Source organism: Phocoena phocoena, chromosome 12 (genome assembly GCF_963924675.1).
Source record: "Phocoena phocoena chromosome 12, mPhoPho1.1, whole genome shotgun sequence".
Taxonomy (NCBI): Eukaryota; Metazoa; Chordata; class Mammalia; order Artiodactyla; family Phocoenidae; genus Phocoena; species Phocoena phocoena.
In genome coordinates, this window is record NC_089230.1 from 7,039,210 (window position 1) to 7,165,246 (window position 126,037).

At 48.1% G+C, this 126,037-nt stretch overlaps 1 protein-coding gene across 2 annotated transcripts; it reads left to right on the forward strand.

Annotated features, from left to right (window-relative positions):
• Positions 1–13,071: 13,071 nt before the first annotated feature.
• Positions 13,072–121,679, forward strand: AGPAT4 (1-acylglycerol-3-phosphate O-acyltransferase 4). 2 transcript variants are annotated; one of them, XM_065888487.1, is made up of 9 exons: positions 13,072–13,295; positions 48,226–48,489; positions 97,134–97,303; positions 111,843–112,004; positions 112,420–112,573; positions 115,472–115,574; positions 116,330–116,405; positions 119,081–119,279; positions 121,142–121,679. In XM_065888487.1, exons 1-9 carry the CDS (start codon positions 13,226–13,228, stop codon positions 121,237–121,239), a joined length of 1,296 nt encoding a protein of 431 aa, XP_065744559.1. In that variant the 5' UTR covers positions 13,072–13,225; the 3' UTR covers positions 121,240–121,679. The 2 variants fall into 2 exon arrangements, with proteins under 2 accessions (XP_065744559.1, XP_065744560.1); XM_065888488.1 differs by having other exon boundaries at positions 13,102–13,174.
• Positions 121,680–126,037: the final 4,358 nt, after the last annotated feature.

The following is a 126,037-nucleotide window of genomic DNA, read 5'->3' on the forward strand; positions in this document are numbered from 1 at the left end:
GCCTCCCACGACAGCCTCAGGGACCTTGATCCTGGGCAGGGTGACAGGGTGCCGAGTCCACACTTCACGCTAACTGACTTGGATGAAGGTCCAGCTCGACTTCCCTGTGGGAAATTCTCAGCCTCCCTGAGCCTCAGTCTCCTTTTCTGTAAAATAGGGGTGCTATGCCAAAGGCGTGCTGGGAAACACACGTGAAATATGAGTGTAATGTACTTAGCATGGCGCCTTGAGTATAGTGAGTACACAATCCATTGTAGGTACTTTCATTCTTCGGGAAGAAAGTGACAGATGCTGGCTGCTGGGTCCTAAGAAAACAATTTAAAACAAAATTTCCCAAGCAAGGTGAAACTCATTTGCCTGAAGGGTGCAGTTTTGCTTCGATGAATATTTAGAAATCAGACAGGAGTCTACATGTGAAACATCTTTGCCCTGGCCAGATACTTGGCTGTTCCCACAATGACAATGTAGGAACAGCCTGTAATCTTAAAGCAACACTCTGGCCAATGTACTTTTTAGTCCAAATTATGTGCATGAAAAACACAAACTCTTTCCAGAACCAAACTAGATTCTGTAATTGGTTCTTGGCAATATTTATCAAACCTGTCTTCAAAGAGTTGGTATTAAGTAGTAGAGGCATGATATATATATATATATAGTTGTTATAAAGAATGCTAAACTATAGGGCACGTCCTTACAATAAAGGAAGGAATCAAAACAGATCCACGTGGAAAAACAACCAACAACAACACAGAATGATTACAAAGCATATCCCAACAAATACAAACTATTGGAGTTTATACAGATCATCTTTGGCCACGCTTACCTATGATATTCTTGCTGAAGCCCTTTTCATAAACCAAATTAAGAATCAGTTCCATTCCCGGGTACCTTGAGTAGATTAATATTGGGCTGGGAGAGCATAAAACCTGTTGTTTTTGAGAGGAGATCTTGAGTTTTCTCTTAGATAACAGATGGAGAAATTGGTGTAAATAGATTTTCTTTTTGGCTTTTTTAAAAATTGAAACAACATGCATGTGGAGAAGGGCACCGAACCTAAGTGTACACGCATCAGTGAATTTGTCCGAAGTGAACCCACCCATATAATGACTACAGAACAAGAAACAGAATATTTCCAGTACCCCAAAAGCCCCCTACCCTCCTGCGCCTCCAAAGGTAACCCATCTTAACTTACGGTGTGTAGACTGGTTTTCCCCGGTTGTGAACTTACTGATGGAATCACGGAGTAGGTAACCTTTGGTGTCTAGCTTCTTTGGTCAAAATTGCCCTTGAGATATCTTTCCACATTTGTTGCATTTAGTTGAGTTCCAGTCATTTCCTTTGCTGGATAGTATCTTAGAGTCTAAATATACCACCCTTTCTACGTATGTTCGTTATATGTGCTATACACGCTCTTTCACTGTGGATCAGGTTGTTGTTGTTTACTGTTACACATAAAGCCGCTATGAAGACTGTTGAACGTGTGCGTGCATGTCTGTTGGGCGTATGCCTAAGGGTAGAATTGCTGGATCGTGGGGTATGCACACCTTTGACTTTTTCAGAACACATGACACCGCTTGCCAGAGCGGCTGCATCTCTTTACCTCCCTCTAGGTATATTTCATCCTTTGTATGGTAGTCATTCTGATGGGTGTGTACTAACAAAGTTAAACATCTTTTCAAATGTGTGTTGATTTGAACATTCTCTCTTGTGAAGTGCCTGTTCAAATTCTTCCCATTTTCTATGAGGTTGACTTTTTCTTACTGATTTGAAGGCTGTTTTAACACATTCCAAATAAGGGCTCTTTGTCAGTCATTCATGTAATAATATCTTCTCACTCTCTGTAGCTTGTCTTTTTTTTTTTTTTTTTTAATAAATTTATTTGTTTATTTATTGGCTGCGTTGGGTCTTCATTGCTGTGCGCGGGCTTTTCTCTAGTAGTGGCCAGCGGGGGCTACTCTTTGCTGCGGTGCGCGGGCTTCTCATTGCGGTGGCTTCTTTTTGTTGCGGAGCTGGGGCTCTAGGCACGCGGGCTTCAGTAGTTGTGGCATGAGGGCTCAGTAGTTGTGGCTCACGGGCTCCAGAGTGCAGGCTCAGTAGTTGTGGTGCAGGGGCTTAGTTGTTCCGCAGCACGTGGGATCTTCCCAGACCAGGGCTCGAACGCGTGTCCCCTGCATTGGCAGGCGGATTCTTAACCACTGCGCCACCAGGCAAGTCCTGTAGCTTGTCTTTTGACTCTTTTACTCCTAACTTTTGATGAACGGAACTTTATTTGGTCATCATCCGGTTTCTCAGTCTTTTCCTTTATGGTACTTTTTGAACCCTGTTTAAGAAAACTTACCCTATCCCCTACCTGTATGTGTATGGCTGATTTATTTTGTAGTGCAGTGGAGGCTAACACGACATTGTAAAGCAACCATACTCCAATAAAGATTAATTTAAAAAAAAAGAGAGAGAGAGAGAAAGAAAACTTACCCTATCCCAAAGTCCAGAAGATAGTTTCCTATTTTGTCTTCAACACGCCTTAGTGTTTTGCCTTTCACATTTAAATCTACAGCGCACCTGGTAATGACTTCTGTGTGTGGTGTGAGGAAGAGTGAAGTTTTTTTTTTTTTCTGTGTGGCTAATACCTAATTGACTCAGCACTTTTTTATCAATTTTCTTACTCACTATTCTTTCCTAACTGCCCTGTAGTGCCACCATCATCATAAATCAAGTGCCCATAAATACAGAGGTCTGTTTCTGGACTTCCCGTTCGGTTTCATTGGTCTGTTTTCTGTTCTTGCCCTGCTTTCATCAATGTAGCTTTATCATATGCGCCCCAAGCTCTAGGATCTGCACAGTGGGTCCTCCCTCCTGTTCTTTATGGCTCTGCATTTCCATACACGTGTTAGAAACACCCTCACATCTGCTGACTCTGAATGGATTGCATCAAAACTACAGATCAGGTTATAGAAAATTTACACCTTTATATGAATATTTGAATTTGTGTCTGTGGTATATTCCTTGATTCATTTAAACCTTCTCTGATTTCTCTTAGTAGAGTTTTATAGTTTCCTGTGTAAAGGTCTTACACATCTTTCATTAGATCCATCCTTAATTAAGTATTTGAGTTTTTGGATGCTATTGTAAATATTTTTATTTTATTTATTTTTGTTTATTTATTTATTTATTGCGATATGTGGGCCTCTCACTGCTGTGGCCTCTCCCGTTGCGGAGCACAGGCTCCGGACGTGCAGGCTCAGCGGCCATGGCTCACGGGCCCAGCCGCTCCGCGGCATGTGGGATCTTCCCGGACCGGGGCACAAACACGTGTCCCCTGCATCGGCAGGAGGACTCCCAACCACTGCGCCACCAGGGAAGCCCCAGATCCTCCTTTTCATCTCAGCAAATAATTGATTTTCAAAGCCTGTGGGATATTTCCCTCCACCTTGTTGTTGGGCCAGCTCAGTTGGGGTCACGGGAAGAGCCACCTCCTATGTAGTGAGCACTTGAAGTCTGGAGATCAACCCGGAAGAAATGTACGAAGGTAACTGAACACCAGCTCATGGAAAATATGATGTGAGTAAACCACAGCCACAGATTTTAGGAAAGGGACGTGAGCATGTAGAGACCAGCCCTCCCAATGTATCATATGCCATTCAAAGGTGAAACCCAGCCCTCTGAGGGCAAGGACCAAGTTCTATGACTGCAAAGTGGGACGACAGAGCACCACTAAGTCAGTCCCGAGAACTCCAGGGCTTGAGGTGCAGGTGCCCAGGGGGCAGACAGTGGAGGATCCGGAATGAGGGGTAAAGCCGTGCCCCCCCGAGTCAAGAGAACAACCTTCTGAGTAGGATTTGGAAAATGCCGGGGCGAAGCACGGCAGCTAGAGAAAACATCCCACAGGCCCGCTTCTCAGTGGACAGGCCAGGAAAACACATTTGGTGGCAGCGTAACCAAGGCTACCAGGGAGAGAAACAGCAACATCCAGTGCAGGGTCAGATGCTGCCAGGACCCGTGTCAGTGTGGGAACGGCCCGGCCACAGCACCGTGCCCGCGCGGTGGGACGAATGCTGCTCAGCGAGCGGCAGGGCGATGTCAGCCGCAGCGGGACAGACACGCCAAGGGGGCAGCCCCACGCCCTCATCGCCCTTCCCGGAGGCATGTTTGTTTCTCTTCTGCTACGGCTGCGTCAAGAGCTACCTGCTTGCCTTTCTCCTCTGGCAAAGGTCCCTGCTCAGCCAGCTGCTCCAGATCTGCCTCTGGTCACTGGCCATGTCCATTGCCCTAGGCCACCAGCTCCTTTGGGAGATGTCTGGCTGGCACGCATGTGTCCTGCAGCTTCAACTTGGAGAAAGGCTCATGTCTTCCAGAAGGGCGCGCCCTGGTGTGGGATGAGGGCAGGGCAGGGGGTCCTTCCGTCTTCCCAATTGTCTTGCTTGGGTCCCACACCCCTGAGCCCTGCAGGTGGAGCAGAGGAGAGGGTGGGCAATCCTTCCCGGGAAAGGCTGCACCCCCGCTACCACAAGATTGATCTCCTCAGCCAGGGTCCTGACCCAGATCTGTTTTCTCCAAAAGCCCACACTCCTTCCATGTCAGCACACTCAAAACAGCGGAAGATTTATTTACTACACGGCAGGAGAGAATGGCAGTTGGCTAATATCTTAAACACCTGACACCATACACGATAGGTGAACTCGAGATAAGCAGTTAAAGGTAGAATGACAGGACAATGCACGGAAAACAGAATTGAGTGTTGAAGCAGTTGAGATCTAGAAGAAACAATTGACACATTAAAATGTACCTGCAGGGGATTCCCTGGTGACCAGTGGTTAGGACTCCGCTTTCACTGCCGAGGGTCCGGGTTCCATCCCTGGTCGGGGAACTACGATGCCACAAGCCACACGGTATGGCCCCAAAAAAATGTACCTGCAAATGATAAATACCAAGACGAAAGCATAAACAGTCGATGCATAAGAAGAGATCTCACACGAGAATACATACAAGTGATAAGAGTAAATAAAAGCAAACTCTGAAAGAGATTGAACTTTACACGTAACTTACAAAAATTAAAATTGGTATTATTTAAGATTGTGAAACTCACCAAAACTTTAAGGTATTAATTAATGACAGTGAAAAGCAGCAACAAAGTCGCCCGTGCAGTGCAGGAATGAGTCACAAAATCCTCTTCTTCCGGGACGTTATCTTAGGGCATCACCCATAAGGGGCAAGCCCTGCTTGTTGTCCTAGTGGCCAGTGGACCTCAGAGGAGAACAGTGTGCTCTGCGGAGCTGGGCACCTCAGTGGAGATTCCTGGCTCTGTGCTACTTACCGGCTACGTAACCTTGAGGCAGTGACTTAACCCAGCTAAGCTTCAGGCTCTTCGATTAACAAATGGAAGCTAATAGTATCTGATACAAAGTGCTAAGTGCTCAGTAAGTGGAAGCAGGTGAAATTGAGGACTGACCCACAGTAGGTGAAAGCAGGAGGCAGGCCACATTCAACAGGAGGACAGTTAGGAAAATGATCCTATACTAAGTAGATAGACTACTTGCAATCCATTAAAAAGACAGCTATGAAAATTCTGTTAAGGAAATCTGCTTAGGATGTGTGAAATAAAAAGACGATGGAATTTTCTACGCTACTAGGATTATAGGCATATACTATGCCTGCCTATGAGCAAAGAGTGGAAAGGAACAGGATAAGGGAAAGTGAGAGAGGTGATTTCATGGAGAGTTAAAATGTTTTCTTAAATGTATCTGCAATATAGGAAAACCAAGGATGAAAATGTTTCCTGAAAAGAAACTTCTTGAGTTATAAGAGTGGAAACTGAGAGTCCCACCTGCCCCGTGGGAAAAGGTAACACAGAGATGATGTCCACTGATTCAGTTGGTATTTACGGAGCCCTGTGGCATGTCAGATCTTTGAAAACAAAGATCCTGTCCTCACAAGCTAGTCGGGAATAAACCTATAAAAACAACAACCAATTAGGTGCCATTGTGGCAAGTGCATTAACACAAATACGCTCAGACCATTCTTCCTTTTAAAGAATTGAGGGCTTCCTGGAGGAGGTGGTCAGCAAGTCTTAGAGGCTGGGAGAGGTAAGTCAGCTGATGAGAGGTGAAAAAAGGAAAGAGGCAAGAGATGAGACTGGAGGGAGAGGTAGGGCCAGATCATAAAGGGCATTGCATGTAACCCAAAGGAGTTGAAGTTTCATACTGCAACAAAAAGTTGAAGAGCGTTTTTTGCAGACAACCAAGAGAAAAGTCATGAGGCCCGGAACAGCAGCAGTGGCAATCAGAGGAGAGGGCTCTTTATAAATATCTTTGAGAAGAGTATTAACAGGCTGGTGTGGGGAGAAAGAGCTGCAAGAGGAACAGGGAAAAATCAAAGATAACTTTGATGTCAACTCTCACCAAAACAGGGAACCAGAAACTTGCAGGATAGGATTGCAGAACGTTGGCTAGGTTGGGGCCAAAACTTTTTGGGCTTGTTCAATTTGAGAAGCCTTTAGGATGTCTCCCTGGAGATATTCATCAGGTAATTAGGTAAACGGATCTGAGGTTTAGGAGAAGGATGTCAACCAAAAATATCTGAAAGTCATCTGTATTTTAATGAATGGGGTGAGGGCAGGAGAAAAGAATGATCATTTTTTTTGGAGGTTCTACACTATTAAGGAGCTTCACATACGCTGTCTCATTTAAATTTCACAACCACCCCATGAATTTTATGTAGGAGGAAGCTGAAACTCCAAAACTTTACATGAAGAATTAGGACTCTATTGCAAGTAACAAAGACAGCTCAATGAAAGATCTGTTGTCAGGATACAGGGGACTCTCATGCACTCAAGGGCAGAGATGAGAGAGGGGAGAATCACATTCTCTTGTTTTTTATTTTGCAAAGCTCCGTTTTGCAAAGGCTGCCAGGTGAGGAATAAGCAGATTTGAAAGTGGCAAGAGCAGAAACAAGGGGACCTGTGGAGCACATTTTCCTTTCTGTCGCCTCTTGCAAATCAGTCATGAAGCTAAGTGGGCTCCGGATGTGCAGGCTCAGCGGCCATGGCTCACGGGCCCAGCCACTCCGCAGCATGTGGGATCTTCCCGGACCGGGGCACAAACACGTGTCCCCTGCATATCGGCAGGCGGACTCTCAACCACTGCGCCACCAGGGAAGCCCCTGAAGCTAAGTTTTATTCAACGAGACTTGGCTTTGGCTTGAAACCGAAATAAAATGAGTGATCATGGAGAAAAGATGTCACCTGCTTTTTGCCAATTTTGGTCTGAAAGTTGCCAAATTCCAAGATTCATTTTCTTTGGGTAAAGCTGACTATGTATAAACTCAAATGCACAGAGTGTAGACTTTTAATAACTACACTTAGAATAATAAACATGAGTTTAAGTAGAAATCTACACTTAGAATAATAAACAAGTTTAAGTAGAAATCTACACTTAGAATAATAAACATGAGTTTAAGTAGAAATTCTCTTTTTAACATTTTTATGCCAATAGATTTTCTTTCAGACTTGCTTTGCATCTGAAAACTGGAGGAATACAGTGGAAAGAATTCCATAGTAGGAATCATTAAAAACTGTGGTTTTGCTTCAGCTCTATTTCCTGTTTGTTGTGTAACCCAGGACAAGCAGACTCACCCTTCCTGGACTCTGAAGTGTCCTCTGTAAAATGAGAGATGTGGACTCAAGCAAGTACTTCTCAAACTTTCATGCGCGTGTGAATTTCCTGGGGATGTTGTGAAAATAGTTTGATTCACTAGGTCTGGGGTGGGGCCCAAGACTCTGCATTTCTTTTTTCTTTAATTTAAAAATTTTTTTGGTCGTTGCACAGCAATTGGGTTCTTAGTTCCTCGACCAGGGATTGAACCTGCACCCCCTGCGGTGGAAGCATGGAGTCTTAACCACTGGACCGCCAGGGAAGTCCCCTCTGCATTTCTAACAATATCCCATCCTCACGGTCCATGATGACACTTTAAGTAGATCAGCCTCCAAGGTGCCACTAGGCTATAAGCTTGCCAAATAAAGACAAGCATTATGTCAACAATTGAGAACAATAAAGATTTATTTAAAAAACAATGTTTCACATTTCTGTTTATAAGGGTAATCCATCTTATCAAAACTTAAAAAAAATTACCCAACATATAAAGTACAAGGGCTGAAAGTCATCCAGAGTGAAACACCACCTGAAGTGGTGTGCTTTCTTCTTACTTGGTTGCAAAGAATGCGAGGGCTAAGTCTCAGTAATCTTTTGTATGACCTTGTCTTTTAAAACCAGATAGTGAAGCTGGAAACTTTTTCCATTTGTTGCCCATCAGTCGGGCATTAATTGATTTGAATTCAGTTCCTCCTGTTGGGGTAGATTTCCTCCTGCATTATATGATTTCCAGTTGCTCAGTGCCTGGATGCAAGAGGAGGGAATGAATGACTTTCCAGGGTCATCTTTGCCAGTCTGAATGAACCTGGAGTGGTCTAGAAGAGAAAGGAGCTGAGTGAACACTGAGAACAATTTGTAAGAGGTTTAAAGAAAAATTCTGAGTTAAGATGTGTTGAGAGCTGATCAAGGGACATTAATGTTTGGGGAATGACTTATTGTAATCATTATTGATCAAGGAGGAATCTTGCCTGATTCCTCTGTATTTTCCTCAATGACAGGTAATGTTAAAGCTATTTGAAAGTACTTAAAATGATTGCAATAATAACAATAATAGCCATAAGAGATTACTGGTCGTTAAAAACATGTATGTGACACATTTGTAAGGCTCTGTTAGAAATGATTGAAATATACAACTATTAAACATAAGATGAAACACTCCAAATATCAAATTGAATTTATTATTTACACTTTTTCTTTGTCACCTCAAAGCAGTAACAATTCCAAATTTAGCATACAATGAGGTTATTATAATTACAAGTCTGTGACATGTTTATATTTTATAACGAGGAAAATTTCAAACTGTGTATATAGATTTATATAGATGTATCTATATTCATGTTCATAAAATAAGCCAAATGAAAAGAAAGCAAAACTATTGTCATTGTGTAGCTAACAATGTGTTAAGAGAAAAGGCTGTTGGAAATAATGTCCCTAATAACTCAACCATCTAGCATGGCAGCGAAAAACACAGTATGTAAGTTAACATTTTAGATAAATGATACTTACCATTCTAAGTACCAGAATTTAGGTTAAAAGAAACTCTTCTGAAACACATAGAATTTTACCTTTAATAGAGGATTCTGAAAATATTTCAGTCTTTGGGATTGAACATGTTATAATCTCCATCGATTATTCTTTGCTTCTGTCCTAAATCACCTAAGACTTTAGAAACCTTGAGTCTTTTGTTTTTTAATCATGGTCATTTTCTTTTATAAAAGTTACAAATAGGGCTTCCCTGGTGGCACAGTGGTTGAGAGTCCGCCTGCCGATGCAGGGGACACGGGTTCGTGCCCCGGTCCGGGAGGATCCCACATGCCGTGGAGTGGCTGGGCCCGTGAGCCATGGCCGCTGAGCCTGTGCGTCCGGAGCCTGTGCTCCACAACGGGAGAGGCCACAACAGTGAGATGTCCGCGTACCGCAAAAAAAAAAAAAAAAAAGAGTATGAACATTTTAAAAGCTTGTGATATACCTTGTTTAAATTCCAGAAAGAAGGTACCAATTCACTGTCACCAGGAAGAGAGGAGCCAGCCCATCGTACAGCATCCTCTTCACATTGTACACTATAGTTTTCTGAATGTTTGACAAGCAGACAGGCAAAGAAAGAACATCTCTTCCTTTCTGCTTTTATTTTACGTGAGGTTGCATCCTTTTTGTTGTTGCTGTTTAGTGGCTATTTGTGTATCCTTTTGATGAGTTACCACTTTACGCCTCTTAGCTCCAGCTGTCAGCGTTTATTTCTTGCTGTCTCACCGGTGAATATACTGATCATTCTCATCCCTTTTATAGTTTGCTGTGAATTAAGGAGCTATGTAGAGGGGCTTCCCTGGTGGCGCAGTGGTTAAGAATCCGCCTGCCAATGCAGGGGACAAGGGTTCGATCCCTGGTCTGGGAAGATCCCACATGCCGCAGAATAACTAAGCCCCTGCACTGTAACTACTGAGCCTGTGCTCTAGAGCCCGCGAGCCACAACTGCTGAGCCCATGCGCCACAACTACTGAAGCCCGTGCACTTAGAGCCTGTGCTCTGCAACAAGAGAAGCCACCGCAATGAGAAGCCCACGCACTGCAACGAAGAGTAGCCCCTGCTCACTGCAAGTAGAGAAAGCCCGTGCACAGCAACGAAGGCACAACGCAGACAAAAATTAATTAATTAAATTTATTTACAAAGAAGAAAGAAAGAAACTATGTAGACATACACCCCTACTTCCCTTTTCCCATTCTTTGGCTCATCTCTGAACCTTGTACAGACTTCAATTACTGCCTTCATATCTTAATTGCTTACAGGCCTCTTTCTTTCCTAAGACTCTGAGGCCTTTGGGGCAAGGTCCGTGTCTTACTTGTGTTTTTGTATCTTCAGCAACCAGCACAGATACTCAATACCTATTTGTTGAACTGAATGGTTAGATTTTGATCTGGAAATTTTCACAGTTCCTTGTTTAGATAGAAAGAGCTAAATCAGGATATCTAAAATAAAGGAGAGATTCTATATGGGACTGAGTAAAGTGCATAGGGTTTAATTCTCGAAGGTTGTATTTCCACTTTAAATTTTTAGAAGTAGTGTTTTTTCCTCCCATATTTCTCAGCTATATTTCTAAGGTAATTGAGACTGTGAGTAACATCATCTAAATAGGCAAAGTGTTACTGTAGCAAAAATAAGCATAATAATAATAATCTCAAAAGGGAAGCCTCTGGCACCGCTGGTGGGAATGTAAATGGACGCAGCCACCATGGAGGACAGTAAGGAGGTTCCTTAAAGAACTAACAGTAGAACTACCACACGACCCAGCAATCCCACTACTGGGCGTATACCCTGAGAAAACCAGAATTCAAGAGGACACACACACCCCATTGTTCATTGCAGCACTATTTACAATAGCCAGGACATGGAAGCAACCTAAATGCCCACTGACAGACGAATGGATAAAGAAGATGTGGTACATGTATACAATGGAATACTACTCAGCCATAAAAAGGAACGAAATTGGGTCATTTGTAGAGACGTGGATGGACCTAGAGACTGTCATACCGAGTGAGGTAAGTCAGAAAGAGAAAAACAAATACATATATTAACACATATATGTGGAATCTAGAAAAATGATACAGATGAACTGGTTTGCAAGGCAGAAATAGACACAGATGTAGAGAACAAACTTATGGATACCAAAGGGGGAAAGCCGAGTGGGGGGTGGTGGAGGTGGGATGAATTGGGAGATTGGGATTGACATGTATATACTGATGTGCATAAAATGCATAACTAATAAGAAACTGCTGTATAAAAAAATAAATAAAATTCAAAAAAAGAAACTGATGTATAAAATAATTAAATTAAATTAGAAAATAATAATGACAATCTTAATGGAATAGACATATAATAGTATTATGATCAGAATAAGACTTGCAAATGTTAGAAATTTTTATTTCATATTGTTTCTGTTGAAATCAGTGGCTCTACTTGTAGTAAATGTAGCACAAATTTATGCAATTTGTAGATTTTGAAATTAATCCCCATTCAAAATTCAACTATGAAAAAGCATCAGTCTAACTCTACTTTAGAAGTGCTTTGAAAAACTGGAAACAAATGAATTTTAAAACATAATTTGAAAAGTTACGAGAACTCAAAAATTGCATTGGCTGCAAGAACTTCTTACAAACATCATTTATAAACATGTTTACATGGTCAAATTTATTTTCCCATGAATATTAAAATAAACCATTGCCACAAATGGGTTTTCTGTTCTGGTCCTTTTTTATGCTTTAGATGTCCTTCAACCCCATTCATGCTTTTCCCTCTCTCCATCACAGACTATCAAAACGCCGCACACCCTATAGGACCCAGTCCAAACCATGTTTGCTGAATTCTGAATGCCTTTTTTTCGCTCATCATAACCCAGTAGAGCTCTTTCCATCCTTCTATTTTCTCATGGCACGCTGTTTTTAGCACTTTTGTAGCTCTTAGTAATTCTGCAATATGGTCTAGTTATTTGTGAACATTAATTTTTTTCCCCTGTGGATTGTAAACATCTAAAGAACGGCGGTGAGCACAGGAGTCATATGTTAATACTCAAATATTATTTGTGGCAATGGCTCTAATAAAGAACATTTGAAGGGCATACATCTTAACTGTTCGGAGGTTGAAAGTGTTTTTTAGAAATGTTGGAGACCTGGCATTTCTGGAGGTTCAACAGCCCGCCCTCTTTTAAAATTATGAGGACTCTATTTTATTATAAAGATCTGCCCAGACCCTCTCTAACACTGCGCGTGAATGCCACGTGCATGTGCTTGCGTGCGCGCGCGCGCGCGCGCACGGGGAATCCACCCGGTAGCTGCTTTGCGGGGAGAAAAATCCATCGACCTCCAAGCCTCTGTTTCCCAGTTCTTATCATCTCAGATCGCTGGAATTTTCAGTAGTATTTTGTCGAAGGTGCTTTGGGGCTCTTCCGAGTGGAATGCAATCTCCTTCTCGCACCGCGTACCAGTGAGAGGTGAGGGGGGATTGCAGAGTGCGGGTATTTTACCAAACAAAATATGAGCCAGTTTAGGGCAATTTCCAGGTCTCAGCACAGACGGGGCTGGATCCGTCCGAGCTGAGGTTGGAGGAGCCATGTCGGCATAGGGATGCAACAGGATTCGGGAGGCGCGGCCGAAAAAGAAAGGCCACCTAGCGGGCTTTGTTTCCGATTCTGGCAGGTTCTCCGGCCAGAGATTTCAGACGTGAAGCCAGCTGAAGCACTTCCTTACACTAATTGGAAGGGGAGGGGGAGGGACTCATGTTACACCAGCTCGTATCTCCCTCCCCATAACTGCTAAATTGTAGCTTTAAAAGGAAGTGACATGGGGTGGGGAGAGACGTCAGCTGAGGACCACTTTTTTTTTTTTTCCGAAGAGTCCACCCCATGGGTGGAGTCTCGCTTTTTCTTTCCAGTGTTGGCTGACTTACAGCTCCTATAAACTAGTGGCAATTTCTGCACCCCAGCCTGCTCCCTTTCAGTTTCTGATTTCTAAGTCCATGTGTCCAGGGCTGCCAGAAAGGAGGTATGTGCCGTTCGTGCTATTTCCAGGCGACTTCACCTCTGGGCGTGGTGGATGTTTGCACCCCTCTCTCTATCACCCTTATTCTCTCCTGGGCTGGATTTCATTAAAACCTCTGGAAGGGGTAGGTAAGAAAGAGGAGGAGAGGAAGGCGGAGAAGGAAGTGAGGAGACAGTGGGAACGTGGAGGGGCAGCCCTGGAAGGCAGCGGGGGCTTTGCTGCCGCACAAGGACCGTTTCTTTGTGCTCAGCTGGGGGAGCGTGGCCGTTCGCGCTGTGATTTCGAGCTGCCGTGCTGGGGTTCATTTTCCCCTGCCCAGCCCCCCGCCCGCCTCGGGTGAAATAATTTTCTCTGCAATAGACGAAGCCGGGGAGAAGGTTCCTGTTACCGATCGGTCTCTTTTGTGTCATGCAACATGTTCTTCCGTCTCTGCCGTTTCTATGGCAACCACAAAAATACTACACCCAAGTGCAGCCCCTATATCCACTGCTTTATTTGTGTTTGCTGCGCGTCGGCTGCTTTCCGCGCTGGTTCTCGCCCAGGCTGCTCGGAGGCAACCTGGCTTCGCGGCTACCCCTCCTCACCCCCGTTTTGGTTTTTCCCTATCACCGGAGGGCTGGGGGAGGGGAGTTGTCAAGGAAACGGGCATTTGTAATTACCTCTTTATTGACTGAATTTTCAGCCTATGAATTTCCTCATCATATCTGGGAATTAGAAAAAGGAATGATCTGATGTTTATGTAAGTCTTCAGTTTCTGGTCTTTTTTGAAAACCTAAACTGTTCTCAAGACGTGATATTAATCCTGTGATCAGACTAAGTGGCGGGGGGCGGGGAAGAGCACTTCTTTAGAGGAGGTGAGATCCTTGGAAAAAGTTGTAGAGGGTGTTTGAGAATTCACACTGACGTTATTGTCTGCCCAGGTCTGCCTAAAAGTGTGAATGTTTAAAAGAGGGGTCTTTGCTCTAGTCTGAACTTACTCAGCACACAATCCAAGTTCAACAAGTGTAAATGAGTAACAAATGTTAAACCACCAGCAGGATTCTCAGTTTTTCGGGCGTCGTCCTAATGTGGATCAGCTGTCCACTCTCCTTAAGCTCATGGTCCATAGACCTTCTCTTTTTTAAAACTGGGAAGAGATTAACCCAGCTGTGATTGTTAGTCAAGAATCCTCAGTTGGGAAAAAAAAAAGATATCATAAGGAAGAAAGTGTGTGTCTGTGGTGTGTATGTGTATCTGATGTGTGTGATATGTGGTGTGTGTGTGTGTGTAGTTGGGCAGGGAAACTACTGAATCTTCTAAGTATCCTCTATGGAGAGAAAAAGAGTTGATTTTCAGGAAAAATATAAAACATGAGAGAAAAAAGTATCATCTACATAGTATTAAGCAAAGTTAAATATAATTAAAATCAAGTGACACAGCTGTTGAACAGACATAGTCCAAATGGGCTTATTAACAGGTAGGAGTCAAATTGATGCTTTTATTCAGTGCATCTGAGGAGATGTTTGATAACAGACACCATTCTTCTAATGGGCATCCTGAATTACCAAATTAGGCTTTATAAGACGGATCGATAGTAATCTCACCCTTGATTCTTAACATTATCTGTAGTTTTGGATAAAGATTTGTGAAGCTGGCTTAGCCTTCACAATGCCTTTCCACTATGAAGCCAAAAGCATCACTTAGAAAGCTCAGAGTAACCCCTCCTCAGGGAAGCAGGAAGAAGGGGTGGTTTAATGAGGTTCTGCTTGCCAAGATCCTTATCTCAACATGCGGTTGTCTATGACTTATAAAACTTTTTATAGTGCAAGAGGTCTTAAGTATTTCAGATACAAAAGTTATCTAAAAAAGGGGCTAAATAGCGTGGCACGAAACTAACGGGAACTAAGTAAAGACAAGAGAACTAGTTAAAAAGTCATAAAACACAGAAAAGTGTCATTAAAAAATGACTATTGTTTTGAAAAGCACATGTTAGTACATATGAACAGTTGTAGGTTTATAGGTTTGCGATGTTTGCAAAGTGTGGAAACTAGTCAGACTAAGTTACTGTTTTTCCGGCCTGAGATGGTCCTCAAGGATGTAGACTTTACTACATGACCCTGCGGAGCAGATGGAAAGTGTGTAAGTCAAGTGTGTGGTGCACGTACTCTTGAGTTTCCAAACATAGGAGTTTCACAGCAAAAATCCTTGTAAGATGGAGTTCAAAGGAAAAGTAGCAAGAATTGTTTGGAATTTCAGCCAAAAAAAAAAAGGGAAATCACTGTCCTATGATCAGACCCCGAGTAGAAGTTAAAAACATAATTAACAGGGGCTTCCCTGGTGGCGCGGTGGTTGGGAGTTGGCCTGCCGATGCAGGGGACACGGGTTCGTGCCCCGGTCCGGGAAGATCCCACATGCCGCGGAGCGGCTGGGCCCGTGAGCCGCGGCCGCTGAGCCTGCGCGTCCGGAACCTGTGCTCTGCAACGGGAGAGGCCACAGCAGTGAGAGGCCCGCGTACCACACACACAAAAAACAAAAAAACCCCATAATTAACAGTCTTGGCCCGGAGAGGGTCAGTGGAGCTATAGATGCAAAGCAAATTCTGGGTCCAGTGAAAGAGGCTGGATGGAGGTGATGCTGAGGAAATAACTGGTGAAGCTGGAGTCAGTCAGCAGCGTGTTGGGATTTCATGGCTCTGAACCGTGTGCTGTCAAGTTTGTGAAGAAAACAGAAGTGGTGGGCTGTGCTCTCAAGTTTAAAATCCTCCAAATAGGGGTGACAAAAGTGTGTAGATGGGCACAGAGCTGGAGAGAAGGAGGCAGGGCAAGAGGGATATGAGAAGTGAGATGCCGTGAGTCTGGGAAGAAGTAGAGGATGGTGACATTGAAGATTTGAAGGGAAGGGGACAGATGATTCAAGGCGAAGAGGCAGAGGTGTCTCAGGTAACAGGGACGGATGGTGAGAGATGGGTCCTGGTTCAAGGTTCTTGTCCAAAGCAGGGAGAAGTCCATCTTTAGCATGGAAATAGCCCAGGAGCGGTCTGTGCTGGTGGAAAGAACTAGTAGGGATTCGGGGACAGAATTTTGTTTAACCCAGAACGAGACTGGTAGAAAAGAAAGACCATGTAAGTAGGAGGCAGAATCCTTCGTAATTCAGTTATTCTTGAGTTGAAGCTCTAAGAACTGCAATCAGACTTAAATCAGACTTTAAACAAGTCAGAAATTTGAATGCGGGAACTCCACATGCACCCACAACATCATTCTAATAATACCGACCATTGCTGTTGCTTTAAATTGTGGGATGCTCAGATGAACATTTGGCAAACTTACTATACTTTGTGCAATCTGCTGTATTCTGAAAAGGAGGTCTAATGGGTATGGGAAGACACTGTGTTCACAGTTCTGAAAGGTTTTTGACGCCTAAATGATAATATGTAATCACGCCGGGCTTAAAAACGATCTCACATCACCCAGAACCTGGGCAACTCTAAGGCAATAATCTTTGTCCCAGGACAGAATCCATTTGGAAAGTTTTGGAACTCGGAAATTTGGCTTCACGTGTGGACCGGGGAGAATCACTGCTAAGGTTCTGGGAAAGAGGAAGCTTAAATCATGAACTTGTTCTTTTAACAGTATTTCTTGTGCATTTATTGTGTGCCGAGTGCTGTGGACACACTGTGAACAAAACCGCCTACGGTGTAAATAGCTAGTTTTCAAATATCCGAAGGGTTTTTAAGGGAGATACTGTGACTGGGTGATCTCCATTCTCTTCTAATGACTGAATAAGAGGAAATATCTTAAAACAAGAGCAATTTTTGGTGAACGTTATCATGGAACAATCTATCTAACCTGTCTTTCTTTATTTTTCAAGACTTGTTCCACAAAGATTTTCTACTTGTGTTTGTTCCTCCAGTCTGGTTTGCTTTACTTCTTCCTTTCACCTTTAGTCCTACCTTTCAGTCACCATTCATTCATTCATTCATTCATATATATATCAATCATCCATCGACCCAACCATTTACTCATTCACTCAACAACTGATATCAGTACCATGTGTCGGGCACTATATATTATGGATCTAGCAATAAATGGGAAACTATTTCTTCCCTAAAAAAGCTCAGGAACTAGCAGAGAGACAGATGTAGAAACAGCCCCTTAAACCAGGGCGGATTGTTCTTTTTTTTTAATTAAACTATAGTTGATTTACAATATCGTGTTCGTTTCAGGTGTACACCTTCAGATTCTTTTCCATTATAGGTTATACAAGGTATTGATTATAGTTAGTTCCATGTACTATGCAGGAAGTCCTTGTTTATCTGTTTTATATATAGTTGTGTGTATCTATTAATCCCATGTTTAAAATTTTTTCCTCCCCCTCCCCTTTCCCTTTTGGTAACCATAAATTTGTTTTCTATGTCTGTGAATCTGTTTTGTAAATAAGTTAATTTTTATTAGTTTTTTAGATTCCACAAAAAAGTGATGTCATATAATGCATGTCTTTCTCTGCCTGACTTACTTCACTTAGTATGATAATCTCTAGGTCCGTCTGTTTTGCTGCAAATGGCAATATTTCACTCTTTTGAATGGCTGAGTAGTATTCCGTTGTGTAATATACAGGGGTAATTGTTTTTGATTGCAGCGTCTGTTGGCTAATGGCGCCAGCTGCTTCTTTCACGGAACAATTTCACACATAGATGTTCTGGGCAGAGAGGGAGAGAATGCTTAGCAGTTGACTGTTCATCTCATAACTTTCTTGTCTCTTCCTTCATTGATTGGCTTATGTTTGATGTCAGTAAACGTTTGTTGGTTAACGATATGGAAGAAGTGAGGATTTGACCCTGGGGTCACAGAGGCACAGAGGGCAGAAGACTTGTAAATTCTCTTTCTGAAAAATACAAACTGAGTGAGATCATCTCTCAAAGTTCCCTCAGAGTGAGTTCCCTGTAGACTCCGTGGGACTATAGGTCCCTCCAGATGGACGCAAAATAAAACATTTTAAAAAGACAGACTCCCAACTGCATCCAAATTATATGCCCATTGGTTTGCTAGATAATCCTCTTGCCATTAGATTTCCCATAAGATGTTGCAAGTCTATGTCTTGTTCGACAAAAGCAAGTGGGTTTCAACACTTTAAATCTAAATACCCCAAATAAATAATGTTAAAACCTTGTTGCAACACTTCCTGTTTGTATTTCCTGCTGTCACGCAGCTCCTCTCGGCAGGATTGTCTGACCGCACGTGATTTCTACCTTCAGCCAGAAATGATATGGGCAACCTAATCGAGTTCATCTGGAATGCCCCCCCTCCAGTGCCCGCCTGACCTTCAAAGAAAAAACGTTTAGCAAATTCCCCCTCTTCTTTGTTATTTTGATTGTGGGTGAGATCAGCTTCTCCCTTCAGCAGGAAGTTGTTCCAATCTCTCCCCTCTGACCTTGGGTCACACACGATGGCTATTTCATGGTCATTTCTATGTAGGATCCTACAAGAGAAGAGGCACCTTGTGTACCTCATGGTAGTTTGAAACCGGACACTGAAATTCCTGCAGGAGATTATTCCTCAGCCTGGGGGATGACAGGTAACCTGTAGAAGCCATCAGGGATGCTGAGGTGACTGGCCAACCTGTAGGATATATATGATAATGATAGCAGCCCACCTGTGCTGAGGGCACCCTATGGGCAAGTCTTTTACACAGACCTCACATTTATTCATTCCTTTTATCCTCATAACAAATGAGCAAGTTAAACTGTTATCAATTTGCATTTTAGATAGAGAAAGTAAAGTTGAGAGCGAGTAAGTTACTCCCCTAATACCGTAATAAGTAACAGAGCTGAGACTGGACCCAAGACCATGGTACCCCACTGCTGACCCCCTATTTCCATGGTATCGTATTTATGCATCTATGCCCGGGCCAGCCCAGTGCCTGGGACATAGACACACAGTATTTCTGCAGTTGTGAACAGCTCTCTACCGTATGGACCTTCCCTTGCATGCCTTCCACCCTACATTTTAGGAGCTTCAGAAATTTTGGAAGAGAGAGTAGTATTTTAGAACTTGGAGAGGTGGGTGGGGGGACTAATAGCCGTACTTCTAAACAAACTACTCAGTAGTTTTCAGGGGGCTTTGTTATTTTGTTGTGGTTTAGCCAGAAAGGTGTTACGGTGGGGGAAGGGAACAGGTCCTGTGATTGAAACATCTGAGTGACAGTGCAGTTCATACATCAAATTAAATACGAACCGTTCGCAAAACCAACTTATAACGAAGGATTGAACTTTGCCAAGAAGTTGCTCTTGAGGATATCTGCTGTGGCGGATCTCAGTGGTTTCCCAGGCCATGGGTAGATGGAGTTATAGCGTTTCTCGTCTGTTGTTGGTTGTCAGCAGATCAGTCAGCAAGTTTAAAGGCAGAGCGTCATCTGAAAAGATACCACCAGTGCTTATCTTAGACAGACTTTGAAATGAGAATGGGAGAAATGAATTGAGTGAAGTTTGGTCTTCTTCCCATCTCTGTCAGCTCCCTCCTGAGCTGTCACCTCTCTTGGGGCAGAGGTTAACCCAGGCTGATGAAATTTTAAAGAGTCTGTCCATACCTGGCACTTCTTCCCAGGATGCTGCAGCCGTCAACACACAATCAATGCCATCATCTAAAACCTCCCCTTTCCCCTCTCCTTTGCTGTGGGGAAGGGTAGGTTGAAAGGAGACGTGGGGAGTAGCTTCCTTCCCAAATGTGTGTCGCCCTCTGGGCCTCTATCTCCCGAATCTCTGGCCCCTGCTGGCTTGATATTCTTCCTCAATTCCGTTCATTCTTCCTAAAAGTCACTCTTTCCAGATGCTATTGCATTATAGACAATCCTTTACAGTTCTAGCCTCGTGACCGCACTGGGGGCTTCTCATGAAAGTTTCTAGCACAGAGCAGCACGCCTGGCACTGAATGGGTGCTGTAGCCTAGACAAAAAGTGGGCACAAGAGATCCAGGGTCAGATGTGCCTGATCTGCTTCCTTCCAGCCAGGTCCTCCAAGGTTGACATTGCTTTTAGGGCAAGTTCTTTTTTTTTTTTAATTTAATTTAATTTATTTTTTTATACAGCAGGTTCTTATTAGTCATCAGTTTTATACACATCAGTGTATACACGTCAATCCCAACGGCCCAATTCATCACCCCCCTCCCCCGCCCCCCGTAGGGCAAGTTCTTAATCTCAGCACTGTTGACATTTTGGGCCAGATAAGTCTTTGTTGTGGAGCCGTCCTGTGCGTTCCTGGCCTCCGTCGTCTAGATGCCACCGCCGTCCCAACTGTGACAGCCAAAAATGCCCCAGACTCTGTCAAATGTCCCCTGGAAGGGCGAAGTCACCTGCACTTGAGAACCACTGCTTTAGGGAATTGCCACGTCTGAGCTCACGTGGTCGGCTCCCCCATCCAAGCAAACGCATCCCTCGGGATTAACCTGTACTCCCCAGGTTTACAGACATGAGTCCAAACCAAAGGTGCAATTCATTCACTGAAATTAATAAATAGACAGGAATTGGAAAATAATAATAAAATAAGTGAAAGGCAGACCTGTAACTGGAATGTATTCGAATTTTAGTGCCCTTTCTCTGGCAAACCTGCAGCAGTCACCTTGTAACCCGAGGCTGCAGGGAGGGAGCTGGGCGGGGCTGGGTGGGGCTGGGCGGGGCTGGGCGGGGGCTGGGCGGGGCTGGGCGGGGCTGGGTGGGCGGACAGGACTCAGAACTCTGTTTAGGGAGATCCTGCCCTTGGGCTTGGCCGGCAGGGTGGCCTAAACTCTGGGTGGGGTGGATTAACATACCTATAGAAAGATTGCGAGCTGCTTGGCATAACTGACCTCACCTTTGCTGGGATTTGCTGATTCACCCCATTTCCTGGGTCTACACCGGGAACCACGTTTTACATGCCGAAGTCTCACTAGTAATCACTTGTCTCTGAGCACAGACCTCCAGCTGTGGTGGGTGTTTTCAGCCTCTCCCTCCTGGTCTCTGGTCTCTGGTCTCCAGCGCTTCCCACTGGGTTGGAGGCCACCTTCCCTGTTCGTCCTGGACCGCCCTGCTTCAGGTAAGGCCGCTCCCCAGCCCCATGCCTGGGGCTCACGAGGGGTCTAGTCTCTGCGCTGTCCCTTCCTTTTGTCTGCCCTTCTCCCTTCCAGGACCTGAAAGATGGGAGTGAGTGGAATGAGTCTGTTATTCCCACACCCCACACAATTCCAGAATCTTACAGCGTTTCTGAATCCTTGTGTCCAGCCTATTATTGGCTGGGCACTGAGGGTACACGGATGAGCCAGACAGGGTCACTGCCTGGAGGACAGGACAGAAACCTAAGTGGGTCATTTTAACACACTGGCGGGAGAGTGCAGAGCGCTGTGGGAGCATAGAAAGGGGAGCCTCTGATCCCCCATCCAGTCTGGGGCTTCAGAAATGCTTCCTAGAAGCCGGGTGCTAACGCTGGGGTGCTCTGTTTACAGAGGGCCAGAATGTGAATCAGGAAGTGATCAGAGATGAGAGTGTGCCAGGTGGTGAAGGGGCCTGGACAGCAGGGACAGCGAGGTGGGGGACACCCCGTCCCCCGGACCCTGTGAACTGATCTGGCTGTCACCGTAGGCAGGGAGAGCCCCGTCAGGCTGGTGCCTCGGTGCAGGAGACCAAGGTGGAGGCCAGGCCTGGAAGGATGATGCAGAAAGAGCCGGGCTGAGAACTCCGGGAGATGGAGCCCCAGGATTTTGTGATGGGTTGTGCAGAGGGCCTCTTTGATGCTCTGGGATAGTAAATACAGAAAGAAACCTTTCCTGTAATACTCTTCCCAAAGGGTCACCTCTAGTATGCTTTGTAAGGTAGTCATTTATGCACTTTAATAATATCAACCCCCTTTCTTCAGCATTTACTACTGTGCTGTGTGCTCTGCCGTCCCATCCCATTTTGTCCTTATCCAGCCTTGTGGGTTGTGAATTCTTTTCTCTAGTCTGACTTGAAACTGAGACACAGAGTGGTTAGCTAGCTTTCCTGAGCCACAGAGCTAGCAATACCTGTTAGTGGAGCAAAGACTGTGACTTTTGACCTATAAAGAATTATAAAGGCATCTTATTTGCTTGTATGATGTATTCTTTCCCACAATTTCCCTGGATCTTCTTTTAGGGGGAAGGGATTTCCATAGCTTCAAAATGTGCAGAAATTCATCTTAAGCTCCCAAATCATGCGGAAGTTTAAGAAGTTACTTAAGACCAAGCAATAAATAAAGTTTCATGGTGTCTGTAAAATCCTCATTTGACCTCCATTCCTAGAGGAATAATAGAGTTAACATTTAAGGGGAGCAGAGAGAGAGGACCACAGAGATATTTTAGATGTGCCTGGTTATTTTAATTATTTATGTGGGTTCCAATTTTAGCCAGATTGGCAATTCCTCCTTTCTCCCACTGCTTCTGTCTTCTGAAACGGCTGAACTGTGATTTGTCTTTAAGACAGTCTGGTTTAAAAAGCTTCCCTCTGGCCTGACTCCCCAGAGAAGACATACTGTCTGTGCTTTGCAAGGCTGGGAGCTCGCTGTGTCCTGTGGGTGCTGGGCGGGCCCTGAGCTGCAATTAGCTAATGAGCACATGACATAACCTTGCCTGCTTCTCTGGGCAGGGAGAGGATTCTCCTGGCGGTCAAGGTGTCCTGCCCTTGTCAAAGGCCACAGGAGCGTTTCATTAATGAGAGTCCGGAGACTACCAGGCCCCCTTCTCTAGCTGCTCTCTGCTGGGCCTAGTAGACTGGCAGCCTTTAGGTCCACAGGGAGTAGCGTGGCATAAGGGGGAGCAGGGCTGTGCCACAGAGCCTGGGTTCGGCCCCAGCTGTGGCCACCTGCTTACTCTCTGTGGGACCTTGGGCTCCTTGAAACCGGGGATTGTCTTAGTCTGTTCTGTCCCCTGGCACTGGGAAGTGGCCTGGCACATCCTGGGTCCTTGTTTCCTGATCCCATTAAGGAAGGGTCCAGGGTGGATGCAAATTCTTCAACCACCTCATCCTGGGGCCATCTGGGGCCATGTGCCAGTCGCAGGGTAAACTGGGCCCAGCTCACTCAAGCATCAATTTTGCCAGAAGATCCAAGGGAAAAGAATTTTTAAAAAGAAAACAAACATGGACATGCCATGACATAACGCAAAATTTACACGAACTTTTAAGACAATACAGAAGACTTTTCAGGCTGGGTTGTTTGGATGGCTTTAGGCCATAGCTCCAGACCCTTCACAGTTAGTCTCCTCTGCAAAAGGCAATATTTCTGTGGACATTTTTGAGAAGAAAAGACTGAGCTGGATAATTTGTAGCTGGCTGTGGGAAGGAACAGTCCTTTCCCTTCCCCTCCTTCCTACTCTCTCCAGTGGTGAGTCTTGGGGATGGGATGGGATGGAATGGGATGGGATGGGATGGGATGGGATGGGATGGGGCCGGGCCTGAGTAATCCCTGAGAGTTTACCCACCTTGACTGTTTTCTTCTCTGTGTCTATCTGCTCCTGAAGGTCTAACTAACTGATGGAAGGTTGCTTGGATCCCTTTCTGTCTCTGATCACCCACCTTTTGTGCCCTCCCTCCCTTGATAATGGAGTAATAGCTTCTCTAGATGAGCCCAGCCCTTGTTCTTTTCTTTCTGATCTCTCTTCCTCTCCCAATACCTTGACTATCTCTTGGACAAGGAATCAACTCTTATTGCTGGCTGGTATCTGTTATCTTATCGTTTTGGGGTGAGTTATCTTCCTGTTCTCATAAAACCTTCCTGCATGGGGTTATCTTTTGAAATCTGAACGAAACAGTCAGGCAGGTGAACTTTGCCAATTCAGATATTAACAAGCTATCATAAAGGTACCCCTCACTCGAAGGGTCTCACATTCTCCAGAGTAACCTCACCCAAACCCTGCGTGAAATGAAAAGCTTGGATAGAGCTCATTGTAAGAGATGGAAAGAGAGCCCAATACCTAACTACCCCAATAAACCACTTTTTTTTTTTTCCTTTACAGTAAGACGTTGGATGAAAAAAAAATCTGAGCTATGAACTTTGCCCAGGCACAAGCAAGCTGTTTTTTTTTTAATGTATTAGAGGGTAATGAGGAAGAAGGGTGGGCCTCTTTTGTGTGTATGTGTGTGTGTGTGTACATGCTCTTTTTAAAATCATGTTATTAAGTGCATATATGAAGTGTCACTTGACCCAACATTTCATAATAATCTTTTTTTAAACTTTTTGGCCACGCCCCTCAGCATGTGGGATCTTAGCTCCCCAACCAGGAATCGAATCCATGCTCCCTGCATTGGAAGTGTGGAGTCTTAACCACTGGACCGCCAGGGAAGTCCCCATAGTAATCATTTGAAAATGGAAATAGTGCTGTCAGATTATCCAGGTGCTATGGGGTCTGTGCATTAGAAGTACTACCATCTATTCCAGGGAAATTCACGTTAGAATATTTGTGTGACCCAGGTGGTGGGATTGGCATTCTGGGGGGAAAGTGGAGAAAAGGTACTCTCTGACCACAGGGAGTTTATCTAATTCAGATTAAACCAAAAGTCTGCTGAAACATATCCCATTTAAGAGATGGTAACATATCCAGCCATGTGGAACGCAGCCCCAGATCTTAAGTATAAAGTGAGAAACATTATCGTCAAAAGCCTGTGTTCTTCATCAGGCTTAATCTGATTTTTCCGGAAACCTACTTAGCACGCAGAACACTGAAATGACTGGCTTAACAAGCTTGGTTCTCCGTTTTCCTGGGTAAATGGTAGAAAAGCAGCAATTGAAGGAACGGGGAACTAAAAAGATGACGACTGGTTGCAACTCACTGCTGAACAGCAGAGCCGTGGTCCTGAGCTGTCCATGTTGGCCCCAGCGGACTTCATTTCCTAAGGCAGGAGAGTCCAGGTGACATTGGAAAGCTCGCCACCGAAACAAAAGTTCTGTCAGTTTTACCTTTTGGCGACTTAGTTATACACTTTAGCTTTCCAGATAGTTCCTTCATTCAGAACATGTCTCTGGCTGACCCAGGTGAGGGAGGAGATTGCTGTAGTGGGGGTCACGGTGGCCTGCAGCCTGGTCCTGGCTTGGCCCTCATTTCAGAAGCTGTGCTCTGAGCTGGCCTTCTAAGCACGAAATGGAGTCTTTGACATTAAAACAGAAGGAGGAGGGGGTTTAATCAGAGGCAAGAGGAGTGAGCCGATGTGGAGCTACCGGTGGAGGCCTTGGTGACCTGCACGAACACTTGGTCTTCGATGCAGAGTCAGGGGACCAGCCACGGATCCTGTGAAGGGAGGAAACGGCTGCTGTGGCGAAGGGGGCCGCATCTCACTCCCTGAATTCAGGTCTCACTGGCAGAGTCTCGGCTGTGGGCTCAGCCTTGCCTGTTCGTTAGAATCACCTGCCTTGGACCGGCTAGTCGACTCACTGGTTCCTTGTTTTTGTTTTTAAGTTTTCTAGGTGTTTCCAAGGGGCTGGGAGAACTGGGACCACTGATGGAAGGAGGGTGACTAGCGGGAAAGTGATGGGACAAAAGGAAAGCCAGAGCCATGACAAAGGCGGTGGTGATGGTGATGGTGACGATGATGGTGACGATGGTGATGGTGATGAGGATGGTGATGGTGATGCCACATTTAAGATTGCCACGTACCAGGCAGGGCTCTAGAAACAACTAATCCTCACCACAACCCCATGAAGTAGGAACTATTACTGTCTCCAGTTTACAAGTGAAGAAACTGAGGTTAAGTAATTTGCCCAGGGTCAAGTAGCTGATGAAGGCAAACCAGCTGCTGGTTCCTCAGCCCCTGCTCAGGCGTGAAGGTTGCTATTTTTACACTATGGAGCCCTTCAGATACTCAGCATTCGAGGTCCCCTGTTACAAGAAGGCAGCAGGAAGCTACAGGCCTCCTTCATAACTAAAGATAAAGACATAAAGAGGATAAAACCAGTGGCAGGGAACCCCCTTCTCTGATTTTGTTTTATTTTTCCCGACATTCTTGGATTTTATTTTAATGATGTGGTGGAGTGTTAGGGTAGAAAGAGTCTGGAAGTTTCTATCATCTCTGACCAACATGTATTTCTAGAAAAGAGGTAGAGTTAATTAAATTACTGAGTTTTCCCACATCAAATACGGCTTGGAACATGACACTATTAGCTGGATTTAGGGAAAGTAAAATTTCCCACCTGCCTGTTTGCTTTGTTTATGATGATGCCCTGATCTGGGCACAAGACAGCAGCTACGTTCCACTGACATGGTAGTCATGTTACTAATACACCACAAGCTGGGCATTTCTCCGCAGCTGTGTGCTGGACGTGACTGACTGTTCAAGTCGTTCATATTCTGAATATTTATGAACTGCCTGTCATGGCCAGGTCCCTGCTGGACTCTGGATACCAGATGAGAAACACTTTAGTGCCTAAGGAGTTCAGGCTTGTGGGAAGGCAGACATACACAGGAAGGGAAGCCTCGTTTACGGATGTTACGTGGCCTTGGTACTGTGCTGGGCCTTTCGCACCGTTAACCCAGGCAGTAAGTAATCACTACTGCACGTGGTTAAGTTCTGTAATGGTGAACGTAGCAGTGAGGATAGAAGGGACTGTGACAAGGCTGGGAAGGATGCATCTAACTGCTCCAGAGGAGGCCGCCGGATGGTACAGGCGAGGGCAGCTTTGTTGGTTGGTTGGTTTTGGGCCGCACTGCATGCCACGTGGGATCTTAGCTCCCCGACCAGGGATCGAACCCGCACCCCCTGCACTGGAAGCGCCAAGTCTTAACCACTGGACCGCCAGGGAAGTCCAGCTAGGGCAGGTTTTGAAGGATGAGCACACATTGGGCAAGTCAGCAAGGGGAGGGAGGGGGAGGGAGAGAGGAGGGCATCAGGCAGATGGGACAGAAGACATAGGGGCTCAGAAGCATGAAAGTGAACTCTGTTCAGAAGATCCCAAGAGCTGGGTGTGGTGCCCTCCTGCACGAAGCCTGTCGCGACCTCACCAGGTACCCTCAGCTCGCTTTTTATTCTGAAGGCACGCTGTGCCTTCCAGGAGAGTAGCTCCTAGCCTTCGGCTTTTCTTATCCTCTGTCCCACAGCATAGAAATCTCCCGAGGCCATTCGGTGTCTCCACTCCCCAGGATGGTGCCTCAGGAAATATTTGTGCAAGGAGTGAAAGGCATCCTCTGAGAAGGGGGCTAAGAGAAATAGACACTTAGGTGGGAGTGGCTGCCATCCGCAAGGCTTAGTGCTTTGAGGTCCGTCCCTGTGCTTCTTTTTTCTTTCCTTTCTTTCTATTTATTTATTTATTTGTGGCTGCATTGGGTCTTCGTTGCTGCGTGCAGGCTTTCTCTAGTTGCGAGCGGGGGCTACTCTTCGTTGCGGTGCGCGGGCTTCTCATTGCGGTGGCTTCTCTTGTTGCAGAGCATGGGCTCTAGGCGCATGGGCTTTGGTGGTTGCAGCATGTGGGCTCAGTAGCTGTGGCGCACAGGCTTCAGTAGTTGTGGCTCGCGGGCTCTAGAGTGCAGGCTCAGTAGTTGTGGTGCACGGGCTTAGTTGCTCCGCGGCATGTGGGATATTCCCGGACCAGGGCTCGAACCTGTGTCCCCTGCATTGGCAGGCGGATTCTTAACCCCTGTGCCTCCAGGGAAGTCCCTGTCACTGTGTTACGTGGGTTGGTAGTGTGTTCCATTGTTTTGCTGAGCTGGGATACGTTGTACGGATAAACCACGTCTTATTTACTTGCTTAACTGGTCGTGGACATTTGGATCCTTTTCAGCTTTCATGTGAATTTAAATTTACTACTTTTATTCCTGATCCAAAGCACAGATTAGAAATAAGTCCCCTTTTCCTCGTCACTTTATCCCTATCCCAGCATCCCGTTTGGGGACACTAATTTCCATAGCAAGAGTTTAGAGGAAAACTGGGGCAGCTGCCCCGACCCCTCCCTGGCCACAGGGGCTCAGTGACACAAGCACAGCGAATGTTTTGAATGTGATGCAGGACGTTGATCAAATTCACCACTCTGACTTTGGGAAAAGAGGAAGTCCTCTGGAGCTAAAATTGGAGCCCAGGGACGTAAATTCTTGATTTCTGTCTTGTTGCTTCGTTCACCTTCCACCATCCAGAAAATGTGAAGATTTCGATGTTGACGGACGGATGGATCCATTTCTTTCCCTTCAATTACTTATCTCCCCACTGATTTCATTAACCCACTCTTGGCAACTCTCCAGGTTTCATTCATGAACTCTTCCCGTAATGTCTGCCGTGGTGGCCGGGGGGAGGGGCGGCGTGCTGGCTCCTGGGGGGACCGTGTGAGCCCCCAGACACCACAGCTGCCTCATGGAGCTCTGCTCCGGGGAAGCTTTGTCAGCATCTGCTCCGCTTGGCATTAAAGGGCAGCGGACCTTATAGCTCTAAGTAGCATTTCTTCCGCATATTTGAGCCTTGAAGTTTCATCCGAATTTGATCATGGTGAGTCCGCTATAGCAAACACGGTCTACTTCCAACTTGAGTGGGTTTGACCAGGAGCAGAGTATTCAGTCTCAGGTATTCAGAGCAGCCTTGCACGAAGGGGAAAACACCTTTGATCCACTGAAGATTTCCTCTGGACCGTAAGCCAAAGCCTAGATTGTGGCAGGAGCTCCTGTTGGCATGTGTCTGGGGGTGAGTTCCCTCTGCTCTTTGAGGCTGCCTGGAAAACTCAGAGGTGGTGAAAATCCTTCCAGCCTTTCCCACAGGCTATACTCAGGATCAGAGGTGAGGTCCCCTCCTACCTTATTTGTGGCCCAGCCTCACAGAAGTCATGCCAGTGTCAGAAGACCCGCTCTACACCCCGACAGCGCTCAGGCTGGCACCAACGTTGCATCAGCAGACCTGGGCCCCAACATCTTGCTCTGTTCCCTGGGTCAGGGGAGAGCCCCTTTTTCCTGCAGGCGGGAACTCCCCTCGGCCTCATTCACTCCTTCATTCAGACAGTGCCAGGACACGTGGTTCTATCACATGTGGCCTGAGAGCTGACTATGCTTAGGTTTTGTCTTCCGTAGGGCCAGGAGTTTGTTTTCTGTTTTTAAACAACTATGAGATATAATTCACGTGCCCTAAAGTTCACCCATTTTAAGTGTACAATCAGTGGCTTGTAATATATTGTAATATATACAGAGTTGTGCAACCATCACCACCACTGTCTACTTTTAGAACATTTTCATCACCTCAGAAAGAAACGCCTTACCCATGGGCATTTCCCATCCCCCCTGCCCTCTGGCCCTGGACAGTCACTAGGCTACTTTTTGTCTCTAGATTTGCCTATTTTGGACATTTTGTATAAACAGAATCATACAATGTGTGGTCTTCTTTAACTGGTTTCTTTCACTTAGTGTAATGTTTTTGAAGTTCATCCATGTTGTAGCATGTATCGGTAATTCATTCTTTTTTGTGGCTGGATGATATTCCACTGTGGGGCTATCCGTGGGTCAGTTTTTTGTTTATCCATGTGTCAGTTGATAGACTTTGGGGCTGTTTCCATCTTTTAGCTATTATGAATAATGCTGCTGTAAACGTTCGTGTACAGGGTTTTGTGAGGGCTTATTGTTTTCGTTTCTTTTGGGTAGACACCTAGAGTGTTAATTTCTGGGTCATACATATGGCAAACCTGTTTAATATCTGAGGAACTAGAGCTAGGTGTTTTTCATTCACTTCTTTCTCCAAGTCTTCTCTGAGGCTAAGGAAGCCTAATACTTTGCATAAATGTCTCAGGTTTTCAAGTCCAATACCCTTTGGTATTCAGACCTATATCAAAATGTTGGTATAGAATTAATGCAGGAGAATTTGATCTGTGAGATACCACAGGAAAGGAATGAAGAAGTGACCGTCAGAAGGGTTGTTGGTTCAACTCAAATAGTGGCGATTTTATTGGGTTTTATCAGGGAACCAAGGCGATGTCCCTTTCAACCTAGGGTGTTCTTGGACTGGAAGCGCAGTGCAGGTTAGCTGGCTCTGTACCGCCCTCGGAACAGTACAAATGGTTTGCTGCGTGTGTGAGGAAATTTGTGCTTTTCCTTAACAGTTTTCGGGCACCAGCTTTTCTGAGTCCAGGCGTTGTATTTCCAGAGCTCTCCACTCTGCCAGGATTTGCTTTCTTAGAAACCAGGAAGGAAGTCGTGTGAAGAGAATTATCTGAAACCAGAAAGCACTTGCTTTAGGTACTGAATCCATTTTTTTTTGTTCTGTCATTTGAGTCTGTATTTACTCATCTCTAAGAATTAAATTACCGTTAGAATGAAGCTTAGATCAAGGACTAAGGAGTAAATCTCCAGGCAGTAAACCATTGGCTAACGAATACTTCTTTCCTTGGGAAGGAAGAGTTGAAATGGTACCCGAGGTTTTGTAAGACTGTACCTTTTCCCATATTCCTCCATACTTAGTTATTTCTCACTGTGTACAGAGCAGGGACAGAGATGTAAAGAACATAATCGTGAAAAAAGATAACCAGTGGATTATATATTTATAAGTCACTTTAAAATTTTTTGGTGTTTCAAGTCAGTTGTCTTATTTTTCACCCTCAATAGTTTTGTGAGGTAGGCTGATGGAAATAATAAAGAAGAGACTGAGACCCAGAGAAGGTACGGGACCAGTTTAGTGACCAAACTAAACAAGTCATAGAACTTCCCTAAGCCTCCATTTGCTTATCTGTAACATGGGTACACTAATAAATCAGAGAGCGATATCAAGCAATATATGTTAACATACATAAGTAATCTGAAAAATGTAGTGTAAAAATTTGAGCTTTTCTTTTTTAACTTAAATATATTACCAGAGTGGTAAATACTCTTGGTTGAATAATTAGAATATACAGGGAAGCATAAAGAAGAAAAGTATTATTGCCCATTATCTCTCTAACCCAGGGGTCCCCAACCCCCGGGCCACGGACCAGTATTGGTCGTGGCCTGTTAGGAACCTGTTAGGAACCGGGCCACACAGCAGGAGGCAAGTGGCGGGCAAGTGAAGCTTCATCTGTATTTACAGCCGCTCCCCATCGCGCGCATTACCGCCTGAGCTCCATCTCCTGTCACCATTATAGTGAGTTGTATAATTATTTCATCATATATTACAATACAATATTTCTGTTATACAATATAATAATAGAAATTACAATAAATGTAATGTGCTTGAATCATCCCGAAACTATCCCCCCCCACAATCCATGGAAAAATTGTCTTCCACAAAACCAGTCCCTGGTGCCAGAAGCGTTGGGGATAACTGCTCTAACCCAAACATCTTCCGAGTGTGTTAAATTTTGAAAAGAAGTTTGTTAATATCTAGTGAAGCTGGAGGATGTCACGTCAGAATGACGCAGCGATTCCAGCGCTCATTAGTGCACTATCTACAATAGAGAAAAAAAGTGGAAATACTCTAAATGTCCATCAGTATGGCAATAGATGAATTTTTGGTGTAGCCGTACAAAAGAATACTCTTCCAAAATTAAAGCGACTAAACTAGATGCATAAAATGTCAAAAATTTAGTGTTGAATGTAGAAAGGAAATCCCAGAAGAATTCGAATATTATTTACACACATCTTTACAACATAAAAAGTATATGTTGTTTGTGAATACACATACAGTAAAAGAACAAAAACATTGACGGAAACACCAATTTCAAGCTCAAATAGCAGAAGTGGCTTCAATATCTATATTTTATTTCCTAAAAAAATGAAGTAAACGTGACTAGATATCAATGTGGTAAAATGTTTTGTGTATTTTAAATATTTTTGATATTAGAAAAAAAGTTTGACTTACCGACCAACTACTTCCTAAGCATGGAGATGCACTGGGGTTTTTTTGGTTTTTTTTGGCTTTAAGATTTGGCTCCTATGATGCATGTTCTTGTTGACTTTGTATATTGTAAACCTCTTTTTGTCACCAAATATATTTCCTCATTGTTCCTGGCCCTCCCAAGACTTTCTGTTACAATTTAATTATTTTCTCAGAGAAATTTTTAGAAGAAGTAAATGCTGGGGCTTCCTGTTAATATCTTATAATTATTTTTTACTTATTCATTTGTAATTGTTCATAATTATTTCTAGTTCGTTTATGATATATTTGTTCTCTGACACTGGAGGAGCTCATAACCTAAAAGCAGAGGCAAAATTAAAGTCTGGTTTAGTCAACACACAAAGAATCCATTAGGAGTTAGGAACTCCTCAAAGTTTGGGAATTCACATTGTAGCTTTTATATACTATTACGAAAAATACCAATTAAGCAAATGTCTGGCTTGGAAAGGATTCTCTCGTCCCTGTTTCCAGACCTCAGACATTGGCTACTGCTCACAACTCCCTCCATTTTCCCCGTGCCCCGGGCCTCCCTTCATTTTCCCCGTGCCCCGGGCCTCCCTTCATTTTCCCTGTGTCCTGGGCTTCCCTTCAGTGTGTCTGTGTCTCAGGCCTCCCCTCAGTGTCTCTGTGTTCTAGGCTGTTGGTCCCTTAGCAGAAAGTGGTCCAGGGGCCTCGTGAGGCTTTGGCGTCCTCTCTATTCCTGAGAAATTCTTTTTGTTTGGTTGGTTTTTTTTATTAATAGTAATCTTTTATTTAAGCATTTATTTTTGGCTGCGTTGGGTCTTCGTTTCTGTGCGAGGGCTTTTTCTAGTTGCGGCAAGCGGGGGCCACTCTTCATCACGGTGCGCGGGCCTTTCACTACTGCGGCCTCTCCTGTTGTGGGGCGCAGGCTCCAGACGCGCAGGTTCAGTAGTTGTGGCTCACGGGCCTAGTTGCTCCGCGGCATGTGGGATCTTCCCAGACCAGGGCTCAAGCCCGTGTCCCCTGCATTAGCAGGCAGATTCTCAACACTGCGCCACCGGTGAAGCCCCCTGCAGGATTCTTGTTCTGGGTTCTTGAGATGCACCGTTGACGAAGACAGCCTAAAACTCCCTGCCTTGCTGTGGCTTCCATTCCCTAATCACACATCGGTAAGGAATCCCTTTCAAAAACATGAGGTACTTTTCCTGTCTGCTTTTCTTTTTTCTCCTGCAGAAACCCTCCCATAGGTAGATTGGTACAACATCAGAGAATCCTTCTTCTGGTCTTTGAATGGGAAAAATAAGGCCCAGCAAGTGGCTTCTGTGTCCACCTTGGTTTCCCTCATTCCCATCTGAGATTACGTTGGCTCGAATGTAGTTCTGAGGTACAGCTTCCTGATTTCCTGCAGATCTTTAACCAGTGATTGGGGAAGGCTGTAATGCACAGTAATATTTGACTCCCTCTAAGAGAGTAAATGTCAGGTGGGCGGGAACACAAGGGACAAGGGGAAGAAAGAATCCTCAGAGCTTTGTCCCTCCTGTCGGAGGGATCGAGCTGCTCGCTGACTCTGTAGGTACCAGTTTTTCATCTGTTAAATGAGTGGTTAGTGTATTGATCTCTACAGTTCATTTCTTCTCTGTTTATTGGTATTTAATGTATGATTATAGTATGAATTAATGGAGGAGGGAAAGAACTTCCCATAAACGCCTTGGATACAGCTCGTTAAATATTTGGAAATAAACCCATTTAGATTCTCGTGGAGCACCATAGCCAAAAAATAAATGTCAGATCTAAGAGTTAAAAATATATAAAATTAATCATGGAAAAAGGAGATGAAATAAGTGAATGTGGACCAGTTTTCTGCAGGACAAGAATTAAGGGTAGAAGGAAGGCCTTTCTTTTTCTTTTTTTTTTTTTTTTTTTGCAGTACACGGGCCTCTCACTGTTGTGGCCTCTCCCGTTGCGGAGCACAGGCTCCGGACGTGCAGGCTGAGCGGCCATGGCTCACAGGCCTAGCCTCTCCGCTGCATGTGGGATCTTCCCGGACTGGGGCACGAACCCATGTCCCCTGCATCGGCAGGCAGACTCCCAACCACTGCGCCACCAGGGAAGCCCAGGAAGGACTTTCTAAGCCTAAACTTTCTGAAAGAAATCACAGCTTTTACTCCATAATAATTTAAGGCTTTAATGAGCAAAAAATACTGGAAAAATTGGTCACTCTAAATGGAATAGTTAAGATGTTATTCTATTTAATATATGGAGAGCTCGTGCAAATCAATATACAAGAGATAAGCGGGCAGTAGATACAATAGACAAGTCGTGACAGAAAGCAGTAGTTTAATAAATGTTAAAAAAAATCCACTGCACTTATAACCCCCAAAATGCAGATTAAAACAGAGACATAACTTTTAATGTATGAAGCGTTAATCGGGTTTTTGTCGCTTTTAGATGAGAATTCTTATTGCCGACAAACGTGGTGGAGTGTGTATTTTTGTAAATTGCTGGTAAGAACATAAATAGCTATAAACTTTTTGGAAATCAATTTGGCAAAATTCACTAGATGCCTTAAAATGTTTGTTCCTTGAACCCAGAAATCCTGCATGTGAGAATTTATTCTAAAGATATTACCCAAAATTAAGGGGGAGAAAAGGGCTTTATACCCTGAATTGTTAATTGTTGCATTACTAATTATTTTAAAAAAGTAACTTTATTTATTTATTTTTGGCTGTGTTGGGTCTTTGTTGCTGTGCGTGGGCTTTCTCTAGTTGCGGCGAGCGGGGGCTACTCTTCATTGCTGTGCGCGGGCTTCTCATTGCGGTGGCTTCTCTTGTGGCAGAGCATGGGCTCTAGGCTCATGGGCTCAGTAGTTGTGGCGTGTGGGCTCAGTAGTTGTGGCTCGCGGGCTCTAGAGTGCAGGCTCAGTAGTTGTGGTACATGCGCTTAGTTGCTCTGCAACATGTGGGATCTTCCCAGACCAGGGATCAAACCCATGTCCCCAGCATTGGTAAGTGGATTCTTAACTACTGAGCCACCAGTGTGTGGGCTTTCTCTGGTTGTGGCGAGCGGGGGCTACTCTTCATTGCGGTGCCCGGGCTTCTCATTGTGGTGGCTTCTCTTGTTGAAGAGCATGGGTGCTACGCACACGGGCTCCAGTAGTTGTGGCTCACGGGCTTAGTTGCTCTGTAGCATGTGGGATCTTCCTGGACCAGGGCTCAAACCCGTGTCCCCTGCATTGGCAGGTGGATTCTTAACCACTGTGCCACCAGGGAAGTCCCTGCAATGGTTTTATCTAGCAAAGAAAAAAAAAAAAAAAAAGCCAGTGTCTTCACTGAAGACTAGAAGAAAATAAACCAAAGTGTCAGTGGCCATATAGGTGGTAAACTTTCTACATTTTAGACTACAAAATTTTTATAATGAATGTGAATTACTGTTATAATGGGGGAAGTTACCTTTAAAAGAATTCACGATTTTGGTTCACTAAGTGACTTACTCTATGAGAGTAATTTCCTTTACTTTTACCAGATTTTATTTTAATAGAAGATTCTTTGTTTAAAGAAAAGTCAACTCTGTTCCCCAACCAACATCTGAACTCCCCTACTGGGGTTTAAGTAGGTAATTGCTTTCATTTTAGTTATTTTCATGTCAGTTTGATATATTGCCTCATGCAATTTCATGAGGTAGAAGAGGATTCTCTGCTTGGTTACAGGATATAACGGTTTAGAAAGAAATCGTGTGGGTTTATCTGCATGGCTTCTGTAGGGAGAGTAAATTGTTGGGTCATCTGCTCTGTCCTTATTATAATGGGAAAGAAACCTAGGACTTTCTCAGTTCATATTATCCCTTTGTACGTTGTTTTTGACAATTCAGGGTTATTGGTATGGAGACTAAATTAGGTCGTCTAGAAATTTGGATTGAATCAACATGTATTGAGCATCTATTTATTCTGTAAGAAGTGGAAGGGGTTGGGGGTTCATCCTGGGCCTGGAAATAATTACTCAATAAATACTTTGGTTTATTGGGCATGATACTCACCCACATAAAACACAGAGAGGGACTCTGTAAGAATCCCCTGTGCTTACTTTCAGCAGTCTAATGCAATGGTATAAATAGAGCTGCAACAATAAATATGAATCAGTGAATTTTTGACTTAATGGATGAATGGGTAGCTTGGTGGACAGACGACCTAATGAATGAAGAAAGTTGTCAGTGGATTAATGAATGTTTGCACGAATCCCAGAATGCCTGTTCCAGATTCTACTTAACAGAAATTGGAAGGAACATCACTGCTTTCACCAAGCATCCTGTATTCCTGAGCTTTGTGACTCAGGAAAGTAGAAAAAGAAAAGGAGAGAGAGAGAGAAGGTCCTGTTTTGTGTTTTATCACTGCTGTTCTTAATGAAACTTTTCGAGGAATAGCCAGTCCATAATGACCCCAAAAGCATCGTTCATAGCTGAGTACGTCAATATTCTGTGATCGTATTTCAGATCTCTCTAGAAACAAGGATACTGTAAGTCAACTTATTTTGGGCGCTCACAGCCAGCAATTCTGTCTTCAATAAATGATTCATGTCAGGAAAGCATTTAAGTGCATTTGTTTTCTAGTAAGTCTCTCTTCGGGTCCATTATGCATGAATCAAGTCGGGGAAATTGCCTGGGTTCATTGGCATCCCTTTATGAAAATCAAAGAAATGAAAGATTTGAAATCTAGTCTTATCGATCTCCCACTGTCCCCTACCCTCCTTACCAGAACATGAGGATGGGCAACAGCAGGGTCTCCAGGGACTCGAGGGTCAAGGGCGCTTAACGAGCAGTGAGGACAATGGAGAGGGACCCACCGGAGAGAAAAGAGCCTGGTTACTGGTGTCTGTGATGCACAAGAAAAAGAAAGATCACTTGTTGGGGCTTCCCTGATGGCGCAGTGGTTAAGAATCCACCTGCCAACACAGGGGACATAGGTTCGATAGGTTCGAGCCCTGGTCCGGGAAGATCCCACATGCCGCGGAGCAACTAAGCCCGTGCGCCACAACTACTGAGCCTGCGCTCTAGAGCCTGCGAGCCACAGCTACTGAGCCCCTGTGCCACAACTACTGAGCCTTGTGCTCTAGAGCCTGTGAGCCACAACTACTGAAGCCCGCACACCTAGAGCCCGTGCTCCGCAACAAGAGAAGCCATCACAATGAGAAGCCCGCACACAGCAGTGAAGAGTAGCCCCCACTCTCCACAACTACAGAAAGCCCATGCGCAGCAACAAAGACCCAACGCCGCCAAAAATAATAAATTAAAAAAAAAAAGATCACTTGCTGTCCCCACCCAAATTAGCTACTCTGAGCAGACCCTCAGGGACCCACCCCACCTACAGTGAACTCTTGATCATGACAGAACCAGCAGGGTGCTTCCTCCAAACCCTACTCCCTGGTAAGTACCCCAGGGTACTAAGGCCATGTTAGTTTCCATGAATCAGAAGCATTCTAGTTGAGGACATCTGGACAAGTGGCCCCACTTTCCATTTTCTGAGCCATAGAATTGAGAGTGGTTACAGGTGCCTAAGCGTCCGCCCAGCAGAGCCTTTGCACATTCTTTTCTTACCTCACTGACCTCTTCCACCACCCTTGTGGGGTCGGTGTATCTGGCAGAGCCTCGCACTGACAGATGAGGAAGCTGAGATTTCTGGAGGCCAAGTAACCAAGGTGATACGGACACACGGATGATCAATAGTCAAACCCAGCCCCCGACTCAATACTGGTGCCTCCGCTTCTACATTTATTTCTTCAACCACTAGTAGAGTCATGATTTCTGGGTTCCCAAGGAGGGCTGTTGTCCAGTTGACACGTCCCGGTGCAAGATCAGTTCCCAGTCATGATGCCTCCTGACTTGTATTTGCACCAGTTAGCTGCTGTGTAGAGCTTCCCACGTCCACGTGGTTTTGTGACATATGCTCTTCAAGCTTTGGTTACTGTCACTTCACGTCTGCTTGGCTTTCTGAGATGGCCTGTCTCTGATGCTTGGAGCCCCCCCAAGAGCTAGCAGTTTGGCCATTTGTCCAAGGCTGGTGACCTCTGCTGGTTACGTGCCCTGCTCACGTGGCCACAGGCAGTGTGTTGTCCTCAGCATAATGGTGAGAGTCATCACTCCTGATGGAGCTGGCGACCCAGACAGACTAGGTGGGCTAGGCCAGAAGGAGTGGAGAGATTTGGGCGATCTTCTCAACTTTACTGGAAAACGATGCCGGAGGATGTGCTTGGCTGACTCTGTTCGGTGGTATCCCCACGGTGTCCTGGCTTGGCCATTCACAGACCACGTGCTGTTGTTTGTCCATAGGGGAGCCTGCTTAAAGGTTAGAGCTCCTCAATACTGAAAACGTTAGGGTTGTACCCCTTCCCCCAATGGGTACTGAAAATGAAAATATTGAATTATAAAATAAGGAAATTTCAAACAATGTTTTGAATTTTGCCATAAGTCTTAATTTTTTTTTTTTTTTTTTTTTGCGGTACGCGGGCCTCTCACTGTTGTGGCCTCTCCCGTTGCGGAGCACAGGCTCCGGACACACAGGCTCAGCGGCCATGGCTCACGGGCCTAGCCGCTCTGTGGCATGTGGGATCTTCCCGGACCTGGGCACGAACCCGTGTGCCCTGCATCGGCAGGCGGACTCTCAACCACTGCGCCACCAGGGAAGCCCCATAAGTCTTAATTTTAAAGGCTTTTTATTATTATTGGTTTTCGGTTTATTTTGAAATATTAAAGAGCAGCTTTTATGAAAAAAAATTAGGTGCCGTGATTTGCTGGGGACCCAAGCACGTGTCTGTCTGCACTGGTGACTGGCCCCGGCTTCACACTGCTCGGAAGTCTGCCCACTCCAATCTGCCCCCTGGGTGATGCAGACACACCTTTTATCTGCTCATCCTTTACATATAACATTTGGCGAGAAATGTGTCCTCAGCTCCTTATCGTAAGGCTCCGTGAGGTCAGGGAGATACTGGTATATTCACAGGGCACCAAAGTGCTGAGAGTCTGGGTCTTGTCAATGCCAGTTTTTATTTCTCCTCCATGAAGTCAGAACAAGGTTCATATTTATTGTACTATGTTCAGCTCTTTTTTTAAAATTTATTTTGTTGAAATAGAGTTGATCTACAATGAAGTGTTAATTTCTTCTGGGTGGCAGCAAAATGATCCAGTTATACATAAATTCTTTTTCACATTCTTCTCCATTATGGTTTATCACAGGATATTGAATAGAGTTCCCTGTGCTCTACAGTAGGACCTTGTTGTTTATCCATTCTATATATAATAGTTGGCATCTGCTAATCCCAAACCCCCAGTCCATCCCTCTCCCACCCCTCTCCCCCTTGGCAACCACAAGTCTGTTCTCTATGTCTGTGAGTCTGTTTCTGTTTCATAGATAAGTTCATTTGTGTCATATTTTAGATTCTACACATAAGCGATATCACATGGTATTTGTCTTTCTCTTTCTGACTGACTTCGCTTAGTATGATAATCTCTAGTCGCATCCATCTTGCTGCAAATGGCACTATTTCATTCCTTTTTATGGCTGAATAGTATTCCATTGTGTACATATACCACAACTTCTCTGTTCATTCATCTGTTGATGGACATTTAGGTAGTTTCCATGTCTTGGCTATTGTAAATAGCGCTGCTGTGAACGTAGGGGTGCATGTATATTTTCAAATTATAGTTTTCTCCGAACATATGCCCAGGAGTGGGATTGCAGGATCATATGGCAACTCTATTTTTGGTGTTTTGAGGCACCTTCATACTGTTTTCTTCAACTCGTTTCTTTAATATAATTTCTATGGGAACTAACAGGTATTACCCATCATTATAAAGAGGGCCTCAGAACAGGTGACTGTGAACTGTCTTCCTTTAGGTTGGGAATGGAGACGTGATCCCTTCTTTAAAACTTGTGAGTGGACTTTGGGGCAGCCTTACAAGGCACTTTGGGCTCAGAGGCGTCCTGGATTGTGCGGATGTCCGAAAAAACATGTTCCAATGAGGAAAATCTTACGAAAACAAACAAAAGAAATGGATCATGAGACCCACAGGCGGAAAGTTTAGTAAAAAATGATGGTAGCTGGTTTTGGGGCGCGGACACGTGGGAGAAGCAGCTGAAGGAGGGGCATGTCACAGGCACTCTGGGAGCCCCGGTGGACCCTGGTACCCAGGAGTGCCCTCCTGAGGCCTGAGCTGGCTGCAGCCTCTCATCAGCACAACACCCCTGGGGACCGGATTATTGCCTCCATTAAACAGATGCAGAAACTGAGGCTCAGAGAAGACAGGTTCCTCGCCCAGGGTCACACAGTAGGTAGATGGGCTTGACACCAGCGGCCACCTGGCGAGGTTCCCCTTAGGTGGCGTGCCTTGGCCACACGGCTTTGTCACGACCCACGTGGGAAGGAGAGAGGTGGGCAGTGTGATGAGACCCGCTGTCCTGACCGTGTTGCCTTGGTGACGGTAGGACTGGAGTAGGAGGTGGATTCTACACTGAATAAAGCTCTCTTTTTTGTTGCGGGTGCCAGCTGGCGATGCATGTACCTCACGCCTGCTCCTGGAGGCCCTGAGCTGGTCGCAGGCCATCTCCCTGCTTGGATGGGAGGGGAGGCGAGAGCGGCCCCTTCCTCTTCCTCAGCCTCCATGTATTTTCAGCCTTCACAGGTGTGTGACTGAGTTGATGGCCATGCCACGTGGCAGCAATAATGGTGTGAAGATTATAACGATCTCCGTGCAACCTCCATCAGTCTTCCATTTTTGAAAAGGTTTCAAGATTAATTGGAGTAGACTCATTTAAAGCAGAAATGTGTCTGCTTCCCCACTTGGAAGATTAATTTTCCTTATTTCATTTCAGTTTTGGGTTTCACGATTTCATGATATTCGAGTTTTATCAGGACTTCATAAAAGTCCTTCATAAAATTTTTTGGAAACTTCCAGAGATCGAACATAATTTAAAAATATATTTTCCACTGAGTATCTTATAAAATAGTTCACACACTCTTGGTTGTTGGAAATGCAGCTAGGCAGCAGCTCGCTCCGACTGCACCAACTCTGTGAGGTCAGAGCCCTCCGATCCCAGGGACCGTGGGAGAGCTGGATTGGGGTTTGGGGATGGCAGACCTTCTACCTGGAAGGAGGGCATGACTGGGTCTCTGCAGGACTGACTGGTGGGGCAGTGACTCAAAAACTCACGATCACCCCAACAGTCAGACAGGGAACCGGGAGGTGAAATATGGAACCAAGTTCATGAAATAAGGCCACGTTCCTGTGGAGTCTAGCTGCCTTGGGCTTCCTGTCTTAAAGGCAGCCTAACCTGAGCTTAGTTTACTCTCTGTTTGACTTTTGCATGTTCCCTGGTCTCACTAAACCTCAGTTTCCTCATCTGTAAAATGGGGATAGCAGTACCTTCCATAGTAGGTTTTTGTGACAGTTAATGAGACACTGTGCGTGTAAAACATTCAGCGGACTTGTTCTGCTTCACTGGGTACCATTCAGAAGACCTGATGTTTAACTCTAGATATTTTAATCTTGTAGCTGTCAGAGCTACAAAAGGCCTCGGAGAATACCTCATTTAATTTCCTTTATCTTTGTTTTTTCTTATGACAGGAAAAGTTACCTAGGTTATCCCTCTGGGTTTACCTGATCCTGGTTTCCTTGGATTAGATTTAAAACTCTTTAGGAATTTCTTTTTCTCTTATAAGCTGCTCAGAAGCAACTGTTAAACATAAACTTAACCTCAGTTTTCTATAGACTTACATTTTTATTATCCTAAAATTAGATTTTGGAGAGAGACTGAGGGTTATTTATTATTGGATGTAATGAAGTAGTTGAGTATGATTTATGACTTCTTTGGAGTTTTTGTTTTAATGGACTTCATATATGGTACAGGGGTATTAGACAAAGGACTGTTCCATCAAATTTTAAAATAAGCTAATTTTACAGAGGCTTCTGCCAACCCATTAGACAATGATAATTTTTTAATTGAGGAATATTTTAGTAAGAGACAGTTAAATTCAGTCTAGAACACTTTCTCTCGTGTTTTGTTTTGGGCCTTGGGCCAGTGTAACTCCCGGGAATCCAAAACTAAATTTATCCATGTTTCTCAGGAGGAAGTGCTAAGTGGCTGCCTCGGGCTGCCACAAGTTCGTTGCTGCCCTCTTGGAGATTTTGCTAAATTTATTTAACCTAAAGTAGATTTCGAGATCTGGAAGATGGACCACTGGAACAGCCCGCCACTCATTTCACCTGGGACCGCATCCACATCCCTTTCCCGCAAGGCACCTTTGTGCCTGGGCATTCTCTGCCTTACAGGCCAAAAGTATTCGTCCAGAAACAAAGTCCACCAGCCAGCCCTACTTGAGTTGTGTGCGCATACACAGAAAGATAACTACCGGTAGTGTTTTTCTGAGTTGTGGTTATTCTCTCTCTCTATAATTCGGTGACCTTCATCTCCCAATATCATAATGAAAATGTTTCCATCTTACTACAAACCTATTATAGTGATACTTTCTTCATTCGATTGTGTGAGTTTCCCATAATTCACTTGATTGTTTCCTCATGTCAGAAAGGTAAATGGTTTTCTAACTTTGGGTGCTTACAAATAATACTGGTTGAATATCTTGGTGCAGAGAGAATTTTCTAAAAGCTGGTTTTATCCTTGAGAGAGATGGTCAGAGGTTGGCCTACGGAATCAAGTGGTGTGAAGATGTTGAGGTCTTTCTGTGTATGCCACGTTGCTTTCTAAAAAGATTGTGTGGTGGTTCTCATTGTGAGAATGAGTCCGTCTTACCCCAGCTCTTTTAAAATGGCGTATTATCAGTTTTAGTTTGCAATATAAAAAGTAGCATCGTTTCAATTAGCATTTGTTAGATCTCTCTTCTGTTTTGTGAACCCTGTTCTGGTGTTTGGGATTAAAAGAGCCTAAATAATGGGTTGTATAGATTTCAGTGATGGTATTAAATTGATCTCGGGCATTATCTTAGCAATTCCACTTGGAGTGATTTCTTTGGAAGGAAGCTTTGGCTTCCTCTAAAACCCTGACCTGGTTTAATTCTGTCATGTAAATGTACAAAAGACAAAAAAAAAAAAAAAAACAAAACCCCACCAAAATCTTTAAAAACAACCTAGTGGAAGAGTTCATCCCGTTTCAGGTTTAGTCTCTTCCTGAGTGTGTCTGAAGCTCGTGCTTATTTAATAGTTGCAGAATATTGACTAGGGCAGAAGACCGAAGTCGTAACTCAGGTCCTCCCGTTGGTTCTCTAATTTGATGCTTTACGTTGAAGCCGCGTCTTTAGGGAAGGATGCACCTTGAATTCTCCCATGGGGAGATTCTGGGCTGCTTTTATATGTTTATGTTTCCGCTGATGCCATCTGCGTTCCCACCCCTCACCCTGCAGGAGTCCCAGGTAGCAAAGCTCCACCGGTGTGTGCACGCCAGCTTCTCTGCATCTGCCCAGTTTCAGGGTAGAAATCTGCGTGGGAAACACAAGGGTAATGAAAGCATCCTGCCGGCTGGCACCTTCCCTTATTCCGAAGTCCCTTTGTCATCTCCATGCTTTGCCAAGGTCATTACCTGGTTAAAAGGGTACCATCCATGTGAGTTTTGGTGAACGCATCACTTCCCATCTCAGAGTCACTAGCAGTAAAGGACAGATTAGAATGAAAACAAATGGAGGAGGCAATGTTTTAACACACTTCAAGGTAAATTAAAGAAAACATCAGGCCCTATCAGTAGATAGGGAGTGAGAAGGAAAACTGATTTATATCTCACTGGCTTTCCCAGGGATGCCAAAGTAATACATCTTAGCTGCTCCTTCTTTCTTTTCTTGAAATGAGAGAAAAATTCTCCCATTATTGTGAGCTCCCTGTGTTCCAGGCCTCGTGTTAAGTGTTTCAGACGCTTTATTATACGTGAGCCTTGCAGCAACCTTGTGTTGGCGGTCTCGTTCTGGTTTCGCAGAGGAGGAAGCTGGGGGCTGTGGAAGTTCAGTAAGGGATGGAGCTAGGCAGCGGCCGAGCCTGGATTTCTAGCCAGGACTGCCAGATTCGAACGTTCCTGCAACGTCCCTCACCCTCTAGCATCTGGCCTGCGTCACCCCCACCGTCAGCTATGCTTGGATTCAAGGTGGTCTCAGGTTGCCTTCACATTCCAGAATTTCTCTGGTCTGTTGCTGATGGGCTGGATTTCCACCTTTCCGCTCACCTGACAGGGTGAGCCCACCCCGTGGTTCTTCCTCATCAAGTTTGCAAGCAGCCTTCAGGGACCACCTTCATCATCCCGTGTGCTCCATCCTCTGACCACATCTAACCAATGGCAGGGATGCTGGGAGATGCGTCCATCCAGCTCTGTGCCCAGGAAGGGGGAGAATCTCATTCTCGTTATAGAAAAGAACAATAAAACACGGGCAAGAAAAGAGAAACCACCTGTAATCCTTCCACCAAAAATTAGAGGAAAAGGCAAGAATTTTAAAATGCTTTCTCTCTACCTGTTTTTGTCACTGGTCAGATCTTTACACCATCTTTCCTCAGTATGGTACCGAATTGGCAAATCACCATATTAGAGAGAAAGCTTGCCTTTAGTCAAGAAGGGGAGGATGGTCCCCCCAAACTTCTATCTGGAATAAACTTAAGACATGCAACACATATTCACACCCCCCCCAAAAAAGTTTAGCCTTGTCTCTCTTTTAATAATCAGTTAAATTGTTTCATAAACTCGCAGCACTTCTTACCTTATTGTTCATCATGCATTTCCTTTGCTATTCTTGTCGTTTTTGCTCTTGAATATCAATTTGAGAATCAACTAAAGTTTTGCAAAAAACAGTAGCCTCCTTGGAATTTTGATCGCAATCTATTAGCCCTTTTTGTAGATAAAGAATCCGAGATTCAGAAAAGTTAATTTACCTGAGGATACGCAACCAGTAAGGGGTATAACAGAGCTTCAAACCCAGACAGTTGAACTCCAAACCCACACCAGTCTAGGAAGGGGGTCTGGGGCAGAACAAAGCCAGCTAAGGCTCGCCTGTCTGTGACCCCCCTCGTGACTCCTAAAGCTCACCAACGTTGTGTTCGACCCCTGGTTCATGCAGTACTAGCAAGGGTTTTACTAAAGGGCATGCTGGTCCCTGGACTTAAACAAGGAAAAAAAGAAAAGCTTACTTTTTCTTCGTCATGCCCTACTTCTGACAGGAAACCGAGGAAGGCGGCATTCAATCCCCTGCGTTTCCAGTACCAGCTGACTTCCATTTCTTAGTGTTAAGTCAGCAAAGCAAAGGATTTGTCAAATACTTTCCAAACGCTAGGTCCCAGAAACCTAGTGAAGAATCACACTTCTTCTGGCCTAGAGTGTCTGGAAGCTTTTAGAGGCTAATCCAAGGACAAATGAATACAGCACGTGAATATTCCACCTCAGACTATAGCTGCTGCTGACGTGCGTCACTTCTATTCATGTAGCTCCTAAAAGCCAAGTGCATTGAGGTGAGCTACCAGCTTAATGTCTGTGCCTTCGAGAGAGACTGGGTGTGTTGAAACTAAGTAAAGAGTTTGACAACTTGGAGGTGTCCCAGGGCAGTGCTTTCTGAAAAACATTGAAGAAGGGCTGCTTCAGCCCCTGCAGCGTCCTGGCTTTGTGCCAGAGAGCAGGGCTTCTGGGGAGATAGATGGTCTCAGCTGAGCTGAGCTGACTTCAGAGAAATCAGGCCAAAGGTACTTTCTATTTCCCTCGTCTCAGAAACACATAGGAATCACAGGTGCCTTCCAGTTAGTCTAAGCGAGGGTCATGTTTTACAGGAATGCACCTTGTGACTGTCCTTATGCCCAAGACTGTCCTCAAAACCAGCCTAGGAGTCCCAGAAGCGAGTCCCGTGTCCCCAACTCTGCGCCTAGTTTGGGACTATGAACCTCACTGAACGCTGCACTGGTTTTGCCCTGGGCTCCTTTCTGGGCTGCTCTGTGGAGGGGAGTTCTGAGCCCAGGAGAAGCCCCACCTCACACCCCAGGGGTCAAGTCGCCCAGAGAGCTGGAGGAGAAAGAGCTCGGACGTCAGAACTGAATCCTTTTAAGCACTTTTAAAATAATTAATTAATTATGGCTGCGCTGGGTCTGTTGCTGCGCACGGGCTTTTCTCTAGTTGCGGCGAGCGGGGGCTGCTCTTTGTTGTGGTGCGCGGGCTTCTTGCTACCGTGGCTTCTCTTGTTGCGGAGCATGGACTGTAGGCGAGTGGCCCCCAGTGGTTGTGGTGTGCAGGCTTCAGTAGTTGTGGCGCACGGGCTTAGTTGCTCCGCGGCCTGTGGGATCTTCCCGGACCAGGGCTCAAACCCATGTCCTCTGCATTGGCAGGCGGATTCTTAACCACAGTGCCACCAGGGAAGCCCCGTCAGACTGAATCTTAAGGTCAGTTACTGATGGTGGCAACCTCAGGCAAATCGCCCAACCTATGGGGCATCGCAGTTTCTTACTCCGAAAAATGGGATAATAATAATACTCATGGGATTCATCTGAGGCTTAAAATGAGATCATATATGTGCTACTGTCATACAGATTTTTTGCGGGACAGTATTATCCATAAAGATTGTAATGACGTCTAGGGTCTCTTCACTATTACTGTTAGAAAGTTCGTCCTGCCGTTGGAGCTGTTCCTGAGGTCGTTTGCGATGACGTTCTGCTTCTGGGAGAAGCTAGCCTGCTACGCATCACGCTCCAGCAGAGTATTTGAACCTCCTGCCTCCAGGCTGTTCCTCAAAGGCTTAATTTGCCAAACTGGACAGTTATTTCATTATTCCATTCTGGGGTTGGAGACTGATGACAGGGCCGTGAGTCTGGCCGCTGTGCATGTTTTGAGTTTCTGTTCAATCTTAGAACTCTTAAGGGTGCATGTGTGCGCGCACGTGTGTGTGTGTGTGTGTGTCTGTGTGTGTGTGTCAGGAGTGTGGTGGCGTGTTCCTCTTGCCTTCATAGTTGGTTATTTGTGTTTACTGATATCTCAAAGTTCATCCCTTGTTTCCCTTCATTAAATCGTTCCACAAATATATATGTATTTTTTAAAATTTTTTATTCATTCATTTATTTAGTTTTTGGCTGCGTTGGGTCTTTGTTGCTGCTGGCGGGTTTTCTCTAGTTGCGGCGAGCGGGGGCTACTCTTCGTTGCGGTGCGCGGGCTTCTCACTGCGGTGGCTTCTCTTACTGTGGAGCACGGGCTCTAGGTGCGCGGGCTTCAGTAGTTATGGGGCACAGGCTCAGTAGTTGTGGTTTGTGGGCTCTAGAGCGCAGGCTCAGTAGTTGTGGTGCACGGGCTTCGTTGCTCCGCCGCATGTGGGATCTTCCCAGACCAGGGCTCGAACCCGTGTCCCCTGCATTGGCAGGCGGATTCTTAACCATTGCGCCACCAGGGAAGTCCCATATATGTATTTCTAATTAAGTTCCAACTCTGTGCCAGTGATTGCTTCAAGGCTGGGGGAGACAGGGATGATCTTCAGAATAGTCGTGTGCCCCGGAGGAGTGACGGTCCAGTGGAGGAAGGCGAACAGGCGAAGCAGTAACACAGTAACGGCAGAGGGTGCCGCCTGGGCCACCCCCTCCGAACACCACCCCAGGGGTGGCCCCCAGCCTCCCCCGGGCAGGCATGCATTCGGGGAGGTCTTGCCAGAAGAAGTGCCATTTGGACTGAGATCTGGAGATGACGAGTGGAGGGAGGTGTGGAGGGGTTGCTGGGGGCAGTAGGCTGGCCGGAGGGAAGGTCCAGAGATGCGGACTCTGGCCACCAGCCTCTCCTTAGCGGTGAGGCCTGTGGAACCCTGACCAAGTTGCTTAACCTCTGTGGGCCTCATTCCCTCCTCTGTAATGACAGTGCCCGCCTCGCAGGCATTAGTGCAGTTAAAGGAACTATTCTTTTTAAAGGACTGAAACTGCCCGACCTTAAGGAAGCGCTATTATAAATGCTTGCTGGAATTCCCTGGTGGTCCAGTGGTTAGGACTTCGCGCTGAGGGCCTGGCTTCAGTCCCTGGTCGGGGAGTTAAGATCCCACAAGCTGCATGGCTCGGCCAAAAAAAAAAAGTTTTTGAAATAAAAATAAATCAACGAATGTACAACGTGTTTTAAATTTTTGGTCACTTGGCTTGCGGGGAACCTTAGTTCCCTGACCAGGGATCAAACCCGTGGCCCTTGCAGTGAAAGCTCGGAATCCTAACCACGGGACCACCAGGGAATTCCTTGTAGAATGTGTTTAATCTCGAGAGTATAGTTTTCTTCTAAGAGTTTTTTTCCCCTGCCTATAAGAGCAGATAATATTTTCTCTCACGTTTGACGTCGGTGTGTGTTTCAGGTGTTTTCCTGAGTCCCGGCCGTCCTGTCCTCTGGACGTGTTCTACGGTGGGCGTCTGTGGTTCGGCGGAGGAGCGCCCACCCAGCATGGACCTCATCGCGTTGCTGAAGTCTCAGTTCCTGTGCCATCTCATCTTCTGTTACGTGTTTATCGCCTCGGGGCTCATCATCAACACCCTTCAGCTCTTCACTCTCCTCCTCTGGCCAATTAACAAGCAGCTCTTCCGGAAGATCAACTGCCGGCTGTCCTACTGCATCTCCAGCCGTAAGAGACTTTCTCCTGTTTCTCTGTTTGCATCTTCACTGCCAGTGTGTGTGTGTGTGTCACAGTTAGGACTTCTTACATGGGTTCACTAAGGCTTTTAGTGTATGCTAAGATTCTTTGGTTTGTTTCTGTTTGTTTTAGGTTTGAAATGTCTATTTTGTCCTCACTCTTAAAGAATTATTTTTGAATGAGTAATGCCAATAGCACGAAATTCAACAGGCACAGAGGGGTATCCTGTGAAAAGCAAATAAGCATTCTGTTGCTTTAGTTTTCCTCCTTGGGAACAACCAGCATTAGTGATTTCTTAGGTATCCTTACAGAAGTAGCATATATATACACACATATATAGAAAGACATGTACACACATACAGAGACATATGTATGCATGGCTCTTATGTTTGTACATGTATGCAGGTAAGTCTGTATATGTATAGATACATAAGACATATACATATTTTAAAAAACTAAATGGTGATGTAATGTATTGTTGTCTTCCTTGCTTCTTTTCTTTAAATTTTTGAGATAATTGATATACATGCAATTGTAAGAAATAATACAGAGAGATCCCATGTACCTTTCAGCCAGTTTTCCCCAGTGGTGACCTCTTGCATGGCTACAGTGTTATACCCCAATAAGAAAACTGACATTGACATAATCCACCAACCTTTTTCAGATTTCTCCAGTTTTATATACATTCATGTGTGTGTGTGTGTGTGTGTGTGATTATATTAGACTGTTTTAAACATGACTAATTCAACTGGCCTGAATTTCAAAAATGAAAATGATACAAGATGAATCTGAGTATTGGGATGTCTAGAGATGAGTTTGGTGTTGATCGCCCAGAAATCTGTACCTAATCTCAACAGCACAGAATGCAGTATACATCATTACCAATTACATATAGGAGTGTGAATACATTTTGGAAAATGAGCTCTTTCAAATTAAGCAATTTAAAAACCTCAGCTACCTTAGATTACGCCAAGAGTCCAAAATTATAGATATCCTTTTGAAACCCTTAAAGTGAAGCAATCAGATTTAAATTTGAATTAAAATAATACAAGCTGCATACCGTTATCCAAAGGGATTACTACTGATTCAGTGAGTTGTTTCTGAAACTTCAAAGTACGACCTTGTGAGGAACAAATGATAAAAACGTCCTTATTTGTCATTTCTGTCACCAGCTCAGAACTGGCAGATGTGTCTGATACTGTTTATGATGTGGTTTGTGTGCTAGACCTACTATGTCTTGGATTGTAGTGTTTTACATAAATGTCTTGAGAATGTTCATGAGATCATAAAGTCACAGTTACAAAAAATGTATCTTTAATCCATGTACCTATGGCCTATTGGGTGCAGCCACTCGTTCAACGCAATCGTGGGTAATGCAGATTTCTTTGTCATAATTTTACCATAACATTGTTTCTAGTATTTAGACATCTCCCATGGTATAGAAAAGGAAACAATCTTTCAGCACAGGGCAGAAGCAGTAGGAGATGGCCAGAACCTGGATTGTAGCTGTTTGAGGAGAAAAGAGTTTGTATAATCAAGAGAAGGAGATAATAGCCTGAGATTTACTTTATAATTTTAAGTGTCTTTCTACACTTAAGTGTCTATTTAAAGAAAACTTAAATTTAACAAAGCAATGCTGATTGCATATTTCATCAAAACCTGCACTTGTATGATTTGTACACACCTATGGAGATTCCCAGATCTGTCAGTTAGTAATTTGAAATCATGTGTATTTGCCCTGTCGTAACCCCTATTTAAATCTCAAAGAGGTGGTTAAGCACTGACTTTCTCATTTGGAGTCAAGAAATAAGAGACAGGATTTAGGACCAGAGTTCCTAAGAGTACTCTATTTCGCTTTTGGTAGATGGTGAAGACATACCAAGGTTACAGCAAGGCCGAGTCAATACTCTTCTAAGGGCACCGTAGCCTATGTGCCTCTGGTGGAAATTAAGATGGGGAACAGATTCAGAAAGCAAGGTGGATTTTTCAACATGATAAATTAATTAAACTATTTTAAATGATTCCAAATGAAACATAACCATGCAAGCCACTGGCATTTCCCCACCCAGGGTGAAATGGAGGGCAGGCCGTCAAATTTCACAAAAGCTTCAGAAGCACATCCATCCAGGCACATCCTATCTCGGGACGTCCCACGGTGCCGTGTGCCTACTGCCCCCGATGAAAGCTTCCAGGGGCTTGGGCTGAGCAGACGCAGAAGCGACCTGAAGAGGGAAGGCGGGGGAGGGCTTCTCTCTGGAGGAGAAGGACAAGGCAGTGCATCCTGGGTTTGGCTGTGGCACTCACTGCAGTGAGGAAAGCTCCCCCATGCCTTCCCCGGCTTCTCCATTTCTGGTATCCCAGCGTGTGTTAGATACAAAGCTGTTCTCCTCTCTCTCTCGGAACTTGTCCTCTGTAGTTAATAGATTTCCTTATACCCTGAGTGTTTCACGGCAACAACCAAAGACACGTAAGAGACAATGATCCACTGAGCTGTTGACCATCAGAGGCTGCAGCGCGTGGGCTATCATTAATATTAAATATTTTAATATTTAACAGCTTGGAATAAGAGATGGTCAGACCCCTTCTGTTTGCTTTCACTCTCTTCCCCTTCCCTCTGAGTTAAGATAAAAACTCTTCATGGGGTTTAATGAATCACTGTAAAGCTTAGAAAACCAGTAGCATTCATCATTTGCAGCTGATTTTTAAGAAAAAAATTGTTTCCTAGAGACTTGGATCCCCTCCATCACCTGCCCACTTTTTACTAATAGAGCCGTGACGTCACCCTTTTTAACAAAATATTAAGAGCGGGGCTTCCCTGGTGGCGCAGTGGTTGGGAGTCCGCCTGCCGATGCAGGGGACACGGGTTCGTGCCCCGGTCCGGGAAGATCCCACATGCCGCGGAGCGGCTGGGCCCGTGAGCCATGGCCGCTGAGCCTGCACGTCCGGAGCCTGTGCTCCGCAGCGGGAGAGGCCACGGCAGTGAGAGGCCCGCGTACCGCAAAAAAAAAAAAAAAAAAAAAAGTAAAAAAAAATGTTAAGAGCTTGCTGTTGCACCAGCCCTGGTGTGTAAAAGGCCACTCTGATGTAAATGACAAATAGAGACGGTTTCCAGCATGAAACACACAGCAGAGAATCTTAGTCTGGTGGCCAGGACCGCCATCAGGAATAACAATTTGAAAGTTTATTTGATCTAGGTGGCTGACTTTGGGAGGGTTGTTGTATTTCCTTTTCGCCTAGCTTTGTGGGCCCAGGAGGCTAAGACAGGCTGGCTTAGCATGCTGGATGAGGAAGGGGGCATGGAGCGAGCTTTTGCAAGGTGTGGAGAAGGAAGAAGGTTACGAGAAGCCGAGTAGAATTGTATTACCTTCCCTCGCGCAGCATGTGTCCTTTAATCTCTTGGGAAAGGTGGCCAAGACCAGCTGCCTTGTTTTCCTTCCGCTCTGACACTGTGGGTTTTAGAAAGCAGGGAAGAATTCGGAGAATCTATTAATGGCAGAGTTTTTTAAAAGGGGAGGGTGCTGGGGAGGACTACAACTGACCTTACTGTTCCGTGGAGGACCTGGGACACAGAACTGCATGGAGACACTGCCCATCCACCCACCAGCCCTGGTGCCTTGCTTCCAAATTCCGTGCTGTTGCTAACCAGCTCCGTGCGTTAAGCCTCCCACTTACTCTTTCTGGACCGTGATGCTCATGGGTTCTATGGCCGTCCAATCCACAGGTCCACTAGGTGCCTCTAATGGGCAAGGCCGTGTGGTGGCGAGGAGGGGTCAGAGTCTGGAGTGCTGCGATGCACCATAGGACATGCTGCCCTCCTGTTTACAGGCTGTCTGTCCCCTTGGGCAAGCCACGCAAACCCTCTGAGTTCAGCATAGAGTAGCGGGACGGGTCACCATGACCGGTTGAAAAAGCAGGATGAGATGCCGTGTACAGAAGTGCCTTGTGAACTGTTTAAAGCACATCAGATTTAGGATGAAAACCGGAATTTGTGTCTATGGAGGGAAGGAGCATTGCGGGGGGGTTGGGGGAAGGGATGGGAGGTGGGAGACAGGCAAGGGTATCTTCTCATTATGGCAGTTAACCCGGTTAGGTAACTTTAAAAAATGAACTACATTTGAATAAAGGAGTGGGAGTGGAATTGACCAAGATTCCAATCTTTTTCTGATAAAGACTTTAGTTCTTTTCGGTTCTGCCCTTGGGAGATACTTACTTCTCTTTTCAGCACCTCTCTCTTCCGTGTCCCCCCGCCCTGACCTGAAGGTTATTGGCTACTTTCTTTGTAGTAGGTAGTGGTTGAGCATGAACCGAGAAGCAAGCTCCATTTCACTGCCTATGATACCGCCCACGGGTCCTCCCTTGAAACAGATGTCAGTTTTCCTGCTGTGACAATAACGGACCCCAGGATGTAGAAGTCCCTTCCGAGTTGTGACCCAAGGGCGCGCTCAGCAGCGTGACCGACAGACGCCCTCCCCGGAGCCCCAGTGGGAACCGGACTTCACTGAAGGTGCTTCCGCGTCCCTCTCGTCCTTGGGGCAGCCCCCTGCTCCCCGCAACTGCGACCACACCATCAATCTGACTCTCCTGGGCTACAGGCTGGTCCCTGGGGCCGTCTGGCCAGCTCTGCTTTAGTACGAGGCCATCTCCCATAGTGTGAATTTGGCTGTTTTTGTGTATTTCTCTCTTTTGTCTCACTCGAAATTGAAGAACGCTTCTCCTACCATAGTCCCTCATGAAGCAGGATGAGAATTGTTTTTTAAAGGTCCTGATATGAGTTCCCGATTCTCGGCGTGTATTGGTTTCCTTTCTTTGAGACTAGCTGGTGCTGGTGTGGCAGGGGAGACCGTAGCTGTTGGGAGGCAGTAGGTCGGGGACCGGGAATCCTGGATGGGAGACGGAGAGCGGGAGAGGTGAGGGGGGCATCAGGTGTCCTCAGTGCCTCCCCGCCCAGACTTGGTCCCCGGTCAGTCACCCTGAAGAGGGGGACAGCACTGGAGCAGCTGAAGTGGAAGTGGAGATGGAAGGGGGCCCCCTCACCGGGGAGGGTGGAGGGAACTCCTGATGAGCGAACACCGCCAGGAGCCCCCCGGGATCTGTTGCTGGACTTCCTCCGTAAGCTGCTTTCCAGACGGAAGTTGTTGTTGATCCATTTGGCGGGGGATTTCTCAGAGGCACATGGCTCCCTTGGGAGCAGGCCCTGGGGAAGCAATCCTCCCCTTTTACCCAGAGGATCCACATAGCTATAGATCCTGGCCGGGGTTGGGGGGAAAGGGGGAGGGGGTGTCTAAGACAAGGGAGGAGGGATTGGTGTTCCTGAGGTTTCTGTTTCTCGGCAGGACCAGGAGAAGCGGGGATTAGACACATCGCTGTGTGTGTCATGAGGCGAGGGCCACAGCTGCGTGTCCCCCTGTGCCAGGAAAATACAAGGCCAGTCCAGGGTGTCTTTGGTAAGAAAGTGATCCATCAAGGAGGGGGTCGCTGTGGCATTTTCCAGAGTGACCTTGGGAGAAATAATACGAGCTGTTCACTTGGCAGCCGGCTCTTCCATATCTTCCCAGCGTGATTAATGGCACGGCTGCTTTTTCTTATTTTAGTCCAAGCTGACTTTTCACTCTTTTCTGTTATGAGCAGGTTTGACTCCTTCACTTGTCACAATAGTTATCACCCCCAAGATGTCAGAAAAGGTCTTTGGTAGCTTGTCCCCAGGCCCCTGGTCCTGACCCTTCCCATGGCTATCTTTGATCCCGCTGAAGTGTGGACCTCCTGGTACCTTTGCTGGGGAGTCGCGACCCAGGACCTGGGTATTCTCTCTGAAGGTCTGCAGATTCACCCTTATCAGTACCAGGTGGGGATCACCTCCCAGAGGGAGTGCAGGTAACTGGCTGTCAACTGACCAAAGCAGAAACCCCAGGACTTCCCTGGTAGTGCAGTGGTTAAGAATCCCCCTGCCAATGCAGGGGACACGGGTTCGAGCCCTGGTCCGGGAAGATCCCACATGTCGCGGAGCAACTGGGTCCGTGTGCGACAACTACTGAGCCTGCGCTCTAGGGCCCGTGAGCCACAAGTACTGAGCCCGTGTGCCACAACTACTGAAGCCCGCGTGCCTAGAGCCTGTGATCCCCAACAAGAGAAGCCACTGCAGTGAGAAGCCCACGCACCGCAACGAAGAGTAGCCCCCGCTCACCGCAACTAGAGAAAAACCCGTGCGCGGCAATGAAGACCCAACGCAGCCCAAAATAAATAAATAAATTTATATATATATAAATCGGATGGCCCTGATCCATGGTGACTGTGTCTTTGTAAAAGGGGGGAACGTGGACACAGAGGCAGCAGACACAGAAGAAGACGATGTGAAGACACTGAGACCAGAAACCAGGGGGGAGGCCAGAGTGGATTCTCCTGCAGCCTCAGAGGCAAGCAGCCCTGCCCACACCGTGATCTCGGGTTCTGGCCTCCAGAACCCTGGAGGGTTCCCTTCATAAGCCCCCAGTTTGGGGTACTTTGTTACAGCAGCTCCAGAAAACCAATACAGTCTGCGTTCTAAGTCTTTTTTCTCCCACTGTGCGTGTGAAGTGCAGAGTGAAGGCCATTGTATGGCACCGACACGAGTGATGCTATTTCTCCCTTCTCCCTCCTCCCCCCCTCGCTTGGCTTCTGCTCCGCTTCCCCCCATTGTTTTACTGGCAATACAGGGAATGAGAGATTATACAGACTGAAGACCTTGCTTTTTACTTATGGACCAAGCCAGAGAATCCCTATTTCCTTCTGCTTAAAATCAGGGATCTCCCATGAGTGAAGTGGGGCTGGTGACACTGGACGTGGAGGAAGGTGGCCAAGTGTAGAAGCCTCATCTGGAGGCAGCAGTCCCACTGGTCCAGCCAGTGACCAGCACGTGTGTGTCCAGGCTGGCCCGTGGGGCAGATCTTCTGATGAATGGAGACGAAGGCTTGTAGGTTTCTTTAATCCGGGGTTCCGTGTATTTTCAACTGGTATTTATTTTTATCTCTCTGCATACTCTCTCTCTAAGTCCAGAACTGCTTTGGCCAATCACCAAAGCAGTCTGCCTAGGAAAACTCGAATGAAACTGTCCTTCGAACCTGGAAGAAGTTCTCCAAGGTGAATGAATGGGGTAAGGGAATTCCCTGCCCGTAATGCAATGCTCAGGTCTGTCTTAGTAACGACCTCTCCGGCCGTAAGGGGGTCACAAATCTTTTCTTCCTCTCCTTGCTTTGCGTAAAGAAGTAACAGGAATGAAGTCATCTGGCCCAGGCGGTGTGCTCCGTTGGCCTGCGCACACCTGGATCTTTCATTCTGGAGGATCCCGGAAGCCGACTCGCCGGCTCCCTTCAGATCCAGCGTCTTTTCTTCCAGATCAGTGTTAACACTCCGGCTCAGTTCTTAGTGGAACGCTTTTGTTTAGGATTGGGTGTTTACTTTGCTGACCTTCTCCACGTAAAGCTTGTGAGAAAATTAGCCTTTTGTGTCAACACCCTTTTGTTTACATAGGGGGAGAAATATTGGCATTGAGAGTTGATGATTACATCAGTGTGTTATTAGCTCAATTCATCAATAAATATCACAGCTGTGTAGTTGATATGCCTGGAGATTGGAAGCATGGTAAATATACAAATGGCCTCATTTTATGCAACTGATTCAGTGAAAGGAGAGCGATAGGTGAGGATGCTGGATTTTTTTTAAGTTTTAAAAACGAGTAATGGGACTATGCTATAGCATGCCTTGTTTATTTTGAGTAACAATCCATTTCTGTATCTTAAATATATGTGTGTGTGTATACATGTAAATATATATGTTTTACTCATAGCACAGGATATATGTGTGATTCTTCCTAAGAAAAAGTGACCTTGTGTTTTAAATAGAGAGCTTAATCACTCAATCTCAAATAGATGTATTAAGACATATTAAAGAAACAGCAGATTTAGGAATACAAATGTGATACTGAGTTGTGTGAGCAGGTGCTTACCTTGGAGCAAGGTGTCTTCGCCATTGATGTGGTTTATAAATAAATTAATTCTCAGCCAAGGTGCCCATTTGTTTTTGCAGGCATTAAATTGCACTTGTGACTTAGGTTACAGCTTTCAAATTAGGTTATAAGTTTGACTTTGGTGTCTTGTAACTTCATGAGACAGCTGGGTGTGATCTTCAAAGTGGGCTGGGTATTCCCTCGGAGGAAAACAAGACGAGCCGTTAGGATATAAAAAAAAAAACCTTGGGCTTCCCTGGTGGCGCAGTGGTTGAGAGTCCACCTGCTGATGCAGGGGACACGGGTTCACGCCCCGGTCCATGAGGATCCCACATGCCGTGGAGCGGCTGGGCCCGTGAGCCACGGCCGCTGAGCCTGCGCGTCCGGAGCCTGTGCTCCGCAACGGGAGAGGCCACAGCAGTGAGATGCCCACGTACCACAAAACCTTAGAGCTTCCAATTTATGGTTTTTTACTATATATATAGATAAAATTTAAAAATTGTATATATTTTATAAATTATATAAAACAAAAATTTATTGTGTATAAAATTTGCATATGCTAATTGTGCATATTTTTAAAAAATTTAAACAGTCAAAATCATTTGAAGACCACTGCCTTAGCCTATAGGTTTGGCTGTCAGCATACTGGAGATAGAATTTAAATAGCACAGTTAGAAGCAAGGGGGAAACAGCCTTCATAGAAATAAGCTCCAAAGCAAAGGGAATACTGATAGCCAAAAGAATTTCCATATTTTCCTCTATTTCAGTGTATCTTGGGTCCAGATGGCATTGGAGGCTTTTCAAACATTTTCGAGCATCCCTTCTCTGGTCCTATCCCACTTCTCCAGAAAGGAGGGCAGATATTAGATTAAAAGTCTTCCCCACTTCCACATTTTGTTTTGAAGAAAAAAATCCTAGAAATGCTTTGGTGCTCTATCACAATATTTTAAAATATATCCTATCCCACTCTCCCATCTCAGAATACCTGGCTACTTCCTGTGGAAAGCACTGTGCAGAGTAGGTCTTCTCCGACATTCTTAGGCTCCCTGGTGGTTCCCATGAAGCTGTTTTGGAGGTTTGATATGAGCGTCCTGTGTCTAGAGCCATGGAGGGGTAACCCGCTCAGGTGTCCCCTAACATAACTGTACTGGCCTAGCCACTTTGGTGACTGGGGCTTCATTTTTTCATTTGTAAAAGGAGGGAAGTAAATTTTACTGTGCTATAAAAATCTAAGGTGAAGGTATTCCTGCCTTAATCCCCACTTAGCCAAGAGTGGGACGGCTGGGATTGAGCGTGCTTTCAACGGAGCTCTGATACCTGGAATGCGTGAGGTTGATGCGTTTGGGACGCGGGACGATCGTGGGAGGAGAGGCTGGGGGCTGCGGGGAGACGGGCCTGAGAGGCTGCGTGGCTGTTGGTGCTTGAAGAGGGCCCAGGTGTATCTCATAACCTGTGAAGGTAGGAGTTGAGCATCTGGGGAAAGTGACCAGAAACACGTGCAAAGACCACTAATGGCAGGAACCATCCAGGAACAGAGCAGGAGCCTTGGGAAGCTGGGAGTCCCTTCTGTGAACTCGGTGGAGACTGGGACTGACGTTCAGGGAGGGGAAGGCCCTCAAACCACTGACCTTCCGGGGGAGCTGCTCAGAGGACCTCTAGGATCCCTTCCAGCTTTAGGACTCGGGTTGGGAACAGTCACGTGGTAGGTAGGGTGCAGGGGGCCTGCCACAGTCTGGGTGCCGAGGGGAGTGTGGCCACGGCTTCCTGATGAGGCCACCCTCAGAATTTCAAAAAGAATACGAGGATTTGTCTCAGACAAAGTGAGCACAGAGTAGATAAAGCACGGACCGAGGTACAGGTGTGCTTAGGCAGGGATGGAAGGAGAGGCTGGCGTGGCATCACTTAGATGTCGAGGAGAGCATAGCACACTGTGTTTAAGACAACAGAATCAAAAACTTTCGGCAATAAAAATGTTCTGGACTGGCCAGGAGGTTAGGAACGTGAGTTAGAAACGAGGCCTGCTTTGGCGACCACTTCACCTGATACGTGTCCGTAGAGCAGGGGCTGGGCAGGGGGCCGTGGGAGGCGAGGGCTCAGCGCGTTGGGGAAGCTCTCCCCCATCTGCCTCTTCCTCCTGTGTGGCCCCCGTTGGCCCCAGGTGGTCTGGAGGGTGAGCGGCCTTCCCGGCTTGCCTCCCGCTGACAAGATTGGGACACCCCAGGCAGACTGACAGGTCGGTCACCTTACTGGTCCAAGTGCAGGTGCCCAGACCTAGACTGTCCCCAGAACTAGTCACCCAGCTCGTGTTCATTTCCTGCTCTTTGTGGGGGATCTTAAGCCATGGGCAACACGTATTACAGTGCTGTTCACTCCCAGGCATTAGTTTTATACTTAACCTGCCTTTTATCCTAAGGACTCCCCACTTTGCGTTTTACAAGGAGCTTTTTTGACAGACAGTCTAATGGGACATTTAGTTGGAATGTTCTCTGGGCAAACACTGCAGCCATTCATCCTGTGTTGTGTAAATACAGTGTGTGTGTGTGTGTGTGTGTGTGTGTGTGTGTGTGTGTGTGTGTGTTTAGCTCGTCGTCTTTCTCAGGGAAGAAAGGAGCTGCATCAATTCGGCAATAATGAAAAAAGTGCGGTTTGTGTGGAGGGCTCACATGTCTGCTGACATTGCATTTGAGGTCACGTTCACGCCGTTCACACTCCTGGCTGTGCCTGACTGGACAGGACACGTGAAAGGAGAGGCTCTCTTTCATGTCGTTTACATCAAAGTCGTGTGTGTGATGCTTACGATTGTTTTCTTGGCATTAAAGGAGTGGTGACCACATTCAGGGAGTAAAGTGACACCCTCCACAGAAGGCCCCTGGCAGGTGTACTTGGCTAGAGACCTGAGGTCTGACTTGATGAACCCCCATCCAGTCTGGTCACAAAACTGCCTTCGCTGCTCATAGAGCCCGTGCCTGCTCCGTCCCCTCCAGACCTCGAAAGATGAGTCCCCCTCTCCCCATGCTTCCTGGCTCTTCCCTCCTTGCTGAAAGGAGTGAGGTAGGATTGGGGTCAGCCCGTGAGCCAGCCGCCTGCACTGTCGCTGCATAGAGCATGAGCCCCATCGAATGCGCGAGTGGGGTGACTGCTCGGGGCCTAGAGTGAGCCGTCGTACCACAAACTGTCCAACGTGACCCTGGCGAGAGGTTTATGGAACCTGCAGGATGTCGTTGATTGGAAGACCCAGACGGACGTATTGCATTTTTCTGTTTCTAAGTCATAATTAAGTAATGAGCCCAAACCTGTTTATTGAGTACTAACCTAGATTCAGCCATGAAACCGAATTAACACACTTACGGGAGACACAAGACTGTAGCTCATTCCTAAGTAATATGGTAGAGACCCAAGGACTGCAGGCTTTCAGAGGGGAGAGAAGAGTTTACAGGGGCTGGACCAGTCAGGGAGGCTTCAGAAAGGGGGTGTCGTCAGCTGGACCTCAGAGCACAGAAGTCCTTGCGTGAAGGGTGAGACGGCACAGGGGGGACGTTTGCCAGAGCTCTCGGTGCTGTGGTGCTGAGCACGGATCAGGACCTCATTAGCTCGCAGCGCCAACCACGGGGAGGAAGCGAACACCGGAGTGTCCGCTGGACGCAGGAGCTGGCATGCTGTGACGCCCCCTCCCCCGCTTAGCATCTCTATGCAGGTGGCCCTGGTTCTTCACTCCCGCCGGTGGGCTTTCTGCACAAAGCACAGCTGCCTGCAGCTTCGAGCTCTCCTTCCCGTCACTTCTGCCACCAAGGAGGACGGGGGCTTCCCCCCGGCTCCAGCACCTGGCCCAGTCTGAGTCACGATGCTATCGCTACAGCCGGTAGTGTCACCAGAGCCAGCTTCTAGAATGTCAGGACTTCTCCAGGTCAGTTATTAAACACCATTAGAAACTCACAATAAATTATCTTACGAAACAAAGGCAATAGGTGCTCAACGCCGGCTTTTCTCTCTCCCTAGTCGGTTTACTGCCTTTGATTCTTACTCGGGAGGTTATATCGATTGTGTGTGTGTAGTAGAAATGCTACACAGCTCCGCAGTCCGTGATCACAGTTGGCAGCCTGACGTCAACCTGGTGAGAGTATTTACACCATGGAGATTGGCAAAGCTGTGAGTCAGGGCTAGGATTTCCCAGCACACCACTTGGTTCTTCAGCACGAGTGTGTCTCTCACACAGTATGGGTAAAAAATTATATTCTAAACCCATAATAAACGTTTGAACCTCAGACGTTCTAGTCTTTATATCCGGGAGCCAAGCACACACGTGATTACTGAGACGCTTGCCAGAGCTAAGAGGCCCACTCACTGGAACCATCAGTACAATGACCACCCCCCGCCCCGCCAAAAAAGGAAAAGTTCCCAAGGTTCCCACTGGTGGCTCGAACTCTGAAAGTCCCAATATACAGTCACCAATCCACTATAATGTCTCCTTTTTAGGTATATGTGCCCACTCCTTTGTTATTAATACAGCATTACCACTCAATATGCACCTCAAATTGGACTGAGTAGACAAAAGTGAGTTAATCTATGTCTACAGGTAAAGCTTTTCTACGTGCATCCTTCCGAGAAGGGCCGCCAACCTTTCTCTGCCCCCAGGGATGGATGGCTGTTCTGTGTTCTGGTTCAGACCCACTTTCTTCTCTCTTGCTCCATGGCCTGTTGACGGGGATTACAGAAAACTAACAAAAAATGACATTCAGCTAAAGCCAAATTCGTGAGGCTGCCGAGAGCTCGCTTCCCTCCGGATCTGACAAGCCGCCTTCATAATCTGACAAAGGCGACTGGGACGCATTTGGACCCAAAGACACGTTGGTGCCGCCTCTGTTTGAGGAAGAGTCCTGACCCCACGTTGGGGGTGTGGGCTGAGGTGGGAATAAATTAACAGTTGCCGGGGGAGCCGGGGCCATGCTGTCAGGGCTCCGGGGGGAAGGCTATAGGAGGACGGGGGCACCCGGGTGCCCAGTCTCTCCTGCCCTGAGGCAGACAGCTCTCCAGCTGCCTTCCTGCAACCTTGGGCTCCGTTTCATCTGTGCAATGCAGTGGCTTTCACACCACCCTTCCCTCCCCGTGCTGCACCAGGGAAAGCTCCAGAAATGCTCAGGCAGCCTCTGGTCCCCCAGCTCTCTTTTAGGATGACGCTCCTCCGTGTTTCCATCCTGAGTCTTCGCCTCCGCCCTCACTTCCTAGAGGGGCTGGTCTGGATCCTGTCCCCCACCTGCTGAATGTGCTGTTCTCGTGTTGTGCTTTCCTTGCCTTCAGGCTTTCTTGTCCTTCCTTGTCACGGTTTCATCTTGGGCATCTCATGGCTGTGGCCTGACTCATAGCATTTCCACCATGAAAGATGGGAAGAGAATAAATCAGGAAAAAGGGGAAGAAAGAAAGAAAGAAGGAAGGAAGGGGGAGGGAGGGAAGAAAGAGAAAAAGAAAGAAAAGAGAAGGAAAGAAAGACGGGAAGGAAGGAAGGAATGAAAGACGGGAAGGAAGGAAGGAAGACAGACAGATGAGCGAGAGAACATGGAAGCACAGGAGTGGTGACATGAAAGCACAGGCAGTAAGTCCCCAAGGAGCACGCGGTCCTTCCGCCTGAAGCTGAGGGTGGGAAGTACAGCTGAGGAGAGATATTGGGGGGGTGGGGGTGGAGGGGAGGACGGTGCTCAGTACCTGAGGTCAGAAGCTGGGGCTCCTCGTCACTGTGTACCCCACCCCAAGAGCACAGCGCCTGGGATGTGCTCAACAGAAGGTGCTCAGTAAATGCTTGCTGAATTGAATTAAAGGGCATTCCACTGTTGGAGTGTGTGCTTTTAAAAATGTATCGGGTGTCGGATGAAGGATGCACTGGGGCAGGGCTGAGGGGGAGACCTGTTAAAAGCTTCCTGCAACCTTCCAAACCACAGCCAAGCCCAAGATGGAAGCCTTTCCCTGCAGCTGTTGCTACATGAGCATCTAGCCGGGCAGATGCTAACCCGGTGCGAAGGGGCTGGACTCCTTCCCTACGTTTTGTCCCTCACAGCCTGCCTCTAGTGGGAGAAATGGGAATGTGATCTGTTCCTCTCTGCTTGAAGAAGCTGGCTGCTGGGATAAAAATTGTACGTGAATAATCACGTATTTAGGAGCGTCCTCGTTATCCTGGTGGGAGCGATCAGGAGGGGCAGCTACCCAATTCGGCACATGAGGGTCTCTTGCGAGAAGTGACTCAGCCCTGGGAGAGGATGAAAGAGCCCAGCCAGAAACCTCCCTTCCAGCCCTTGCTGGCTGTTCTCTGGCCAGGGGCTGCACCAGCCCACGTCGACCGGTCCCCACAGCCAGGTCGCAGCCAACGCTGCCGCTCCCCGCGTGACCCGCGCTCCTACCACGTGGCTCCTCCCTGCTGTCACTCACACAGTCTCTCTCCCACTAAGTTGCGGTTGGGTTTCAGGACACGACTCGGTGATTAGTGAGTGTTACCGTTGTTACTCAGGTCTGTAGGAATGAGAAGACTCTAGATATTCCCCTTGGGGGGTTTAGATCAGTATTTAAAGTATTATATAAAGAGCGCAGTTACAGCCTCACCAAGGAAACACTTGTTGGCATCAAGCTGGATGTGAACTCTTTTACAAAACTGCAGCGGCTGGTCCTGTTGCCTTTATCATAGGCCTGTCTAAGGAGCGCTAGCAGAATAGGTTTGGGAGGCAACAAGGGCATACTTTGGAAAGACTACAACTAGAAACACAATACAATATAGTTTGAAATACTGTCCTTTTCGCAGGCGCTATCCCAGGAGGGATTCTGAGGGCCGAGTGCAGGCACCAGGCACATCACTGCTGGCCTGAGGATTAAATAAGCCCTTGGCAGCTCCTCTGAGGCCAGAAATGATGCTGACGGACTGCTTCCAATGCATAAATAGGGAAACGTAGAGTAGACCTACGTAGAAGTGACTTTCCCCGTATTCAGCTCAGCTCAGGCAGTTGCAAGGCTGGGATTGGTTTCCAACTACACAGGATTGCTCCGATGCCCCAGGGCTGTTACCTGGGACTCTGGTCTCATCTTCCCTCAGCGATGGTCTCTCCTGCCCTGTCTAGTTCTTTTTTTTGTTGTTGTTGTGGTACGTGGGCCTCTCACTGTTGTGGCCTCTCCCGTTGCGGAGCACAGGCTCTGGACGCGCAGGCTCAGCGGCCATGGCTCACGGGCCCAGCCGCTCCGCGGCATGTGGGATCTTCCCGGACCAGGGCACGAACCCGCGTCCCCTGCATCGGCAGGCGAACTCTCAACCACTGCGCCACCAGGGAAGCCCTGCCCTGTCTAGTTCTTGCTCTCCGTCTCTCCTGGCCTGTGCCTTCAGATTCCCCCTGTTCTGCTGGTCCCAGCTCCTCCGTTTGTAAGGTTGGGTGCAGGCTGTCAGGATGAGTAACAAAGGGGACAGCAAAAATCCCCTCCTCTTTCTGCCTCTGTCACCACCATACACATTTTACAGTTAAATTTGCAAAAACTTCTTCTAGTGGCTCGGCAACACTTTCCTCATAAATGAGTGGTCATTAAACTCTTTTATCCAGACCCGTGACACATACTGTATCGCAAGCTGTCAGAGAAATTGTCGTGAGCTCGCGGATTAATTCCAGCAGTAGAGGAAGAAGCAGCCGATCGCCTTTGAGCCAGGCTCTGGGATTTGGTCTGTCCTCTGGAGGGAGGGGACTCCTTTCACACATCAGGTTTCCACTTTGATGAGGAATCTCCCTCATTCCGGCCCCATTCTGATCTCTTATCACCAGGTTTCAAGCTGATTTATGTGCACCCCAGCTTTTCCCATTTGGTTTGCATTTCTGTGTCCTTGACAAAGCCAGCCTTCCCTGTTGGGTGTGATGCATTTTCCCAGGAACTGACACACAAGATCGTGGTGATGTTTGCAGGTGTTTCTTCCGGTGCGTACTCAGCCTTTTTGTTTACGTTCTCCGCGGTGGTTCTGATTATACTGCTCATCTCATTATTAACAGTTTTTTCCTGTTGGGCAGCTATACATTTCATCCAGGCTTCTGTTTGAATTGTTACCAATTATGAATTGATGGAATTCAAGTTAAGTATTTTTGTGCCTTATGTAAATACTTGGGAAAGAATTCTTTATTTAAATCCATTGGCGCTCAGTAGTTTTCTTTTGAGCATGTCTAAGTACTTTCTGTTTCTTCTAATTTTTTTCCTGTAGCTATGAATCTTGAAAATCTGAGTGATGAATGATAGTCACTTTTTCAATCAAGTTGCCCATTGCAAGCATTTTTGTTATTGTTGTTTTGAGTGAACTCAAATTGGCCTCTAGAGATAGGAGTTGTTGCCTGCCTTATTGGATTCTGTCTTAAATTTTGAGTGTTGTGTGTTGAGGGGAACCCTCAAATCTGCAGATGTTAATACCGTCTGGCGTGTGTGTGTGTGTGTGCGCATTTGTATAAGGGGTGTGTATATGTGTGTTGTGTTGAGCTATTAAGAACAAGGGACTTTAAATGACATAATGCCATTTGCAGCAACATGAAGGGACCTAGAGATGATTATCCTAAGTGAAGTAAGTCAGACAGAGAAAGACAAATATCATTTTTTATCACTTACATGTGGAATCTAAAATAGGATACAAATGAACTTATTTACAGAACAGAAACAGACTCACAGACATAGGAAGCAAACTTATGGTTACCAAAGGGGAAAGCGGGGCGGGGGGAAGGGATAAATTAGGAGTTTGGGATTAACAGATACACAGTACTATTATATGAAATAGACAAACAACAAGGTCCTACTGTATGGCACGGGGAACTGTATTCAATACCTTGTAATAACCTCTAATGGAAAAGAATACGAAAAAGAATATATATGGATACACTTAACTGAATCACGTTGCCGCTCAACAGAAGCTAACACAACATTGTACATCAACTATACGTCGATAAAAAAAGTTTTTTTAAAGAACAAAGGGCTTTAATGTGGGAATAAAAAAGAAGGGTTGCCAACACTGCAGAGATGACAGACATATAAGCACCTGTTGGGAGGGTAATTCCATGCAGAAACATCTTGAGAGACTTATCTGAATATCACGTAGCTTACTTTTTAGTACTACAGTGTTTTTCATGGTAGCTAATTTCATATTAAAAAAGCACTGAAATGTAAAATTGGTTTTCAGAAAAATCTGTTTTTTAAACTAACCGACAGTGTCTTTTGTCTTAGAATTTGAACCCAACCCAGCCTCGTTTTGAGCGACACTAACAGGGTCATGAGCTGGGGAAAGTAGTAAGTCCTCAGAAGTGATCTCTCCTTCAGTTCTCATTATTCTACCTCTTCTAAGAACACAGAAGATAAAAATCCTCAGGACATCCCTTGGATCATCCTAAATCTGTACGTTTCAGTATTGAGCTCTCACTCAGGCCACGGGCTGTGTTTCCCTCACCTGGCGGGGGCACTGCTGACAGACACCACATGGTGTGGCGCTCAGAATTCACCCCTGCCCCCTGAACCGCTGCTCGCACTTGCCCTGCTCTGCCGGTGGGTCACACATGCGCAGTCACTATTCATCTCCCTTGCCCAATAACCAGCCTCCACCCATCCCCATCCTCTGTACACTATTCTATCACTTTCTTTTTTGTAGCAGGGGAATGTCACTTGCTACTATACTAATTCATTTTTTATATGGATTGTTTATCATCATCTCTCTCCACCCCTCCCTGCCCCCACTTCACTGGAATTTGAGCTTATTTCAGGGATCTCTGTCCCGAGGTCCTGTATCTCAGCCGTGTAGCACAGTGCTTGGCACCCAGCGGCACTAATAAGTATTTGCTGAAAGAATGAATTCATTGCAATATACTTGTTTCACCAAACATGTTTACCCAGCTTTATAGCATCTCATAGAATAGGCTGGTGCCCTGAATAACAGTTGGTACCAAAACAGAAAACAAAAAGACCCTGGGTACTGATCACGTGACCCGGGAGGTTTGTTTTCCCTGAGAACTGGCCTCAGTGCCGGGGGGAGGGGAGAGGTCCTGGTACTCACCAGAGAACAGGTGGGCACAAGCCAGTCCACTAGGAGGAGGAGAGGCTCTTAGCTCTTCAGTGATTCCATTGCTGCTTTATTTTTCTAATAACTTTATTAAGATATAATTCACATACTGTACAAATCAGCCATTTAAAAGTGTACATTTTAATGACTTTTAATACAGTCACAGAGGTATGCATCCTTCCCCATAATATGTCGGTGCTACTCTCTCACTTCAGCCCAGCTTCCCCTTCCCCTTCCCCCTCCCTGTGTCCTCAAGTCCATTCTCTACGTCTAGTGTCTTTATTCCTGCCCTGCCACTAGGTTCGTCAGTACCGCTTTTTAAAATCCCTATATGTGCATTAGGATACAGTATTTGTCTTTCTCGTTCTGACTTACTTCACTCTGTACGACAGACTCTAGGTCCGTCCACCTCACTACAAATAACTCAATTTCATTCCTTTTTATGGCTGAGTAATATTCCACTGTATGTATGTGCCACATCTTCTTTTTCCATTCATCTGTTAATGGACACTTAGGTTGCTTCCATGTCCTGGCTATTGTAAATGGTGTCCCATTGCTACTTTTAAAGTGGCAAAGGATGTTTTAGCAATTGTACTTCCAGAGGATTAGTAGAATCACTGATTGAGTGCCCACTCTTTTTTGCAGGAGAGATCAACTCAGCCTACAAAGATTTGGGGAATGTAAGACTCTTAAATTCACATCTGGAAATGTGCCCAGATAATAGCTTTATACTTTCTAAGAACGCTGGAATTCCTTGGAATATTCCATTGAGTGACTAGAAGGACTATCTCTGTCTTTCAGCCTCATTTCTCTCTGTTGTTCAGACTGGTTACTTTCTACTGTTCCATCTTCGAGTTCACCAGTTCTTTCCTCTTTTGAGTCTGTCCATTGTGTTTCTTATTTTGGTTGTTGCTTTTTCAGTTCCTGAATTGCCTTTTGGTTCTTCTTTGCATTTTCTGTTTATTTGCCAAGACTTTCAGCTCTTCATTTACTTCAGGCGTGTTCATAATTGCTGTTGAAGCATTTTTACGACGGCCCCTTTAAAATTCTTGTTACATAATTCCAATGTCGGTTTTGTCTCAGTGTTGGTCTGTGTCAGTTGTCTTTTCTCATTAAAGTTGAGACTCCTTTGGTTCTTGGTATGCACAGTGATTTTTCATTGTATCCTGGATGTTTGGGCCATTCTGTTTTGAGACTCTGCATCTTATTTCAGTCTATTTTAGCAGGCCTCCTCAGACACCACGTTAGAGGGGAAAAGGGGTATTGCTTTGCTACTGCGTGGCAGGGGTGGAAGTCTAGGTTGCACTATACCTCCATGAACACCCTGGATGGGTACCTCGTTACTGCTGGGCAAAGTGGGCGTCTGGACTCGACGCCAGGCCTCCACTGACACCACCCTGGTGGGTGGTGCAGACCCCTCGGCCTTATTATGTCCGAGGCAGGGGGCCTTGTTCCCACTGGAGGATAGGGGAAGTTCCAGCTCCCCAGTCAGCCTTCTCGGACACCACCCAGCAGGTGGGGGAGTTGTAGGGATGCCTCATTAAAGCCTGAAAATGGTTCCCCACCTGGGCCTTTGCTGATGGGGATCAGGGTGTGGCCACGGTTTTTTCTGTGATGTTCAGTGGGAGTAGGGAAGTTAACATCTAGAAGTTTTCTGTCTCGCTAGACTGCCTTTTGCCTGGTCTCTCAGGTAGAGAGAGCAGGCTTTTCCGGTCACTGGCACTTCCAGATCGACAGCGCAGCCTGGCATACATGAAGAGGTGTAAGTGAGTGCCAGGGACTCACCAGCGTGTCTTCACTCAGATCCTCAGCTGGTCCTCACCTTCTCTCCACCTTCAGGGGCTTCTTATGTTTATAATGCCCTCTAGTTAGCAGAATAGGAAGAAGTGTGTCTACTCCATCTTGCCCAGGAACTGGAAGTGTAGGACTATTTCAATGTCCTGTGTTAGAAGCAGCTACTTTGAAAAGGAGGCCAAAAAAGAATAGAAGGTTTTCTGTTAGCATGTTTGTTGTTGTTATTGTAATTTCAACTCTTACAATGGCTTTTTTCCTCTACTATTTCTCAAAATTGGTTTACCTTAACTCGATGTTTTTTTTGCCAATAGCGAATTTCATGTTGCCTTTTTCTTTTTCTTCCTTCCTTCCTCCCTTCCTTCCTTCTTTCTGTCTTCCTTCCTTTCTTTCTTTCTTTCTCTCTCTTTCTCCCTTCCTTCCTTCCTTTCTTCCTTTTTTTTTCCCCCTGAAACTGTTACTGCTTCTTGCTTTAAAACCAGGTATTCATCTAGTTAAACTTCCATGCAAGTTGGGGACATCTTGAGTAGAAATAACTGGATTCCTTTATACTTGAGATGCACTTCAGGGCCTCTGCCCCCTCTGGCTGGGGAGTGTTGCTCTTTCAGGTGTCTTTCAGGACACCTTAAAGTGTCCCTCTGGATCATCCTTGATATTGCCTGAATTATTGCCCAGAATTGATGCAGGAAGAGAATGCTTGAGCCTCAGCATCAGGAGGTAGAGGTGAAAGGAACTCGGGTTGGTCCTGGCCGTTTAGCTCCACGGCCTCAGTTTCCCTGGCCGAGCCTGGAGAGCAGCTTGCACGGGACCCTGAGGTCAGGGGGGCGTGCATGCCCCCTGTGTGTGGGGGGGCAGCCTGGAGGGAGGCGGGGTGGACTAGGGGTGGGAGGTATGTGTTTTTGGATCAGTCGTGCCAGTAAATCATGTATCTGTTTGACCCTGGGCAAGTCAGCATTTCTTTACAACATAGAGTGTCCACAGATGGACCGTCACGCTCTCCTGTTCAGTCCCTGGTGGTGAGGCTGAGGCCTGCTGCATCTTGCAATTCTCCCCAGTGCTTTTTAATCAGCAGTGTCATGTAGGCATTCACAGCAGGTGTATTTTTAAACTTGATAATCTTTCAGATTTGGGGGTGATTCTGCTTTTTTTTTTTTTTAAACTACAACTGTCATTAGCTGACTCTCATATTTCCAGGGTAAGTACAACAGGGAGGAAAGGAAGGAAAAAGTCATTCAAAGCTTTTCTTCGCTGCAGACACGCGTTTAATTCGGGGAAAAAATTATTCCCGCCTCTTTTGTCAAGCACAGCACAGCATGTATCTACTACTTGACACCAAAGCATATACATTTTTGAACTTGAGAAAACACTTTTTTTCTTTAAGCAGCTGCTGAGGACAAACAACTATAGATCAGTTTTGACTAACATTTTGTTTGCTTTTTTAGATTTAATTCGCGTTTGTAAAATTTGGGAGAGTTAAACTTAATCATGAGATAATGCAATGATGCGAGCTGAGTGCAGTTTCTAGATAATTGTCTGTGCCTGCGGGGTACATATAGACGGAAAGGGAGACTTGGTGGGGGATTAGTAGTAACTGGAGTATTTACCTTCAGGGCTGGAGCTGGTTATAAAATTGGTTCTTTAACTATTAAATTGGAGGTATTTGTTATTAAATCCAATACAATAATTTAAAAAGGCACTGCAGCAAGTGAAAGACATTTTGAAAATGCAGTGGTTGAAGCTTCCATCCAGACTAACTTAGAGACCATTTTCTCAAACTTCAGGCATGTTTACAATATATTCCCCCACAAAGAAAAGAAAAAAATAATAAAATAGATTCCACATTTATATAAAGATATACAAAGTGTTAACAAACACGCTATTAATCCCCTTTGTGTGCATTTATTAATATGGAGAGTAAAATGCATTCAACTCCTGAATGCAACTGAGAAAAATTTTAATTTTTCAAACACGACTTCCGGCCTGTATGTCTAAATATCTAAAATTAAGAAGGTAAAATCAACTCAAGAGTTTGAAATTGTTTTCCAAACATTTAACCACCTAGCATCAAAATTAAACGTAAGTATCTTTTTGGCTCTGTGGTCACAACCGTGTTTGTAATCATGATTTGTTTATGTATGTTAACGATATGCATCTTTGCACGGAGCAGAGAGAGTCCCTGATTAAATGCTTTCAGGGTGAATTTCAAAGGTCACAGGAAAGGCAGGATGAAACTACAACAAACAACTCTACAAGGGCTGGGAAGATGGGTATCTCAAGCTGGACAGGCGCAGTTCTGTTCCAACCGTGGTTCTTCTGAATTCCAGCCAAAGAGAACTATCCTGGCAAAATTCCACAAACTCTTATTCATTCATTATTCACTTAACAAACATTTGTTTAACACATATTACATGCCAGGCACTGTTCTGAGTGCTGGCTTCGTAAGAAGGAGTAAGACACAGCCCTGTGCCCTAGAAGAGCTTGCAGTCTAACGATCTAAGGGGAGAGAGAGAATAAACAGACAGTTATAACGCAGTGTGTGTTCCAGCTACTGATTGCTGTGTAACAAATTACCCCAAAATTTAGTGGCTTGAAGCAACCATTTTATGCCTATGGATTCTGTGGGTCAGGAATCTGAACAGGGCCCAGTGGGAACGCCTAGACTCTGCTCCAGGACGTCTGGTTCTCAGTGGAAAGACCTCAGAGCTGGGAGCCGGAACGCTGAGGGTGTCATTATTCTCAGGTCTGCTGGACTGTTGGCTGGGACCTCAGCTGAGGTTGTTAATTGAACACTCTCTCCATGTGGTCTGGGGTTCCGTGTGGTGTGGCAGCCTCAAGGTCGCAGGTTTTCTTAGCTGATAGTTCAGGGCTCCCAAAGTGAGCGTCCTAACTCATGGGGCGACACGTGCTTTGGTTTTATGACCTGGCCTTGAAAGCCAGCCATTTAACTTCCACCACATCCTGTTGGTTACAGCACATTAGTGGCCCTCCCAGAATCAAGGGGAGGGGAACTCGGTTCTGCCTCTTGATGGGGCAGTGGCCTCACTCTAGGGGTGCATGCGGGATACAGCTATCTTTGGGAAACACAGTCTGTTGCGGGACGGTTAATTCTAAATGTATCTAACAATCCTTCTTGCAAAAAGCAGAGCCTAATTCCTCTAACTCTTGAAAGTGGGTAGGGCTTAGTGACTCTCTTCTAGTGACCTGAGCACGGAGAGGAGTCTGTGACTTCCAGGGCGAGGCCATGAAAATCGCATCTGCCTGGCTGACCCTCTGTCGCGACGGGGGCCGCTCACCACCATGTCGTGAGGACATTCAAGCCGCCCTGGAAGAGGAACGGAGGTCTCCACCCACAGCGGCACCAGCCGACCAGCCCCGTGAGTGGCTGCCTTGGAGCCAGATCCTCTACCCCAGTCAAATTTCTTTTTGATATTTCTTTCTTTTTTAAAAAGTTGAAGCGTAATTAATATACAGTGTTGTGTTAGTTTCACATGTTCAGCAAAGCGATTCATACATATGATTCATACATGCATATAGCGCTATATATTCTTTTTCATTATAGGTTATTACAAGATACTGAGTAGAGTTCCCTGTGCTATACAATAGGTCCTTGTTGTTTACCTATTTTATTTATTTTTATTTTTGGCTGCATTGGGTCTTCGTTGCTGCACGCGGGCTTTCTCTAGTCGTGGCGAGCGGGGGCTACTCTTTGTTGCTGTGCGCGGGCTTCTCACTGCGGTGGCTTCTCTTGTTGCGGAGCTCTAGGCGCACAGGCTTCAGTAGTTGTGGCTCGCGGGCTCTAGAGCACAGGCTCAGTAGTTGTGGCTCACAGGCTTAGTTGCTCCGTGGCATGTGGGATCTTCTCGAACCAGGGATCAAACCCCTGTCCCCTGCATTGGCAGACGGATTCTTAACCACTGCGCCACCAGGGAAGTCTCTGTTTTATGTATAGTAGTGTGTATCTGTTAATCCCAACCTCCCAATTTGTCTCTCCTCTCCACCCGCCCATTCCCTTTGGTAAGCATAAGTTTGTCTTCTATATCTGTGAGTCTATTTCTGTTTTGTAAACAAGTTCACCTGTATCATTTTTTTTAGATTCCACATATCAGTGATATCATACGATGTTTATCTTTCTCTGTCTGACTTACTTCGCTTAGTATGATAATCTCTAGGTCCAGCCATGTTGCTGCAAATGGCACTATTTCATTCTTTTTCATGGCTGAGTAATATTCCAGTGTGTGTGTGTGTGTGTGTGTGTGTGTGTGTGTGTGTGTGTGTGTGTGTGTGTGTATACACCCCACATCTTCTTAAACCAGTCATCTGTTGATGGGCACACCTCTTGAGAGACTCTAAGCCAGAACCGCTCAGCCATGTCAGTCCTGAATTCCTGACCCCAGAAATTGTCAGAGATAATAAATGTTTATTGCTGTTCTGAGGCATTAAGTTTTGGGTTACTTGTTACAAAGTAATAGATAACCATGCATCCAGTACAGGATATAGGAGCGTGTATTGGGTGTATATAGGAAAGCCAGCTTATCTAGGCTTGCCAGGCCTGGAAGGCTTCCTGGAGGAGGAGACACATGTGATGAGCCTTCAAAGGCTCAGATAGGGAATGACAGGCTGAGGCATGTGCCCTTAGATATGCCACCGAAGAACACTGGAAAAGGCATGAATTATGGGTGAATGGTGACCAAAGTCTAATTGATTACCTGTAAAGTGGGGACGTCCCCTTGGACTGTTCAGAGACTGAATACAGCTAATGTATTTACAGAGTTAAGAGCAGGACTGGCTTAGTTGGGGCGCATTAATTCACTTACCCCTGTCCCCGAGGTCAGTCTCAGCATCACCCTGGAGTAGTTAAAAGGCAGATTCAAGACCCTCAGACCTAAGAGTCTTCGTGGCTAGGTGCGGCCAGTGCCTGAGGGAGTTTGAGAAGCTCTGCTTCAGAGTCCGGGCTGGGTGGGTACCCGCTGTGGAATTCCTTGCACCTCTTAGGTAGATAGAGCTCGTGGTGGAGAATTCAGATGACAGCCTTGAAAACCAACCAGTGTGACTAATACAAGAAACAGAAGACCATCTTCCCTGGTTGTTACAAATGACTTTCTAACTGCTGTGTTCTATTTTTAACCCAAAGTACTCTTTGAATAAAAATAAGATGTAAAAAAAAAAGTAAATTAATTCCTGTACTTTCCTTTTCTTTTGGTACTTTGACATCTCCCTTGGGACCATGGCGCTCATTAATCTCATCCGGAGGAAAATAGTCCTTTTTCATTAATGACTTCTTAACCTTCGCCTTATCTGATTAGGTGGAGAATTAAGTCTCCTTTGAAAAGCCTCCAATCCCCACTTCCCCGCCAGCTCATTTTCTCCAGGAAGGACCTGGCAGATCAATATTGCAGAGGAAGCTGAGTTGATCAATGGGACAAGGTTTCCTTTGTAACACTGCTGGATGGGTGATGACTTCCTCGGCTCAGCGGTTATCTCTGCGGTGGGCTAGAGGGCAAGATGCCTCCGCAGGGGGCTGCAGTTCTGCTTCTGCTCTTGGGAAGGGGCGGCTGGCTGGCTTAGCCTTGCCTGTGTCAGCTTCCCAGGCTGGAATGTGTGTTGTTTCAGCTCGAGCAGCAGGATCTCTCTGTTTATGAGTTTGGGTAGATCAGAAAGTGGGGACACATAAAGAATACGCTTCTTAGAGACTAGAGCCAGGGGATGGCGACACTCCGACTGGCCCAGGGACGGATGGGTCTTGGATTGAATGCAGAGTTGCAATTTGCTTGTTGTCCCTGATTCCTTACAGAGGGTAAAGGGGGGACCCCTGGTGTACCCAGTCAGCATAATGGATGTGATTATTGAAGAGGGCAAGCGGCACAGATAATTCCCTCCAAAGTATTCCTGAGCAAACAGAAAATGAGAATATGCTGCTCTGTGACATATGCTCAAGGACACACATTTTTTTTTCTTCTTGTCCAGCCCAGTTGAGGTTAGACTCAGGGCAGAGGTGGACAGAGAGGAAGAGAATGCAGCTTTTCCCACAGATCATGAGCGTAAGTTTTACATCAGTTATTAGGGGATGAAGCGGAGTATTATTTAAGATAAAGCTCTCTGAATTCAGACAGCCCACACCATTTATTCGCCGGCCTGTAAATCCTTTATGATAGTGCTTGGCACATAGACCTAAATTTAAAATAGTAATAACACTTATTGAACGCCTTCTAGGTGAGTAGTAAATAGTCCAGTGTTAACTACCATTAGCATTATGCAACTGTGCTTTCTCCCTAGAAGTGATGCACAAGTTCGCACTTTTCACTGGGGTCCGATTGAAGGACTAGTGCAGAATTTAATTTTTTCCTTTTTCCTTCTTTCCTTATTTCTTCCTTCCACTTTATGCCCTGATTCATCCCAATTCGGAGTTGGGTTCCCTAGAAACACTCTTTAGTAGCTCTCCGTCTCCCCCTGTCTTTGTTTCCACGTCGCTCTGGTAGTGCTCAAAGGAATCTGTGGCGATTGTACAGGGCAAGCTGGTGTTCTTGGGAGTCACGAGGCATATCTTCTTTATGCAAGAATTCACGTCGTGCAGTGGCGCGTGACCCCGGGCGATGTCCCCAGAGATGGTGGTGAACGTGGCCACTGTTCCCTGGCCCTTGGCCGGTCACCATCGTCAAGGGGCTGGCGGGCTAGCTGTTATCGATCAGGTTCTCCAGAGGAACAGTATACGGATATGTACTGATACACGTAGCCACATCTACAAAGTACCTTCACGGCAACCCCTAGGTTAGTGTTTGATTAAATAAGTGGGTTGGTATCACCTAGCCGAGTTGACACATAAAACTAGCCATCACCCCAGCCATGGCCGGAACCAAGCCAAGGTGCCCACCTATGGTCGGAGCCCTTAACCTTGGCCTCCTTAGGCCCTGAGCTTTGAACAGTGAATGAGTTGTGGGAGAGGCGAGCATGACCTGAAGGTACGTGGAGGAGGTGATATCGGATGCCCGCCAAAGATGTCTGCAGTCCTGTAGAAAGGTTTTTATAGTTTCTGCAAGTCTGATACACAGTGTTGTAGCGTGCTGTTTACGCAGAAGAGGCTGAGAGGCCAATGAATGATTTTTGTAATTTCTCTGTAATTACCAAGCTAGAATCCTTTAAAGCCTGCGTTGGTAGGCATGTCATATCCAGATGTTCTGTACCAGGCCAGTGAAAAATCTTTAGAACATAGATAGTCTATCCCAAAGGCTTACTGCATCGTAGATTTCAAAAACAGACCCTATGACGTTAGAGAATGAATCAGTGTTAGCAGTAATTCTGGTATAGATTGGTTTGAGGATTTTCTAGAGTTTAAAATATAGAACCTTGGATAATATAAACAGGGTGTTTTCCCCTCAGCAGGCTACGTAACCTTGTGTTCATTTGAAAACACCTACAAGCTCTAGGTCAGTTTCTCTGCTGGCGTTGACACTTACACACAGCCCAAGTAAAGGGAAAATGCATAAAATGTTTCCAGCACTATCCCAGGCTCTTTTCACATGTTCGCTTATTTAAACCTCAGAACGACCATTACAGGTGAGGAAAACCAGGCACAGTGAGGGCAAGTAACTGGGCCAAAGTCTTACAACTAGCAAGTGTCGAGCCAGGATTCAACCCAGACTGAGCGAGTCTGTATCTAAATCCAACCCTAAAACTGTACAAAGCTGGTTTATCTTCCTCAGTGTTGGCGGCCGTAAAGCAAGTTTCTCAGCGTCAACACTATTGACACTTGGGGTTGGAACGTTCTTTGTTATGGGGACTGGTCTGTGCATTGTAGAATGTTTAGCTGCATCCCTGGCCCCGACCCTCTGATGCCAGTAACAGCCCTCCTCCAAGTTGTAACCACTAAAAATGTCTCTACATATGGAAAAAAGGTCCTGTGGATGGGGGAGGAGACAAAGAACCACCTCCAGCCGAGAACCGTGGCCATGGAGGGAAAAATTATTTAAAGATTACAATTTAGGTATAAAATAAGCAGTGTAAGTTAGAGGCTTTTATTATATTTTGGAAAGAATATATAAATCATTTTACTTATCCACTTTCAAAATTGAGAAACATAAAACTTGGGACTTCCCTGGCGGTCCGGTGGTTAAGACTTCACGCTTCCACTGCAGGGGGCATGGGTTCGATCCCTGGTCGGGGAACTAAGATCCCACATGCTGCGCGGCGCGGCCAAAAGCATAAATTAACTTAAAAATAAATTAATTAATTAAAAAAGAAAAGAAGGAAACACAAAACTCTTCCGTAAGCATATGAGTAAGTACAACAGAAGTATATTCCCATTCTTTATTATAGAAGAGTTAAGGGAAAGATGTAAAAATATAAAAGAAGAGTGAGTCAAGAAAGAAATACGGTACACTGAGGAAGACTGGGGGTAAAAACAGACATGACAGTTACATACCCACCAAAAAGAGAAAATATTAAGCTAGAACTAACAAGTTGCTAGCACTGAGGAGTGTGCGTAAATGCTGTGCACAGTTTATCAGTGCTGTTGTTGGTGAGGCCAAGACCATATTTCAGTCAATCAACAGTGAATATCGATTGATTGGGACATTTCCTCTGAAGCCCAGATAAGCAGTTTTATTCCCAGAACACCCACGGGCAATTAACCCTCCTGGCCCAGTGGCCTCTGCCATGACCTCACTGGGAGGAGGAGGGGCTGGGTCAGCAGGTCTCCTTCAGAGACTCTTCTCCTCCCCCGCCCCCCATCCTTCTAGAAGCTACTACAAGATGACGGCTTTGGTTAGGAGCAGCGCAGTCCCTGAGGCAGGAGGGGAGCCAGCCTGGTGCTGATTTGCCCGGCTCAGCCCTTGGGAGGATTGGGAGTTGGAAAAGGGAGCCACCGTTATGGAAGATTTTCCAGAAGAGGGACCGACTAGGCTTAATCTGAGAATGTTTACCAAGATTACATGGAAAAAAACGTCGAGGACAAAGAGAAGCAGGTGCACTTACTTCATTGGGAGCCCCTGACTGTTTCCTGGAAGGCTAGATCCTTATTAATATCCCTGTGTGTAGGGGCAGGAGGCGTGGTGCTGGGGCCCCTCTCGGAAAAGTCTCATGAGCACGCAACGTTCTGAGAAGTCCAGAGGTGAAGAGATTGGCTGGTGTCATTTTCTCCAAAGGACCGATCTCCCAAAACACTTGCTAGCATCACCTAGCATCGGGGCTAGGTGGAACAGAGTCTGGGAAAGTGGTTTGGGGGAATATAGGTAAAGTCTACGTATGTTTGACCAGCTCTGATAAACTGAAATCCTGCAGACAGGGCTTCCCAGCTCTGATGCTTTCCGCACCCCATTGAAAGAGTCACACGGACTCCTTTGCCATTTCCTGGTTCCCACAAAGTACACACCACTGTCTGCTTGTCTGTCATTGCCTCCTCCGTTCATCTACAGGTTCTTTGAGGACAGAGATTTGTTTCTCTTGTTCACTGAGTTCCCAGCACCTGGAATGGTGCCCCCTGAATGTTTGCTCAGGAATCTGTCCTGAGGTAACTCTCCCGGCCATCACGCTGCTACTCATTCTTCCACATTTTCTTCTCCTTGTTTCCAGGATTAAACACATTAAATTGAACGATGACCCTTCAGTCTAGCCTTCACCCTAACTCTGTGGCTTCAGACCTACTTGAGGTGCTAGGTTGCCCCCCACCCAGTCCAGCTCCTCGCAGAGTTAACCCAGTCACATGCTACTGGATGGGATTTCTCTGTTGCATTTGGCACTGACTGCCTGCTTCTTCCTTTTTGAAACATTCTCTTCTCCTAGTTCCAAGACCCTTTCTCCTGCTTTTCTCCCACCTCCCAGACTCTCCAGTTCCTGAATTTTTATTACTGTTGCTTTAAATGTTGGTAAAAGTGCAGCATTCAGGATCCCACATGTAACTTAGCCATGTTCCCAACTGCTGCATTTCCCAATCTCTTGGCAAGAGGGCGCTCTAAGGTGATGAACCCAATCGTTCAAGGAAGAGGTCAACATTACTTTTCTTTCTTGTGACTTGTGGTATCCATCAAGCAATGTTCATCCTAAACTTCTGACATCTTTAAGGGCTCTAGAATATCAAGACGTTCGGCAACATATGAATATGAAACCTGTGAGACAGAGGGAGATGCTCGGGTCACTGTTCAAGAGTTGGGGGGAGCTTTAACAAGATCAGAATGCCTTGGAAGGAAATAGGATTGGAGTGGACCTTGAGAACTTTCATATTCAACACTTGCCTTAAACGCCTGAGCCGAGGGAGTTGGTCTGCCCACCAGCCACCGCAGCTGCCAAAGAGAGTTAGGATAATAGCATGTGTAGCACGAGCCCGGGGGAGTGTTAAGCTTCCCTGTGTAAAGTATCTGCACGTAGTTTTGGATCTGAGATAAAGGATGGCTTTCCTAGAGTTCTCTCCCGTTCAGAGTAGTTGAAGATGAGTGATGCCTGGCACAGCCTGATGCGTTAGATCTCTCTTTTCTCCCTCTGAGTCTTGACAACTTGATGAAGGTCTACTAGGTATGCTTTTACCGCATACACTATGGACGTGCTGAGTGAGCTATGACGTTAAGTGCCCTCTAGGAAGCTACTTTAGACTTTTAAAGATGACTGGCTACTGCATGAGCTGCCAATTCTAAGGATCATGAAATCTCTTGTTGGCTTTAAGCTTCGAATGACTGTATTCATTGCAGGACACGCCACACAATAAATGTTCGCTTAAAAAGTGTGTATAATCCAGTTTTTTTTCCAGTTCCGTTGTTATCCTACTGTGCTTGTCTCCTCTGAATAATTGCCTTTTTCCCCTTTATTTGGGAAGACTTGCCATTGGAAAGAGAGAGCTGGAAACTCACCCAGAAAACAGTAGCCAATTTCTTGTCTCGAGTTACCCTTCAACTTGACTTGGAGTTCAACGGGACATCTGCTTTAAACTGTGACTAGTGTTTCTGAAGTGGTTAAATTAAATTGAATTTTTTTGAGGAAACAATATACGGAATTTTGGATAATAATTTTGGACATAGATGATACTGACATCTCCAAGAGGACCCCAAAGAATAGTACCCTTCTCGGTTATTTTTTCTGAACAATTTGAGAAATTAAGCAAAGGCATGGAAGATGGTGACCAAAGTATTTTCTTTACCGCTGATAGAGCCTGTTTCGGAAGTTATAGCTGTGTGTGAGAGCCAAATGCGTCTGCTGGCTGAACCCCCATATTGGGAGATTTACCCAAGCAGCCCAGATACCTCCTAAGGTCCAAGAGAGCACTTCCTGGGGAGGGGCAGGGTGCACAGCTGGGGAGGAGATGCAGGGCCAAGCCAAGAATGTCCGTTCAACCTTCCCAAACTCACCAGTCATGTGATCTACTCTACCTCTGGGGCAGGAGAGTAAAGGCGTGCTGGGAGGACAGGCATTTCCCTAGAGAAAGATCTCTACTCATGAAACCAGAAGTAAGGAGAGGTGCTCCCTGCTGACAGGTCAGTGTATCAGACCATCCATGGAAAGTATTTTAGGGTAACTACTTAGAGGGTAGTAAGACTGTATAACCTCTACACTAGGAAAATGATTTAAAATACTTATTCCAAAAGGAGGCAAGAAAGGAGAGAGAAGAAAGAAAGTGTGGGACAAATAAAATGCACAAAATAGGACAGTGACTATAAATCCAGGAAGGAGAACAATTCATGTCCTCATACACTGTACAGTTCTGGTCATCAAGGCGGGGGGTGTGTGAATTAAGAGTTGAAAGCACCATTTCTGTCTTCAAGATTGAAAGAATAACAATTAAACAACTTGTCAAAAGTCATCACCTAGAAAAACTGGAGTCACTAATCCAACGCAGTCTGTCTTGACTTCAGAGTTTCAGCTTACTAAGGCAACGGCAACGTCCCTCCAGTTTAATTTTGTCCACGTTAACTGTATCTTGTGCACCCACATCTTTACCATCTGGATGGATGTGGATGCCGTCTCTCAGCTCATATAAACTGTATCTGACAGAATCTTTGTTATTGATATTTTAAAGCTCAATCTACAAAAGTCAAATGGCTGCAATTTAACCTTGATTGTGTTCTTAATTACTCAATGTCTCCAGGACCATGACAGGTGGGAAAAAAATACACACATCTTTATTCTTTCTGGCTGTAGCTTCATCAGCCACTGGAACTGCTGGGAGTGGAACGTCTCTCCACTTTGATCTAAGATGTTCGGTCCATTCTCTTTCTGCTACTTGGCATCCTTATCTACATGCGTCGTCACTATGCAGAGCCCGTAATAAGCACTTAGTAAATGCGTCACCATATTTGGAATCTGATTGTTAGCCTCCTTAATATTATATGCTTCCTTTTGAAAAAATAAATAAATGTATTTATTATTTTTGGCTGCGTTGGGTCCTCGTTGCTGTGCGTGGGCTTTCTCTAGTTGTGGCAAGCGGGGGCTACTCTTTGTTGCAGTGCACGGGCTTCTCATTGCAGTGGCTTCTCTTGTTGCAGGGCACGGGCTCTAGGCATGAGGGCTTCAGTAGTTGTGGCTCGCGGGCTTAGTTGCTCCATGGCATGTGGGATCTTCCCGGACCAGGGCTCAAACCCGTGTCCCCTGCCTTGGCAGGCGGATTCTTAACCACTGCACCACCAAGGAAGTCCCTTAATATTGTATTCTTAAAGGATTCAGAAACCAGTGGAGAGATGCTTGGGAGATTTGAACACCAAGGGTGGCAGTGAACCAAAGCCATTGACTTTTCTAGTAATTTCCTTTCTGCTTGTCTTTAGAGCTGGGTGTTTCAGGTTGTGTTGAAATCGTTCCTCTTCCCTTCAGCCCTCTTGGGACTAGGCACATTGCTGATCTTCCTTTGTCGTCCACGTGATTGGAGAGTGAGATTGGGGTGTTTGGAGGTTGAGGCCCAGCGGGGATCTTTCTACTCCCTTGAACACTGTCTTAAGGCCTGAGGGTCTGATAGCACTTCATTTTACTTTCTTTTAGGTAAAACTCCTGTCACTCCTCTATTGATGGGTCACAGGTAACTGAAACTAGCTGAAAATCTGCCAAAGACAGAAACGTAAAACAAAACTTTGTATTTTCTGTAACATTTTTTTATGGAAGAAATATAAAAGGATCAACTCACCTTCTTGTGTTTTCTTAAAATCAATAAATTTTATTTTTTATGAGCAGTTTTACGTTTCCAGAAAAATTGTACAGAACGTACAGATAGCTCCCATACACTGGCCACCCCTTGCCTCAGTGCGCGCGCACACACACACACACACACACACACACACACACACACAGTTTCCCCTAGTTTAACATCTTGCACTAATGTGGTTCCCTTTTTACAAATGATGAACCAGTGTTGATACACTGATATTCTCAAGGTCCATAGTTTACAACAGGGTTCCCTCTTTGTGTTGTACATTCGATGAGTCTTGATCAATGCATAGTATCATGTATCCACCGTGAGTGTCTTACGGAATAGTTACCTGCCCTAAAAATCCCACGTGTTCTACCTATTCATCCTTCCTTTCCAACCCCCAACCCCTGGCCCTTTCCAAACGCATGGCCACATACAAGATACATCCCATCTAAGACCCAGCTTGATAAGGTCACCCTGTTTTTAAAATTTCTGTATTTCATAGAATCTAAGATGTCATTGATTGTAAGGTGCATCCTTATTTTATATATCTCTAAGAAAAAGAAATTAGACTAGGCACGCCATGGATAGTAAGATGCACTGGACTTCAGGCATGCTAACGTGAGAACAGCTTGCATCTCAGGACTGGTAAAATGTGGCCTCGAGCACAGGGCCTGCCCAAGTACAGCACTTCATTGAAACGAAGACAAATATTCTAAAGAACTGCACCACAGTTCCTGTTTGGCCTCTTCTGGGGCGGCAGTGAGGGGGCTGGGGGATGGTAGGTGGAGAAGGGGTGGTGGAAAGAGTAAAGCAGAAGGAAGTTGAGCAACAGTGCAAGGCTGGGCCTCCCACTGACCCCAATGGCCTGGGTCCTGCGGCTGCACAAACCAGAGAGAAACCTTTACTCTCTTTGTGACCCTGGGCAAGTTACTAGAACTTTCTGAGCCTCAGTCTCTGCATCAGTATGGAGTAATACTAATCCTAGCACGTGACTCTGGGGTCAGATAAACGAGCTGCAGTAGGTGACAGGGTCACTGCCTGCCTCCAGTACGTGCTCAGTAGATACTGGTTCTCACTTCCGCCCTGGATCCTTGACTCCCCCTCTCCCGTACTTCCACCTCCATGTCACTTATGTCCTTCCACTGTCCCCCCAGCAGTCAGCCTGGGCTGGGTGACCCCGCCCTCATTCTCGCTGCCTTGCAAGCGCTCTGGGTGCTGGAGACGTCGCATCAGCCTTGGGCTCGGCCCGCGTTAATTAGCCTTGCTAACGAGACGGGATGGGGATTACCTAGGACAGTTCACAGATGGCAGAGCCTCGTAATTCTTGGCCTTGGTGTTCCCAGGGCTGCCAAGCAATTAGGGTTTAGTAGCTGGTTGTTGTGCCCACTCACTGGCTTCACGACTCGATTAGATACAGCTCAGACAAACCCCAGTAAAATGATTTCCCAGGGACCTTGGGGAATTAGACTGAGATATAATTGAAGCACAGGTTCATTTGAAAATTGCTAAGATTCTCAGAAACACGTGCTTTGCATAATCATGAGACCGCAGGACGACAGAAATGTGCCCCCGGCTTCCGGGAATTCCAGGTCGCAGCCGCCGAGTGCAGTGGCCCTGCTCCCCCAAATCTGCGTGACCTTGGGAAAGCCCTGGGGCTTCCATTTTGTCATTTGTCAAATGGGGAGTAAACGCCCATGTCACCAGACGGCCGCTCTGGTTGTACGAGGTGGTGCTGGTGAGAGCCCCGTGGGGCTGTGGATGGCTGTTCCAACGCTGACCGTTAGCTTCCAGCTTGTTCCTAGAGCCCAGCAGTGCTTGTTGCCATGGTTACTGCTGGGTTGATAAGGACTCCGACTGCCAGATTCATAAAATAAAAATTCAGGACTTCCGGTTCAATTAGAATTTCAGATAAACAACAAATAATTTTCGTTGTGAGTTATGTTCCAGACATTGCACGGCTCATACGCTAGTATATCTTTCACCAAGTATTGCAGGAGACATACTTATGCTAAAAAATAATTTGAAGTTTATCTGATATTCAAATTTCACTGGGCACTTTGCATTCTATCTGGCAACCTTTAACAGGGACAGAATATTACCTTACTGAAACACGAGAAGTTTCTCGGGAAATAACTGATGTTAGGATAGATCCGGAACTCTCTGGACCTCATTTATTACAAGTCAGGGAAGAGTAAAACAATATGCACATTGTCCTCAATAATGAGAAGCTACTCTGGCAAAGAAGTTGGTCCCGTATTGGAAAAGGCCAAAGGGGCAAAGTCTCCATGGCCTCCTAGGCTGAGAGAAGGAAGCGAAGTCTCACATGGAGAAAAAGTTTTTAAGAAACAATTCCGGCGTAGTGTCTCTTTCACACTTCTGGCCCTAAAATTTATTTTGTGAGTTGTGTATATTTCAGCGTCTCAATTTCTTTTTTTTTTTTTTTTTTGCAGTATGCGGGCCTCTCACTCTTGTGGCCTCTCCTGTTGAAGAGCACAGGTCAATTTCTTTTTATCCTGTTAAAAAATCACAATATATGTATTTCTCTGAGTAATGAATCTGAATTATGAACATAAGCCTCACTATATTTCGATGAGGGGAAGGTGAGAGAAGACATTAAATGGATGAACATTTAGAGTAGGTGTTTATCTTCAGTAGATTTTAAACTCTGCTTAAAGTGTTCCTGAGGAGATTAGTCATTTCTTGCTTTAAAAAAATGGTTTTTAAGTGTTTAAATGGGTCCGAGGACTCTGCCATCCTTCACTGATTCTTGACATGATTGGGATTCTTGTGAAGCTTCTCTTAGCTACAAGTCGTGCCATCACCAGCTGTGAAATGACACATATTCGTGGATATCTGTGCCAGTCCTAGTCTGCATTCTGTGGGCAGCATGACAACAAATTGGATGAGACAGAACGCTCCCCGAGGGACTCTATGGTCCATGTGGAAGGAAAACCAACCCAAAGCAAACAGCACTGAACATGGGAGAAAGAACATAAGGTCCAAGGAAGGAAGGTGATTGCCCAGCACCACTGTCGGCTATAGTTCTTACGCAGACATTGGTCAAACATTAGTCTCATTAAGTGTTCATAATCATTTTGTAAGTGATATTTTATTATTCCTTTTTTATAGATAAAACGGAAGGCCAGAGAGGTTAAGGAATTGTGCTCATGTCATGGAGCTAGTAAGTGATGGAATGGGAATTCAGATCAGGTCTGTCTGACTTCCAAGTGCCATGGGCACAGTGTCCCTAAGGGGAGATTTAGAAGAAAGACAAATTACTTCTAGCGGAGGTTGAGGGGTGGTCAAGAGAAACCCCATGGGCAAGATCTCGTTTGAGTTGAAGCTTGGAAGACAGATAAGGTTTGGAAGTTCTATGGAAAAGAAGGGCCTTTCCGGCCAAGAGAAGGGCTTGGCAAGAGGCCAAGGATAGGTACACAGAGTTCTATCTAGCTAGTTCCGGGAGCAGCGTGTAGTTCAACCTGACCTTAGCTCAAGGTACGTGGCAGAAAGAGGGTGCGCCAGGCAGTAGGGCCTGGTGAAGGAGTCTCAGTTCCTGTGTGGGTGGTGAGGACTCAGTGAGGGGGCGGGCGGGGTTAAGCCGGCACTGGGCACAGACTGGACGAGGGGAGCAGGTGACACTGGAGGCAGAGAGACCAGATAGAAGGTCATCAGGGGTGACGGAGACAACTGTGAAAATGGAAAAGGGATGATGGCCCTAGACACGGAACAGGTGGGCCTGGTGGACTGACGGACTGGCATAGTGGGCAGTGGATGGCAGGGGCCACTAGTGGTGTGAGCAGATGGCCTGTGAGTTTGCTATAAGTTAAAATTTTGGCAACGTACACCATGGCTGTTGGTAGAGGAGCTCCAAGCCGTAGCGGGGAAGTGGACAGAGTCCCCCGAAGCTGCTTGTACCCTTAAGAGCACAACATTCCAGAGTCTGAGCCCCAGATTTTTAGGCTGAGACATTTGCTCTACTATTATTTTAATCAGGTTCTGTTGAACTCATACTAAGCAATCTTATGAAACACTGAGGTATAAAATTAGAACACAGGTAATAATCTCCTTCTCAGTAGAGAGAATGAGATGGCGTGAATGCTCCTGTTTGCTGATCAACACACTTTTGCCCCGAGGGCTGATCTGCGTGTGAGCTCGGGTCACATCCAGGAGGTGGATGGGTAACTTTGCACTGGGTGGCTGTGCAGTGACCCCACCGGGGACTGGGTGTGCAGTGTGAGAGGCATGTCGGGCTGGCATCGCTCCTGGCGGGGAGCACAGCCTTGCCTCCTGAAGTACCAGCGTGCCCTCCGGTTGCTTTCTTTTCTTTCTACCCCGTGCCCATCTCTTGAAATAAAGCTGGTGCCTGAGTCTTGGCCTGGAATCCATGTGTTCTCTTTAAGGTTCCTCCTGCATATCTCTGGTCTGTGCCTTGGTGTTTGTTTTTACAGTTTTACTTTGAGAAAACCATCTTACACATCATTTCCAGGTTCACTGGTGGAGTGTGTGTTTGCCCACACGGCTGTAGCGCACACCCTGGCCTCAGAAGGGTAACTTGCATTCTATGGTGTAGGGAAAGGCCTTCCATCTTCAAGTGGAACATTTGGACCCGAGGCTTCACCAGGTTGTAACATCCTTGTGCACACGGGAAGGGAAACACGGCAGAATACGCCCACGGCCTTCATACTTCTTGGCTTCGAGAGGTCTTTCTTTCCTTAAAACAACTTAGCAAGTAATCCTGGGTGGACCACTCTGACTGGGACCTTAGGGGGAGGGAGGTAGTAGAAGTCTAAGCTTCCAGAAGCTTCTGGGAATTTGAATGACCCCACATTGCAGTCACAGCTCAAGAGTGTGAACAAGTCCTGAGGCCTGTATACCCACCCTCGCTAACTAGAAGGCACCGATGAGACCAGAAGGAAGGACCCTGCGGAACTTGGGGTCTGGGGCCGCTTTCCAAAGAAGGGCATTTGACGTGTGTCTTGAGGGGCACTAGGATTTGGACCAGGGCAACAGGAGTGGTGTCGGAGTGTGAAGGGTTGGAGGGAGGAGAGGGGTAGGGATCCCTTGAGTGTCTGCTCTCAGCCAGATCCTTCGCAACGTGTTGAAAAATTCCCCTTTACCATGGACGTTGCTGACGTCAGGTCCTGTAGGAGCCTGGCAGCTTACACGCGCGCCATCTCTCCCCTGTGATGCTGAGACCTGGCAGAGAGAGCGCTAAGTACCGGCTCATTTGACTAAGGTCAGAGACATCGCCCAAAGGCAGTAACTTTTAAAGAGCAGAGGCACCGCCGGGCACTGACACAGGAGCCTCAGCACGGCCTACGCGGTGGGCACTGGCTCCACCTTAGCCGACAGGATGCTGAGGCGGGGGGAGCTGCAATTCCTCAAAGTCACCCTGAGAAGAGCTGGGCTCAGGGGTCCAAGCCCTGCGGCCTGAGTCCTCTGTGGCCTGGACTTTACCTGGTGACCGCAGGGACGGTGGAACACTGCCAGCTTCCGAGAATTTCTTACTTCTCCACATGGCGAGCAGAGAAGTGAACACCTTCACACTCTGGGGACTTTAGACCTTTTAACTGCTTAATAGAAAGGCAGTGAGGTATAAGGCATTTTCAAGTTGTAGAGTGGTCTTCATCTCAGAAATTTCAAAAATGGAAATCCCGTGTGGCCTTGGCCTGCATTTTACACATGGGTATATTCCTAGGGTTTCCGTCTGTGTCTCTCCCACGGTTGCCCCTAGAGACGTGGCCGCAAGTGGTTGAGGCAGGACTGACGTGTCTGGGGGCTGCCTTTGACCCTGGACTCACTCTTCTGAGTAGAGAGGGAACTTGCCTCCTTTCACTTTCTTTTTACGAAGCATTTAAGTACATGTAAGAGTAAAGAGAAGAGCAGAAGGACTCCCCATATTCACAGCACTTGGATTTAAATATTGTAAATACTCTGTTATACTGAATTCTTATTCATTGATCAATTGCTGAAAATTTATAAAGCGAATCCCAGATATTTTATGTCGTGAATTGCCACCCCAGATTATCATGAGGTGTGTTTTATAGAGAACGAGGGCATCTTAAAAACGAGTACATGGTTATCACAACTGTCGAAGTTAGTAATTTGTTTTAGTTATCATGTAATACTGTCTATATTCAGATTTCTCCAGTTGTTTCCCAACTTTTTGTTTTTTTTTTTAAACATTTGGAGTGTGAAGTTCCGATTTCCGTAGGGTCCATACATTGCATCTGGTTGTTTCGTCTTTTAAGTCTTTCTTGGCTTAGAACGCCCCTGACCTGTAGAGTGTCCCACCTTCTGGGTGTGTGTGAGTGCTCACTGGAGTGGAGTTTACCCTGGTCCCCCCTCCCTGGATGATAAACTAGGAGTTAGACATAAATGCTGGGTGGGTCCAGGTTCAGATGCGTCCACAAGAGCGATCTATGCACTGCTGCTTTCCCTCATGGTGGATAGTGTGCCCTGGACGGGAAAGGCGGCGGGGAAGTGGATTCTACAGAACAAAATCTTCGTGCTGATACTTGCTACTCCCAAGCTTCGGGTGCCTCTAGGCATGGTGACACCAGATTTCTCGCCTTGCCGAGGGCTGGACGGGGTGGGAGCCTGACCAGTAACTCTCACTGGTGACGAGTGAGTGGGAAGGTGTTGTGAGGAGAATAATTGGCTGGGTCTGGGAGAGAAATAGAAGTGGCCACAGAGAAGGGGAGTGGACAGGGAAGGAACGGTCGAAGGCTGGGGCAGAGCGAGGCCAGGGCAGGGCAGAACCGGTCCCTGTACACCTCCTCTGAGCCAGGATGCTGGCCCCGCACTAGGCTCACATGTCCCAACCCAAGCCCAGTTCCTCTGCCACCTGGCCCTCCCTTCCAGTGCATCCCAGCTCTCTCAACAGCAGGTGCGTTCCCCAGCCGTTCAGTGCAAACATTTTAGAATCACCCCTCAACCTTCCCTTCTACTACATTCAGCCCGACAGCCAGCCCTGTGCTCCCCACCTTCAGCATCACCCTGAACCTGACCCCTCTTCCACACGACCACCACCACCGAGCCCAGGTCCCCCCTCTCCTGGCTGATGGCAGCAGCCCGCTCCCTGTGGCCAGCCTCCACCCGAGCCTGCTGACGTCATTCTCTACGCAGCAGCCGAAGCCACCCTCTCAGTGGGTCCCCAGCTCTCAGCACTGGAAACACACCCGTGAACAAAACAAGTCCCGTATCTGGGAAAGGCTCCCTTCTAGCAGGTCACATTTCAGTTAGATCACGGCAGCTTCATGCTAAACTTCAGAGACGTCTGGGAGGCATCCTCTGGGCCATGTGTGAAAGATCAGCCCTCCCCCCAGACCCTGTCCCCCAGCCCTTCCCCTTCCTGCTGCCCTCACAGCACTTGTAGCCGTCCGGCTACCACGTTATGTACATCTATGTGCTGTTTGCTTCCTTACTGCCTGTCTCCCTGCTGGAGTGTGTTTGTTCACCGCCACGTCCAGGCCCCTGCACTGGTGCTGGGCATCTGGTGGACTCTGCCTCGATATTTTTTTTTACTGTTTCTTTATTGTGGTAAAAGTCACACTATAAAACACTACTTTAACCGTATTTAACTGTGCACTTAAGTGGCACTAAGTACATTCACGTCGTCGTCAACTCTCACCATCATCCATCTCCCCAAGTTTTCACCTTCCCAAACTGAACTCTGTCCCCATTAAACACTAACTCCCCGTTCTCCCTCCCCAACGCCCCGCTACCCTCCAGCCCCTGGCATCTACCAACATGCTGCCTCGATATTTGATTACTGGATGAACTAGGAGGGACTGGAAATCGGATGGCACAGGCGTCAGGGCTCAGTGATTTCTGAGCTGCTTTCTTGGAAGGGAATTGTGAGAAGCCAGAGTATCGGAGCACCAGAGTGGGGGGGGTGGAGGTGGGGTTCTAGACCCTTCCTTTCCCTGTCCTCCCACCTCAGGGTTTTGATTGAGGGTGGGAAGCAGAGAGCTTCAGCCTGGCTTTTATAAGCATCACTCAGGACAGTCGTACTTCTTGATGTTTGGCCTGGTCCTGAAAGTGAGACCCAGTAATTGGCAGCCGAGTATTGGCTCCATTTAGTGGAAAAAGCTGCTTTTCTGCTCCTAATGTTACCGCTCCCTGTGCATAATGTAAACGCCTGTAGCGTCCATACCGGCGGCTCTCAGTCCAATTCTATCTCAGCGCCAGTTACCCGGTTCCTGTCTCCCTCACTGCAGGGTGTACGTCGGGATAGGAGCAGGCAAGTGTTTGCACGGCCCCTCATCACCCTGACCTGCCGTCTCAAGGCTCAGAGAGAAAGGTTACCACGTGGCAGCGTTAACTCTTTAAGACTTGAGCTCCAAGAACATAGCAAGCAGGTCAAGTCCATTCCCTCCATGCCCTGCCAAGGGCAAAGCCTGCAGAGAAACAGGCGCTTCCGCTGGGCTGGGAGGACGTGATGGAGATGCTGCAGGGTTCAGAGGAGTTGGCTTCTTGCGTTGCCAGCTTGTAGCAGATCCGTCTCTCTCAGAGAGGTCCTGCAGGGCTTCCCAAACTTCCCTGCGTTCTAAGGAGCCTTTTTAGGCATTGTTTTTCTGATCATCCTATGAAATGTTAATAGCCCTATAGATATACTCTGCATCTGTTTATAGGCTTCTCGCCTCAGCGTCATTCAATGACCTGGGCACCTAAGTGGGAAAAGCAGCTGCTTGGATGCCTGGGATGTGGATTGAAATGTTGCAAGTACAGCTGGGTCCCTAGTTCAGTGTCATGGAAAGGAAGTACTGAAATCTGGTTGTGGACAAAAGGTATATGCTGGGGAATTAACTAGAGATAATTCAGAACAAAATACAAGTAAGTGCCCAACTGCGTGGAGCACAGATAGAGGCAGGAAGTTAGGAAGCCCTGTGTCTGGGTGGCCTGGGACCTGCGGTTTCGTGGACATATGGGCATGTGTTGAGCCTGGAAGGATGGGTAAGGCGAGGTAGGGAAAACAGACATGAGGAAAAGAGAGGAAGTGATGAGCATGGTCCACGGGGTATAGCTAGGCAGGGAGGAACGACTTCACCCGTGTTTGGAGCCGGTTATGGGGCTGTGAGTCGGTTGGTAAGGCTGGGAGTCTCCACAATAGACCTGGTAGGCAGACGGGGACCAGTTGGCAGCTGGTCTCGCATCAGAAGTCCCGGATTCTGTATCGAGCCCCATAATGTGAAAGTGCGTTTGCTCACTGAACTCCATCCTCTTTTCAGGGTCTCCGTGGGCTCCCTCGGGGCTGGCGAGGTCAGAGCTGGCCCCAAACCTCCCTGTTGACTCGGCTCCCACTAACCGTTCAAGTTCGTGTTTTTATCCCCACTTTTGAACATGGCCCAGAGAGTGCAGAAACCAAGGCCAGGGCAGGGCGTGTTCCTCCCCGGGGGTGTAGGAGGGGGCGGTCTCACGTCAAACCCCAGAAACTTTCTTCGAGTTTGCATTTTGGAAGCTTTTGAGGGAGAGAGGTTTCATGTTTAACCTAAATTATTATCAGCTAAATTACTGAAAGAACTATTATGAGTACATAATTATAGATACTTAGCTTATAGATTACATATAATTACGCGTGTGATTATGTAATTATTAAAGTTAGATAAAGTTGATTATAAAAATACCATTTTCCTTGGTCACGTGTCGCCCACATCTGCAACGCGGGGGATTCTGGCTGTTTGAACAGTGAGCTCCGATCATCAGTCTGGATTCCGAGGCCTTTTCTGCAGGAACTTTGCCTCCTTGTGTTATTAGGATTCTCAGCACTTCTTCCAGAAAGGGCTGGAGAGAGGGGAGAAATGTCATTCGTGGCAGGTGCGAGCAGGAAGCTGGGGGAGAGGTTTGGTGGAGAAGGAGGGAGCCCTCACCCCTCCACCCACGTGGGCTGCAGAGGGTTCGGCTGTGGGTTTGGAGGATCGGTGGGTTTCCAGGGCGCATGTCGACCCCTGGGATCCAGCACAGAAGGAGCCGGGTCTCACAGCTGCTCAGCATCTGGACTGCAGTGAAAGGAGGGACATCAGAGCTGAGGACAGGGACATCTGGGGGTGACAGCAGGGCCGCCCGGAAGTCGGCACCCGCCCGTGTGCTGCTCATCCTTTCCTGGCTGTACTCTCTGTCCCTTCATTATTTCTTCTGTCGTTATTGCTGTACTATCCTTGGTGGTCATGGTATTGAGGGGAAGAAAAGCACTGGTTCTAGGGCGGGCAAGCGTTACACGCTTTAATCACTTCAGCAGATTTAACCTTCACAGCAGCCTTTGATTTGGGCACCTTCCTCTCCCAGAGAAGGGCTGCCCAAGGTCAAGGGTGTGACCCTTGTACTCTGAACATCCTCTGATCTCTTCCCTCCCTAAATGCTCTTTCTCTCCCCTCCGCCATATAATCATGGCTTTTGGTGTCCTCTGAATCCCCCTGTCTGCGTTTAGGGCCCAGCACTCCCACCTCCTAGCGGTGGGAGCTGGACTGGCTCCCTGGCCTCAGTGTTTCCATGCCGTCAGCTGTGAAATGGGGACAGTGATGTGTGAGCTGACTCAGCGAATGCTAGTTGTTACAATTTCCTCCTTCTTTACAAATATGAACCAGGTGCCTCTCCCCTGTCCCCCGCTTTCCCTTTTGTCCATCTACTTCTTTTTTCCTATCTGTAATCGAGCTGCAGAGCGCCATAGCAAATCGAACAAAAACGAATCTGTCCTTCAGACCGTGTGCCCTTACAGCCCCCCTGGCTTTGGTCCTTCCATCAGCCCCTGAAATTGGAGGCAGCAGACTGGGATTTTACAGTCACTTCCTGTGCTTCACAACCCTCCCTGGCCATTACCTCGCCCTCCCCACCTGTCTCCAAGTGGAGTTTGCCAAACAGGCGTCAGTAACTGGCCAGAGCCAGGCACGGCCCCAGATCGCAGGGTCCAGAGGTGGCTGAGCTTCGGGAAGATGCCTGCGCCCGTGCTGGGCTCCCGCCAGCGCCTCCGGCCACCCTGCCCTCGGGGAGTAGCAAAAATAAAGACTGCAAAATCGAGCAAACTGAACATCTTTAAATGGGACAAGAGGCCTCAAAACTGCTGCGTTATACGGAAGAAACCTTGGCCGCAGATCTCGCCTGTAACGAGTGTTTGACAGCCATCGGGGCCCTGCTGGCTCAGCCCACACCTCTGGTGAGAATGGGGTGAGCAGGGTGTCCCCTCCCTCCTACAAGGCCCAGGGATTAATGGACAGGTTGAGATCGCGGTGGGCGGGAGGACCGTGATGATATGAGGTGTCAGCTCCTACCAGGGCCTCGGGAGGGGAGGGCAGAGGAGGGACGAGGGAGGAGCTCCTTTCGGTGATGAGACGATGCGACCCTGGGGCCCAGAGGTCCTCCCTCTTGACCTAGGATTTCACTTCTGTTGCGGCAGCCCCTCCCTTCCCTCCTGTATCCCCTGCCTCTGCTCTAGCTTCTGCTTTGAACAAATACTGACATTTCCATTTAGAGCTTTTTGGAAGGCAATTTAGAAATATATGTAAAATTTTAAAGTATGCATACTCTTCAATCCATAATTCTACTTTTTGGTATACCTATATTGGAGAAATACTTTCACAATTTTTTTTTTAAACATGCGTTTTCAAGGATATTTACCACAGTATTTGTAACAATAAAAAACAAGGGGAAGAAGCGCTAATCGATGGCAGAATGGCTGAATAGATCATGCTATAACCGTAGCAGGACCCGCCACGCAGCTAGTTACCCCTCATGACATTGCCATTCTGACTATTTTTGACCTAGAAAATGGCAATTTTGTAGAATGAGAGATATCCCCGTGCCTCTGTTTCTTCATCTTTAAAATGGGGACAGTCATCGTGCCTCTCACAGGGTTAATGTGAGGATTTACTGCAATACCGTGTGGCCTAGGCTGTGGCCCATGGCCAGAGCCCGGTGACTATTTGCTGGTACTTCTGTGTATCTGTATTAACATGGAGAGAGCCCAAAATACACCATTTGGAGAAAATAGCTATATGTATATGCTTTCAAATATCGATGAAGGATGAACCCATTCATGGGGGGAAAACACGTGTGTGTGTGTGTGAACTCCGACGAACAGGACGAGAAGGCCACTCTCCAAGCCGTTCCTAATGGCTAACCCTGGAGAAGGGAGCTGGGATTGGGGGAGGGTGGAGCACAGGCAGAGGACGTGCCCCACAGAGTTCACCCAGAGGAGCAGAGCTGCTGGCAGACGCACACACCTGTAAAGGGAGCGGCCCTTCGTCGTGTGTGGGGCCGTTTTGGCCGGCCCGGGAGGGCTTTCCTCTCTGCAGCTCCTGCTGGAGCTTGAAGTCCCAGGGAGAGTCGTCAGGAAGGGGTGACGGATGTAAATGGATGGATGATTAAGAGGTCAGGACCCACAAAAGCAGTATCTGCAGCCCCGTGAGGACAGACCGAAACCTCTGGGTTCCTGCTGCACCTGGCGTGGGTGGCGTGGGTGACCTGGGTGGCCTGGGACCCTGCAGCAGCCGGGCCCTCCCAGGAGCAGACACAGCCAGGCCCAGGACTCAGAGGGGCTGGAGGGGCTGGAGCTGTTGCAGGTCTAGCTTCTGCTTCATACCGAGGAGGTGAATCAGCACGTCAGCCGCGATGCGTGTGACCTGCAAAACCCGTCAGACCTCCCAAGAGTGTCCCTTGTGGTCCCTTAACTGGAAGCAAACAAGAAAGAGGATTCTGCTGGGCATGCTGCAGGGCCATCAAGGGGGATTACACGTTTTCCTCTAAATACTTCTGGATTAATTGAACTGTTTTACATTGTGACTACAAATGTAAATACTGGTTGTGAATTAAAAAAAAAAGAAGAAACCTTGGTGAAAAAAAAAGGGGGGGAAAAAGGAAAGAAAACCCTTTTATCCAGTGAGATTCAGTGTTCAGTTGTGTAGCTAACAGCCTGTTGAGATGAGGGAGAAATCAGGCCTCTCCGCACTGTCACCACCTGGTCCCGCTGCCATCACCTCTCACTGGGCTGCTGCAGTCACCCCCTGACGGGCCTCCCTGCTTCTGATCTGTTCCCACTTCAGCCAGAGTGACCATTTCAAAATGCAAATTAGGTGCTGCTGTGGCCTCTTTAAAAATGTTGCAATGACTTTTCATTGCCTTTATTGTGAAATCGTAAATCATCTCTCTCTCTCACTCTCTCTCTCTCTCTCCCTCCCTCCCCCCCTCCCCCCCCGCGCCCCCCCCACCCCACCCCAGTCACAGAGCCAGGACTGCTACAGAATTAGTGTGTCTAATAGTAGTAAGAAGCTTACTGATCCCCTACTATGTGCAATGTCATGCTAGGTGCCTTGACTACATGACCTGATTTAATACCCACAGCATCTCCAGAAGCTTTTCCTATTTTTTTTTTTTTTTTTTTTGCGGTACACGGGCCTCTCACTGTTGTGGCCTCTCCCATTGCGGAGCACAGGCTCTGGACGCGCAGGCTCAGCGGCCATGGCTCACGGGCCCAGCCACTCCGCGGCATGTGGGATCTTCCCGGACCAGGGCACGAACCCGTGTCCCCTGCATCGGCAGGCGGACTCTCAACCACTGTGCCACCAGGGAAGCCCTGCTTTTCCTGTCTTTATTCACAGACAAGGATGCGGAGATTTAGGGGACATTGAGAAACAGACCAGAAGTCTTACAGCCGTTGCGTGGCATCCACAGGACTGGAGCCTGACTGGGTCTGACCCCAAATCCACAAGCATGATCTTCAGCCTCGTCCATCCTGTGAAGAGCCTCTGCTCTCCTGGTCACACCACCTCTTGAGGGCACGACTGCCTTCCCTCTGGGCTGCAGGCTCCAGGAGGGTGGGAGCCCGGGAGCAGCTGTGGGTTTGCTACTACACCTCCAGCCCCTCACATCCTGCTTGCACACATCAGGTCACCAAACAGTGTTTGTTAGAAGCGTAGATGTGCTGGCACAGTGCTGGGTTCTGGAGTGATGGCTGGGGTCAGGGTGTACCAAGCAAGGTGATCTGTGCCTGGCGGGGCCTGTGGTCAGCAGGGGCCGGGTGTCATCTCACTGTGACACAAGCTGTGATAAGTGCCATGAAGGGCGCTGGTGAAAGTGGAAGGGGGGCCCGGCCTGCCCTGGGCAGGGAGCAGCAGGGCACAGAGAGGCATTCAGGAGGTGTTTGCAGGATGAGTCACAGGGAACGACAGTTCAGCCTGATCTCGCTGCTTCCACGCGCCTCTGCTTAGGGCTTCTCTGGGCTCCGTGGCCAGTAATGGGATAGGTGGGTACTGCCCACCCATCTCTTGGAACAAATCAGTGCAGTGGTAGAAGCATCTTTCTACACGGTGGGAACTGTCCCGCCGGCCAGGCTGCCCTGCGCCCCTCCCCTCCCTGATGGCCACCTCTAGGTCCCACCGGTGTCGCTGCCCGTGGGACAGCTGCCTGGGGGCTCAGCGTTTTCTCAATTCCTAGGAATAGGCAGACTCTTCAGTGTCAAGTAAGGGGTGTGTTTTGGTTCGGTTCTGATGACACTGGTAGATGCTGAAGCCTGGGTTTGTTGGGAGCTTGGCATGCACTTTGCACAGAGTGCCTGTTACGCGTCATGCCCATCGCTTCTCACAAAAGCCAATGAGGCCGCCCCTCCAAAGATTAGGAGGCTGCGGTGCCATGCGGTCCATCTGTCCAAAGCCCCACAGTGCTCGTGTTTAGAAACTAGACTGTAGTGCCTTCTAGAGAGTTCTGGCTCCAGTACCTAAGCACCAGTCTCCAGCCTCAAGGAGAGAGGTTTCCAAGGGTAGCCGCCCAAGCCTTTCACACGTGAGACTTGGCTGGAGTCGAGACCACACCTGCTGGGTTGTGTGCGTGTGTGTAGGGGCGGGTGATGAGTGAGTCCTCTGCCTAACATGCACCCCTCTAAGTGGTGATTAAAAAGGGGCGTGTCCTTCGCAGAGGGCTCACCCACCTACCCACCCATCTGCTGAACAGGCTTAGCTCTAAAATTCCTTTTCAAAGTCACTCTATAGCTGTAGATCTAATCACCAAGTTTCGGCTGGTTTTCTGGACAACTTCTACCATAAAGGTTTGTCCTGAGGCCAGTGGGTTGGGTATTGGTGACCTAGATTAGAGGTATCACTGAAGAATAAAGGCAAGTTGGTCATTGTTGCCCAAAAAAGGACTTTCCTATTTCACAAGCTCCTACAAGAGTGTTTTAATAGTTGCGTTGAGGCCCGCAAGGTAATGGACCTACTTTATCCTTGCCCTTCAGGTGCTGGTGTTTCACTGCAGTGCTGCATTATTCCTGGTGCACTCTAGTGTCGTAAATGGGAGAGAAAAATTGGGTATTTAGTGTTCTTTGATGGCGTTTATAAGTATCCCAGTTGGTCATTTCCAAGGATGTTAAGAATTCTGTACATCACCTCACACTGCCTTTCAGGGCTCTGAAAACACAAGGGCGTGGATTCTTGATGGACTCAGCCTTTCTGATTTATTTTTTCCCAAGGTACTTAATCAGGGAATGCAAGTCATTTGCCTTCTCGAAGCTTCCTCTCCTCCCCTGGAGACTCGTGGAGTTTTCTCGATCTTTTTTTCCTTCTGCTTCGAAACCCCTTCAAGAACTGGGGTCTGGGCTGAAATGATCCAGAAGCTGACCCCTCAAAGTTGCTTTCCGTTCCAGCCAGGACGGCAGAGCCTTGCTGCCACCTGGCCCAGCAGACCAGACCCCTAGCCATAGAGGGTGCCTGAAATAAAGGTCCGTCTGTTGTGGTGGTTTGTTCCAGAGCTGGTGATGCTGCTGGAATGGTGGTCGGGCTCGGAGTGCATCATCCACACGGACCCCCGGGCCTACCCCAAGTACGGGAAGGAAAACGCCATCGTTGTTCTGAACCACAAGTTTGAGATCGACTTTCTCTGCGGTTGGAGCCTGGCCGAGCGCTTCGGGGTCTTAGGGGTAAGTCGGACGTGCATTTCCCATCTCACACGTCTCTCTCCTTCAACCCTGTAACCTGTCTTTTCGCTCTCGGTCGTTCAGAGTTTGCAGCAGCATCAACAGACTTGTTGAAATGTTCTTAACCAACTGCTTTTCCTCCTTGCTCAGAATCAAGTGAACATCTGCTTATGAGTAAGGATCGTGTTTACTGAGCAGTTATGATGCCCTGGGCATTTGACCTGCGGTTAATGTATTTAATCCTTACAGAAACATTTGGGAGTCAGGAACTGACACCTGTCCTTTTCGAAAAGCTGCGGTTAAATACCCTGCTAGGGGTCACACAGCTGTTACGCAGATTTGCATTTGAACTTGTCCAGCTTCGTATTCTTAATCTCTATGCTCTGCCCCCTCCCTGGCTGACGGGCAGAATTCACCTCTGAATGTTCATCCTCATGGACGTGAGAAAGCTGAGTGCCTAGGCGACAGCGTTTGACCTGCAGAATTCAGGGTAAATACAAAATCCTGTTTTTCTCCAACTAGTTTGACTTCTTGCATACCTTTGGGACTGGGCCTCCCCAGTTGACTTTTGTCATGGTTAACACATTGAGCTGTGATGGTTGAGCCCGGAGCAAGTACCAGAGTCCTCGGGCTCAGGTATCCCGACAGGAATCGCGGCGTGGACCAGCCCGGGGCTGGGAAAGTTGGAGACCACTCGCACCGGAACTTGGAGATCCTGTGTCGCCCCCGGGAACAGTCCCCCGCAGACAGGCGGGGCTCGCGCACGTCGCACTTGCTTTTGGTGGCGCATGTAGACAGAATCATAGTGTGTAGAAGGCAGGAGTTTGAAGACCAGGCAGAGTAGATGTGACAAGAGTCCTGGGTCAGATTCCCTGGGGATGGTCTCAGTGTGTCCAGTCCCGGACGTGCCTGGGGGTCCCAGAGTTGGAAACGGAACTTTGGGTCCTGCTGGCCTCTGCCTCTTGGGAAGAGCCTTGGCTAAGAGAGACTAAATAGCCTTGGGACACATTTTGTATTTGCTTTTTTAAACTTTTTTTTAAAAATTTATTTATTCATTTATTTATTTTGGCTGCATTGGGTCTTCGTTGCTGCGCGCGGGCTTTCTCTAGTTGTGGTCAGCGGGGGCTACTCTTCATTGCGGTCCACGGGCTTCTCATTGCGGTGGCTTCTCTTGTTGCGGAGCATGGGCTCCAGGCGTGCGGGCTTCTGCAGTTGTGGCTCATGGGCTCAGTAGTTGTGGCTCACAGGCTCTAGAGCGCAGGCTCTAGAGCGCAGGCTCAGTAGCTGTGGCGCACAGGCCCAGTTGCTCGTGGCATGTGGGATCCTCCCAGACCAGGGGGTCCTCGAACCCGTGTCCCCTGCACTGGCAGGTGGATTCTCAACCACTGTGCCACCAGGGAAGTCCTAAACATTTTTTTAAAATTTGGGGCCAAAGGTGAGAGAAGGAAATATGCTTAGAAACAGGTTCCAATACTGTCTTTAGGACAAATGATGGTCGTTGTACAGTTAAACTATCAAAAGGCAACTAAGATCATTAGCAGTTTTTCAAGAGATGGAAACAGTGTGTTAAATCACTGTTGCTACCTTAAGACTTCTAGAAAACTGGAATGCCTGGGGGTGAGTGCACTGAAAGGATTTCTAGGAATGGACAGGCCGCCCTCCCAACAGTTTTCTCCTTTGCTTTCCTATTTGTTCTTCCAGTACTGACGTGATGTCTGTGTAGGCACACGTGTGTGTGTGTTCAAACATATTTTCAGGAACAAAACCAGAAATTCTATTATCTACCTTTCTCTGTCGTAGAGGCCTCGGACAGAGATCTTAGCTATAGTTCTGTGGCTTTTTTTTTTTTTTTTTTTTTTTTTTTTGCGGTACGCGGGCCTCTCACTGTTGTGGCCTCTCCCGTTGCAGAGCACAGGCTCTGGACGCACAGGCTCAGTGGTCATGGCTCCCGGGCCCAGCCGCTCCGCGGCACGTGGGATCCTCCTGGACCGGGGCACGAACCCGTGTCCCCTGCATCGGCAGGCGGACTCTCAACCACTGCGCCACCAGGGAAGCCCCTGTGGCTTTATTGTCACTGAGAGGAGAGAAAAATGTCATAATCCGAACCCCATCGTGGATACAGATGATTGACGACCGGATCCTTCTTCCCTTACGGGAGAAAGCGTACGGGGTGTCTTTGCATCCTGACCGGAACTAGTGCTAATGCCTCCTACAAGCTAGGCTTCCTGGAACGCTGGTTCCTCAAGCGTACTTTGGGGGCAGCTGCTGATTTTCTGGGCTTCGCAGGCAGCTTGGGTATGTTCATGCTCAGGATGTGAAACGTGTAATTTGGGGCAACAGAAAGTGTGTTGGACTTAGAGGCACTTTCCAGTGGCCGTGGTCCCCCTGGTGGCTTTGTGAGCACGGGCTTCTTCTATGAGCATCTTTCACCTTATTTGCGCTATTTTCAATCTCTACGGTGTGGTTGTTGTTTACTTTTTATAGATAAATGGGCAGAGCCTCAGTTTGGGTGAAGAATTTGCCCCAGGGTAGGAACTACTAACTCTGATTTCCGAGTTGCTGCTCTTTCCTCCTGGAGGGTGTTGAGAGGAAAAGCTGGGGGAGTGCCTTGTGTCAGAGAATGACCAGGGTGATGGCTGGAGGGACCAAGTTTCCAATCCTGCCACAGTCCCCCCTGCCCGCCCCGGTTTGTGCGGGGCTCGTTCTGAGGAAAGAAAACCCTCAGTACCACCATGGGGTCAGGGATGGAGCAACGGGACCAAGGAAGCAGAGGCACAAACAGGGAGGGGGGACCTTGGACTGGGCAGGAGACCCGGGACTGAGCGGGGGAGGCTTTCGTGCACTGACGAGTGTCAGCACCCTTTAGCATTTTACAGGCAGAGGCTCTGAAACGCCGATCACTTTACAACTCGGCACACAAGGGTGCAGGGGCACGAAAGTTCTTAAGCAGGATGGCCACCCGCCAACGGCACAGGGACTGCTCGTCTCCAGCCTTGACTGCTTCGATGAGTACCGTAGCTACTGGATTTCATTTCTTACTCTTGAAAACCAAACAACTAATGTCGTGTGCAAGGGCACGAGCCTTGCCTCTTGGTGTGGAGTTTCAGGAACTCCACCCAGCGGGGGATGGGCAGGTCTCACCACCTTAGGACGACACCGCTCCCCTTCTCACTGGAGCCTGGGTAGCCCTGCTCAGGGCGCCGCCAGATTGTCTGGCCCCTAAGTTCCCTCCAGCAGTGGAGGGACAGTGGGGAGCGGGCAGCAGGTGAGCACCGAGCTCCCTACCCCCCTGCACTGGGGAAGCAGCCGGTGCCGGGGCCGTCTGTGCGCCTTCTGATGCAGCCGTGAGCTGGCAGAGGCACTGGGAGGGAAGGGAGAGGGCGTCGTGACCTTGTGGGGTTGAGCCAGCTCAGGCGGAAGCTCCAGACTGTGTTCTTACAGGGGGATGTTCTCCCTACGTGGCAGGGCATGATTTACCACCCACGTGTGTCTCCTGGAGCACCTGAGGTTTACCTGGAGGGCGTGAGGCCAGGGGAGCTGCCTGACCCCTTCCTAAAGCGGCCCATCCATTCCTACTACCCTTGAAAGGAACCAAGGAGCATCTTGTTATATGAATTGTTTAGCAGTACTTTTGTCTTAATTGACCTTCAAAAAAACTCACCTGATTCACCTCTTTTGTTTATTTATTTATTTATTATTATTTTTGGCTGCGTTGGGTCTTCGTTGCTGGGTGCGGGCTTTCTCTAGTTGTGGTGTGCGGGCTACTCTTTGTTGCGGTGTGCGGGCTTCTCATTGCAGTGGCTTCTCTTGTTGTGGAGCACAATCTCTAGGTGCATGGGCTTCAGTAGTTGTGGCACGCGGGCTCAGTAGTTGTGGCTCGTGGGCTCTAGAGTGCAGGCTCAGTAGTTGTGGCGCACAGGCTTAGTTGCTCCGTAGCATGTGGGATCTTCCCGGACCAGGGCTCGAACCTGTGTCCCCTGCATTGGCAGGCAGATTCTTAACCACTGCGCCACCAGGGAAGCCCCCATCTCTTTTTTTTTAAGTAACACATGTTGAGATCCTTCTGGAGTCTGAGGAGTTTGGTTTTTAGAGAAGAAGAGTTATAAAGAAGGTTCCTGACGGGGCATTTTTCATCTTAACAGGTAACAACCCAAGAGGAAGTGAGTTGAAATTGAAGCAAGTGAAATTTGCAGAAATCCTTGAAAGGAGGGTTATTAAATGTGAAATTGGATTTGTGGAGAAAGTGATGGGATTCTTTTACAAAGAAAAAAGGGGGAGGGTTTTTAGTCTTTTATAAGCTTTTACCCTGTGTGGTCATTCTGGTGGCCTGTCCCCCAGGCTCTGGTCCCCTCGGAGCTGGCCTTGCCTGGCATGGGCCGGGCACCAAAGGCTCTGGTTATGGTCTTTAAGGGGTTCACTGACTCATTCCTCCTCGGGGTGAGTGTGACTAGTGGACAGGCCAAGGCGTGCAATGCAAAGGGTCACGGCTTCCGAAGCTTCGAGTCTGTTTACTTTTCTCTCTGCCCCAGTAAAATACGCATGTCCTCCTTCACAGTGGCCCCGAAAGGTTACCTGAGATCACGTTTGTTGGGTCTTTGAGCAGTGTCAGGGCCTGGTAAGCACTCCGTAACAGCAGCTATTCTTGTCCATTTTTATCTGCTGGGTACGTGTGGCTTGGCAATTACCCCGGAGGCCAACTGGGATGTTCTCTTTGGGTCTTTAAAGAAGCCCTATGTGTTAGTTATCTACGGCAGGTGACAAGCCCCAAATGTAGTGGCTCAAAACAAACTCGAGTTATCACCGGTTGTGTGGTCTGAGATCAAAGCTCAGCTCCGCGGGGCTCCTGGCAGGGGTCCCTCCGAGGCTGGATGGTGGCCGCCCGCGCAGTGGCTGGATCGTGGTCTCATCTGATGGCCGCCCCGCAGTGATCTGCCTCCAGGCTCACCCCTGTTTGTTGCCGGCCTGATTCTCGCGCCTGGGCCTCTGCTTGGGTGTCAGCTGATCCCCACGGGGAGCGATGCAAGAGTGAGCGGAAGAAAAAAGCACCTGAAGCAGAAGCCACGGCCTTACTGCACCTGAAACTTCTGCTGTATTCCATTTGTTGGAGATGAGTTGAGGAGCCCACCCCATACTCCAGGAAGCAGGGAGGTACCAAGAGGAGAGGACCGCTGGGGCCAGCGTGGACGCTGCCTGCCACCCACAGCATGACGTTTAGCCTCCCCCCTCACATTTCCATTTAGTTAACAATTATTTAGGGGATCCATCACAGCTCCGCCTGAAATAGATCGAATTCCTGTCGCATGTCTGCGTACATCGAGGTGCAGAGGAGAACAGAATTCTGATTCCTGAGCAGAGGGCGCTCACGAGCCTCCCTAGTGCCTTCTAGGCACGAGGCCTCCGTTGATGATGAGGGCAGCTGATACATCTTCAAGGTACTTATCCAGCAAGCGTGTTGGGTATATTTTCTGTGGAAGACACTGCTCTGGGTGCTGTGGAGATACAAGGACAGACTGAAAGGTCCAGCCGTTGCTCTCAGTGACTTTCTAACATATAGAGAGAGGCAACGAAGGGGCATATAAGCCGGTCACACGACACAGGGCTTGAACAATAATGGGAGGTGGGGCACGTGTCCCTTGGGGGCACCCTGTGCGTGTCCACAGACCACTCAGCCATACAGCGGCTTCCTGGGGGTCCTTTGCTTGCTGGGGAGGGCCCAGAGGTCCCGGCTAGGAGCTGGGGCCACCATGGTAAAGGCAGAATACGGGGGGGGCGAGTTTTGGTGTCTGGGGCAGCTCTGTTTATACCAGCCCGTGGGGAAGGACTTCAGTATTTCAACAACTGGAGAATGACATTTCAGTGCTGTTAGCACACTGACTGCTGGACCCAGCGATGCAGAAATTCCCCAGAAGGCGTTGACACAGGGCTGAGGCCTCGAAAAACGGGGGTGGTTTTAGGAGGGGATGAGAGGTGTAGGTAAAGGGAGGATGGTGAGGCGAGGGACAGGGGTGCCTGGAGGGAGGTCATGAGTGATGTGGCCACCCAGCAAGGATGTGGCCAGCTGCCGTGGTCCTGGGCTCTGCTGACCAGTTCTTCTCCATCTGCCAAGTGTACATTTCAGCCCTCCCACTGCCTCATTCGCTGGCTGCCACCTCAAGGTCACCGTGGGGTGCTTTTGGACTTATTAACCCAAATCAGAAAGAAGGTGTCATAAAACCCAAGAAAATCAAGAACTGAACCCCAACCTGTCGATGTTCGGTTTAATTTTGCCAGGCTGCTTCTGGTTATGAACAGGCAATGTGGTTCTTTCTGTGCAAGATCACACATATCTAAAAACCAACATTTCTTAAAGTTTGATTATACAAGGACCCGTTTTCTAACTACAGATTTCTGAAAGGAATGTCGATGCAGATTTGTTTACCAAGGCTGCACGAATGTTATTTCCTATAAACCTCCCATCAATGATCATGTTCTCCCAAATTGTAGGTTTCCTGTGTTTTATTTTCAAACGTGTAAAACTACACAATAAAGTGGATGCCCTGAAAGATGAATGTGTGCTCAGGTCTCCAGAACAGATCTTTCTGTTTCCCTCTGAGGGTAGCAGGGGAGAGACAGATGTGTAGGCAAAACTCCCCAGTGGTTTCGAGACCCACATGTGTGACTTGTACCCTGGCTCCTGCATCTACCAGCTCTGGGACCGTGGGGAGGTTATCTGACTTTTCTGAGCCTCAGTTAACCGTTCCCATTTCGTGCTGTTGAAGGGTTTCGTGAATATAAGTAAAATACCTCATCAATCGCCTAGCACAAAGTAGGCGTGCCCTAATTGTTAGCTCCTTCCACCCTAATTTGTTTCCCTTCATTCAGTGTTTTCTCATGAAAAGTAGGATAAAGTGTAGAGGGTGGAAGAGAGATGGAATGTTCTCAAAATGCGATTTGGCCAGCGGTTCTGGCACTGGATCCCGTGCGGCTGGAATCCCCCATCACTTTTATGAACTGCGAGGTATCGTGGCATTTGTTTACCTTCATCCCGGCTTCTTCAGGCTCTCTCTTTGGCTACAGAGAGATTAGAAGTTTCTAGATGTGGAGAAGTGTTGTTTTCCTTACCAGTGGCTACACCTGCAGCCATGGTTTTGTCAGCCCCGTTAAGTTGGATTCCAGCATCCTCGGTGGGTCTCGGTGGGTGTAGGGGACTCCTACACCTCCCACTCCCACTCCGGTTAATCGGTTAACGGTTAGTCTGCAGCTCTGTCGGCGTTGCTGCCAGGCGCCGCCAGCTCAGGGAGGAAGCAGGGGGCCGCCGTTTGCCTCTGTGTGTTCACCAGTTGGGCCAGGCAGGCTCTGGCACGTGACACAGGTAAGAACCCTGAGAGAATGGAGATGACGTGAAAGCCCTTACAATCCCGGGAGCTGGGAGAAGCGTTGGCCACGGACAGGAGTCTCTGGAAGTACAGATGCGTCTCGAGTTCGTAACCAAGTGTATTCCTGGGAGCGGTAGCGTGCTCTTTAGTTTTAAGAGCGTAGTCCCGAGTTAGATGCGCCAAATCTTCTTTTTTATTGCTCAAGATCCTCTGGCTTGTCTTTAACAAGCCGAAGTCGGATCACACCGACCGGCGGTAAATCCAGGCTGGCTTACAGCAGTGGTGCCGCTGGGCGTCCTCCCTCCTCTTCCTGCAACTTGGCAAAGGCCTGTGACGTTTGCTCTGGGAGCCGACTGTGCACCCATCGCCCCGTCCGCTGCTGCCTCTGTTGCACCCGTCTGCCACCTGCCCAGGGGGCCCCGTGCTCCTGAGCTTCCGTTGACTGTTCCTCAGACACCCCCTGGCTAGAGGTACTGAGGACAGGGAAGCGGCTCCATGATCTTCTGCCCCCTCCCTGGAAGGCTCTGTCTCCCTGTCTGCCCTGGCCCAGGCCCACCCAGGATGGACTCAGGCTGGCCATTCAGATCAGAGGCCAGGCAGCACCACAAGATCCGTGCCCAGGAAGCGGGGCAGAGCATCCTGCCAGGAATTCCTCTGGAGCCCTGATCCCACAGATCACAGTCAGCTGTGACTTACTCTGAACCTAAGAGCTGCCTCGTTTGTCCCCAGATGCCCTTCTTTTTCACTCCACGTCTGCACTCTGGTCAAACCAAGAGCAGTTTGGGACTTGGAAGCCTGTAAGCTGGGGTCCGGGGGAGACGTTATCGAGATCCAAAGAGCTGCAAGCATTTTGCTGGACTTTGACATGTTTGTTTGTTTGTTTCCAGCAGATGCATTCTCACACTGCTTTTGCTCCATGTTTGTTTTCTGCCTTTCCCCTGTGGCTGTGACTAATTGTGGGACAGTGTTCATTTTTCTTTGGGACTCTCTTGAGATTTTTTCTGGTGGTGTAAGGTCCCCAGCATTTTCCTCCTTAGCATCAGAGAAGGGAGAAAGCAAGAGAAAGAAATGCAGTGTAAGTGAGTTAGGTCACATGCGGTACCCTAGTTGGCGCAGGTTGAGTCTCTCACCTTTCCTCTCTCTCTCTCTCTCTCTCTCTCACACACACACACACACACACACACACACACACACACACCCCTCTGGTTTATTAGTTTGAGCTCCATTCTTTTCCTCTGTGTTTTACTATGGCCAGGGACTTATATCTCAGAGATATATTCTAATCTCATCTTTTCCTGCATCCATTTCTTTTGCTGGGAAGCATATCTGTCCAACAACTTATCTGCAGAATTTAGTGGCAGAAATAACACTGAAATTGCCAGATTTCCTTTTCTTTTTAAAAATTTATTTATTTATTTATTTTTGGCTGCGTTGGGTCTTCGTTGCTGCGCGTGGGCTTCTCCCTAGTTGCGGTGAGCGGGAGCTACTCTTTGTTGCGGTGTGCGGGCTTCTCATTGCAGTGGCCTCTCTTGTTGGGGAGCACGGGCTCTAGGTGCATGGGCTTCAGTAGTCGTGGCACGCGGGCTCAGTAGTTGTGGCTCGCGGGCTCTAGAGCGCAGGCTCAGTAGTTGTGGTGCACGGGCTTAGCTGCTCCACAGCATGTGAGATCTTCCCGGACCGGGGATCGAACCCGTGACCCCTGCATTGGCAGGCAGATTCTTTTTTTTTTTTTTTTTTTTTTTTTTTTTCGGTACGCGGGCCTCTCACTGCTGTGGCCTCTCCCGCTGCGGAGCACAGGCTCCGGACGCACAGGCTCAGCGGCCATGGCTCACGGGCCCAGCCGCTCCGCGGCACGTGGGATCCTCCCAGACCGGGGCACGAACCCGCGTCCCCTGCATCGGCAGGCGGACCCTCAACCACTGCGCCACCAGGGAAGCCCGGCAGGCAGATTCTTAACCCCTGCGCCACCACGGAAGCCCAGTTGCTAGATTTCTGTTTCTCTCTTCCCACTGTACTTTGGACACCTGAAGCCCATGGACAGTCCTAGCCATCTTTGTGTTCCCAGCACCAAGGAGGTTTTTGGCAAATACCTACTGCATGACCAGAGTGGCTTTGAGGTTCAGGTTCACATGTCACACCTCATGATAGCGGCTGAGCTGTCGGTCCACTTGCTGGTCCTCTATGATGATGGGCCTACACAGCTTGGCTGGTCTCCACTAATCTTAAACATTTGCGACTGTGTTTTTAGCTCACAGTCAAGAAAAAGTTCAGAGTGTTAAAATGTGGATGCCGTAGCCTGTTTATTATTGAGGTCTTACCTGTTTTCAAAGTTCCACTTAAGATACCCCATTCAGGTATTTTATATATTTAGTGGAAATAAGTGACCTTGGGTGAACCCAACTGGTAACCATGATGGTGGACCTTCAGGAGGGAAGCCAGGAAGAGATATTTATGCAAACAACCCCTTGACCAGGTGCCATCTTGCTGACTAGTCTCAGTCCCTACTCGTGTTGTCTGCTGGTCCCTGCAGAGTGGTTGGAGGAGGGGGGACATTATGGAAAGGTGACTGCAGAGGACGCCCTACTGTTCCCAACTATCCTACAAACCCAGCATCAACACTTAACATTTTCATCTTATCAATTGGCATATGGCCGTGTTGGAGAAAAACCTTAACTAGGAAGTTCTGACTCTGTGCCTTTTTTTTTTTTTTTTTTTTTTTTTTTTGGCGGTACGCGGGCCTCTCAATGTTGTGGCCTCTCCCGTTGTGGAGCACAGGCTCCAGATGCGCAGGCTCAGCGGCCATGGCTCACGGGCCCAGCCGCTCCGCGGCATGTGGGATCTTCCCAGACCGGGGCACAAACCCCCATCCCTTGCATCGGCAGGCGGACTCTCAACCACTGCACCACCAGGGAAGCCCCTCTGCTCATTTTTTAACCACAGAGGCTGTAGAGCGGAGAGAAGTGAGGCGAGAGCCAGATAATCTCAGGTTGGAATGCACCAGATCTTACTGCATCCTTAGAACAGGTTTTTGTAGCACCTTGTGGTCTCTGCCCAGGGGTCGACCAGTTGGCTGGAGGTGCTGAATTTGGGACTTCTGGGGATGGTTGCTTCCCTGAGCAACTGGGTGGTCCTGAAAATGGTTATGGGCTGCTTAATTAGATAGCTTGGGCAGCTCTGGTAAGACAATTCTCAATCTCTCTCTCTCTCTCTCTCTCTCTCTCTCTCTCTCTCTCTCTCTCTCTCACACACACACACACACACACACACACACAGGCTAGAAAGTTTCATAAACTTTTCACCATAGGATGTGATGTGATGATGACGACCCCCTACAGCAGCTAGCAAGTGGCTCGGGGTACATTTCAGCCCCTGGAGTTGTGGATTGCTCTGTGCTACCTGGGAACATTTTTTGTTTTTTAGATATGCTTGTGCCTAGATGGCTCTATTGATATATCTAACTCTAACTCTAAATCCTCTCAGATCTACCTTCAAAATTAATCTAGAGTCAATGAAACTGGTATATTTTCTTGTACGTTCTCTCTTAAAGGCAGTACCATCCACACACAGAGACCTTTGCTTGACCTGGGGGAGTCATGGCGTTGTTGGGATCTTAAGTTTCCTGGAGGACTGTATGCATATTTGAATAGTGCGTTTCTAGTTTTTGGTCGTAAATGAGTTAACGCCTGTAAATCTCCTAGCCCAGTGCCTGTCACGGAGTGCTGTACTACGTGTAACTATTGTTATTACTACATTCTAAAGCTGGCTTAGGAAATGGGTTGAATTAAAAGGGACATTCAGCTGCTGTGGCTACTTTGTGGTAATAATAATAATAGCTACACATTATTGAACACCTGTGTGTCCTGTTCTCAGCTAGAAGCTTTGGTATATGTTTCCATGTGTTCCTAGATCTTTTACAGCGACACTTTCAGCTAAGTATTACTTTGCTCATAAGAATACAGACAGGAAAGTTGAGGCTCACCATGTAAACATAATCAACAACAAGGCCTAGGCCTAATCACAGCATCCAGAGTTTGAAGGTTGAAAGATGGATTAATTCAACATAAAAACAGAAATGGCTCCTCTGTTCCTTTTCCTCATTAAAAACAGATAGGCTGTTTTTGATCCAGAGCCTCATGTCCCAGAAGCAAACGGTTGAAAATGTGCTGATGTCAACCACTTCTTAAAAAGGGCATTGTTAGAGGGACACCAGCAAAACAGTTTTCTGAAAAGTTCAGCGTGTTAGAGTGTGGGTGCCCTAGCCTGTTTGTTATTGAAGTCTTACCTGTTTTCAAGGTTCCACTTAAGATACCCCATTCAGGTATTTTATATATTTAGTAGGAAAAAAAAAACAACAACAGGAAAATCTAACAAAATTAAAGAAGCACCGCTAATCTCACCATCCGGCTATAGCTGCTGTTACTTTTCTCCGTTTTACCATTTCCCATATAGTTAGTCATGCTATAAACTCAGCTTTGATTACAGATTAAAAATAAAATTTAGTCTTAACATAAAGCATTTCCCCAGCCATTAAATATTCATAGAAAACAAATTTTAGTGGCTGTAAATCAAGGGGTTGACAAAGTTTGTGTGTAATTGTGCAAATAGTGAATATTTTAGGCTTCATGGACCATATAGCCTCTGTCACGATTTTTCAACTCAACTGCTGGAGCATGGAAGCAGCCATGCTACTAGCAGCCTACTAGCAGTAGGCAACGTGTATGTAAAAGAGAGCGGCTGTGTCCCAGTGAAACTTTATTTATAAAAACAGGTGGCAGAGCAGATTCGGCCCGCTGGCTATGTTTGTATGATATCGTATATGACGTAATACATAGAACTATTTTTTTTTTTTTTTTTTTTTTTTTGCAGTACGCGGGCCTCTCACTGTTGTGGCCTCTCCCGTTGCGGAGCACAGGCTCCGGACGCGCAGGCTCAGCGGCCATGGCTCACGGGCCCAGCCGCTCCGCGGCATGTGGGATCTTCCCGGACCGGGGCACGAACCCGTGTCCCCTGCATCGGCAGGCGGACTCTCAACCACTGCGCCACCAGGGAAGCCCCATAGAACTATTTTTTTTTAATTTAATTTTTAAAAATTGAAGTATAGTTAATTTGCAATGTTGTGGTAATTCATAGAACTCTTCCACTGTGGGACATTTAGATGGTTTTCAGTGCTGGGACACAGTATGACAGGGATGACACACAGACTGTTGCGGTCACGTCTTTTGGTTTACATGTACATCCCACATCAGTGTCAAAGTCGCCATTTCCTTTTAGCAGCAGGTCATCAGGGGCCAACCACTAAGACCCACTTAGGTCTTGTGGGATGGATCCATTAATAGGAAACAGCCCTGAGAGTACTTTTCCCCAGCAGACAGCCGTGACTGACTGCATTGGACCATTCACCTTCCAGACCCAACAGCTGCTACTTTGGAGTATATGATCCTTCTCTTGGCTATACAATAGATCACCATTCATAGCTCCTTCAAATTGCCATAAATTAATTTTGGAAAGAGTTCAGGAGCAGGTAATTTTTAAAATAATCCTAACCTGCCGAGAAAGTAAGTTTAGTTCTTTGGTGAAGATTTTTTGTTTTGTTTTCATCCTCAAGGCTGTGATCAGGGAGGTGACTGAAGGGCAGAGAGCAGGGACCATGAAAACATCCCAGCTGACAAGAGGGGATGGCTGAGGAGAGGGCCAGGAGGCCTCCCACAGCCTGAAACCCACCTGTGGACTCGGCGCGTGGCCTTTAGATGGCTCCAGTGGGGGAGTGGTGATGCGTAGAAAGTGTAGCCTGTGCCGGGCACACGTGGGGCCACACCCCTCATTTGGAGAGTACTCTGATCTTTGGGGACCTGCCTCTGGGCCCTCTGGGGCAGGTCGTCAGATTTTATGGCTTTGGTTCTTTTATTTCTTTTCTTTTTTGTTTTGGTTTTTGTTTGGGGTTTTTTGTTCGTTTGTTGGGTTTTTTTGGCCACGCTGCACGGCAAGCAGGATCTTGGTTCCCTGACCGGGGATCGAACCTGTGTCCCCTGCAGTGGAAGCTTGGAGTCCTAACTAATGGACCAGCAGGGAATTCCCCAGGCTTGGTTCTGTCCGAAGGAATTTGCACGTTGGAAATTGGTGTGTGGGAAAAACAAAACCAAAACCCGCCGAAACGTGGAGACGCTACTCCTGAAAGGTATCTGTGCTTTTCCTTCTCCCAATGGGGAAGATGCTTGTGGATTTTTTAAGGTCAAGGGAACAAGTGGCTGTTCACACCTTTCCCTGGCCTGCGTGGGTGGGTTGGGGGATATGGCCTGTTGCCCCTCTGCTGAGCTTTGTAGTTCTTGTGGGAGTGACAGGGAGAAGAGACAGGGCAATGCTGAAGTATGGCTCTTGCTTCCGGGCCTCGTGGGTTCAGGGGCATGACCAGACAGCTGTCACCAGGAGCACAGCTGAGGCCGCCACTTGTCCACATCACCGCCTCCATCATCTGTGCCATTGATGGATGACGGCTATTTCTAGGAGCCTTTTGGCCAATTCCAAAATTAGGGGTGAAAAATATAGAACCCAATCCACTAGATCAAAAGCTGGTTCTTGTGTCTCCCTGCTCCCTCGCCCCACTGGATCCCTGCTTGTCGTTCCCCACCCCCTCCCTGTTCGGGGCCTGCAGCACCTGCAGCCTTGGGGCTGCGCTGGCCAGCAGACGGGTGGGGCTCTCCCAGCACCTCTGCTGATCCCGGTTCGCCTCTCGGCACCACCATTTCCCAGCTGTCGAACCCGGAGAACCCGCTGGGCCATGTTTCCTGGCCTGTAAGGAGGGTAGGGTCCGCCCACCCGCAGAGCCAGCAGGGTTGCTGCGGACCGGGTGAGGTCTGCGTGGTGGGCTTAGCGAGCACTTCGGGGTGGGCACCTACCTGTGTGAGCTGGTGGAGGGTGATGCAGCATCCCATGGCCCCCAGAGGTTCCCGACTGCTCCGCTGCCCGCCCTCCCCTCGGAGAGCCAGGCCCCCTTGCTCCCTGCCCCCTGGGGCAGGGTTTGCACGACCTTGACCTCCAACTGACCGGTGTCGGAGGCTCCCCGCCTCTGCATGCTCGGGAACTCTCCCCGTGCCTGGAGTGCACGTTCACTCCTCCTAGAGATCTCCGGCGGCCGTCGGGGAGGACCCCACGCCCCTTTTCACGGACGCCCCGGGCCCCCTCTGTTTCAGGGCTCCAAGGTCCTGGCCAAGAAGGAGCTGGCCTACGTCCCCATAATCGGCTGGATGTGGTACTTCACGGAGATGGTCTTCTGCACGCGCAAGTGGGAGCAGGACCGCAAGACCGTCTCTGAGAGCCTGCTGCACCTGCGGGACTACCCCGAGAAGTACTTTGTACGTGCACCCGGCCGTCGGGTGCCCCGTCGCATATGAACTCGGGGTTCCCCGGTCACACACTCACACTCGCTCACGCCTCTGCTTCCTGAGCCTCCGCAAATGTAGACCCCCTCTCTGAAGCTCACAGACCCTTGAACACAGTTAGACGGGGGGCTGGAGGTCCTGCCTGAGGGAGAGCAGGCACAGCTGCCAGGCCATCCCTGCTCGGGCCACTTCCTAAGGCTCCTGTGGGACCGTGTGCGGCGTTTGACGGGGGATGGTGCGTGGGACCCCGGGACCTCGTGTGACCCCTGGGCTGTGTGTGTGACCTGTCTATGTGACCTCAGGACTGTGTGTGTGACCTCAGCTGAGTGACCATGGGGTGTGTAAGTGGCCTCGGGGACGTGTGTGATGGCCACCCTGTCCCTTCCAGTTCCTGATTCACTGCGAGGGCACGCGGTTCACGGAGAAGAAGCACCAGATAAGCATGCAGGTGGCCCAGGCCAAGGGGCTGCCCAGCCTCAAGCACCACCTGCTGCCTCGCACCAAGGGCTTCGCCATCACCGTGAGGAGTTTGAGAAATGTAGGTAAGGACGACCCTGCGGGGCCCCGTGCCGTGAGGGAAGGGGGCCCTGGCACCCACAGGAGTAGCTTCCTCCCTGTGCCCCCACCCCCGCCCCTACGACGGAGAGGAGCCAGGGACGGAGGCTGGCACATCACCCCTGCTTAACCTGGGTCCGGGCACCCAGCGTTGGCGGAGTGGCCACTGCCTGCACAAGTGCACACACGCACCACGCCCACACGTGTAGGCACACGCACGCTAGGCCAACACTGCCCTCTGCTGCTCGGCGCAGGTACTGCAGGCGGCGGGCGGTGCTGCGTGCCTGGGGCCCATGCCGGGTCAGCCCAGGTTTTTGTTGCGGTTTTGCTTTATTTGGCATTTCTTGCCCGTCTTTGGCATCAGCTGCCTCCAGGCGATGACCTCTGTGACCTTGCCGTCTGTCGGGCTGGCCTTGAGTCCGGAGCCCTAAATTACTGTAGGTAAGGACGAGAAGCAAGTAGCAACAAGACCAGCCTGCCGCAGTCTCTGTCTCCTGTTGAATTCTGGTCCCTTTAGTTTGGAAACAGGTGCTTTACCCTTTCCTGCCCTGCGGGTGCCGGAAGCCCCACTGCCCTGTCCCTCGTCTCCTAGGAGGCGGGCGGGCGGAGCTGGGGGACCTCCCCGCGTCCCCGGTGCCGGCTCTGCGCCCGCCGAGGCCCCGAGGCCGAGCATTCTGCGGGGAGAGCCGGCGGGGGCCCAAAGCGGTCTCCGCGGCCCCGGTCCCCGGTCCTCTCTGCCCCATGAGGCCGAGACCCCCAGCTCCTTCCCGGCCTGCACCGGGGATTGGGGTCGGTGGGTGTGGACCGTGCGGCGTTTCCGGTGCCGTCCCCACACCAGGGGGCGGCGACCCCACCCGGAGCTTTGTCTTTGTGATCGCGCAGACCGGCCACCCGGCTCCTGTGGATGGAGCGAAGGCGGCACCGAGTCTGACTTTAACACGTGGGGACCCTGAAGGTCCCCAACTGCTCCAGGCGGCTGTGGGTCCCTCCCGCAGATTCTCCCCCCTGCCTGAGCTTTGTCTACAGGCCGAAGGGGCAAAGACTGCCCAGCTCTGCAGGCTGTCCCACCCCCGCGAATAGTGACGATGATGACGATGATGATGATAGCAGGGCGATTCTAATACACCAGGCAGCACAAGCACCTCACGCATCGCGTGCCCGCCAGATGCAGCGCGTGCCCGCCAGATGCAGCGCGTGCCTGCCAGATGCAGCGCAGGGAACTTTTTTTACGTCCAGTTTACAGATGAGGAAGTTTGGGCTGAAGGGTGAGGAACTTATCCCAAGTGACTCTACTATTACACAGCAGGCTGGGGTCACACCCAGGGCGGCCTGGCTGGCGGGGCTGGCAGGGGCGTACCTGTCCTTCTGCTGGGCTTTGCAGGCAGATGGATCTAGTGCCGGGCCCAGTTCTATCACTTCAAGACCTTGGGGCTTCTTCTCTGGAAAAGGAGGGAACTGTGCAAATTTATGCTGTTCTCTGGGGAAGCCCCATCCTTGATTAATCGAAGTAACACCCCCCGTGTTGGAAGCAAGGGCAGGCTGAAGAAAGGAGGTGTGAGACCCATTGACGGACATGGGCTCTCACACCCTGGGGCTCTACAGCCACACCCCATGCAGCCTGAGGCCTTTCACTCTACGTAATTCTGTGCTTAAAATGGCTGGACGATGTACTAAACGTGAAGGTTATTCTCCCCCAGCCTCACTCTTCCTAGGGAGGGGGACACCCCTCCCCACCGGGGAGGACAGGGGAGTGGTCTCGGTTGCTTCGGTGGAGGGGTGGGAAGCTACCTGCCGGCACTCCAGCAGGTCAGCGAGAGGGACCCTCTCCCTTTGGCTAAGACATGCTCTAGCTGCCAGAGCACCCCCTGTGGACCCCACGTGGTGGGCAGGCAAATGGACAGTGGTTTTGAACCTTGGTTTTTCACGTTCCCAGCCAGACCAAGTGACTCTCTACCCGCCCATCACCCCACTCACTCGATCGGTAGTAATTGCAGGTATGCGGAGCTCTCAGTGAAGTCTACTGACACAAACGATGTGCTGGGACCTTTGGGAAGGGCTGACATTCAGCGTCCCGAGTCCCATTCTCCGGGAGAACTAGGCTCAGGGAGACCGAGTGGACTGTTCATGAGAAGATCCCGCATCTGGGAAAAGGTGGCCCTGGGATTCACACCCAGACTGACGGCAGTCTGCCTTACTGACTCTGCGGGAGGGGCCGTCTGTTTCCACTGCGTATTTCTACCCCGCTCTTCCCTCACTGTTCCTTCACACATCCTGTCCTCCTGCCATCCTGCCATCCAAGCAGCATCCATGGAGCCTGGGCCAGGCCCTGGGGCTGCAGCGAATGTTGACATAACTTTGAGTACACTGACAGGTTAACTCACCAGCTGGCAGACACATTCTTGTTTGTTTCTCAGCTACGTGTCAACTGACTAAGCCATGTTTCAGTCCCCCAGCAAGTTTCCAGTATCTTATTCTAGTTTTATAGCTATCTTGTTTTTCTAGGGGAAAAATGCACATAGAATGGTTCTGCTACTGTAACTCAGAAACCTCCTTAGATCGTACTCTTTGGATTGACTTACCTTGCTATTGATATTTGTTTAAATATTGATACCTGTTGTAGTACCTCATCTAGATGGGCCATCTGACCTCGGTAGTAACTGTGTTCTGTTACTAAGCTGTGTGCTTTTCTGATGATGGAACGTGGTATGTACTCAACGTAGAACATTTGGACAATATAGAAAAGCATGAAGAAGAAATTAGTAGTCCCTTCATTCCAAGATAATCAGCTAGCAACTCAATTATTGTTTTTCCAATATGTGTATCTACAAAATGAAATTGGGTTCACACGCTATATACTGCTTTGTATTTGTTTTATTTTTTTATAGTTTCAGCTGTATATGACTGTACACTCAATTTCAGAAATAATGAAAATCCAACACTGCTGGGAGTCCTAAACGGAAAGAAATATCACGCAGATTTATACGTTAGGTAAGCTGGCTTCGTTTCCTTTCCAGAAAATAGGGCGCCCATCCCAAAATAGATAAATCACAAATGACCCGCAGACCTTCCTCCAGGGGACTGTATGAACGTATTAATAATTTCTTGTCTGCAGTCTGTACTAAATGGCATGTGTTCACAGTCATGTTTATATTAACAGAGACTCGTGCACTGATGTACATAAGTAGGTGAGGGCTCTTGTCTTCCCAGACACTTGGTGACTCTCTCTCACCAGCTCGTTCTCATCAAAGAGCTCAGGTCTGACAAACGAAAGACAGTATTTTGCAGCCATTTTTGAGACTGAGTGTGAGAGTTTATTTCATTGACCCCCTTTCTTGGAGGATGTGTCTACTCCATAGAAACAGACACAGAAAAGAGCATCTGTAATTTACAAAGAGGCCTCCAAGCAAACGGAGAACATTTCAGCAGCATCTCACTTGTGTGTTATATTCCAAGCTAGGGAGCACAGAGAGGCAGGTGTCCTCCTTGACTGGTCTTTGTCTGAGTCATTGAATCAGGCTCTGGGCCATTCCCTCGTGGGCCATGATTGCACTTGGGCCTGTATTTCCCCCCATGTGCATGTGGATTTCCCCTCTTTTCAGTCAACTGAATTACCCTCTCACTTCCACATGATCTAGACTACTACCTAAATAGAAGCTGAAGGATGGCAAGCATTGTTAGTCTGAACCTGTGTTCGGGGCACCCGGCACGGGCCTCCTCCTTGCTAGCTGCTCTCTGCTTGGCAGGCGGATCCCTTTAGGAGAAGTCCCAGAAGATGAGGACAGGTGCGCGGCCTGGCTGCACAAGCTCTACCAGGAGAAGGTCGGTGCTACGGGGTGGGCTCTGCACCATCTAAGGGTCCTTTTCAAGCGGCAGCTGTGGTGCTTTGGGACCTCCGGGAGTTGATGGTGGAGCGTGAGCCTCTCCCACCGGGCGAGACCTCACGCCCTGGATGTTAATGACCCCAGGGCCGACGCTCTACTTGGCGACAGGGAAAAAAAACGTCGCAAAATGTTTTTAAAGGGGCCTTCACAGAAAGAATGGAGGACTATTTCATGGGTGTAGTGGACAAAAGAGGGAGTTATGGCCCCAAGAGCCCTTTGTCCATTTTCCCGCTGCTGGTCTGAAGGCAAAATATTCTTGGGGGGGTGTGGGTGCTCTCTTTGGCAGTGATGGCTCTGGGTCCACAGTGTGATTGCCTGTCTGGTCTCTAAAACATCACCAGCGTGAGCAGGACGAAGGCCCACAAGGGTCCACCTGGGCCGCGTGTGACTCCTTCAGGAGTCGGAATTAAGAGGTTTTTCAAGCTGGCGGTGGGTTTTCCGCTTACGCCGAGGGAAAAGTGTAACACTTACACGCCTTGGAAGAGTGGTGGGCTTGGCCCCAAGGCACGGTCCTCTTCAAACAACACACTCCCAGGCCTGAGCCCTGGCTGATGCCTGGGAGGGCTGTTCCCAGAAAGCTCCCCCTGCCTGGATTTGTTGACACAAGGAGGCGCCAGCTCTTTCTCTCTGTCCCCCCACCCCCTTCCTTTTTCCTCTCCTTTTCTTCCCTTTCTACCCAGGGTCATAAGAGAAATTTTATTTTGCTGAGCTGAATGCTGGGAAAGCCCAGTCGGTCCAGCTGTACGTGGGTCGCTCGGCCTCTGTGCCCTCCCGTCCAGTCCATTGGTGGCAGCCGCACACAGTGTGGACTCAGGGCACTTGTCCTCTGTCAACAGGTTCTCCTGCTCCTGTAGACTTTTGGGGTGCTGTTTCTTTCTAGGAAATACCAAAAAATGGAGGCATCATTAACAAAGTCCCCCTCCCTGACAGGCGGACTTTATTACAAAAGAAATAACACAGCCCAGAGAGGCCGTAAACATTCTGCTGCTGGAGCTGACGTCTGGCCCTGAGCCAGGCGTCTGTGTCCCACCCGGCAAAGTCACACGGACGGAGCCCGCGAGGCTGGCAGGAGTCACAGTGGCCACCACGTCACTGGAGAGCAGTGGGGGTCTTGGGTGAGGTTTAGTTTTCTAATGAAACCAGAGCAAAAGAAAACTCTGGAGTGAATACAAAGTTCAGAATCCTGCTGACTCCTAGAAAAGGGAGTACTTTTTCCTCCTGTTAGAGGTTACAGATAAAAAATCTTGGCTTAGCAAATGTCTCACTGGAAACGAGATAGAAAAAGCATCTTCAGTTCCCCATTGTAACATTACAATAGAACAGCACTATCAAGGCTATTAAGGAAAAGAATTCAAGAAAACTTGCCCATTTTTTAAATGGGCGAATTTTATGGTATGTAAATGACACCCCAGTAAAGCTGGTGTTTTTTTTTAAGGCACAAAAGTATCACCTCCTGTTTTAGTCCAATCAGGCTTCTGTAACAAAGTGCCACCCACAGGCATGGTGGCTTATAAACCACAGAAACTTACTGCTGACATTTCTGGAGGTTGGATAATCAGGAGTCAGAGGTGAGGGTGCCAGCATGGTGTCAGATTCTGGTCCCAGCCTGCCATGTTGCTGTGTCCTCATGGTGGGAGGGCTGAGAGCGCTCTCTGAGGTCCCTTTTATAAAGGCACTAACCCCATTCGTGGGGGCTCCACCCTCATGACCTAATCACCCCCCAAAGGCACCTCCTCCTAATACCACCATCTTCGGGGGGTTAAGATTTCAGTGTGGGAATTCAGGGAGGCAGGTGCAAATATCCAGTCCACCGCACCCCAGTTACCTAGTTACCAGGCTCCTGATGGCCCTGCTGGGATAAGAAAAGTCACCCAGGTTCTGGCCAGGAGGCGGAATGGGAGGCCTTGGCAGGTTAGGTGCCATCTCTCTGGGCATCCACACGTCACTGTCACTTCCTGGGAAGTCCTCTGTTTGGCCGACTGGCTGTGTCTCCCTCACCTCTTGAGGCTGGGAGCCCCCCGCACGTGATATCTTGTCCAACAATTGCTTGATCGTGTGATTTCCCTGAGACCCGCCAGGCTGGAGGGGCAGCCGGGAAGGGGCCGCAGGGCAGAGCCCCTGAAGTGCCCAGGAAGGGCCAGGGGCTCTCCTTCCAAAGCGGCCCTTTGAGGACTCATTTTAATCGTGACCTTGAGTGGTCAGAAATTCGCATCATTTAGTACATCCTGATTGGGAAAGAAGACAAGTAAGACAGGTACTTTAGACATCTCTATCTCAAGTTGTTAAAGGGAAAATTAAGCGCTTAAGGTATAAGGTTTGGGTGTATGGACGCTTGTTTTCCAGAAAACTCAACTAACTCCCTGCAGAACTGGGCCACGACGGGGTGAGCCAGCCGAGCAGGGCTGCAGATGCTCTTTGTTCGGCGAGCGCGCTGTCGGCCCTGGGAGGATGTTGGGGTATTTGAGTCGAGCTGGAAGACCCCCCACCCCCACCCCTTGGCCGTTTACCGGGTTCAGGAGGTTCCGGCCCAGCGGGCCGCCCGGCCTCATCGCGGGGAAGGGGTGGGGGGCCCGGGGGCGGGCGGCGGGAGGTCAGGCGGCCCTCTGCCCACAGGACGCCCTCCAGGAGGAGTACTCCCGAACGGGCACCTTCCCCGGGACGCCCATGGTGCCCCCGCGGCGGCCCTGGACGCTCGTCAACTGGCTCTTCTGGGCCTCGCTGCTGCTCTACCCGTTCTTCCGCTTCCTCGTCAACGTGGTCCGCAGCGGCTCCTCCCTGACGTTGGCCAGCTTCGTCCTCGTCTTCTTCGTGGGTGAGTACGGGGCCAGCGGGGCCTGGGCAGGGGCGGGGGGAGCATCGCGGAAGGGGCAGGGAGGAGCGGGGGGCACCGCGCCGTCTGTGAGGACAAGGCCCGACTGCAGATCCCGCAGGTGGACAGGCAGAAGCTCGAGCTGGGCCCAGAAACCCCAGCCTGGAGGGCTTCCGCCCGGGCGCCCCCTTCCCGTGCGCATGCACCCCTTGCGCCTGCAAGCCCCGCCAGGGACGCTCATCAGCAAGAAAACGATTTCCTGGGTCCTAGCAGGAGCCAACCAAGGCTCTTTGCTATTCAAAGTGGGTCCAGGCCTTTTTGGGGAAGTAAGTGTGGGTGCGTCTCCTCGGTTGCCACCTGCACTGAGTGGAGATGTTGGGTCATTCAGTCTTTTCACTCATCCCTACGGGCTTTATTTGACCCGTATGTTGTTTCAAACGACTGACGTCTCTCCACAGCCCCAAGCTTCCCTGGGCCCTGCCACTTGTTTCTGAAGTGGGGCAGCCAGTTACCACCGTACACGGCCAGTGTCCAGCTTGGCTGGCCGGGTGTCCAGGGGAGCTGTGGTTGTCAGGCCCCCAGTGGGACGGGGATGGAGGGTTGGACCCAGCCTTTCTGCGTGCAGTAGCAGGAAGGCGAAGACGCAGACCACGCCCTCTGGAGGAAGCTGGAGCTCCTTGCAGATGATGGCTGGGGAGGGCTGCCTGGGTGTGTGGTGAGCAGAGGCCCAGCACTCTCCCTGGGAGACGTGGGGCGTCTCCAGCTTTGGAGGAAGTGACTGCTGTCTCCCCAAGACCTCATCACCCGTGAGCCCGAGCCTTGCTACGCTTTGCCCGGAATTACTCTGTGTCTTGGTCCCCTCAGGAAGCCTTTCTGCACTGGAGTCCGAGGTTCACTCTCCACAATGTCATCAACTCCACTGAACAAAGTTCTAATGCTGGGGCAGGGGCTCATGCCCCAGCCTGTTTGGAGTTGGCCCCAGGCTGGAAGCAGCCCACTGTAACTTGGCCCATGGGCTCCACAAGCCCCATACGCTGGGCAGACTCTCCATCCCAGTCGGCTCCCTGGTCTGCCAGTTCACAGTTTCAGCCGCTCCCCATCTATCCACTTTTACACGCGTACTGTAAACAGACTGTTGCCAGGCCCCGTGTTCGGTGCTCGGCACACCAAGGTGACTGAGACAGACGTGGTCCCTGCGCCCAAGGAGCTCGCCGTGTCTGTCGTCTCTAGAGGGGGTGCTTAACTGCAGCGTCTGCGCTCTAGACCGTGTTTTCCAGCCTCCTAGCGGTTAAACCGGGCTCTGGTGTGCGTCCTACACTTTCTCTGTTTGGGCCAAATCCTGCCGTCGGAGAAAAGGCAGGCAGGGACTTTGCTTGTCTGCTGCTCTAAAACTTGCACCAAAAGCAATGCTGGGACATGCTGGGCGCTAAAGGGGAATTCGAGCTGCTGCACTGCCCAGGGCCTGGTATGTCCTTCATTAAGCCTTGCTGAAGGGTGCTTGGAAGTTACTGCACTGCGATCACCAGAGTCCTCTTCGCCTTAGGGATCGGCATAGGAAGCAGAGGAATTCTGCAAGCCCCTGGGCACAGCGGGGTACGGCTCACCACGTTCTGTTCACCTCCAGTGCAGAAGGATTAAAACTTGCCACCGGAACAGCCTTGCTCTGTTTTAATGTCCCCTAGTCCGGTTAGAGCCCGGCACCCATGCTCAAGGGTAACTGAGGCAGGGATTATGAAGTGCACCCAAGTCAGCCAGCTCTCAGCTGATGCTTGAGATTTACAAAGCTCCCTTCTTTGGTTCCCATCGGGCAAATCACAGCGGAGTTCCTGCGGGCTTCTCCTAACCTGCCCTTCCTATTTCTGCAGCTTCCATGGGGGTCCGATGGATGATTGGTGTCACGGAAATTGACAAGGGCTCCGCCTACGGCAACATGGACAGCAAGCAGAAGAAACACAGCGACTGACCCAGGGTGCACCACCATCCAAAGGGGACCTTGGAGGACTGGTGGATGCTGCCATCATCCTTGGAGGGACCCAGTGATGAAACTGGGTGAGCCCCTGCTGGGGAGGCAGGGGCATGGTCTCAGCGCCAGATGGGGAGGAAATGTGCTTAAATCCTTTCCCCCCGTGCTTTAGTGGGCTTCGGTTCTCTTTCTTTCCGTGTGAGTCTGTGTGTGTACGTGCGATGGGCAGGAACACGTGTGAGCGAGGATGAGGTGCCGGTGAGTGTGATCATTCGGAGGGTACTTGAGGTGCAGGGGGAGGGCAGACGTGGGGAACACTCGGGGAGTCCCCGTCCATCCTTTGGTGCTGAGTTTTCTGTAACCCTGGATTGCCACAGACAGAGTGCAAGTCACTTTAGGTAAGATGACTAAATTATGCCTCCAAAAAAAAGAAAATTAAAGTGCTTGGCTCCTGTGTGGTGTGTTCACACAGCCCGCTCCCTCCTTCCATTCAGCCCCTGCCTTGCGTTTTGGAGTCTGGACCACGGTGCTCTGGAGGGTGCTCACAGGAGGGGTCTGGGGGGGAAGAGGGCCCGTGGGCCAGGGTGGCTAGACGAGCTGGGTCTGCAAACGCAGGAGCCTGCGAGTGTCTGCGTGGAGACGGCAGGAGCCAGGAGGCCAGCTGAGCCGTGTCCGCAGGACATGGTGACGGGGCCCCTGGGAGGCGGTGGTGGTTCCCCAGTCTCCCTGCAGTGGAGTCTCCGGCCGAAGTCCTGAAGATGTGCCCAACTTCCTGAAGAACCTCGTCTTGAAGCCGAGCATTAAAATAAAGCCTGGGCGTTCTGCAGCGATTTGAGAGATGGTGACTTTACAGCCTCTGCTCATCTCGGTAGCAAGCAGAAATTGGTCCCCAAACAAATGCAGGCTCACTTTAACAGAGGACCACGCCGGAGCCCAGGAGCTCCTCCAAGCAGGGTCAGGCTGAGCAGACACTGTGGTACGTGGTCCCCCCGGGCTTTTGCTTTGCTTCTGGAAGCCCAGACTGCCACGACGCGGAAGAGCCCTGCTCCTCGGCATCTAGGACGGTCTTGGGAGTCACGGTCCACGTGCAGGATTGTGGCAAACTGCTGTCAGTCAACAGGCGCCAGAGGCAGAAGAACAGAGAAAAGCAGTGACGTTTCCGGAGGAGAACGAGTAGACACCACACAGCACGCGTCCCGGGCCGCGCCGCCGCAGCGCTGGGTGGGCCTGACGGGAACGTGCGCCGAACTGGAGCAGCCTTTTTCCCTGGACTGCCCCATGCCACCCGGTACTTACCTCCTATTTTGCTGCGATTATGTAAGAAGGGATGAACGGTCCCATATAAAAGTCGGCCAAATACTATTTAAAGGCTTATTCTATTCCGAATCATGTCCCACGTCTGCTCTTAGTCACTGAGCGCTTACCAAGCACAAGTGAAGTTACGAGAGGGTTTAAGAGCAGCTCTCTGCTTACAGGACCATTGATACAGATCAGCAGAAGTGAAAAGGGGAACGTCCTGGCGTAGTTGTGGGAAGAGAGTGTCGGTGAGGCTGGGGTGAGTGGACTCCTACTGGAGTCCCCGAGGGCGGGGTGGGGAAGCCACGTGCATAAGGCCGCTTGCCAGTTCCAAACGCTGCCTCCCCGCAAGCGCAGAGCTCTGTGGGCAGCAGCCCGGGGACAAGCACCTCAGGTGTGCACCCGTGTTCCCGCGTGTTGGCTCACACCTGGGCCGTTCTACCCTGGGGTCTCCTAGCTCCGTGGGAGAAGACAGAGAAGAGCAGCCAGAAGCGCTGGCTGTGCTCCGAGCTACAAGGTTCACCCTTACGGAACCCTGCAGCCAAGTCCCTGTAAGACCTTGTGCGAGCCATTTTACCTCTGTTTTCCCAACTGTAAAATGGGGGTGATAACACCTACCTCTTGGGTTGTCTCAAGGATGAAATGAAGCAGTATATGTGATCACATTTTAAGACTCCTAAAGCATTACATAAATAAGGGGGAAAGCTTAGAAAGTTGCCTCCATGCTGCTACTTCTCAAAAATGCTCAGAAATTACCTTGGAGTGTCCAAAAATGTGTCCTTTTCCTCCGTGTCATCTTCCCAGTCAACAGCAGTAATCTAAGTTCTGATAACATACAGCCACTCCTTCTTCCTGGAACATAAAAGGGACCCACGGACATTTAACCTGAATTGGCTCTGGGACCAAACACAAAACATAAGAAGCAAACAAAGCTGCTCACCAGTGCAGACGTAAGGGTCCAGGTTGGAGGAAGGCGGGCAAAACATTCTCCTTAGGAAACCAGAGCGCGTGGGCTGCTGGGGAGAGATCCTAACGGCGTTTCAGTTGTTCAGCTCCCTCCATGAAAAAACATTTCGTTTGGCAGTACAGGGATGTGGTGTTCCTCCTGCCTGTTACCGTAATGGCAGAGACAAGCACCCCTCCCCGAATCCCTTCACCCTGTCCAGGTCTTGCCGATGCCACAATCTCTTCAGCAGAGAACGGTGCTGGTTCCCAGGGCGTTTACTTTTCTAAGGATTAAAAACCTGTGGATGCGAAGCCGGCTCTCTGTCCCCGAGCAGTGCAGGATGAAATACAAGCATCACGTCCTGCCTGTCTGACATCTCCATCCCATGGCAGCTTAGGTCAGCCCTGCTCAGAGGCTGCTCCGAAACCCAATGTGGAAGAGAAAAATGCAAAGTTTCCTGCAGACTGGAGATCAGTGCAGGGTCCTCCCAGGTGTTAAGGGCCATGTCCGAGACCTGCAGCTTTGAGGCAGGGTGTTTAATGCACTTCTTCTAGGAACCAAGCCCATAAAGGGACTTTATTTAGAAAACACCAACCATCTGAGATGAGTTTAAGGAAGGTGGACTGATTCTGTGACTGACATGGAGGAAAAGCGGATGCCCGTTCTGGGCTAGTCGGCCACCTTGTTTACCTTTTGAAGAGAGACCACAGTTTGCCTTTTTCCTAGGATCACACAGTCGTACTGGAGTGTCTCCTGGCTGCTGTATTCTCTAAAGAAACCCTTGTTAAAAAAAAAAAAAACAGTAGCTACTGATGAATGTGTTTTTCTAATATATGCTGAGTGGGTCTGAAAGACAGTGATTTACATGTAATATCCAGTAGCTGTGTGGCCAAAACGTAGAAAGAGCTGATGTGACAGACACACACCAGACCCCGCTGGTTTCCGGTTTCTCTCCTGGTGGAGTGGAACAGTGGCCTGGCTGGTCCCCAAGCCAAACAGATTAGGCTTTCGGAGGCTTTAAGAACTTACTTGTAAACATGGACAGAAGCGAGAAGGCATCCGTGGAGGGACCTGTTCAAAACAAGAGGTTTCATCCAGCACTGTCTAAAGCGCTAGTCAGACTTTGCTCAGGGTTGCTGGGTTAGAGCAGGAAGAACAAACCCTCTGGCGACCGCCAGTCTGCCGGGTGACACAGGAGGGCTGCCAGTGCCACTCTTTCCTGCCGCGGAAGCAGCGTGGGCTCCGACTGTGCCTGCAGCTGGCCGTGTACCGCCCCTCCTGCCCTAGAGCTTCTCGGAAGGGCACCCACCAGTGTGACCCTCCTGTTTACTCTGTGACACGTCACTCAGGTTGTCCTGTTCAGTGTCACCTCCTTCAGCAACAGTGTTTCCAACGCCTTAACCGTGCAGTTCCAGCGCGCTGTTTACAGAGCACAAAATAAAGAAGCTGGAACACACGTGTTCACTGCCGCGCTGGCCCTGCCTTCCTGCTACGGGGGGGGTGGGACGGGGCTGAGCTGCCAGGGCAGCCGGTCTTTCTCCAAACAAACAAGCAAGCAGTCTTCCCAGGGCCAGCCCCTCTGCCCTCCGTAACGACCCCGACCCCCTACAGAAGGCAGAGGGCCTCGGCCCTCACCGGGTCACCTGAGCCTCAGCGCCGGACCTGGCAACTATGAACGAGCGGGTGCCCCGAGCTCTCCGAGGCTGCATCTCACACTCCTGCATCCCTGGCACGGGTTTTGAGTATTTCCAGAGCTTCCAATCAATTTAAATGCAAACCAAGCACTTCTGATGCCCCGAGGCTTCCTGTCCTGCTACACTGGCATCCAAAACGCCAGGCGGACACCTCACAGGAGGCGACTGAGCGCACACTCCCGTTTCTCTTGATCTGTGACATCTGAGACCATTCACAGCATTTGCCACCAACTGGTATCTGTTTATGACATTCAGCTGTCGGAAATGACCATTATTTTGGTCAGAAAGAGCAGAATATCAGAACTTCACCTCAATAGCTAATGTATGTCCCCTCAGTGTCACCTCCGCGGGGGCAGGGCGGGCTCCTGGGCCCCTCACACAGGGTCACAGTGAGCAGCCATGAAGGGACACTGATTCAGAGGCCTTAAGAATCGACTTTCAATTGTCTTCTGACTCCCTGTCCTGAAGTAAAAATAAAAATCTTTCTCAAGCACAATTAGGCCAGAGTAAAATTGGTCAACCCTCTAAACTTCAGCTATCAGTGAAGAAAGCATAGCGTTTCTCCAGTGAAGGGTAAGCAGTTCCAAAGGAGGCATTCCTCGGCCCCTGCAGCCTTGTCCTATTTGAATATTAAGGTTATGAACTGATTAAAAAAACGACAGTAAGCCCTTACTTAGATCTTCGCAGTATCTAGAAAATATCTCCTGGGGCTGTACTGGTGAAGCTTTTCACTGAGTGCGACTCATACAATTTTTACCTTTAATATTTTTTTCATACAGTCTTGTTTCACATGCTGGAGTGACTAAAGAGTTTTGAAATTTCTGGCAACTGTGTTCTTTTGAATTTTAAGGAGGTAAGCAGT

What these genes read in the sequence shown, in the direction of transcription:
- AGPAT4 (XM_065888487.1), top strand. Translation starts at nt 13,226, where the DNA reads ATGTTTGCACCCCTCTCTCTATCACCCTTATTCTCTCCTGGGCTGGAT. An exon ending in AGCGCTTCGGGGTCTTAGGG is followed by an intron (nt 97,304 to 111,842) that starts GTAAGTCGGACG and finishes CCTCTGTTTCAG; the next exon opens with GGCTCCAAGGTCCTGGCCAA. An exon ending in GAGGAGTTTGAGAAATGTAG is followed by an intron (nt 112,574 to 115,471) that starts GTAAGGACGACC and finishes ATTTTTTTATAG; the next exon opens with TTTCAGCTGTATATGACTGT.